The 140,454-nt window shown below is 46.9% G+C and overlaps 5 protein-coding genes and 1 long non-coding RNA gene across 14 annotated transcripts; 4 read left to right on the top strand and 2 right to left on the bottom strand.

Moving 5' to 3' along the window:
- Nucleotides 1-21,325: 21,325 nt before the first annotated feature.
- MRRF (mitochondrial ribosome recycling factor) lies at nt 21,326-41,273 on the bottom strand. Of its 4 annotated transcripts, XM_037879601.2 has the most exons (8): nt 41,137-41,250; nt 40,108-40,231; nt 38,982-39,190; nt 38,225-38,380; nt 36,854-36,972; nt 32,706-32,797; nt 25,819-25,978; nt 21,326-23,310 (listed from the first exon to the last, which is right to left on the bottom strand). In XM_037879601.2, the coding sequence occupies exons 3-8, from the start codon at nt 39,163-39,165 to the stop codon at nt 23,233-23,235; spliced, it is 789 nt and encodes a 262-aa protein (XP_037735529.1). In that variant the 5' UTR covers nt 39,166-39,190; nt 40,108-40,231; nt 41,137-41,250; the 3' UTR covers nt 21,326-23,232. The 4 variants fall into 4 exon arrangements, with proteins under 4 accessions (XP_037735529.1, XP_043386687.1, XP_037735527.1 ...); XM_043530752.1 differs by lacking the exons at nt 40,108-40,231; nt 41,137-41,250 and adding an exon at nt 41,255-41,273; XM_037879599.2 differs by lacking the exon at nt 40,108-40,231 and having other exon boundaries at nt 41,137-41,252.
- LOC122463157 lies at nt 25,975-31,683 on the top strand. Its single transcript, XR_006286221.1, has 3 exons — nt 25,975-26,160; nt 28,524-28,632; nt 28,994-31,683. It is a non-coding gene; the product is annotated as an uncharacterized LOC122463157 (long non-coding RNA).
- Nucleotides 41,246-60,968, top strand: RBM18 (RNA binding motif protein 18). The gene is made up of 6 exons (XM_037879602.2): nt 41,246-41,377; nt 41,900-42,018; nt 51,140-51,266; nt 52,892-52,978; nt 56,596-56,681; nt 58,774-60,968. The coding sequence occupies exons 2-6, from the start codon at nt 41,906-41,908 to the stop codon at nt 58,931-58,933; spliced, it is 573 nt and encodes a 190-aa protein (XP_037735530.1). The 5' UTR covers nt 41,246-41,377; nt 41,900-41,905; the 3' UTR covers nt 58,934-60,968.
- A 5,929-nt stretch (nt 60,969-66,897) lies between these two features.
- Nucleotides 66,898-107,709, top strand: LHX6 (LIM homeobox 6). 3 transcript variants are annotated; one of them, XM_043530397.1, is made up of 10 exons: nt 66,898-67,180; nt 68,978-69,049; nt 69,679-69,867; nt 70,024-70,145; nt 91,660-91,880; nt 100,421-100,521; nt 100,615-100,710; nt 103,295-103,469; nt 105,397-105,500; nt 107,340-107,709. In XM_043530397.1, the coding sequence occupies exons 2-10, from the start codon at nt 68,981-68,983 to the stop codon at nt 107,358-107,360; spliced, it is 1,098 nt and encodes a 365-aa protein (XP_043386332.1). In that variant the 5' UTR covers nt 66,898-67,180; nt 68,978-68,980; the 3' UTR covers nt 107,361-107,709. The 3 variants fall into 3 exon arrangements, with proteins under 3 accessions (XP_043386332.1, XP_037735778.1, XP_037735777.1); XM_037879850.2 differs by lacking the exon at nt 66,898-67,180 and adding an exon at nt 67,310-68,077; XM_037879849.2 differs by lacking the exons at nt 66,898-67,180; nt 107,340-107,709 and adding an exon at nt 67,310-68,077 and having other exon boundaries at nt 105,397-105,557.
- Nucleotides 107,710-111,736: 4,027 nt separating this feature from the next.
- Nucleotides 111,737-128,426, bottom strand: MORN5 (MORN repeat containing 5). 4 transcript variants are annotated; one of them, XR_006286155.1, is made up of 6 exons: nt 128,232-128,426; nt 126,640-126,787; nt 125,964-126,075; nt 124,886-125,017; nt 116,021-116,130; nt 111,737-112,203 (listed from the first exon to the last, which is right to left on the bottom strand). XR_006286155.1 is itself a non-coding variant. In XM_043530398.1 (6 exons), the coding sequence occupies exons 2-6, from the start codon at nt 127,146-127,148 to the stop codon at nt 112,124-112,126; spliced, it is 489 nt and encodes a 162-aa protein (XP_043386333.1). In that variant the 5' UTR covers nt 127,149-127,239; nt 128,232-128,304; the 3' UTR covers nt 111,737-112,123. The 4 variants fall into 4 exon arrangements, 3 of the variants coding, with proteins under 3 accessions (XP_043386333.1, XP_037735780.1, XP_043386335.1); XM_043530398.1 differs by lacking the exon at nt 116,021-116,130 and adding an exon at nt 127,132-127,239 and having other exon boundaries at nt 128,232-128,304; XM_037879852.2 differs by lacking the exon at nt 116,021-116,130 and having other exon boundaries at nt 128,232-128,383.
- Nucleotides 128,427-128,445: 19 nt separating this feature from the next.
- Nucleotides 128,446-134,481, top strand: NDUFA8 (NADH:ubiquinone oxidoreductase subunit A8). Its single transcript, XM_007060971.4, has 4 exons — nt 128,446-128,627; nt 129,612-129,775; nt 131,936-132,101; nt 134,238-134,481. Exons 1-4 carry the CDS (start codon nt 128,577-128,579, stop codon nt 134,373-134,375), a joined length of 519 nt encoding a protein of 172 aa, XP_007061033.1. The 5' UTR covers nt 128,446-128,576; the 3' UTR covers nt 134,376-134,481.
- The last annotated feature ends 5,973 nt before the right edge of the window (nt 134,482-140,454 follow it).

Here is a 140,454-nt window from a genome sequence, read left to right as displayed (position 1 = left end):
AGACCTTGTCAAACAAAGCTGATTTCATTTTTTGAGATGATACATTTGGTTGATAAAGGTAACTGAGTAGATGTAATATACTTAGACTTGATTTAGGGTTTGTCCACATGGAGATTCACACCCCAACTTGTCAGGCACTAAATCTGCAGCTCTCTAGCGTGTCACATGCTAACTGGCCATGTGGGCCCTGCTGCCATGCACTTAAAGCTCCATAATGTGCTTTGACCTAAACAGGCAGAAGCAGGGTCCACTTGGCGAGTTAGCATGTGACACGCTCAAGCATGGTAGATTTACACCCCAGCTTGCACTCACTAATTGCCCATATAGACATGTCCTTAGTACCACATGACATGCTGATTACAAAGTTAGCAATATAGACTATAAATAGAGCACACATTAATTGGCTTAAGAGCTGGCTAACCAAGCGATCTGAACAAGAGGTTGTCAATGGGGAATCATCACCAAATGGGTTTCGTGTGGTTCTGCAGGGATCATACTAAGCCTGAGCTATGGACCCTTTTCATCGGTGATCTGGAAGTAAATATAAACCCACCGCTAGTCCGATTTGTGGGTGACACAAAGATTGGCGGAATGGTAAAGAATGATGAGGACAGGACAGTCATACAGAGCAGTCTGGAGCGCTTGGTAATCTGGGCCCATTCACACACAATGTCTTAATGCAGCCAAATATCAAATTCTGTGTCTGGGAACAAGGCGTGTAGGCCACACCTACAGAATGGAACCAGTGACTCTGAAAAGGATTTAGGGGTCACGGTGGACAAGCAACTCAACATGTGCTTACTGGGGCAAAAAGGGCTAATGCCATTCTTGGATGTATGAATGGGGGACAAGGGAGGTGACTTATTGTCTGTCTATGGCATTGGTGAGACTGACACTGGAATACTGCATCTGCTCCTGGTGTCCTATTTTAAAAAGCATGTTGACAAATTGGAGAAGGGTCAGAAAAGACCCACAAAAATGATTTGAAGGTGGGAGGAAAATGCCTCATAAGGAGAGATTTAAAGAGCTCAGTCTGTTTAGTCTATGAAAAAGATCGAGAGGTGACTTGAGTACAGTGCATCTGGACCTGGAGAAAATACAGGATACGAACAGGCTATTTAGTCCAGTGGACAAAGGCAGAACAAGAACCAGTGGCTGAAAGCTGAAGCTAGACAAATTGCGCCTAGTTTCTACTCTGCATGTTTCAACCGTGGTAGAGATTAACGACTGGAACAAGCTCCCAAGGGCAGCAGGGGATTTGCTGTCTCTTGATGTCTTCAGGCTTTCTGGAAGACGTGCTTTAGTCAAATGCTATTGAGCTCAAAGTGGTAGCAGGGTGAAATTTAAGGGGCTGTGATATGCAGGAGGTCAGATCAGATGATCTGATGGTCCCATCTGGCTTTAAACTCTATGGAGCTATGAAAATCTTTCAGATGGCTGCTCTTCTACTTGAAAATCACATAATTCTTGAAAAGCAGCAACTGTCTTGCCAGTTACTCATTCTTGTAAAAACATGACCCTGACAAGTGAGTGTGGATAGACACCCGTCAAATGCAGGAGTGAGTAGACGGCAGCATTTAGGGCTGGGGGAAACTTGGGGGCAGTCTTGTTTCTATGTGGCTGGTCCAAGGAGAGCTGCACGGTTGCTGTAGATGCCAGGATGGGAGGATGTACTTGGGCAGCATCATTTATAGACACACCAGCGTGGACAGTCCTGTTACTATCCGCACTTGCTGAGGGCCTTGGCACCATGCTGTTCCACACCCCAATTCACAAGAAGTTCATGGTGCACCTTTGTACCCCGTTAGATCCCTGCGTATTCAAGGTCCCATCCTGACTGTGATCCTTGTCTGCGGGATCACAGACCCAGCCCCTGGTCTGCACCTTGGTGTCACTGGGAGCTGCTCTCCTGGCTCTGCAGGGAGCTGGTTTCCAGGGGACACATAGAATCTCACAGCCCTCTCCCTGCCCATCTCCTGAGCTGCCCTCTGGTCACCTTGTATCTGGATTCTCCCTGTTCTTCCTCCTTTCATCTGCCAGTGGCCGGCAAGCTTTGCAGCGGCGGAGAGGGGGGATGAGTTGGCACCCTTTCCTCATTCCACCTGGATTTTTCACACACAATCTCCTGGTTTTCACTTCCTTGTTGTTCCCCCTTTGCACAGAGTGAGCAAGTGACGCCCGGTTCTCTTTCTCTCAGCTCTTTGCAGAGTGCACATGAGTGCTTGTGGGGGAGGAGGCAGCGGTAGGAGGGGGCTTTGCTGCCTCCCCAGTGATTGTTTGACTCAGAGTTTTTCTCTACTCTTCCCTGCCTAGGCACAGCTAGCAAAGGTGTACTAGAGAGGCCACCTGGTGGTGGCTGTGCATTATATGTTAGTGGTCCTAGGGTATGTGGTCAGTCTTTCTTCTGGGACCATATTTCAGATCTCCCCAGACACTGGCATCTCCCAAACTTGCCCTCTGAATACATTGCTACCTAGCTGGAGTGGACATTTGGTGTCTCGCTTCTGATCTCACTTACATCACAGTAAACCAGGAGTAACGCCATTTAAATCCGGGGAGTAACCCCATTGTAAAACCTTTTCCAGGGGGCTTCCACACATGCATTTCTTTCAATAAAGGAAATAAGCTCTGGCTGCAAAATCCACTTTTTTTCATCGCTCACATCATCATCCTCACCGGGAGGAGGAACTGGTGGGAAATGAAGCACAGATGAAAATCCTGCTGGTCCCCATTCTCCCACAGGGTGGCAGCAACGCACCACCTTTCTGTAAAGCAAGACCTTAAAAGAAGAAGGCGCAGGGCGGGGCAGAAGGGGGACAAGCCAGCCAGCTCCAGTCTGGGCCAGGGCTAGCCCAGTGCATCCTGGGCTCCCCCAGCTGTTTTCAGTCTGGACAGATGACTTATGTTTTTCCTCTTTGCTCTTTTCAGATGTTAATTCATCAGAATATTGGCTGATGGAGCTGTTGTCCAGAACCTTCTCTCTCTGCCGATGTCACCAGCATGGGAAGCTGCTGGCTTCCGGACAGGTCAGTGGCCCCTTTCGTAGCTGCGCTCCCCAACGTGAACTGTGCTGATGAGGCAATTTGCACCAGATGCTCTTGTGCGATGGGGGCCAGTGGAGGCCGCGGAGATGAAAAGTCCCAGGGGCAGAGTTCAGGGAAGCTGTTCCCAGGGCAGGGCTGCAGGGGAGAAGGCTCTCTGCCCAGTGGGGAGAGTCCCACTGTGTGTTTGCAAATGAGTTTCTCTCTCCCCGGTTTTTTTGAAGGTGTTGTCCAGTTTCCTCTCTTGACCCAGTCAGCTAGCCAAGAACTCAGGGTCATTGTTCCAGTTCGGAGGAGAAACTGGAGACTGGCAGGTACTCCTTTGGGGCAGTGTTTACAAAGAATGTGCAAGGTCCTGTTTCCCTGGATGTAGAAGGAACCAAACAACAGGAGACCGTGTCCTCGCTTGCAGGGCCAAGCCTTTATCAGCCAGCACCCCTCACCCAAGCCTTTCTTTAGGCTTCTCCCAGGGCCACACACCAAGCTTCCACATGGCCTGCTTCTGTCCCTGTGTCACCATGTGTCTTTCCCCTCTGCGTGTCTCTTGCACATACACACGCAAACAGGTTCACCCGTCCCAGCATCTGAAACCCCGCGGGCCACATGGTTCAGCTTCTGCTCCTATGTCCCTGTGCTGTGTGCGTCCCTGCTAGTGTTTTACTGGTGGAAGGTGAGCTCCTGTGAGTCCTGAGAAGGTGCGTCTGTTTCTCCTGACCACGTGGGGGTCAGTTCAGCTCCTCGGAGCCAGGGTTTGGATCCAGCCTCACAACCAAACTTCCCCAAAGCTTGTTCACGCCAATCTCGATTAGCAGCGATGGCACTTCCGACCCCTGTGGCCATCTGGCCAGTCAGAGCCTGGGGACAGCCTCCCTGCCCAGGGCGGGGATGCTATGGCGTGGGGCCAGCTGCTTACGCCCTGGGATTGTAACGAAAAATCAATGATGTTCATTAGGAATTTTTCCCAGGAATCAGAGATGGAGAAGACCTGATTGGTCATGTCAACTCTAGTGCCAGGAAGGGCCTGAGCACAGGACTGGGAGCCAGGAAGTTGTAGGTTCTAATCCCGGCTCCTACACTGACTCCCTCTGTGGCCTTGGCCAAGTCACTTTACCTCTCTGAGTAAATGGGGCCCTGATGGCTGGTCATTTAGGCCGTTCGAGCCTCTTCTTCCAGCTGCACAGAAGCCTTCTCCCTGGAAATCCTCTCTAGACACAGGCTCAACCCAGCCATTATCGTTGGCCCGCCCAGTGCACCGAGCTGGGGCAAGCGGCTGCCAGGGTGGGGCCTCCCTGCCAGAGGGTAGGGGAGGAGGAAGGGGATTTGCTCCCTGAGCTCTCCCTGTTGCCTTGACCTGGTCTTGGCCTTTTCTTGCCAGTCCGTATTCAGTCAAATCTCCCATTGGCTTTAGCAAAGCCCTTAGCTGAGTGGCACCAGCAGCTGGGCTGGTTCGATGCCAGCAGCTGCCTGTGGCCGGAGGGGGGGTCTCATGCTCACTGTGTCTGGGAGTCTGTAGGCAGGATGACTTGGCGGGGGGGCCCTCTCTGGCTGAATAACCCTCTGCTCCCCCTTGCCCCATCATCCCTCCTCTTCACACACCTCTCCCTCCCCCTCCCCTCCCCGCTGTGTCTGGCACAGCTCTCAGATGTGCTGTTCAAACCCCACCCTCCCAGGCTTTCTTCAGCACTTGCAGCCTGCCCTCCCCACCCCTGCACTGCTCCCATCCTTCCCTCCTCCTCTCCTACCAGGCTCTCACCTTCCTCTGCTGCATCTCCCCTGTCCTGCCCTGCGCTCCTCCTCCCTCTCTCTGACCCAGCTCTCGCTCCAGCAGCCACCTGCTTATGCCAAATGCCCTGGGTCCTGGCCCCGGGAGCAGCTCTCATTTCCTGCCCTGCAGACGTGGCTCCCTGCCCCAGCACCTGGCAGTCTAGCGTGCCCTGCCCTCCCAGGAACACACACGGCGGGAGTTTCAGGCAGGACGAGGCTCTGGGGTGGGATTCCCTCAAATCCAGGACAAGCCGGGGGATTCCTGCAGGGCGAACCTGCGTGAGACCTGCCTGGCTGTAGGTCTGGGGCTGGATTCCGGGCCTCAGAACCCTGGGGCTGATGAGTCCTGGCTGAGGGAGGCAGAGGCTGAAATCCCCTCGAGCATCCCTCTATTAATAGCACCAAACTGCCTCCAAGTGACCTCCCTGCTCGGATTCTAACTGCGGGGAACTGGGTGGGTTCCCCCGGCACCCCTTCCCACATGTGTGCACACAGCTCCAGATGCGGCTAATTGCTCACTACGATGGGCTGTTTTTCCTACGTGGTTATCAAGTAACCAGAGGTGGACCTGACCCCAAGGCAACTTGGTGCAGCCTGGAACTCAGCTCCATGGACCCAGATGCCAGCAGCTGGTGGCCTGTGCCGGGGCTGACTTTGCTCCCATCCCTGTGCTAATGCAGCAGCTAATCCTGAGGCCCCTTTGTCTGCAGTGGGAATCACCCATGGAGGCCGCAGTGGTGGGTGGAGGCTGGTGGGGTCCGGCCCAGAGGATGTATTTTGTGGTCTATCGAATCTCACTCAGCCCTGTGTGCATCTGAATCCTTGAGCCTGAAAGACAACTGAGCAGATCCGCCTTAGGTTTTCAGGGGGGAAATGGGGCCCCCGCCTCAATGGCTCCACACACAAAGGCCCTGGGTGGCCTGGGGAAGCAGCAACCATCCCCAAGTGTCTAACGCACAGCGCTGGGAATCAGGGAGCTGGAGTCTATTCCCAGCTCCACTGTTAAGTCGCTTACCCACCCTGTGGCTCAGTTTCCCCGTGGGAAATGGATGAGGGAGGATAACATCTAACCTCCCTCCCTGCTCCCGCTGTGCAGCACCCACAAGGGATGGAAAGCTCTCTGGGGGGGCTTAATTCTCCTTGGGCCCCCTTAGTCCATTTGGTGCATCTGCCTTTGCACGATGCTTTAGACGCCTGATCGAAGGGTGTAACACCTCTGACTCGGATGGTGGTTATCTGCTGCTGGATTCTGGCAGGGCTGTAGTCCCGGGATCCATTTGGAGGAGCTGGGAGGATGGGGACTTACTGCTGCTGAGTCAGTGTCTGTCTTGGTGGGGAGGTGTGACCCCAGAGCTAGGAACGGTGGGAGAGGTTTACGAAAGGAGAATGCTGTGCAGAGGTACCCCAGTGAGTAGGGGTGGATAAAAGCCACCGAGGGGGAAATCAGGCCAAAGAAAAGAGTCGGTAAGGGAAGAGCAGGTAAAGGAGGGAGGCTGCAATGGGCAGCCCTGGCTAGGCCGGACTAGAAATGCTTTACGCTGACCTCTGGCAAACCTACAGATAGTAGGAGCAAGTGCCCTAGGCAAGGCAGCTTGAAACAAGACCCTGGTCTGGCTCAGCTGGTGTTTGGGACATTAATACCTTGCTCTTGTACTGTGGGTGCTTTTCATCCATGGATCTCAAAGCACTTCACAAAGTGGCTCAAGGGGAAGATGGGGAAGACAGAGCTGTGGGGAGGGGAAATGAATTTCCCAAAGTTATCCAGCAGGCCAGTGGCAGAAGCAGGACCAGACTCCAGGTCTCCTGTGTCCCTGGCTCACTGCCCTTCCACCGGAACCTGCAGGTTACTTTGTGGCTCCGTATTTAAATATTTCTGCACTTGCTGCGAAAGCAACGCGCCAGTTTGGAAGCACCAGTAAAGCAGAACTAGCCCAACTTCTACATGGTGGAAATGACAGAAATGTGCTAAAGATAAAACCAAATCCCTCTGGGGCTTCTTGGCCCAATTTCAGTCTGTAGCCTTGGTAGGTGGCCGAGTTTTAATCTCCGACCCCACCCCAGCCTGGAGTTGGTAACAGCTGCTGGGCTGGGGTTCTTGGGCCCTCCTATTGTGGTGGGTAGGGAAGTGATAGAGCTGTTTCCGCCGACTCTGGGAGTTGACAGACAGTGTTTAGAAGGCTACAAATAAGAAATGAAAAGCATGGGCTGGACAGGAAGTCTGGTAACTTGTAACTCGATACCCAGGAAAGAAGAACTCAGGAAAATGCTTTCAGCAATCATATTCATCATGGGCTTGCAGCTCAGACTCATTAGCCTCACGGAGCCCAGCTCCAAGCCTTCCTACAGAGGGAGATATATTTATATTTTCAGACAAATAAATGCTTCCAGGTTCTCTGGTAGATATTGTAGGTCAAAGAAGCATCTGATGTCAATTATTCCCGTGGTGTAGGATTCCCCAGGCTTGTTGTTGCCAAGGACAGCGCGGTAACAAACAGGATATGGCGAGGTCTCTGCCATGGCAGAGCTCAGGGGCCAGTTCTCAACCGCCTTGCTCCACACTGGTCTTTGTTGCAACTGCCTCGGCGCAGCTGATCTGACCTGGCCTCCATATTTATTCTCTGGTCCTCTCTGGAAACAGCACAGCACATATGGAGAGGTGGTTCCCCTGGGGTCTGTGGCTGGGATGGGAAGCTTCAGTGCCAGGAGTACCATACAGACTCATGCGGTGAAATGCAAGAAAGGGGAATGTTTTGAGGTGACTATCCTGCTGCTGGTGAGATCTGTTACACCATGGCAGACTTACTGAACTTCTTCCATCTCTAACTCCTGCAAGCCAGGAAGTCAGCCCTGGGAATGTCCCAGAAAACATCCAGTCTGGGCAGAGCAGCAGCCTGAGAGATTCAGATATGCTCTGGAGAAGCCACTGAAGTTCTGGGTGCTTATCTGAACTGAACCCGACCTCCGACATCATGGCTGATTTTATCTGTGTGGCTACCTATAAATACCCCATGGTCCTAACCAATGTCCCTTCCTGCCCTTGCACTGTGCACAGGGACATGGGAGCATTGTAGAACAGGGTTTTCATTAAATCCAGGAGAGGGGTTATTGCTAAGAGGCTCCTGCTGGATGAAAATAAAAACTGCACTCCAGTGTCAATCCCCACAGCTCCACTGAAGTCAATATCTATGAGCACCACTGAGGGGCTGGCCCTTTGCAGTCTGTCCCTGTGGGTCCATCTCTGATCTCTGGGTGATTCTTGGTCTCTGTGTGTGTCCCAGGTGAAATAAGGAAATCCCCAGCAAAGTGCAGCCTTGTCTCCTACGGAAGCACACAGACTCCTACAACTGTGGGGTTGGATGGGAACCTGAAGAAGTCAGCTAGTCCAGCCCCCTGTGCTGAGGCAGGATCAAATAAGCCTAGACCATCCTTGCCAGTGGTTTGTCCAGCCTGTTCTTAAAAACCTCCAGCGATGGGGATTCCACAGCTCCACTTGGAAGCCTGTTCCACAGCTTAACTACCCTCAGAGTTAGAAAGTTTTTCCTAATACTAAACCTAATCTCCCTTGCTGCAGATTAAACCCACTGCTTCTTGTCCTACCCCCAGGGGACATGGAGAACTCCTGTCTATAACAGCCCTCAACATATCTGAAGAGTTACCAGGTCCCACCTCACTCTTCTTTGTTCAAGGCAAAACATGACCAATTTTTTTACCCTTTCCTCATTGGTCAGGTTTCTAAACCTTTGATAATTTTTGTTGCTCTTCTCTGGACTCTCTCCAATTTGTCCACATCTTCCGTATAGTGCGTGCAACTGGACACAGCCCTTCTGCTGAGGCCTCACCAGTGCTGAGTAAAACAGGACAATTACTTCCCGTGTCTTACCTAGGACACTTCTGTTAATACACCCAAGAATATTAGCCTTTTTTTGCAACTGCGTCAGATTATTGCCCATATTCAGTCTGTGATCCGCTATAACCCCAGCTCCTTTTCAGCCACGTGACCGCCTAACCAGTTATTCCCCATTTTGTAATTGTGCATTTGATTTTTCCTTCCTAAGTGAAGTACTTCGTACTTGGCTTTATTGAATTTCATCTTGTTGATTTCAGACCAATTCTCCAATTTGTCAAGGTCGTTTTCCATTCTAATGCTGTCCTCCAAAGTGCTTGCAACCCCTCCCAGCTTGGTGTCATCTGCACATTTTGTAAACATACTCTCCACTCCATTAGCCAAGTCATCAATGAAAGCATGGAATAGTACCGGACCCAGGACTGACCCCTGTGAGACCCTGCTAGCTGTGTCCCCCCAGTTTGACAGTGAACCACTGACAATTACTCCTTGAGTTCTGTATTTCAATCAGTTGTGCACCCACCTTACAGTAATTTCTCCTGCCTTTCTAAAAAACCATTTCTGTTCAGTTTTTATAATAACCAGGCAAAAAGTGGCATCGTGTTACGTGTACTGGGCTTTCAGCCACAGGAATTGCTCTGTGTGAGCATGTTTCTAATTGTTGTAGGGCCTGAATTGACAAAGGCTCCCTGCCACATGGGTTTTTATCCTGTGCACGCTGGCACTCAGCGAGAGCAGGAGGAATTGCCTGCAGGGTCGGATTGGTGTTTATATTTAATATATTTATACCACTCACCCCTTTGGGATGGTATTAATTGACCTAAGCCTTGGCAAGCACCATTCCAAACACAAGTCACATTCTGAAAGGGCCTCAGGAAACGTGTTTGCAATATTTGTAATGCACCCAGCTGTGCTTGTGGCACAAGTGCAGTGTACAAGTCCATTTGTGGCTGCAGCTGGGTGCATTCCCAGACGGTGGGCACGCTTCTGGAGGTCTCTGGGACACTTGTCGCTATGTGTGGAGTGTCCCACCTCCGTTTGCAGGGGAAGGAGAAGAGGGCAGGAGAGTGGAACAGGCTGCACTGGCCCCTGGGAGTGGGTTTGAGGCACAGTGCAAAGACGTGATGGGAAATCTTGTCTGCTAGACAAGAATGGCCCATGAGGCTAATTACAGCTCTGGCTCTGCTCCTAAGATCTCTTGGAGCAGGAACATTACAAATGGCTCCAATATACAGAGTGGGGTTTGTTTGAGAGGATGATTAGAAAGTATGAGCAAGCTTCTTGCATGTGACAGACTAAACTCGGCCCGTTTGAGCGGATCTGGAACCTCTTGCAGAGATGAATGCTGAGCCATTTATAGTCCAGCAGAGCGTGTGGGAGGCTGTCTGTAAACCTTTCTGTGATCCTCATTCTCCCAGGACAGACCCCGAGAGGTGGTGTGATTTGTGTTTGAGTATCTGGCTCCCACAGGCAATACGTGGTTCATCTCCCTGCTGTTTTTCCTGGCCTGTGAGCAGTTTGGCAGCATGCGCTATGGCAGCGCAGAGTGTTTGTTGCGATAGCACATTGCTGCTCCGATACGGATGCTGACGCACCTTAACTTATATCACGGCTCGGCTAGATCGTGCTTTGAACATGGAGCACCAAGAGAGCTGGAGCCCCTGGAATAATTCATTACACTGTACCCTTTAGGAACCGTGCAATCTCTTCTCCCCCCCGCCCTTCCTCCTCCCAGCATGGCCAACTCGCTGGCCAGCAAGTGAGGGCAGCAAAGCCAGGGCTTTCCCTGTCCTTTGCCCCCACCCCACCCCTGTCTGTGCAGTTGCCCCATGGAAAAGCCCCTTGGATACATCCCCAGTGCTCCCCCCAGGCACCAGGGCTGCAACTGTGGCTGGCCCTCGTGTGTGCCAAGCAAAGGGCCAGCCACTTGTACTCCCTCTTATGCCCCAGCACAGCTGTGTAAGGGCAGGGCCCAGTCCAGCCCCTAGAAATCTGCAGTCCATGCATGGACTATCTCCACACCCACTGCAAGCAAAACCAGTGACATTTCTCCCAGCTTTGCATGTGCTGGGCTCGAGCCATCCTGTGAGCATGGCGGGAGGTGCAAGGGGAGTACCATGCACCCACGGGGGCACTTGTGCTGGAGATGGCATTCACACACACCTGGCCCGAATTTAGGTAATTCCTGCCGCTGGGGGTTCTCTGGTGGTCCAGAGGGATCAGCCCCATGCACTGTCTGGCAGAGTAAGGCTTGCAGGTAGCTGCACTGATCTGATGCATGCCCCCAGCTCTGAGGGACCTGCTGTCACTGCAGGCAGTAGCCTAGCCCAGTGATGGAGCCCGTAACAAGCGTAACGCACAGGAGCGCTGGTAAGAAACCAGCCTTTACCTCATGGCCCCAGTCACAGGACATGGGCCAGAGTCAGAAGGCCACTACCTGAATAAGGGTCCATAGATGGGAAAACTGAGGCCCAGCAGAGCTTACCATGTGACGTGTTCAAGTTCCCAAAGTGAGTCAGTGACAGAGTCAGGAATGGAACCCAGGAGTCCGGGCGCACAGCCGTCTGCTTCAACCACAAGACAACGATCCTCTCTTCTTAAAACATCAGCGAATGCTGCGCTGGACCAGAACATACGTGGTTAGCAGTCAAGAGTCATCTACCCCAGGTAACTGCACGTTTCCACTTCTCCAGGTTCATTACACTCTGGACATCCTTAATGGCCCAAAGGTTAGTATCAGTGAGACCAGAGCCCACGTGTCTGAGGGACCCTGTGCAGAAACCTGACATAAGCACAAGTCATTCAGGATCAATGCAGGGGGCCAGGAAATTGCAACAGACACAAACCTAAATACACTATATTTCCACCCTAGGTAATCAGGGGTTCTCTCATATTCCGACTGACAGCTTAAATGCTTTAATTCTTGCGATGCTGCGTTTCAAGGGGTCCTCTGTGCTGCAGGCTTCTCCCAAACTGGTTTTCAAGTCTGAGATTTGCCTGTAATTTGAAGCACGTTTCATTCCCCTGAAACTAGACAGGTTCCCGGCGGGGGAAGGGAGCTGTGGGAAGGGAGCAATTTACCTTATGGAATTATTTACCTGATTAGAGAGTTTATTTTATAAAAATTGCTTCAGAATGGGGCTGCTCGGCATGTCCAGTGAGGGGAGTTCCCGGGGGGGCCGGGAAGCCTGGAGACAAGTGATTTGTGTGTATAATGGAACTAATCCACCAGTCAATTATACCAATATAGTTCACTGTGGCAAAGTGCTCTGTTCCCATTAATTAAAAATCTGTTAAGACGATTAGCGTGTAAAAGCATCAAAAGAAACCCAAGAGTTTCTTTCCCCTTCTGCCCCCACCCCCAAGCATGAGTGTAGGCATGCCAGATCACACGCATTATTACTGAAATTATTCCACTAAAGGTAAGGGCTTTATAGCCAAAGTAACTACCCACTGCGAACGTGCTGACAAGTCCCCCACACCCATACCAATTGGTCCTTTGAGTTTAATTATAGTTTGTTTAAATTAGCCCTGATTGTTCGTGTGGAGTGTCAGTTTAAAATATATTTTAGCTGACTTGTTCCCATGTGCCTCCCCTGAGCTGAAAGGGAAGAATGTTACCATCCCAAACAGGCTTTGTGGCCTTCGTAAAGGTGCTTCTTCCTGTGGTTGATTCATTCTGTGTTTGGGGCTGGATGGCTTGAGAGCCTTGGTGGGCCACGTGGGGCCTTTCCCCACGCAGTCACCGGTTCAAAACCAGCCGCCATCAGGAGCTCCCGAAAGCTGTTACTGCCGCCGATGCCATGAGGCCTCCTGGACAATGGTCAGGCAGGATGCCCATGGGCCGAGCCTACTGTCCGTCATGCTGCTTCTTGTTTGCTTGGACTCCCTCGTCTTGTACCTAGATTGCAAGCTCTTGGGCAGGCACCATCTTGTTGCTGTGTCTGTACAGCGCCTAGCACAACAGGCTCCTGGGCCCTGTGAGATTACACACAATACCTGCTGCCTGCACAGTGAACTTTGGGTGGCTTCAGTCTGGCTGAAAACCCACTGCAGCTGGGAGTAACAGCCGAGGAGACGAGGCATGAATGGGTCAGAGCCTGAATGGTTCTCTGAGCCCCGGCGGAGGCAGGACAGTGTGGGGAAAGCCAGGCTGTACCCCCAGTGGAGAGGCCGGGACGAGCCTGCTGCCCGGGTGTCTTTCTCTCAGCTCTAAGTTTGTGCAATAGTGATTGTGAATTGGCTGCAGCCCCACAGCGATTCCCTCCCTGGACAAAGCAATGGTTACTCTGACTTTCTGGAAGATGTCTTTCATGTTCAAATCACTGCCTGGTGGCTGACACACTGGGGACTGAACCAGGGCCCTCCAGATCTAAAAGCGTGAGCTGCTAGAGCGTGAGCTAAAGAACCAGGCTGTTTAGCTATGGCGGTACCAACCTGATATCCTGTGTGGATGGGGACTTATGGCACACACTCCTTTAGTGCACTATAACTACATAAGAACATAAGAACGGCCCTACTGGGTCAGACCAAAGGTCCATCTAGCCCAGTATCCTGTCTGCCTACAGTGGCCAGTGCCAGGTGCCCCAGAGGGAATGAACAGAACAGGGCCATTATTGAGTGATCCATCCCCCTTCGCTCCTTCCCAGCTTCTTGCAAACACAGACTAGGGACACCATCCCTGTCCATCCTGGCTAATAGCCAATGATGGACTTATCCTCCATGAATTTATCTAGTTCTTTTTTGAACACTGTTATGGTCTGGCAAGGAGTTCCACAGGTTGACTGTGCGTTGTGTGAAGGAATACTTCCTTTTGTTTGTTTTAAACCTGCTGCCTATTAATTTCATTTGGTGACCCCTAGATCTTGTGTTATGAGAAGGAGTAGACACTTCCTTATTTACTTTCTCCACACCCGTCATGATTTTATAGACCTCAATCATATCTCCCCATAGCTGTCTCTTTTCCAAGCTGAAAAGTCCCAGGCCTATTAATCTCTCGTCATATGGAAGCCGTTCCAGACCCATCATCTTTTTTGTTGCCCTTTTCTGAACCTTTTCCAATTCCAATATATCTTTTTTTAGATGGCGTGACCACATCTGCACGCAGTATTCAAGATGTGGGTGTATCATGGATTTATATAGAGGCAACATGATATTTTCTGTCCTATTCTCTATCCCTTTCCTAATGATTCCCAACATTCTGCTTTCTTTTTTGACTGCCACTGCACATTGAGTGGATGTTTTCAGAGAACTCTCCACAATGACTCCAAGATCTCTTTCTTGAGTGGTAACAGCTAATTTAGACCCCATCATTTTATATGTATAGTTGGGATTATGCTTTCCAATGTGCATTTCTTTGCATTTATCAACATTAAATTTCATCTGCCATTTTGTTGCCCAGTCACCCAGTTTTGAGAGATCCTTTTGTAACTCTTCGCAGTCTGCCTTGGTCTTAACTAGGGTGACCAGCTGTCCCGATTTTATAGGGACAGTCCCGATATTCAGGGCTTTGTCTTAAATAGGTGCTGATTACTCCCCACTCATTGTCCCAATTTTTCACACTTGTTGTCTGGTCACCCTAGCCTTAACTATCTTTAGTAATTTTGTATCATCTGCAAATTTTGCCACCTCATTTACCCCCTTTTCCAGATCATCTATGAATATGTTGAATAGGACTGGTCCCAAAACAGACCCCGGGCTGACACCACTATTTACCTCTCTCCATTCTGAAAACTGACCATTTATACCTACCCTTTGTTTCCTGTCTTTTAACCAGTCACCAATCCATGACAGCACCTTCCTTCTTATCCCCTGGCAGCTTACTTTGAGTAAGAGCCTTTGGTGAGGGACCTTGTCAAAGTTTTTCATTTAAAAAAAAATTGGCAGGCAATTTTGATTAAAAGCGGGGGGGGGGAGGTCAAAATTCTGGTCTTCTGGTTGCCACCACAGCCAACAGACAAGCTCTATCGGGGCCAACCGCAAAACTGTTCAGTTGAGTCAAAGGGTAAAGTTCCCATGGGAAGTTCAGGTTAGAGGAGGAATTTTTCACCCTGATCTTCTGTAAACAGCTCACTTTCCGAAGTTGGGTGCTGCTGAAGTGGGGTAAGGACTCAACACACGGGGAAGGATTTTTGTCCTGAATTTGAGCAGGGTCAATGGGATCTGAGTTGTGTAACACAATAGAAGGGCTGGCTTGGGTTAATGTGATCCACATCAGTAAAGAACTCAGCCTTCAAAACTGCTTTGCTGTCCAGGAGGAAATGGGGGCTTCTGGGAAATTAACTGGGGTCCCCGGTCAGAGCAGGGCAGCCAGACCAACCTCTACAGGACTCTAGGACGCTCCAGTGAAGGAAGTTCATTTGTGGCTCTCCCTGGAAGAGGCGTCTCCACTTTCCCCTGGTGGCTCAGATTTATTGTAGGCCCATTGTCCCGAGCAATAATGAGGATCTGTGCCAAGGAAGAGTGATGGTTTGTGTGAATCTGATCCTTCTGCTGACCTATGGGAATAACAGACTTGCATTTCTGGGAGTAGTATGGCCGGGGGGCTCTTCCTAAATGGAACTGAGATCACTAATGTCTGGAGACAGCCTGGGAGTTCTGCTTGAAATCAGGCACTCCCCCCCACCCTCCCCGCACCAAAGGGTGACACTTCCCAAGCAATCCAACCTCTCTCCCCAGTGCAAAGTCACAAGCTTACAGAAGTGGAATGTTGATAGTTTCCTTCTCCAGGAGGAATATATATCTTTGGCCATGGAGCCAGCGTCCGAGTTTGACCATGAACGTAGCTGGATCCTGCTGGCTGGGCATGCACTGGGAACTGCATAAAAAACCCACTAGAGGAGCAAGAACTGCCAATGTTTCCTGCCCATTCCCCTACCCCAGCCAGCCCCACTGTCAAACTTGCAAGGGCTTCATGTTTCAATCCCCTGCCCCCCACAATCTGTTCCTGCCTCCTAAATTACAAGTGATAATTTCCTCCTCGTCTCTCGCCAGATTGCGCCATCCTTCCCTGTTTTCCCAGTCTCACTGGCCTCTCTCTTTCTCATGACTAATCTCTGTGATTTGTGCTCCACGCGCGTTCTGGGACCCAGCTAACATGGAAGAATGAACAACACTATCCAAAGAGAAGCCATGTTTTCTCTAGGCACCAGTTGTCACATTAAGGGAGCTGACAGCCTGCCTTTCCTGGCAGGGAGGATTCTGTAAGCATCTGTGCACTAGATTACCACCTTTGAAATGCAAAAAAAACACCCAGCACTCAAGGCAAGCTGGAGACAATCCCCCCCCACCCCCATCAGCCACTTATAGTATCTAGAGAGAGAACACCTATAAATAAGATTCAGATCAGTAAGAATTGTGCAGTCTTGCTTGAGGAACATGATATCTTTGTCCCAGAGGAGGAGGAGGAGGATGAGTAAAGGGTTGTAATGGAAGAACAGAAAGGAGAAAGCCATAGACAAAGAATTGGTTCTGACATCACTGTCTCCTCATGCCCCTCCCTCATTTTAAAGAGGAAAGGAGGCGCAGTTGGACGTCCCTCTGTACCAATGGATGTTTTCTTCATGTCTATGTGGCAGTTGGGAAGGGATGTACATACAGTAGATCCAGCAACCCTTGACTGCTATACCTTCCACCTCCTGAGACCACTTGGGCTTCTGTAATAATGAGCATGGGCAGTATAAATGATTAGATTATGAATAAAGAATGGCAGACTTAAACATAAAAACCCCAAACCCATCATGGATTACAAACCGGTGTTTGTTTCATTAGCGCATTTTGCCAGCCAGTCTTAGTAGTCTGTTTCCTTTCGCCAGTTGTCATTGAATGTGAAGTTTCTGGCGTGAGCTTTTTTTTCTGTAGGTGTAGTAGGATCACTTGCACCATCGCCCCGATCTTCCATTATTTAATTTGCCTCACGTCTCCTCCCTCTCGCGTGACTCAAGCCCTCTTTCGCACCTGCGCGGTGCGCTTGCGTGTTGGTGGGCAGACCGCTGCTGTATTTTCCACAGTTTTGATCTGTTGTTGCTTAAGCTGCAGAAGTGGGAACACTGCAGCATCTTTAGCTGGGCAAAGAAACTTTTAACATTCGATATTCCAGTGTAGTGTGAGAATAATGCAAATCTTTAGACTCAGGTAAAAAACCTGCAGATTACATTATTTTTCCAGCAACTGGCAAATCCATAAAAAATGGGCCAGGCCGGTCAAATCCCAGCCAGGTGGTAATTCCACTGTGCACACATTAGGCTTATTGATGACTTGTATCCTCGTAGCATCTGGAGGCCCCAGCCAGCCCCACTGTGCTAGGCACTGTACAAGCATGTAACAAAAAGACAGTCCCTGCCTTTGGGCGACTATAATCCACCCCGGCAGTAGTTGCCAGCAGCCCCCATGGGGTACCTGCAGCATGAGAAACATTGCTCCAAACACCGGCCTCCTGCCCAGAGGGCTGCGGTGCTTTAGTGATCATGAGGAAGAGAGGTCACATTTTCTTTCCAGGCCTCAGCCATTAGAGGGGTGACGTTGGGACAGATCCACGCCAGCCCTCGAGCTGGCCTAGTTCCCTCCAGCAGAGATCAGCGTGCTCAGCCACATGCTAGCCAGCGCAGCTGCACACTGGAGGCTGGAGAGCAGCTGTGAATCCCGGGAAGGGTGCAGGGGAACGAGAGCACGTTGCTAGTTCAGTCACCTGCGTTTTTATTGCTGTCCCTCTTTATAAAAGTCCAGGTTTTTGACAGTCCTTCCCTTTCTTGTTCCCAACGCCTGGTGAAACTGGCATCTCCAAGATGGCCATGCCTGTAGCACACTGGACAGGCAGCAGGACCGAATCACCTTCCAGAAGAGTAAGATCCTAACCTAGGGTTCTGTACGAATTCCATAAAGCAACCAGAGATCAGCCTGCTCCCGAGAAAAACACTGACGTTATTTTGTTTGCATTGCTCAGATCTACACCTGCTGACCCCCTGCTTACATGCCACTGTAGTTATGAAAGGCGGTTTTCTTATGAAACTAACCCCCCACCCATGTTACGCCTATTCACCCAAACTGTCTTTTAGTTGGACTCTTCCTACTTCATCCTTTAGCTCCAGGAGTTGGGTATTTCCCTCTCCTGGACCTTTGTCCATAGCCAGAAACTAAACCCAGCAGACCCTAACTCCTAGTCAGCTAAAGATGCCATTTTGCTGGGTTGGACAAGTAGGAAGTATTCTGGTCTCTCTTAAAAGCTCAAATATTATCCCAGAATTGATTTTGTTTCTCTGCATCCCAGGCTTTGCAGCAACTCCTGCTCATTTACATGTGTATTGTGCCGGCCTCCCCGGGTGCTGAGGTCAATTGAAACTCAAGAAAAGAGGAGAAATTTATGCAAAACTGTTGATTGCATTTGTATGTAATGAAATCATCCAATATTCATCTGACTATAGACTCTAATCTGAAAGGAGAACTGAAGGACATAAGAGTCACTGGAAAGCAGTAATGAGCTTCTGTAGTGATTAAAAAAGCACTTGAGCTTTCTGAAAATCCACCCAGAAATCGTGTCTAATCAACACTGAATATAGGTGGCAGAGATTACACAGATACATTTTGCAAAGCTCACTGTCGAAAATGTATGCAAGTTGTAAACTCTGACATGCCATCCATGTTCTGTTTTATACAAATCCAGGAAGCACACAATCAGAGCCCAGGCTCGTCCTCGGTGCGAAGCAATCTCGGTGGCTCTGCTCGATGACTCATAAGGAGTGCAATCACATCTATTTTGAAGAGCAGCATTGGTTTTTAACTATGTTGAGAGCTTGCAGATTCCTCAGAGTTTTTCCTTCCTTTTGTTTCCAGTTGCAGTTTGTCTCCACTGTGGGTTTTTCTTTTAAAAGGGGGTTGGAATTTCCCCTGGTCCTCGCTCCAAAACCCATGGCTGTCCTGCCACAATTATGTATTCAATAGCACAGACCTAACCAAGGGATCCTCGATAAGCAAGACCGCCGATGTCCCTCTGTGGGGTGCAATCCCCTCAGGCGTGGACGCAACATGAGGCCTCTGCTTCACTCGTATGTCCCCCCTCAGTCCTCGTTCTCTTGTGAGGTTCTGAATGGAGGGCACTTCTGTCCTTCTAGTGAGGGTCTTATATTGCACCCATCACTGAGCTATGTGAATCCCCAGGCCCTGTGCTGGCCCTCTGGAGAGGGGTGAATTTTACCTTTAGTCTTTTTTTTATTAACTTGAATCGGAAAGCTCCCTCCCAGGTTATTTAAAATCAATGCCCCAGCTTTCCTTTCCGCAGCCAAGCCAAGCCGGAGCAGGTTCCATCTCGCAGTGCTGGGCAGCCTCTGCACAATGGCATTCAAGTGATCTCGGAGCTGTTTCTGGAGGAGCCCAATATCGGTGCTTTCCAAGCAGAAAGGAAGGCACAGACCCCGCCTCTGAGTTTATGCCCTAAAAGTCAGACAGGCAGATAAGGGAAAGGGATCAGACAGGTCAGTGGCCAGGATGGGAACACAACAAAATAGGGTTTGAATAGTGCAACGTTGGGCTGTTGGAGATTTTGGGCTTTCTAAGATAAACAGGCAGCTCCTTTCTTCTTTTACATGCTATTTTCTATTGCAATCTCGTAGCTAGCTGTCTGCCCACTGTCATTTGTGACTAAATGACAAATCAGACCCCGGAGACAGCCATGGCAGCCCAATGCAGTCAACATTGTCATGTTCTCTTACACTCAGTCTCAGTTTGGCCCTACGACTCTCATGGCATTGCTGATTTCCCAATTCTCCTACCATGGCTGGGATGATCTTTTCCCAAAATTTATCTGCTGGCATTTGCATGTGCTCAGTTGCCTTCTGTTTATTGCCCGACTGGGGGTGAAATCCTGGCTCCAGGGAAGTCAATGGGAGACTTCCCATTAACTTTAATGGAGACAGGATTTCCCCCTGAATTTCCAGCACCCTCTATTATTTCTGTCTTTGCTGCCACTTGCAGCATGTCACTAAGAGCCTAATCCTGAGGAGGAGCGGAGTTAAAAGCTGAGGGCCAGACCGGGCATTGCCCTGTGCCCTGTGCAGTCATTCCCACAGAAATGGGCATAGAATGCTGCCATATCACAAGGGTAGCATCTCACGTTCACTTTGCACTAATGCAAATGACCACATAACATGTAGGGCCATGGAGGATCAGGCCCTAAGGATCTGACTGTGATCTCCATTCTCCCCTGGAGTTACTCTGGATTTACACCCGGGAAAGGGAAAAGCAGATCCAGCCCAACTGAGGCCCTCACAGTTCTGCCCAAATTCCGTATTGCAGCGCGTGTAATTAACTTGCTCTTTATTGCCTCTGCCACATGATTAATATGGTTCTGAAAACCAGCCAGAACAGTGATTTCTGTGGCACCTCCAAGGCCTTCTCTTCACAAGTCGACCGCTTGCCACTGATCTTTTCCACTCATTTACCCCCTTCAGCCAGTTCTCCACACCAGTGCCTGTGAGAATCCACGTTTCCAGGGCCGCCTGCGAAGTGCTGAGTCAGAGGCTTTCCTGCAGTCCGAAGGGGTAACGCCAATTGGCGTTCCTCTTGTTGGCTAACTGTGTGAACGGAAGGGTGATCCACATAGCCTGGCATGATGTGTTCCTTATAGGTACATGTTGTTTACACTTGTCCTGCTGTTACCATTCTGATGGGCGCAAATTGCAGTGACTGCCAGGCAGGTATGTGGGGAGAATTCAAGCAGATTTTAGCTCTCAGTGCTTATCGGTTTCTTCTCTTACTACTGGTGCCATTGTTTTACGAAGGACAGGTCACCCTAACTTGCATAGCCATTGCTCTTTTTTTCCAGTTTTTAAAGATCAGCCCCCACATCTGCTTTCCACTCCCTTCGCACCCTCTCTGGCACCACCCTGCTTTGCCTTGATCTTCTGAAAATAACTGCCGGCAGCTTAGTAAATTCATTAGCTGACTGACTCTGCCTAAATGTCCCGTTTGATGGAAGAGACTCCATCCAGCGGAGGTTGGGCATGTCTGCACCCTTGCTGATGGAACCAATTTCCTCTATTCTTGGCCAGAGGCTGGCAGCCTGCAGGGCCCACCACAAGGTGCATGGGCTCAGGGATTCACTCTTCAAGTGGCTCAAGATGCATTGGCCATTGCACGAACCATGCCTAGCCTGTCTGGCATTGCTTGGTGTTATGGGTTTAGTTAATGAGGCGGAGCCAGATGCTATGGTAATGGGGCTGGTACATCTGTAAATGTTCCAGGGAATTTCTCCACCTAATGGCTCCCAGAAACAACAGGCAGTGTCTGGAGCTCCATCAACGGCCTTGGGAGGTATGTGGTGGGCAGCAGCAGGAGCCCATGACCAACCCCCACAATGCCTTTCTCTCCCCACAGCTTTCCTCTAAGCATGACAGTAGATGAGGTGTGCACAGCCAGCCCTGGAATAGGTGAGAGTCGTTGGAATGTCAGGCCAGGTTCGATCGTGATGCAATTAGTGGAAGTGCCTCTGAACTCTCATGTCTGCTCCACATAAAGATGGATCTAAGAGCACGGGCATTGTTCCCCACAGTCACCTTTATGTAGGTACGAGGGGAGCTCTTCTGTTGGTGCAGCCCAGCAGCCTTGGCGACGGGTTAAAAAAAACCCCAAACCAAAAAACTATTTGATAAATGTCAAAAGAAATAAAGTAATCAGCTGAAAGCAATTTGCTGAGCCGTGTAACCGCCTTGGGCTTACCATTTTCCTTTATTCATTTATCATGATAGACGCTTTCGGCCAAAATACACAAAGCAGAGAAATTGTTGACATGTGGGGCCCAAGTATAGAAAATCTTTCATTCCCGCCCCCGCCCCCTGCTCTGTGGACAAAATAACTTTCTTTTTTTTCTTTTTTTTTGGTTGTTTATTTAAAGACTACAGAGAACTCGGCGCTGCTCAGAACCAAACGGCCTTTGGAGCAGGGTTACTCCATAATTCATCATTTCCTCTGTTTATGAAGATAAACTGTGTTCTGGGGACGTACCTGCCGATAATGAGGGGCAGGAAGCTGCTACAAAGCCTCCAGCGCTTAGAGCAAGTTCTGCTCCCCCCGTGCCTCAAACCGTGCACAGGATTCCCACTGGAAACTGAGACCCTGCAGTCAGGGTGGGGGCCGGAATGTGGCTTTCAGGAGGCGTCTTGCACGGTGCTTTCAAGTTCTCGTTAGGTGAGCTTAGTGCTGGCCAAAGCTGCTGGATTGACAGCTTGGGAGTTTCAAATCTTCTCTGTATCCATGAAACTGCTACAGCCTGTGGAACAGAAATACCATCCTCCCTGCCCCACCCCTCCCAGCGTGCCTCTCTCTACACCTCAACGGGTACAGAGTCATCCAGTCACCTTGGCCTCTCTGCTAAGGGTGCCAACAGACGTGAGGCTCACTGCACTGTTCCCCTGCAACCTGCCTCTGATGTGCACACTGGTCCATTGCGGACTGGCCTGAGCCTGTCAACGTGCGTCACACAAGCCATTGAGCTTTGTGGTTTTGCTAGACGTTAACTGCAGCCTCATTCAGCCACTAAGAGATTTGGGCTGCTCTGCCAGGTGTGTGCAACCCGTCCGACACATCGGGCTGGGAGCCTTTGCGTAAACAGGGGCCAGGCCACAGGCGAGCGAAACGTAAACTCTCCTGCAAAGGGAAGGGAATGGAGTGACAGGGAACTGCCTGGTCTGGATTTTAACGTCTCCTTTTGATTTTATTTTAGCTGAAAACAAACGACCTGGTTCACAGCAGGGCAATGAACATGTGGGTTTCCCTTAATCACTTCCCTTTCTTCCCCCAGCATTATGGTTAGGGGCAGCTGGAACCCAAAGGAGCCTGGGAAGGCTCCAGGCAGAGCCTTCAGAATTGTGAGGTACACGGGGCCTTCTCTGAAAGGAGGATCCTGCGAGACCAACCTTCTGCTCAGTGTGGCTGGACTCTAGCTAGTGAAAGCCGTGGTTTTTGAGCACTCCTGTTCCGCTGGGACAAATCTATGCAGTGCCCTTGTCTAATGCATGAGTTTCAGCCAAGCCCCCTGGGGGAAACACCTACAGAATGGCAGGCTTTAGGGCCGGGTGGCCCTGCTTGCTGCTATTGACTTTAAGGCCCTGTCTGTATCCGGGAGCAACACTGATACAGTTACACCAGAGCAACTGACCCTAGTGTAGACAGGCTCTAAGTGGGAATTTCATGGTAGGAAGTGTAAGAAAGAGATCTGCAAAGGGGACAAACATTCATTAATCTGACAACCCCACCCCTCAGTGCTTTAATGCCAGTGGCAGAGAGAAGCTGCTGCCATGGTGAAGGCTGACAACTAAGAGCTATTGTGCCCAGTATTCCTCAGTTCCTCTTAACCTTATTTTATCCAGATTCAGTTGTCATTGTTTGAATCAATGAAATACAGACTAGATTCCCCCACCCCCAACAATGATTATGGGCCAATCCCCTGAGTAATCACAGCATAACTCTATTCATGAGGTACGACCCAGTCCGTCCTGCCAGTCACACTAAGCTGCTATGACCAAGCATGGAGCATTTGGTCTGCGGTTCTCTGCAGGCTATAGTCACTGCTGACTGTGTCTGTCCAAGCTGCACTCAGCCGAGGAGCTCCTTGGTCTTCCCTGCCAGGAGCTTGTCCATCTCTGCTGCAGTGTCATCTGTCATTTGCTGGATCTGTAGCAACATAACATGGCCTTGAGTTAGATCCTTGTAAAGATGGGACACAGGCAATTCCTAACACAAAGCCCAAGCTCCAAAGCAAGCCAGCAGGCTAAATTCCGTTCTCGGTGTATATCCAGTCACTCCTCTGAAGTCAGTGGAATGTTCTTGTTCTTGGAGTAACTGAGACTAGAAGCCAACTGACTGTATGTGGAAGATCACAAATACATTTCACAAGCTGTCAAAACTCTGACAGATGCATCTTCCCACCAACACAATAACAGGTGCACGAGGAATGGTCTGAGCACACGTGTCTCGGAAACAGGATCTCCTGATTTCTAATCCTAGCTCTGACACTATTTCCTGCTGCAGCCTTGGGCAAGTCACTTCTCTGTGCCTCCATTTCCCCAGCTGTAAAATGACAGCACCTCTTCACAGCACAGGCGTGTTGTAATTAATGTTTGGTAAAGGGCACAGAAATGGAACTCACCACGGGAGTGCTCAGTGGTATAGTTATGGCTGATTGGGTTTGAGCATTGCCATGCGGTATGTCCAGTGACCTGTGTGACTCCTCCATCAGCATCCAGTTCTCCTTTAACCAGATCCTGTCAGTGGCTGACTCTCCTACACCCACACACACCCAACATTTAACCTACTCTCCGTACAATCCCTGCCGGTCTCTGAAAGGCTCCTGGTGAAAAGCTCTTGGCTGAGACTGACCAGTTGCTCTGCCAAGTCCTTATTTAATAGACCTAACGTGCTGGGACAGTCTGTCGGTGAAACTGGAGGCCACCAGATGTCAGAGCCAGAACGTAAAGGACTCATCTCCTTACTCGTCGTAGCCTTCCTGCTGTTGTAATGAATTGCACAGCAGCAGCCGCAGTCTGCTAGTAGAAGCTTTTGCTTTTATTTGCAAATCAAGTATCAGACCGATTTACTCCCCTCTGTCACGGGGAACGCAGCACTATTCTAAAAGCCCAACCTGGTGCTCCAGGATCATGGTAATAAGAGCGGAGACAGGCCAAAATTTCAAAGGAACCTCCTAAATTGTGGTGGCCAGAGTTGTGCATGCACCTATTTGGGTGCAAAAGCAATGTGTAAGTGTGCGATGGGAATTTGCATGTGCAATACAGGTAGAGGTGATTGTTGGGCACATACCATCGCTATTTGTGTGCAAATTTAGGTTCTGCCTGCTCCAATCTTACAGGGCCTATGTAGAAGGGTCTAATATCAATTTGGTCCCCAGTTTTCTAGGATCCCAGGTACGTGGGAAGTGAGCTTGCCTCATGTTGAAAATCCCTGGCACAAGCAAAATCTGAGCTGAGACACTGACCCCACAAATACAAGAAGCCATCTGACTGCTCTGGAAGAGCTCCTCTTTTTGCTTGCACAAACTTTTATGCCAGAAAGTGTTTATCAAAGGTGTCCATAGCACCAGCTTTTGGGCACACTGACACATTCAGAAGATAATTCCTGTTTAACACCAAAACATCCCCATCACGGCAAGAGCTAATGCTACTATGGCTTTGTCTACCCCATGAGCTAGGGCTGGGATTCCACGTGCTCTCACTAGCTCTCATGGAACCAGTGCGAGTAGAGATAGCAGAGTAAATGTAAGAGCTCAGCCGTGCTTCCAGTACCACTGCCCGTGTTACCACGACTGCACTGCTGTTTATTCTCGCGCTAGCCCAAGCAGGAAAATCCCACCCCTAACTCATAGTGTAGACGTAGCTAAAGTTAACTTCTACCAGCAGCGAGCATGCAAAGGAGTGCTCTCTGCTATATTCCTAGTGTTTACTGCTAACAAATAATATCACTTGCAGTTAGAGGCCTTTATTCAGCAGGGTACTTAGGCATGTGCCTAATCTTAAGCATGAGTAACTGACTTCAGTGAGACTGCCCATATGCTTAAAGTTAGGTATATCTTGCTGAATCTAGCCACAAAGCCATAGCATAGTGCAAGGTTACTAATGTTTGATTAGTGTTAATTTCATTGCAGTCAATGGAGCAATGTCGACTCCCACCAGCTGATGATCTGGCCCTATGTGCTTGCAAAGTCCATGTGCACTTACGGCATTGCATAAATGATGGTGATAAAACTGCCGCTGAAGATTCAAGCAGCAGGGCTGGACTCTGGCCACCCTGCTGGCCTGGATATTTGGCACATGCTGCTACAATAGGCTTGTCAGGCTAATGAAGGTTTGTGGGAACCTTTACTACCCTCCCCCCCTTCCATTTGCACAGGTTCATGCCCCAAAGTTGACTCTAAGTTTCAGGTTTGAACAAACCCAAAATCGCTCTGCGGAAGGCAGAGGGAGCAGCAGTTATGACTTATTTAAAAAAAAAAACACAAAAAAGGGCCATGCCCACCCCAGCCCCCCCTCAAACCCAGCTCCTAACAAGGGTTTCCTGAAATCTGTGTTTTTGTTACCAAAGTCTAGCACAGCTGGATCTTCTCCCTGATGGCCCTGTCCCACGGGAGTCAGTAAACACATGCAACGCACTGCTGGGGAGAAAAAATACCTGCTTTTCTAGCAGCTTAATGGTGTCTTCAGACACTGTGCTCTTGGCCTTCTTCACTTGGTTCACAGCGTTACTCCGGACCTTTCGCAAAGAGTCCTTACCCTTGTTCGTAAGCTGTTTGGCGAGTTTAGCCAGGCTTTCACGGTGTTCTCTTGTTACCCTAATCAGGGAGAAGTAAAGGGCGTTAGGCGTAGCACGTAACTGATCTGTTCATTGTGATATTATGTGTGTGCAGGATAAACTGGCAAGCTGAGGAAGTACAATCCACTGATCCTGTCCACACTGGCCTCTTTCAAACAGTTCCTCCTGGGTCTGGGACCGACACCTTTCAAACTAAGTCATGTAAGTCTCAGGGCTGGAGTGGAAGGCAACAAGCATAGCAGTAGCTTAGGGATTTGGATCAGATCTTATTACGTTTATGGTTTTCTGTGCAGTGCCTGAAAACCATGCTGAAATGTTTAGGCTTTTCTTTTTTGTGCTGCCAAGGCATCTGCAAGAGTGAGGAGGGAATATCAACCTCAAAACTTGAGATGTTGAGCTGAAAAGTTTAATCCTGCTGTAAAGCTGTGAAGGGGCAGGAGGAAACCCCTTAACCTCTCCTTGCAACTGGAACAGTCTGAAAACTGTATCTGGGAGTTATACAGCTTACAGGGTGAATCTCTTTATTCACCCATTTTCCAGTTCTTCACGAGCATGCGGGAACCAGACTGGTATTTCCACTGTGATCGTATTTAACATGCTGTTTGAGAAGAGACCAATATTGCAAAATTTTCTAAAATAATGATTTCAATTTATTTGTATCCAACTCTAGCAGACTGAGGTTTCAAACCAGACTTGTAATTCAGACACTCAGCTCCTCACAGTGGGTCAGGAGCTGCAGACAAACACAGGGAAAACTCCCATGATTCCCCGGTAGCTTCACTTTCTAGATCAGAAAGGAGAGGCATCTAGGATCCTGAGCATAAGAATGGGGCATTGGAGCTGCAGAGACACTGCCACCCTCAGAGGCCCTGGTCAAGTCATTTAATCTCTTGATACCTCACTCTCCCAGTGTGGAAAACGGGGCTCTGACAGCACCTATTGTGAGGATTAATTATTTAGCAAATGTTTTCAAAGTGCCTTGAAGATGAAAAGCCTGTTGCAAGTGCTACATATCATTAGCAAGAGAATGCCTGTCTGCTAGTGGGAGATATTGCAGAATAAACATTTCACAGGAGTATTTAGAAATTGACTGCAACAGGCTAGGTCACTGCAACATTAAAGACAAGGCTCTTCCTGCGCGGAAATCAGGAAATGGGGAGTTAGGGTTCCCATAGCAATGTTAGCTCTGCCTCTTTGCGGGTATTAATTACAAAGAGTCTTTCATTACCCGAGCAGTTTCTGAACCCTTTCCTAGCTCACTCATAGCCTGATAAGCCACATTCCCTTTGGTTTCTTCACTCCGCAGCCAAGTTGCTCAAGGCAGATGTTTGCAGAGGCCCTGACCAATCAGAGGCTCATTCATTTATTTCCAGAGCTGATTATTAAATTATTATTAGGAATGAATTTAGTGTCTGTAAAAAGTGCAGCATTTGACAGACCCACAGACCGTAGTCCAGGACAGATCCAGTGCAGACAGTGGCAGTGCTAGCTTCACGACTGCACTGCTCTGTTAACATGCTGCAGCTGTGGTCTGGAGGCAGGCAGTTTGCCTCCCTAGCCCTTTGTTTCCTCTGCTGAGCTGTGGCCACGGGAAGAGTGACTGTGCCCATAAGTCTGGTGATGGAGATGCCTGGATGAAGGTGACCAGTTTATTTCATACAGGGCAAACATCTGTCATCTTAGACCTGAGCCTGCATTTGAGCCATTGACCTAGGAGTGAGAAACTATGAATCAGAACACCAGTCCTTTCAGGGCTTCTCTTCTGAAAGTTATGAACCAGAAGTCTTGTAGCCTGTGAAAACAGCCACATACCAAAACAGCACAGTCTGTTCATAAGAACGGCCATACGGGTCTGATCAATGTCCATCTAGTCCAAGATCCTGTCTTCCAACAGTGGCCAATGCCAGGTGCTTCAGAGGGAATGAACAGAACAGGGCAATTATCAAGTGATCCATCCTCGGTTGTTCAGTCCCAGCTTCTTGCAGTTGGAGGTTTAGGGACACCTAGAGTCTGCGGTTGCATCCCTGACCATCTTAGCTAATAGCCATTAATGGACCTCTTCTCCATGATTTTATCTAGTTATACTGTTCAGAAATAAAGGTAAAAGAGGTCAGATTCCCAGACAGTGTTTCAGGGGAGCATCTCTGTCTGCTACTCTGGGCATTGGAAATTTCTACATGACTCTTTTCACTTACTTCCCTGCTAGGCAGAGGGTGTGTTGGTCTGTGGCTAGAGCTCCCCACGTGCGGTAGATCCAGTTTGCAATTTGCTGCTCACCTCCCCACATGTGTAAATGTTTTGTGGATTGTGCTGAGGGTATCACTCAGCTGCTCAGGGCTGCTGAACCTTTAAGGAAATGTTTGTTTATGCAGTGCTGCCAGATTTCCTATGCTGCTTGGCACAGGGTCACACATCTCCTTGTCTGTCTTTATTAATGCCCATTTCTGTTTAACAATGTGTAGTGACATAGAGCTTTCTTTGTGGGTTTTACATTCCACTGAGATTATATATAGGTTCTGAGCTCCTACCACCAATAATGCTACAAAAACGTCTATTTCTTTCAGGCAGCCGCTGCTCCTGCTAAGGAATTTATCAATGCGAGGCTGCTGGTTTCAAAGGCCATCCATCCCCTTGAACGTGGCGATTCTGGCACCAGATCTGCTAACCTCACAGGTGATCTGGGCACATTTCGTTTTGGATGTAGGAACTGTTGTCCCTATCTCCTCTTTAAAGGGAAGTGCTGTAGGAGAAGCCTGAGATGTCTAATCAGAAGTGACGAAAAGGGGCAAGGTGCTTGCCCCTTCTCCGCCTCCCTATCACACCAGCCCATAGAACTGGCGCTGTGCTGGGGTGTGGACACTCCCCACCCTTGGAACTCCAGGAGGCTCCTACTGGGGTGGTGCCGCTTCACATCACCCCCAACATAGAGCTGCGAGCAGATAACCAGGGCCGAACCCTCGCTATTTAAACCCAATATTTTTAAAAGTGTGCAGGGCTCAGATTGCTAGTGATGTCTCCTCTTTGTTTCTTTCAGTCAGTAGCCAGTTATCCAAACACGGCCACATTTCGATGCTCTCTTATGAGCATGAGGCACATGCACAAACACAGAGGGAAAACAATGCGGGCCACTTCTGGTCTCTGTTGAAAGACGTTTACATTGGTAAGAATGGTTTTGTATCATAAATGATAGGAATTTCCTGTGAGCGAGAGGGATCAGATAGAGGTACATAGGCGCAACTGGATACTCTGCTTGTATGATTTGAGATACATGTTGAAAGTTAATGTGCAAGATGAATTACCCAGTACTAGGTGAGAATGACATATTTTTGTTATGATGAAAGAATTGGAGTGCAAGGTTCCAAAACACTTTGTTTTTTCAAATGACATTTCATGAGCCTGTTTGCCCCATACTGGGGACTGTGGGTACTTCTTAAAGAAAAGAATTAAAGCAGAGTCACTGAACTTTCAAATGACTCACTGGACTTTCAGTCAAGTGTGTGTAAAAATATTACTAATTTATAAACAACATCCAGTCTCTCACAATAGATCTAAAAAGAGATGGCTCTAGCCAGGAGGCAATACCACAAAGGGCACAATGTCAGGTCAGATTTGGCTGAGAAATCAAACTGATAGAAATTTTCTCAAGTTTTATTTTTTAAACTGGAACAGAAACTTTTTTTAATACAAATAAACATTGCCCATGCAGTGTTTGCGACACAAACACTGAAGCAGGTTTGTGCCCCAGGCCCTAAAAGGGAAATTGACATGAAAGTGAAAGTAGACAAAAATAAAGTTGACTAGTCTCTATTTATTGTCTAAGCTGAGGGAAATGCAAAAACAAAACAAATAGAATAGATAGAGAAAAGTAAATCAGATTGTGAAATTTTTCCGTTATAATAATCGCAGGCTGTGATCATGCAACTGGATCGATGTGGATGCAAATTTGACCACATGTATCTGGTTGCTGGATCAGGACAGAAATTACCTGTGTTATCAACACCACCTGACATTTCAGAGTACAATAGTTGGATTTTTTTTAAAAATGATTTGTAGTCCAATAACGTCACTTTAAAGGGACACTGTCAAACATGATCAATCACATTTCTGTGTGGAAAGTATTGGATTTACTGGAAATACAAACAACACCTAAAATAACACTTTCTGAAGAAAGATAAAAGGAAAACATCTCGGGTTTTTTACTATGCACATTTGACATCACTTTTGCATAGTCAATTTCACTGTTTCTCTTACTACTCTGTGAGTTTTTCCTTTGTAAATATCAGGAAGCAGAAAAAAAATTATAAAAACTTAAAGAATTTAAAAAAATCCAGGGCATACTATTTAAAAAGGTACCTTTATCAAAAACTGGATTTTTTTTATAAGTAATTGTTTTGAAACTAATCAAGTTAACACTGTCCCTTTTTAAAGGCTAGTTGAACCTGTTAATATTTAGTCTTGTCACAAGAGAACAGGTGGGAACCGGTGTTGAATCTGAACTAATGTGGCAACCTGCTGGTCATCTGTCCTCAGTCAGAACTGAGACTGAGAGAGAGAGAGAGAGAGAGAGACTATGTTCTGTTAAACTGGGACTCCCTGACCTGCCAAACACCCAGGAAAAATGAAACTAAGAATGACAGCAGTGATACCCCAGAGGGAACGATGAAATAAGCAGGACAGATTTCCTAGTGCTGACCGTATGGGTAGACAGGCAACATGACTGGAACTCAGCCTCATCTGCAGCACCACAAAAGAAAGTGACAGAACATACACACTTGTTTGACAACACTTTTTTGTTTTTAAAGGATTTACTGATTTCTGGATTTCTTCTCCCCTGTAATTCATATTCAAGGGTGACCTGAGTGCCCATTAACAATACTGTGTGGCAACCCAAGATCCTAGGCAATTATGAAGACAATAGTGCACTCCTCTTCCGTCCTGCCACTCCTTAGGAAACAGGGAAGGGGAGAGAGCATATGAAAGAAAGAAAACCAGCAAATGGAATGAAAATTCCACTCAGCTTCCCTCAAAGCAACAGACAACAGCAATTAGAGACTTCTCTGATTGAAATACTTGAAATGTAATGTAATTTCTTTAAGCAGATCTGTAATACAAGCAAACTTTAATTTGTCTATTCTTATCCAAAGTCACCTACTTGGAAATATACATAATATATGGTAAGACTCTATCAGGGGCCCTTATGCAAGTTGTTCCAGACCATTCTCAGAGACGCGGGTCCTAATTCACTGGGCTTGGAATGCCAATTGTCTGTATTTTTGCAACGTTTATGTCTATCTTAGGTACCTATCTGGCCCTCATTCCATAGGACAGTAGTGTCTCACAATCTTTAATTTATAATCCTCACTGCACTCTTGTAAGGCAGGACACGGCTGTTATCCCCATTGTACAGATGAGGACACAGAGAGGCTAAAGGACTTGCCCCAGGTCCCAGGAAGTTTGTGGCGGAGCAGAAATTTGAACCCAGGTCTCCCAAGTACTAGGTTAGTGCCCTAACCATGTGTCTAGATCTGTGGACAAGCATTTATGGAAGTCAGAATGAATAAAAATAAAGCCATGCTCTGATTGGCCTGTTGGGTTTTTTTTGTGGTGTAATCTGCATAATTAAATCCCCAATAAAACGGAGATACATCACAAATCTTCAGAGCATCCTGATGGGCTGAGGCTGTAACATACACTGATGTCCGCCCCTCCCAGCATCAGCTCTTCTGTGACTGTGGACTTCAGTGGGAGATGGATCAGACCCTAATTCATCTCAGGTACACAATAGATATCTGCCCATAACTATGACAGATGTTTTGCCAGAAGCTGGGAAAGGGCGACAGGGGATGGATCACTTGATGATTACCTGTTCTGTTCATTCCCTCTGGGGCACCTGGCATTGGCCACTGTCAGCAGACAGGATGCTGGGCTAGGTGGACCTTTGATCTGACCCAGTATGGCTGTTCTTATGTTCTAGACTCCAGTACATTGGTTTGTATCCAGAAGTGAATGGACTTACTCTGGATTCATACTGCTATAAATAAAGGAACTGTTTCAGGCACCACCGTAATGCAGCTGCCTCTGGGGTAGAACTTGACAGCTGTTTAACAGCTGTACAGCAATCCTGCATAGCAGTTAAATGGAAATAGTGAAAGAAGCAGAAAATTACAAGTTCCCTGCTTGGCCATCACTCCCTCCTGCCATTCCTTTGGCGGCTGGATGACGGTTCATCTCCATGTTACTGATTCATCATTGCATCAATGTGGTTATATGCTGGCGTAACTCCAGCTATTTACAGAAAGGCAGTGGTGAATCAGGCCTTGAACTGGGTACTCAATTCAGCTCTCTTAGGAGAGTTTGACTTTAAGGTGCCTGGCCACTGCCTCTGATGCCTTGTTAAATGCAGCAGCCACCCACTGCCCAACTCCCTTCTGTGCAGGGGGGAAACTGGAAAACAGCGAGGCAGAGCCCCATGTATCAAAAGAATGGATACTGCAATGCTGGAGAATTTGCAGGAACCGCTGGCTTGACACTTGGAAGAGGTTCCATCAGATATTTCTTAAAGGCTTGGGTTTTTTTAAACCCCAGATGTAGCAATATGCAAAGCGACTGTGTCAAGACCTTACAGTAACCATGCATTCTTATCCTCCGGAGAATATGCACCAGGATCACAAATGAAATCCACTGCAGCCCATTACATCATCTCACATAACCATGAATTTAGACAGACAGTCATTATAATTACTTACTTAGGAACTGGCACCCGAATTATTATCCCATCTACTTCCGGGTTCAGGTTCATTCCACTCTCCCTTATAGCCTTGATAGCTGCAGCTGTACTCTGTAAACCAGATCAAAAGGTAAAAGGAATTAGTAAATAATTATTACCAGATGCCAGAACTCTGTCGATAGCTGGCAATCCATCTCACCAGAACATGGAAACATTTAGTTCTGTTACCAGTACGATCAGGAAGTTACATTGGTGCAGAGTGCTTTGATCAAATGGAATTGCAAACTACGTCCATTCTTGGTACCAGAGTATTAGGGAGCGGGGAGGGGGAGAAAGCAACAACAAAAGAAAACAGTTTTGCTTCTTTGAAACCATTTGAATGCTTTGAGGCAATGCAGATCAAAACCACAATAAATCCCCATAGGAGAGCCTGGACTGGGGAAAAGGGAGATGAAAGATTCTCTGCCTTTAAAAATTCTAGTTGAATGTTTTACACTAGAAATTGCATAGTGCCAATTTAGAAAAGTTACTAATTTAACTCATGCGGCACTACAATCAAGCTGGGTTAAATCCAGACATTAGTTTGTGGCTGAGGAATGCAACCAGTGCTTTTCCAACCAGGCTCAGTTGTATTTATTTAAGTGTCTCATAATTTATTATTTACTTATTATAACTCTTTCCCCGGTGGCTGCTGCATGCCAGCATCATGTGGCAATGCCAGCAGTCCAGTACTGTGTTGAAGGCAAGGTACCTGTACACAGGACAGCGCTGGAAAGTCACCTGGCCCAACACAACAGGTATGCTTGGTAAACAGTGAAGTGATCCAAACCTATCCAACAGCTTCCATGTCACATATTATTGGAGTAAAGACAAACAGGGTTACAATGTTACCTAAAGGAACCGGGCTGATGGGGATGAATCCAGTCGTCTTCAACGGTTCAACACCAGAGATGAATTTGGTACACAGGGCTTGACAATCTATTTAGACCCTGATTCAGCAGAGTACTTAAGCATTTAAGTGCTATGGATTCACTAACCTGTTTGCGTTGTTTTACAGCATCTATTTGGTACTTGTATGGTCTCAAATGCAAAATAAAGTCAAGTCAAAAGAGCACGAGAGAAAAACACTGAGAATGGACCCAAGCATTCAGGTGCTTGAAGCTAAGCATGTGCTTAAATGCTCTGCTGAATCAGGGCTTTAGACACGATATCTAATAGCCATCTCCCATATTAAAATTCACCTGTAAGAGAACTTCTTGAGGGACCCACTATAATGTTAGAGGGAGCTGCCCTGCTTCGTCAGAGCACAGATCCCTTTCTACACAAGTTAGTCTCAAATGCATACACCTTTTGCTTCATTTTATCTCTGAATGATCCACGAAAGACAAACCTGCCTCTTTAACAAAAATTATCCCTTCCAAATGCAAGGTTTGGTTGCAATCCTCTCTATCCCATGAGATGTGGTGTGGCATCTTGGAAAGCACGTAATCAGTTCTTGTTTAGTACAGCATTTGCAGATCTGATGTTATAGGGGAAGGATGCAAAGAGTGTGCCTCATATTCAGAAACAGCAAGCATTAACTGTCCCATTTGAAAGCAACCTCGATCAATCCCAAACTGGACTTTTGTTGGGTTCCATTGTTGAGTGATTTCTGATCAAATAGTCAAATACTGTGGTCATGTTATAGCTAAAATGTCATTTTATCAGACACTCTGGTAGCAAATTTCCATCATGCCCTGTCCATTTATTTCATTCTTTAACATGGGCAATAACAGAAGAAAACTAGCCTTAAGTTTTTTTCCAGCGGTATTAAGTTTCCTTAAAGTAGTGCTGCTGTTTCTGCTCCTCTTTTCGTACCATTAACTTTAGCTGCAGACTACTACAATAGATGGATAGTTACAGCATGCACCATTTATCTGCCAAGGCACTCCCTGGCACTGTGTTGCATTTGCATGCAAACGAGCATTGTGTCAATATGGTGTAAAACACAATCGCGAGCATTTAAGTGGACTTAAAAGTTAAGAAATGCTAAAGACATTGAGAACAGAGAAAACCTCTAGTGGATTAGCTCAGCATTTTAAAGCCATAAACATGTGATATTATAAACCAGTGTCTGGGCTATGGGAAGGAAACGCTCAGTTAAAGCAATATTGTTTAACATATACATTGGCTGAGACAGAGGAAGGGGAAAAATACTACAACATTACCCCCACCCTGTTCCAGCAAATGAACTGTTCCTGTTAGAAAAACAAAAAACTCACAAAACATCTAATTGTTTTTTCTAAACCTTGCACATGACTAAGGCAAACAGGGTTTGGCCCAGGGGGTCCATTTCCACTGTGCTTTTCTCTTACATGCTCTTTTGACATAATGTTATTGGGTGAAGTGATAGCTCAGTGGTTTTAGCATTGGCCTGCTAAACACAGGGTTGTGAGTTCAATCCTCAAGGGGGCCATTTAGGGATCCAGGCCAAAAATTGGGAATTGGTCCTGCTTTGAGCAGAGGGTTGGACTAGATGACCTCCTGAGGTCCCTTCCAACCCTGATATTCTATGAATGTTTATTCTTTGTTTGATACAATGCAAGGGCCAGACAGATGCTGTAAACAACACATCCAGGTCAATACGTGCATGAAGTTATCTAGGCATTAACCTATCCTCATACATCCAAGCAGTAGCCCCAGGTTATTTCCATCAAAGAGATTACATAACTACCTCAGCTAGAGAAGTGTAGAGCTGGTGGTCAAGGGTTAAGTGACAGGTTTCAGAGTAGCAGCTGTGTTAGTCTGTATTCACAAAAAGAAAAGGAGTACTTGTGGCACCTTAGAGACTAACAAATTTATTTGAACATAAGCTTTTGTGAGGTACAGCTCACTTCATCGGAAGTGGTACCTGGTTTGGGGAATAACTAGATTTGGGGTGATGATACAGAGAACCATATTCCATTTCTAGGCATTTGGTTCAAAGCCATTCTCACTTCCTCACTGTGGATGGGTTGAGTCCCACAATGACTTATTCAAACCTTCTCACCTGTAAACTTTGGAGGTTCAGCTCTAGTGGAACCTAGATCTGAACAGCTCACAGGATTGGGCCTGTAACGACCTCCTTGGAGATTTTGCTGTCTTAATTGATTGGGAGAAGCCTTTGAAAAATAAAGATAAATAAATGTTGGCTAACATCCAGTTCTAGAGCTGGGGCAATGCCTGATCCTGTGCCCACTAATACTAACTAGGATCTATAGAGCCCAATGGGACACTTTACAGTCACTTTTCTGAGCAAAAACCCTCTCTGTGGGACTGATAATGGTGGAAATTAAATGCCCAACTTTGCTCCACTATGGGAGTGGCACAATCTATTCAGAAGTGGATATGCTATTTTTGCCACAAACTTTCAGAGGCTGCCATCGACACAAGTGAAAGACAAATAACTTTCATAGGAGTTTCAGTCCTCTACCACCAAGTAATGGTTTCATGATATAGACTAGTCTTTATCAGGAGGTGGGCTGGCATAAATAGCAGGACAGATCTAGCATTCTTACTGTATGCATAATTCCTGATGAGTCAATGGGAGGTCGTGTGTGTGCAAAGAGTGCTGTATGCGACACAGATACTGGAGAAGGAAACACCTTTTAGGCCACGGCAAAGCAAAATTCTGCCAAAGCAGAATTTTCCTCTATATTATCTCTAGCTTTATTCAGGCCAGTTTTAAATGACTCAAGTGATAGGAAATTATTCCACAAGGCTAAAAGAGCTCTCTCAGGACTTTCCCCACAATACTGTGCCAAATTCAATCTTGATATAGTGGGTGCATCATGTAGCAATGGCGATATTCCAGCGCTGCTTTGAATGTGAGGTATCAAAACACATATTAATATGGAATATGGAAAGTGGACACGTACATTCAGTAGTGAAACATTTCGTTCTGTGACTGTAAGATCAGGAAGTGATGCTGATCCAGAATGAAGTCAATAAGAATTGTGCTAATTCTACTGGGGTGGAATGTGCCCCATTCAGTCTAAATTTTCCTTTGCTCAGTTTCATCCCATTATTCCTACAGTAATTATACTCCTTTTGATTTTGAAAGGAGATAAAACGCTTGTGCCTCTGAACTGCTCAGTCCCCTTTTCCTTCCATTTGGATTTTCATATCCCTTCAATCATGTCCACGTACCTCTGGAAAACTAGCCATATTTACTAGAATGAGCTGAGGAGATTTCAGCGAGATTTGTCCAAGCTGGTTTAATGGAAACTTTCCATCGTCTGTTGTCACAGTTATATGATCAAGAGTGCCTGAAAAATAAACCAAAATAACAATGGCATGTCAATATTACACAGCACTTTTATGTTTAAAAAAACTGAACGGCATTGCAATTGCAATATGCATTCATACTCCTACTTCTTCATATTGTGCATACAGACATTAGAAGAAAAGACAATATATTTTTAAAATAGGTCTGTTCTTCCCTTGCAGAACAAGCAGTCCTGTTTGTATTTATACATCCCCCTATGGTTTTTGCAATCCAAACTTCACAGGATTATGCTAGTGCATGAAAACCAGAAAGTGAAACTGACTAATAAACTGACAGAATAAAAATGGTAAACGAAGAACATAAATAGTAAGGTGGAAATTAAGTATTTAAAATTCTTGCAGTATAAATGATCTAACCTCTTATAACACAAGTACAGGAGATTTATATGATTTTTAAGCTGGCGGTGTTCCTCTGTGCCCCCAGATTCTTTCCTAAGTCCCCACAGGAGGTGCAGTTCACTGTCTAATTTAAAGTATTTTATTTCACTCTAAGATCCCCTTAATCTGCTTTGTAGTTTCTGCTGCAAAATGTTAACAGGCCAGAAAGCACAGGGGAGACGGGGCACTTTATCAGTATGATTTTAAAAAAAAAATAACTGAGGTTAAAATAAATCGTTAAGCAATTGAGCTGCCCATTCTAACTCCATTAGAGACTGAGTTGGGGTGGTGAATGATCCATATTTGGCCATTGTTTAAGTTTTCTCCCTGAAACTGGATACGCATTACAAATGTGTGTATTCAGTGTGCTAGAGTAACTGTAGCTTGGTCAAATATATTCACGTTTCTTTATGAACACAAAATTCACTGAACAGGGTTTGTAAAGGTCACTAACCACAAATATGCATTGTAGAAGAAGTCTGCATATGCCAGACACCAGCCTGATGGCAATTTCCAAAAGGCTAATTTAATGGCAATTGGATTTTTCCTGCCCTACTGCACCATTAGCTGACAACTTGCTTCTTCATCACATCTGCAAACAGTTCAGTTAGACATTTTTGACATCTCCCACTTACAAAAGCCATTTTCAGGAAGTTATTAACAAAAATGGATTCTTCCTGGTCAAGCTCAGGGTGAAGAAAGTCTTTAGTTGGGGATCTCAAGGTTGCAGTACCCAGTGAGTAACTCAATAAAAAGAAAATCAATTTACAGAAAATGAAAGACACAGATCTGGGCTGGAAAGGCTCAGCGGATTTACTTATAGACAGTAGAGAATTATACAAGCAAGTTACTGACCTGGTGAGGTTCTTATATTGAGATTTTTCCCGAATTCTTCCTTAAGGGCTTCCATCACTGCCTTCATTTCGCCATTTACCTCCCCGAGACTGATAATATCTTCAACTAAGGCAGCATTGATATTCACTCTGGCTTGGGTCTGCCCTTTACCTTTAGCTGAAAATTGGACACACAATTAATTTCTGTACCACTGACAACACCATGGTCTCTTACTGAGCTATCACATTAGAAAACAAAAAGGAGCCATTGCAACTACTTTCAGATTAGTAACTGGAGGTTAGCATAAATTGAAGTATATATTTTTAAGATGGTAAATGATAAGCCTGTGATCCAAAATGTTTTTGCACATCATGCGCTGTTTGTTTTGCAACACTAATTCCAATGTGGAACGTGAAGATTGCTAATTAATGACCTGATCCTGCAAAGATCTCTACAGGTGTGGACTCTTGCGAGATTCCTTTCCAGATCAGGGATTAATGGCCTTACTCATGCAAATAGTCACCTTGATGGCAATAAGAGTGCTAAGTGAGCGTTTTAAAATTAAATTTCAGCTGCGCAAGGACTAAAAATATTAGAGCGTTTTGAAGAAAATAAAATGTTCTGGTCACCAAAATAAAGGTATTTCCCAGAGAAAAAAAGGTGGAAGGGGAATGTTCATTAAGGTGTAAGTGACATCAGGATGGAAATCCTACTTTCAGCAAAGTATGGATACATAATTAGAAGTGGCAAATTCTAGTAAAGAGGCTTCTTTCTTTACCTTTGGCTTTCTTGGTAGCTAGATGTCTGGTGAGCATTGTCTGGTGGACCACACACTGCCTGCAGCCATTCAGCATCAGGGCTGTATGTCTCAAAGGTACTTGCAGGGGTGGCCTTACTAGTCCTGAGAGAGAATTATGAAACAGGGGAGGCAGCTGACGGAGACACCTTAATGCCATGGCCATGGCATACAACTACTCTTTCGTTCACCTGGAAAAGGGAAAAATGGGAGATACAAGAACAGTCTTCTACAATCATCGTGTAAAAATGGTTTCAAGTTTAATATCAAACTGTCAGTCCATGATAATGATCAGAGGACAACAGGCTGCTTCTGGTCCTAATGAATCAATGCAGTTTTGCTGCTGATTTCAATGGCAGAATGACTGGATCCAATATACTCATATAGCATTAATATTGACATCTGCCAAGGAGGTGTGGAGGCTGCGTTAAGATGGAAACTTGAAACACAGGTATGACCACATTTTTGACAAGATGCTCTTAAATATGTCAGTCGCATACAGATTTAAACACAAAATTCGGTGGCACAAAATTTGAGACTCTAGAATCCCTCAATCCCCTTCCTGTTTTTAAAATAATGATGACTATATATTATTTGTATGGCAGTAGCACTTAGGCCAGGACCCTATTGTGCTAGGCACTGTACAAACAGAACAAGACCCTGGGGAAGGTACATCCATCAATGGCTATTAGCCATGCTGGTCAGGGATGCAAACCCATGCTCAGGGCAACACTAAACCTCTGACTGACAGAAGCTGGGAGTGGATCATTCTATAATTGCCCTGTTCTGTACACTTCCCCCTGAAGCTCTGGCACTGGCCACTGTCAGAGACAGGATACTGGGCTACCGTTGGTCTGACCCACTATGGCTGTTTTTATGTTTCTTTTGTCTGTTTTGTCCAACTTCTGCTTCCTCTGTGACACTTGGATTCTAAGTTCTCTGGGAGCAGGACTATTTTCTCTGTTACTTGTTGTCTTTTCTTTACCACACACAATACAAGAGGAACCGTTTGTCCGAGCTTCCAAAATGCTCCCACAAAACAAGTAAATAACAATAATAATACGCTACTGCCAACCCCAACCGTTTGAACATTATGAGATTGACTTACAAATATGATTTTTAATAAATAATAAATGTGGGGTTCTTTTATTTTGCCTTCTTGCTTTTGAACCTCTAGGGTACAGATAGGTCACATGTTCAAGCATTTTTCTGCAACCAGGTCAGCCACGAACCTTTGTAAAAAAATTAAATGACAGTTGGGATTCTCCTGTATTCACACGAATCCAGGAGCTGAGACTTACGTAAAAATAACACCTAGTGCGAGACCGAACAATTGTGAGAATTGGCAACAACTGAAGATGGAAAGACAGAGTAGAATGTGGTGGCGGGTTAGTAGCCACACAGCAATGCTGCCCTGAGGTGTAGGACAGGAAGTGAGGAATACCACACCCAGCTAAAAACAGCAATAGGAAATTATGCAGGCAGAAGATACATTCCTGTTTTGGGCTCTGGAGAGGAGTTCACACAGTGATATCAATGCCTGGGGATCTTTAGCAGCCACAAGATGCCAGGGGCTGGGTTTTACAGATCACCCCAGGCACCTCATGCTTAACAGACTCCCCCACCTCCCTGACCCTTACACACCCCTTATGAAGCCCTATGTCAGATACCTAGGCCAAGAGGGCACCTGGCCTCAGGAGCACCTCCCCTGCCCACCACTTAACCCTGCCCCACCCCCTGCTCTCCAAGCCCCGCCCCCGGTACAAGCCCCGCCCCTTCGCCCACCCCCTGCTCCTGGCGTTCTGCCCCATGGTGCATAGCCCCAACCACTACCAGCCCTGCCCCATAATGCAAGCCCCGCCCCTTATCCCTAGAACCACCCCCTACTCCGGAGCTCCCCCCCATGGTGAATAGCCCCACCCACTGTTCCTCAGCCCCGCCCCATAGTGTGTAGCCCCGCCCCTGTTCTCCAGCCCCGCCCCATAGTGTGTAGCCCCGCCCCCATGGCACACAGCTCCACCCCCATGGCACACAGCTCCACCGAGCCCCGCCCCCAGGTGCCCTGCGCTCACGCTGCCTGCACAGTCCCGCCCCCACCCTCAGGCCGCCCCCATGCTCGCTCAGCCCCGCCCCGGACCTTAAGCCCCGCCCACTGCTCTGGTTGCCGTTGCTCGGTCTCCCGGTCCCCGCCGCGCGGCCCCGCGCTCCCACTCGCCGCTCAGCCCCGCGCCGCACGCTGCGCCAACGTCACCCACCTGCGACACGTCCTTACGTCAGACGTTGGCGTGGCGTGCCCCTCCTCTCAAGGAGGGGGCGGGGCCTAGGGTCAGTGGAGGCCGCCGCCGCTGGCAGCGCCGGTCCGGAGTGACGGACCCGTGGTGAGTGCGGCCGGTGGCCCTGGGGCCCGGCCCGGCCTATCGCCCCCGCCCGGGCCCTGTGAGCCCGGCCCGGCCTACTCCTGCCAGCGTCGCCCCCGGCCTCACCATGGCAACAGCCCCCGGCCTCGCCCCGCCTCCCCCTGCTGCCACCCCCAGCCTCCTGTCCCCCCCCCCCAGCACAGTGTCTACCCCCCCCCGCCTCCTGACCCCCCCCCCCACCTGGCCTTTCTCTGTACCCTCCCCCACCCCGTCCCTCGCCCACCCGTGCCCCTGTGCGAGTCCGGGCCCGTCTCTGGTTTCCTGCGGTGGGGTCCCCGTGTCCCCTGCCCGGGCTCCTTTCTCCCCAGAACCCCCCCTTGGCTTTCTGTGTCCCCGCTTAAATAAACAGCCCCCGTCCTGGGGTCGCTCCCCCCCCCCCCGCCCCGGCCCAGGCGAAGGGGGGAGGGAAGCGGCGGCTCTGCTCCCCCCGGGCTGTCTCGCAGCTGTCACCCAGTGTGTCGGTATTTCATTTCTCATACGCAGAGATTGATGGCGGCGGAAATCAAAACCCTGCCTTTGGAGAACGCGTCCATCCTCTCTGAGGGCTCTCTGCAGGAGGGCCATCGGCTGTGGATTGGGAACTTGGATCCGAAGATAACCGAGTAAGTCTGAACTGCTTTAGCTTCTACAAATCACAGTGCTGGTAACCTGGAGGCACGTTAAGTCTTAGTTTGTTGACTTTTGAAGTTCTCAGCTCTGACTGCTGCTCCTCCACAGCACCTGTGCCTCTGCTATCCATTAAAATCAGCAGCATTCAATAATGTATGGCAGATTAATTATTTCTGGAGATGTCTGGAATACTTAGGAGCTGTTAAGCCTTCAGAGCCTTGTGTGGTACCTTGGCAAAGAGTTAGTGGATAAAGAGGTTAATATACTGTGCTTAAAACATTGCCTGTTTCCTGACCCTTGATTCTTTTCTCCATTCCGACTGTATTGCTACAAGTTAGATTAGAAGTTTCCAGCTGCTGCTGAAGACTTGCTTAAGGATACTTTAGAAACCAGCTCTAAAGCGCCTAACGTATGAAGTCAGACTTTTCTTGCCGTCAGAGTTTAGCAGTTTTGTATGCTTTACCCAGTCCTAATTTAATTGCTCCCAAACAAATGCTCATTCTGCTTCCCTTGGGATGCTGTATCCGATGAAGTGAGCTGTAGCTCACAAAAGCTTATGCTCAAATAAATTCCTTAGTCTCTAAGGTGCCACAAGTCCTCCTTTTCTTTTTGGGTAGTATCTAGTGACTAATGCAAATCAGAGACAGACCATCCAGTGAAGGGGCTGGCTAGTATTGATCTGACTCCAAGTTGTTTTTACCCAGCACTACCCACTGTATACTGAAGTGTTAAAACTTAGTCCCAAGTGACATTAAAAGAAGTAACTGCGATATCTGAAAACAATATTGAAGATTTATAAGTGTACAGTGGATGAGACATGCTGGCCCTTTTGGGGGAGAGAAGGATACTAAATTGTTGACATTTATGACATCCCATCAAGATGGTATCTTAAATAGTGTAATAGCGCCCTTCTCTATTTTCTAATTCAATAACATACCGATCTAGAAGATAATGTTAATAAGTTAGAGTAGTGGTTTTCAACCTTTTTCATTTGCGGATCCCTAAAAAGTTTCAAGTAAAAGTGTGACCCTCTTTGGAAATCTTAGGCATGGTCTGCGGACCCCAGTTTGAAAACCACTGAGTTAGAGCAACAGAGTGCTTAGCCTGAATTGCTGACCTGTTTTCATTTGGATCTCACTGGGTGCCAGGGTAGTACTTGGGTACCACCATGATTCAGTACCTCCTAAAGAGAGGCGTGAAATAGGAGGAAAGGGCTCCAGAGATAGACAGCAGATGTAGAGTACAGCTCCTGCTGCACAGCTCTCCTGTGAGAGAGTTCATGTAGCCACACTGCCAGTGCATTTGATGTGACGTTTCCCAGAGCCAATTCTCCGACTGGAAATCTGGAGATGAAAAGAATCCTCTTATTTTTCTAAAAATGTGTTCAGGAACTTTAGACTTGTTGCGACACTTTGCGGGAAGATCCAGGTGGTTATTTTGCTATCTTGTCCTTGTCAGCAGTTGGGTGTGGACTAAACAGGGAATTAACTAACTTAGTAACTGAACAGCTGCTATACAGAATATAACATGACCCTAATCTCTTAAGATTTTCTGTCTACAATAAATGTGTAAGCATCACACTTCGCTGGCCTTGGAATGATTAAATGCAAATTAAATGTTGTGGTAACACAAGTGTACATTTGAAATCTCAGGGAGGTAGGTGGATTGCTGTAAAAATATTAGATGCTAGTTGTGTGGTACACTAAAAATCTTAGGAGTTTTTATAGAACAATCAAGGGTTTACACACTTCAAGTAAATAGGTTTTTTTTTCCCTAGACTATTTTGTGTGTCTGTCATGGAACCAATTTTTGTTCTGCTCCTTATGTTTTTGCAAGTGCTACATTTTTGTTCTAAGTGCAGTTCCTTTTCAGGGAGCAGTGTTCTAATCGTGTCTCTAAGTGGAGTCCATCATTAATGTAATGTCCTCTTCAATCGTTCAGCTCTGGGCTACGGCCACCTCTTTTGCATTAATTACCATTTTTTGCCCCACGTTTGTATTTCTTTGGTTTGCCTGCATTCAATAATTGCACAAGATGACATGATTAGATATATGGCCTCTTGGAAATATTTGTTTGTGAAGTCCTTGGGGATTCAGGATGCAGGGTCAGTGTGAGGGAAGGAGTATAATATGCTTGTTAAATAGATTGGCTGTATAACTTCCTCTGACATTCCTTCCTGCGATGTTCTTACATCTTGTTTTAAGACCTTTTGTTAGAGCCTCTTACTGTAGATCATCACTTCAAATCCAGCCCAGATCAATAGTGGCTGAACGTTGTTACCATCTGGCAGCTCTTAGGTGACCTGTGTGAAATTAATTTGGTGTGTCTCAGACCACTTCCTTCTGGTGATCAGATGTTCATTAACAAAAAAAAAACACTGTTATTTTGCATTAATTGGTCCACTTGTTGGTAGTCTCCGCTGAGGCAGAGGGCTGAATTCCACTTTCACCCTCGGAGGTGGTCCCTCTATAACAGGATTGAAACATATTGGTGAGTAGTTGTGGGTGACTGTTTTCCAGCTGCTACTCATTCTGTACCTGTGCTGAGGAGTTTTTTCCCAGCACTAAAATAGTCACTAAAAAAAATTGCACATTATTGGCAATATCTGTTTTTAAATGAATTGTATTCATTTAAAGTTTTGTAATTCTGGGTTAAGACCTATGGGTATTCTAGTGTTAGCATAACAAAGGTCTGAGTCACAGTTTTGTGAGAGTATTCTATTCCTCTTTTGCTGAGTAGTACTATACAGTTAAAAATCATTTCAGCAGAGGACAACACCATTTACAGGGATTAAACAGCCTCTGAGTTTACTTCCGTGCAGCTCCCTTTTTCACTTTGAACTATCAGTGCTGAGTAAAGAAACTGAATCTTTCATGTCACGTCAGTAAAAGTTTACATACAAGAAGAGATCTCTTGGCTACTGCCTTTTCTTGATCACTTCTGAGTTTGACATGTGCTTTTACCTGCCTTTCATAGGGATCGTAGTTGTGCTTACCAATCAGGAGGACAAGTACAGTGAAAACTAAATGTCAGTCCTTGTTTGCAGCAGATCCCTATTTTTTCAGGGAATTGCCCACTGGAATTTATATGTAGCATCTTTTTGTAATTGAGTAAAACCATCTTGATGCCGATAGCTGGTGTTCTTCCTTCAAGAAGAACTGGGTTTAAATTTATTTATTTAAATGAAGGTCTCAACTCTGAGTATTTACAGTCATGAAGCCCTTTAAAGAGCAACCCATAGCCACAAATTGGGTGCTGTAAAGACAGTAGAAAATATACATGTTTGAGCACACATCTCACCGTACAATTATGAATATTAAAAAGTTATAAATTAAGCATAGGGAGTGTTGCTTCCCACAGATTACTAACCACCAGTATGTGGAGTTAAGGAGACTATTGGCTATGCAAAAATGAATCGTGTGGTAGATACTATGGCCATGATTCTATTATGGGACTAGCACAGAATTTCTTCTTTTCATGGTATGTACTGCGTCTTAATAGTGAGATTCCCGTGGACATCTCCTCTCCCAGTCATACTTGCACAGACCTCGTCTCCTTTCCTTTGTAATTACATAATATCTCAGTGGCAACCAGGGTGGATAAAAATCAATGATTTTTTTTAAAAAATCCACTTTTTTTATTTAAATCGGATTTTTTTGATAAAATGCTTTTTGAGGGAAAAAACCTATCTAAAGGTACTTTTAATTAAGATACATTATAGCTCAAAGATATCTCATCATGGAATAGGGATTATAAATTCTAATTATATAGTATGAGACAATATAGTATGAGACAATATATTCATGTAATGTTTAAGAAAAGTTTTGTAAATGAGTTCCAGTAGTTCATGGATTAGGGACTCTAGGTTTCCAGGGGCTTCTGAATAGATTATTTAGGTTAATCTTTCTATCTACTCAATGCTCAGTCTAGAAGATACCATCAGAGATGCTTAGTTTTGCAGTTCTCAAACTGTGGATTTTTGTCTCCAAAGATAACATGCTTGTTAACAGCAAAAATGTTTTAAATAAATAATATATAGAGGTGAGAAATAACAGCTCTTAACCCTATTGTCCCTCTGCAAATTTGTGTACACAGAGTCAATCCCTTACCTCTCTCTAAAAGTGCAAGTTTCAAAAAGTTCAATGAAAAGAAGATTGTTGGGGGCAGAATAGATCTCGACAAGGAAAAGAAGTCTGGAGATAACTGTAAGAAGGGAGGGACAGGCAGTAAAAACAAAAGTGAAACTGTTTGGGCAGCATATTCCAGAAGTCTTGAGGTCTTTCTGAGTGTAGCCTTCGTTGATTTGAGATCTACCATACCGTTCTCTCACTAGAAGGGAAAACCTATAATGGCAGCAGGCCATAAAAGAGACCCAGTTGTGAAGAATATGTATTAAGGTTATAACAGCCAACAAGAATGCACTTTTTAATGTAGAAATCCATGATTAAATTGAGTCTTTCTGATTAGTGATTTAAATAAATTTGATTTAAATCAAATCCACCCTGATATCATGTGGTAGAGTGGGTTGATTGTTCCTAAAGAGAGGTTGATTCTCACTGGTTGGTAACCATAAAATCATGTTGACTTGCAGTTAAATGTAGTCTTTATGCCAAATTTGGTGATTCTGTTTGCTAACCAGGAGGATACACTATAATGATGCACATTTATTTAAGAAATTATATATTTTCACGTACATTTATTCAGATTCTGAATTCTCAACAACGTTTTTTAGAAAATGGAGAATGATGTAGTTTTTGTTTACTAGAGTATGATTTTTTTTACTTATGATTTGTATCAAGCTAAATTTGGATGGAAATTGGAATTCAGTTAAAATGCACAGAAAGAGCATTTTAAAATGATTTTTTTAGTTAAAACTATCTCAATTTTGATGAATACATAAGAAAAAATTAATCAAAACACATTTTGTTTTAAAACTAAGTGATTTATTAAACAAAGGAAGTATCTATAGTTAATGAACTGAGCTGATTGTTTCTAGTCACCATGTCCTTTAAGATGTTAGAACTAGTAGCTCTCATCCTCTCACCTCATTTTTATTCATAGAGTGGAAGAGGAAAACCAGCTTTCCTGCTTTTTCAGCTCACAATCAGTTTCTCAACTTTAAATTGCCTAGTCATTGAAGTGAAATAGTAAAATAAACTGAAATTAAACAAATATTCTGCACCTGCAGAACAGTATACTGCTGTCAAAAGCAGGTTTAGCACTTCAACAAACTCTGGTTGTAGGTGCTTAGCCAGTGACTTGCACCAGTTCAGTGGTTTGACTTTCTTTAAACTTTGGCAACAAACGTACTGCTTGAACATTATTTTTATTTAAATTATTGTAATAGATTATAGTAAATTTAGGCCTTTAATACAGGCTGTCATAACTTCAACATTAATTTTAAATTAGTTTATTTTTAAAAGAAAAATGTGTTTAATTTAAAACAAATCTGATTTTTAAAAAATCCTCTTTTTTTCTCCACCCTGTCATGTGACCAGACGTCTGTCTATGACTATCAGCAATTCTTCCGGAGACCACCGATTGTTCACAGACCACAGTTTGTGAACTTTTATTCTAGGAGTTAGTGAAGTTCTGGATGTTAAGACATCTGGATTCTGCTCTCTACCACTAACCTGTTATGATGTGATACTTAATCTTGCTGTGCCTTAGTTTACTCATCTGTAACAATTGCCTTCCTCACAGCAGTTGAGGCTTATTGTCTGCAAAACATTCTGAGGTTATTACTTGAAGAGTATTTTGGAAAGGCAAATATTGTATTTAAAATGTTACACTTTGTTACCCACTTACACACGTATTGACTTCCATTTTCTTAGCCATCGAATGTGTGCAAGCTTCTACAGTATGTTTTTCTCCTTCCTCCACTGTGCAGCTACTTGTCTAAGATTCTAACCTGATGAGTTCTACCTAGAAAATAATGTGTACATAAGTTGTTGTTACAGACATTTACTGGCTCCCTATGGGGGAAAATTCCTAGTAATGATAGATTTAGCATGTGGCCCGGTACCTTTTCAGTATCCTTGGGATAGCATTGTTCAGAGGAAGCCTTGAGTGTGTTTGAATAGCGCTCAGGGTGCCAGGAGGAAGGCCAAAGGAAAAGGAAATGGGAGAGCTGCTGGTTTGTCTCACATTTACATCAGATGACAGGAAGTGGAAATTGAGGTTGGCTACAACAATCTGAGGGGGCCACATCTGTGTGAATAGCTCAAAGCTCCATGTAGCCCAAGTGGTTGGTCTAATAAAGTTTTCAAGCATGGAGTTTTTACAACAGACCACTTTTTTCAGACTACATACTTCCTTGGCAGGTCTTCCTTCACTTCTAAATTTCATTTTGCTTGTAAACCCCATTGGTTAAACTTCTGATTATTATTAATGATCTAAAAGTATCAATAGCTAAAAGGCATATACAGAGCCTGCCATTTTTTACTCGTACAAGACTGCAATTCTCGTTGGTTCATCCAGAATAGATTTAGCCAGCATTTGTATAAATTTAGCTAATTGTGGCTTGATGATAAAGGGTGTTTGTGTCAAATGTGACCTAAATATAATCTGCTGGAGATATCTTCCAGATTATTGTATTTTTAGGACATTTACAAACTACCACCCTGCTGCCAAGAAAGTAAAAATAAATAGTCACTATTTGGATGTGTGGGCTCTCACAAGAAAAACAAACTCTGTTCCCTTTGGCAAGGTAGCTATATAAGTTAGGGGTATTTTTGTTTCTGAACAAAATATGGTCAGAAACATTGTTTCCTTCTACTTTGAAACAATATTTGGGGAAAGAACAGTTTGGTCAGGGCTCTATTTTCATACTCCTAAAAATAGCTAATAAAACATTACTTAATTATGTGAAAATGGCTTTCAAAAGGCCCTGGAATTTCAACATTTTTCCTGGCTCTGGAGGATGCAACAAGGAATGGTCTCCATATCTTGAGGAATTTAGCACCTCAGGAGTGCACATCCTAGAAATGGATGTTCAGTTGTGTCTGAATTTGTTGACTGGGTAGCACTGGATGCAACAGGAAGGGAGGGAGTGGTGAAGTTTGCCAGCATTTTGTTAATTCCTCCATTTTGCTTAGAAGTTTTCAATATATTTTCTGATGTCTAGTTTGTTCATATTCCCCTGAGCAGCGATTGAGTGTTTACAGGTCTTTTGGAAGAACATAGTGTAGGAAATACCACATCAGTATTTCATCTGTGCTTGTAAGAGGTGGAAGGCTTTTCTGGTAATCAGTTAAAATCTGCTTAATCCACTCTGAAACAACTTCCACATCCACCACTGGCCTGAAGATTTGTTGCACCTTTACCCTCTAACAACATACATCCTGCATGTCCACTTTGGCCAGTCCCGGAAGCTTACTCAGATTCCTGGAACTTTCTTGCCGGTAGCCTGAAAAGATGTTTGAAACAGGTTTTAATTAGGGAAAATGTCTGTGCGCCCTTGCTATTCATGTGTCTTGCTGAAGGTCCTTGACACGCTGGCAGTTGTGGGTCAACCACTGAATTTATGAGTTTGTGCATATGCTGGGTTTTTTTTTCTTTCTTTCATTCAAGAATCTCAAAGAGTTTTGCAAACATTAAGTGTGAGGTAGAGAGGCAAGTATTCTACCCATTTAATATAGTGGAAAATAGGCACAGAGAGGTCAGGTGACTTGCTAAACCTGTACAGCAAGTCACTGTTAGACCTGTCATTGGCTCCTAAGAGACCTGATTCAGTTCCCTGCTGTAACTCCTAGGTAATATTTCCTGTTATGGAGGAAGAAGTCTAGCCAGGTGAAGTGTGGTCCAGTTATTTTCTTCTCAAATCAGCTGCCATCATCAGAGACTGTGGTGGAATAAATGGACACAGATCTGATAGCAGGAATTATAACATTCAAAAACCAGTAGGAGAACACTTCAGTCTCCGTGGTCACTCAATAACAGACCTAAAAGTGGCAATTCTTCAACAAAAAAACTTCAAAAACAGACTCCAACGTGAAACTGCAGAACTGGAATTAATTTTCAAACTGGACACCATCACATTCGGTCTGAATAAATACTGGGAGTGGTTGGGTCATTACAAAACCTAAACCTAATTTCCCAATACTAATTTCCCCCTACTATTACTCACACCTTCTTGTCAACTGTGAAATGGCCCACTCTCATTACCACTACAAAAGTTATTTTTCCTCCCTTGGTATTCTACTGTTAATTGAATTGTCTCATTAGACCGACCTCACACTTGGTAAGGCAACTCCCATCTTTTCATATATTTATGCCTGCTCCTGTACTTTCCACTGCATGCACCTGATGAAGTGGGTTCTAGCCCACGAAAGCGTGTGCCCAAATAAATTTGTGAGTCTCTAAGGTGCCACAAGGACTCCTCATTGTTTTAACAAAAGTTCAGAGAACTTGCAGAAATTGCTTTAACTCAACCAACAAAATTAGTCCTTATTGTGTGTCTAGTGCACTAGCCTGCAAAGCAGACAGATCAAGTGCAAAATCTTAGTAGTATGTGCAGTTGTGTGGTTGGTTTTTATACTTTGTTTAACAAAACACATTTAATAGTGCAAGATAATGTTAAATCGACGTGCCTGTAATCTTCATGTCCATAGTTGAAATTAAACGGTTAGCGCATGTCAATGGTTATATGCCTCAACCAGAAACATATCACTAGGTCTCACTGGGCTGACATAAAAGCAAAATTTGACCAGCTTCTATCTCGTCTTCTGTCACTTCTCAGTCACTTTATGGAGTTTTGTCCTCCAGTATCTGGCTGATTCTCCGATTTTGATGTCAGGCAAATGTCACTAACTCACAATTTAGCCCAGACTGCAAACCCTTCAGATGGCACTGCTGGGGATGGATTAAGTTCTAAGGCTTTTGTGCTGTGAGTTGACAAAACAGCCACTGATGATATTCACAGAGGGATGTTGTATACTAGACTGGTTGGGAAATATATGGAAGTGGGTGCATACTCTTAAGAGAACACATCTGAGACCAGATTTAAGTCACTGAATTATATGTGGTGACTTCTTCACCCTTTTAAAATTGCCTTGTTGTAACTTCACGTGCAAGGTTGCCTATAAATGTCTGTGTTGTGTTCTTTCTTTTCAGATACCACCTCCTCAAACTCCTTCAGAAATTTGGCAAAGTAAAGCAATTTGACTTTCTCTTCCATAAGTCAGGCGCATTGGAGGGGCAGCCCAGAGGATACTGTTTTGTGAATTTTGAAACCAAGCAGGTATGTTGGCTTTTTTTCTCTTAACCTTTGATCCCTGTGACTGGCTGATTACCTTTACTGTCTAAATTAACTTCATCAACTGAAAGATGAGATGGAAGACAATAATGAAGGGAAAAAGGAGGTGCCCAAGTGCCTTGCAATACATAAACCCCTCTGCATACCCATCCCACCCACATGGTGCAGTCCCTAGAAGTAACAGTGGTGCTTCCCCCACCGCCTCCCGCGGGCTGTTCTGTTAAAGCTTTTTGACGCTAACTCTAATAGGCAAGCCATTAGATTTACTGGATGGTAGTCTAGTAGGGTACCAAAGTGCTTGTTGACAATCCATATACATTCTTAGTTTCATATTGTGTAGCCTACTAAACCTAGGACTACTGCTGCTGTTTTCTCCCTATATTTTACTCTTCCAGACCCTGATGCTTCAGGAAGACACAAACCCCCACCCTCATACAATTCTCCACTGTGTAATGCTGTGCATCTGTTGGGAGTGTGGGGAAGAAATATTCCCTTCTGATCCCTGTGGGGTTTATCTTACATTATAAAGCATGGGTTGAAATTTCAGTTACCTGTAGTGTCATAGTCACAAATGTTGTCACAGTTCAACTAGGATTGGGTGTAGCTGTGAGGAGCTACACAGGTAAAGTGTGTTTGTTTTGTGCAGCCTTCCTCCTTTGTTGCTGTATCACCAATAAGGAGGTGGGCTTAAAGCCACAACATACTGCTCAGTATCACTCCCTTGTGGCTCAGGAAGTAACATTGGAGCACTGATGCCTGGAAGGGAGGAACTGGGGAAAATAATACCGCAATGAAGGTTGCTAACAGTAGTGGGATCACTGCATAGAAGCACTGTGGGGCAGCAGAGTAACTGAAAGATGCTGTTGTAATTCTAACTTTAATGCTTTTTAAAGTAATGAGCAAGAAATTAACTCAAAGTTAAAGCAAACAACATACTAATGACTATAGTCTTCCCCCCTACCCCCATCTTCTGCAATTTTTTAGCAAGCCAAGATGACTTTAGTGAAACCTTTTGAAGCTCATTTTTCAGAGGTAGCTACAGACAAATAAGCTGGATAGGAGGAAATAGCAGGATCCAGTAGGGCCTGGTCTGGATCAGCCAGTTAATATTAAGGATTCAGGAAATCCATGATGTATTGTGTGGTCTGTGGCTGACCTTCATATTCTGTCTCTTTGTCTCATTCTCAGATCTTTCTAACACTGATTATTTAACAGAGTCCAGGTGTAAAGTCAATAGTTTAGGCAAGCAATACTGAGAGAAATACAAATAGTGAATTGCAGGTGTTTACCATAGGAAACCGAGCACTTTTAAACCTCCTTGAAACACTGTTCCAATGTTCCTTACATCAGGTTCATTGGAAGTTTCTGTGATGCTTTTATTCTGCCTTGAGTAAAAGAGTTTTCCTTGTGAAAATGGTTTATAAGGGCATTGTAGCTTGCATGGGTGTTTGGGGTTCCCAGAAACACTAACTGAACAGTAGCATAGATTGATTCTATGATATTAGTCGGCTGTCCCTGTAAATCAGTCTTGTACATGGAAGAATAGGTCCTTGGACAGATTTAGATAGAAAATTAAGTTGGTTTATTTATTGAACTGTCTTCCGGTGCAGGAAGCAGAACAAGCAATCCAATGTCTCAATGGTAAGCTGGCCCTCTCCAAGAAACTGGTGGTGCGATGGGCACATGCACAAGTAAAGGTAAGCTTTTGACTGCAAACCTCAACTGCCTTATGAGGATGCATAATTTGAAACAAAAATCTTCTCTCTGTGCTAGATCAAGAGCAGGGAGAGTTGCATAATTGTCTTTCTCTATACTCTTAACTTTTCACTTCAGCATTCAGAGCTTGTGTAAGCTTCTTGTGTGATCTTATTTTCAGCTTTTATTTTGTTCACATTCTGGTATACGAATGTTGCTGCCCATCTTATTCCTTACATATTTTCACCCTTTAGAAATTGTGTACTGAATGTTTTCTGCAGACTGACTGCTTGTCTTTTATCATAATCAGTTGTACATGATAAATATTAAGGATCAGATTTTTATCAATTGTATTGATATAATCCCAGTAAAATTTAGTAACATGGGAACTGGCACACAGGAATACACCAGTGATCCATCAAAGCCAGCATCTTGTCTACAACACTGGCCAGGAACTTTAGAAGATCTTAGAATCTCCATAATAATTTGCCCACAAGAGATCAGCTAGTGATGGGCTTATGTCCTGAAGCTGAGGTTATAGATCACTTCTTCTGCCCAGTACTGTTTTTTGGACAGGGTGTGTCACTGATTCTGCATTTCCTAGTTTTTCTGTTCTGCTTCCTAAAGCACTGCAGGTGGTAGATTCTTTTACTTCTGATTTATAAAGCAACACATTTCTTATTAAAAACAAATCACCTTTACCTTTCATTTTAACACATGTTGATTTTGCTCTGAGAGGCACTGTAGTAAGGACTAACAAATTTTGATTGATCAGTACTGATAAATGCAAAGCAATGCACACTGGAAAATGTAATCCCAACTATACATACAAAATGATGGGATCTAAATTAGCAGTTACCACTCAAGAAAGAGATCTTGGAGTCATAGTTGATCTCTGAAAACATCTGTTCAATGTACAGCAGCAGTCAAAAAAGCGAACAGAATATTAGGAACCATTCCGTGGGTGCTCCGGGGCTGGAGCACCCCTGGGAAAAAATAGTGGGTGCTCAGCACCTGCTGGCGGCCCCGCTGATCAGCTCAACCCCCTCCCTCCCAGCACCTCCTGCCGCGCCACAGATCAGCTGTTCAGCAGCATTCAGGATGCGCTGGGTGGAGGGGGAGGAGTGGTGGCAGGAAGAGGTGCGGGGAGGGAGTGGGAGTTTGGGGGAAGGAGTGGAGGGGGGGTAGGGTCTGGGGCAGAGTGGGGGTCAAGTATCCCCCGGGAACTGGGGAAGTCGGTGCCTCTGTATAAGAAGACTGTAAATGCCACTATATAAATCCATGGTACGCCCACACCTTGAATACTGGATTCAGTTCTGGTCCCCCAATCTCAAAAAAGAGATATTAGAATTGGAAAAGGTACAGAAAAGGGCAACAAAGATGATGAAGGGTATGGAGCAACTTCCACATGAGGAGAGATTAAAAAGACAGGGACTTTTCAGCTTGGAAAAGAGATGACTAAGGGGGGATATGATAGAGGTCTATTAAAATCATGAATGGTCTCAGGAAAGTGACTCAGGAAGTATTATTTACATAACACAAGAACCATAACACATAACACAAGAACCAGGGGTTACCCAATTAATAGCAGGCTTAAAACAAGCCAAAGGAAGCACTTCACATAATGCACAACGAATCTGTGGAACTCTTTGTTAGGGGATGTTGTGAAGGCCAAAAGTATAACTGGGTTAAAAAATTAATTAGATAAGTTCATGAAGGATACATCCATCAATGGTTATTAACCAAGATGGCCAGGGGTGCAACCCCATGCTTTGGGTGTCCCTAGTCCAATGGTTCTCAACCTATTTACCATTGTGCGCCACATCCAATACTACCTGTATGGTCCTGAGGATGTCACATGGGCCACAGCTCTGTACTGATTGGGCCGCAAGCGGCCCGCAGATAAGAACCACAGCCTAGCCTCTGACTGCCAGAAGCTGGGAGTGGATGACAAGGGATGGATCTCTCAATAATTGCCATGTTCTGTTCATTCCCTCTGAAGCACCTGGCATTGGCCACTGTCAGAAGACAGGATACTGGGCTCGATGGACCATTGGCCTGACCCAGTATGGTCGTTCTCATATTCCTATCTTTTAATTTCTTCGGTATGTGGTCTTTTCCCTGCCATTGGGTTACCAAGTTGTACTTAACAACTATCTTTCATTATTTTCTTTGGGGAAAATTGGATTTTTGGGAGTGACTTGCTGCTTTTAAAAGCAAATTACCCAATGTGGAATGTTACATATGGAATTCCCCCAGCCTTTGTGCTGTGAAATACACATATGTATTTGTGTTGAAAGCTAAGGAAACAGGTAGCCTTGTTAAGGGCCACCATGTTTTTTTAATTATCAAGCTCTAAGGGCTCAGTACTTTTTAGCGTACATACAAATTCTTGGAAACCCAGTCTCCATTTTTGATTAACTCTAAATTCTGTAGCGCTCTCGTAGAATGTTACACGCTTCTCTATGCATGGAAAATGGTCAGATCATAAATGGAATTTCAGTCAGTACAGCAAATGTTTGCTTAGAGAGAAATTCTGCAGAAAAACCTAATGCACAAGCAGTGTGGGAGTATGGCAAATAATGTGCAAAATACCATAGTTCAGTTTGCAACAGCATTTGCAGTTCTCTGAATGGAAAGATTTAACTGCAGGAGGCTTTTGCCTATTGTGACATGTGTTTATTTTAGGCAATACCAGCACCATGCTACATAGTTTTAAGATGAACAGCCAAGGCTTTAAAAAGAAAAAACCTTACTAGATGCTGTCATTTTGAGCAGTTCTACAGAAAAACAAACCTGAATTTGTGCCAAGTGAAACATGGAAGTAGAACACACTGAAAATATTTCAGGAGGCCCATTGCAGTCAGAAAAGAGAGGCTCACAAACTGCCTTCTGATGAATGGAGCTGGTTCTGAACTGTTGTTGAATGCGTTACTTTTCCACAGCGGAATTCCATATGACTGCATTCGAACAGGAAACAAGTGTTCTGTGTTCCCTTCTGGTTCTGCGCTGTGCTTCTGCAAAGGTCATATCTATTAGTACCCTATGGTAGGCTTACCTTGGGCCAGGGGTTCCCAAACTTCGTTCGCGGCTTGTTCAGGGTAAGCCCCTGGCGTGCCGCAAGACGCTTTGTTTACCTGAGCGTCCGCAGGTACGGCCGCTCTCAGCTCCCAGTGGCTGCGGTTCACTGTTCCCGGCCAATGGGAGCTCCGGGAACATATGTTATATGTTCTATTTGGAATATTTCCCCACCACCACACACCATACTCCTAAGAAGCATCTCTAAACATGTTAAATGGTGGTACGATAAACCTTAATGATCCAAAATAAAGTGCACATGATAATCATACAGCATTCTAGCCATATGTGAACTCCAAATGGAAGCATTTTCAAATAAAACAAATACGTTTGTAAGGGCCATTACATTTTACTGTGTAGCTTAACCTCAAGGCTTTTTGGTAAAAGTTGTACAGACTCTTGCTTGCCAGCAGAATATAAAGTGAGATTAATCCAGACTGGAAGTGTGTCTGTTGGCGAACCTGGTGTTTCTGAGCCTTTGTCTTCAATTCAAGTTCATGTAAGCAATATCATTACTAAAAGTCTCTTTTCTCACCTGCAGAGATATGATCATAATAAAAATGAAAAAATTCTTCCAATCAGTCTTGAACCGTCTTCCAGCACTGAGCCAACCCAGTCTAACCTAAGGTAGGAACCCACATAATTAAAATGTGGCCAAATCAGTCAGCCCAGGGGCAAAAGTCCCTTTGACTTCAGTGGAAGCAGAAATGGGCCCACAATTGGGGTTTTTTGGTTTTGTGTTTTGTTTTCTGGATCCTAACTAAAACAGTTACTTCTAACTACTGTATCTTATTGAATGCAGGTCAGGCTGCAAAATAACTGATCTAATGCAGAACAATTTTGACACTTAACTTTTATCTTTATTGATACATGAAACCCCTGATTGTTTTTTGTTTTTTTTTAAGTGTAATGCATCACCATGACCAGGTCCCATGACCACACCTGGCTAAAGATGCCCACATTTTTCAGATGTATTTCAGTAATAGCCATTTGCTTCTATCAGTTTCTGGTAGCCACACTGGGATCACTGTTTTATTAGAGTGTGCACCATGCAATATTCTCAATGCTGCAATTTTAGCTGCCCTAGAAACTGTTCCAACCTCTCACACTTATGACTCTAGACGAACGTTCTAGATGAGAAAAACATGTTCCAGTTTCCCTGTTATCTCCCAAATGAAAGTGAAAATGCTGGTGTAGAAAAATACTGAACACTTCTCATTATGATCGAGCCCCTGGTCTTGAAGAGAAATGCAGTGAGAGAGACCTGCAGGACCAGAGGACTGCACATCACATTCAATGCCAGAAAGTATGGGGGTGGGGGGCTGTTACGGATCTTAGAAATAAACTGACGGGTGGGGAATTCATTCTCAATGTAGAGCTTGTCCTTTTAGATTTGTGCGTGTTTTTCTTGATTGGAAGTCAGGAAAGACAGTTAATCCCATTGAACGTCCCTTTGTTAGACCAATGGGAAAACTACAAGCCTAGATGCTTCCTTACTTAATTTTGTTTTAGCCTGATCTCTTAAGATGAGTTTCCTTGATGATTTACAAGTTAAATATCTCCAAAGGAATAAACTAGCAGATAACTTTATGCTCTGTTCATCAGATAATAGTTCTGAATCATGGTTGCAAAAGGTTGGATCTAAAAGAGCAGATTCAAGAGGAAAGACTCCATATAAAAAAAGTGAGAAGAGAGATCACTCTATAGTCCACTAAGAGAAACCATATAATTGAAACTATTTACGTATCACACAGAGAAGCTGTGACGTTTAATATTTTTAAAGCACTTTGTGATCCTTGAATTAAATGTTTTTATAAATGTGTCTAATTATTCTGCAGTCTATAAATGAAGCATTATATGGGGATTAGGACTGAGTATAACTGAATTGCCAGTAAATAAAGAAAACTAGGCTGAAATTTATAGGAATTTGCACTAGTACTAGCCAATTTCCCCTGGTCACTGTCATTTGGGACTGTTTTCACTGAATGAACATAGGAGTTGTAGTAGTAAACACCCAGTGCTCTGACTGAGGAGTACATTGATGTGAGCTGAAGAAGGAAGTGCCGTCCTGTCCCTACCTAGTAGGAGGGTGTTGGTGACAGAGGGCTCTGGGAGTTTGGGATGGGGCAGAGGAGGAGTTTCTTCCTTTGCAAGGAGCTCTGACAAAGCTGGAAAAACGGTCTCTCCATATTAATGGCAGCATAGTTGTACTCGAACCCAGGACTGGAAAATTCCATTGACTCTGAGCTTGAAGGAAGCGCCTGGCTTGCATTTTTCCCTGCAACTTCCAGTGGCTTTGTATGAGACTGACTCCTGGGTGGTATCACAGCTTGCTCAGACTAGTTGTAAAGTAGCATTACTTGCATGTAGTGAGAAGACTTTAGGCATGCTTTCCTGGTTCAAAGCGAACAAGAGAACATCTATTTGTGTGTGTGGTGGGAGGGGATCCTTATTTTGTTGTGCAGTAATGCAGGTCAGACCTCCCACTAGCCAAAATGTACAAAGCATTCAAAATGCAATTGTACACCAATCTTTATGCTGATAGATTCTTGGTTACCACCTTTACTCCCTTTATGAAGGTAACATTAGCCACCTTCTAACTACTCCTGACACATCTGAATATTCTGATGCAAGAGACATTGGTTTATTTGAGAACATTGTTCAGTCTTTAGTAAAAGACAAACTAGACTTATCTCTTCCACTCTTTTCCCCTTTCCAGTGTCAGTGCAAAAATAAAAGCCATTGAAGCCAAGCTGAAAATGATGGCAGAGAATCCAGATGCGGAATATCCAACACCACCAGCTTATTCCTACTTCAAACCACCCGATAAAAAAAGGACTACTCCTTACTCCAGAACTGCCTGGAAATCTAGAAGATGATGATTATGAATGGATAATGGTAGCAAGAAAGACTGTTTTATACACCTCCAGTGCTTTTGTACTTTGTGCTCAGCTGGCACCTTCCTTCCCAATCTCACTGTATATGCTACAGTGTTTTGTAACATAACATTTTAAATTTTCTGATAACTGCGCCGTACTGTCAGTGTATGTACAGAATTCAATGCTGTCCAGAAAAAATAAGGTTCCATCCAAAACTTGTGACTAACATTTAGACAATCCATGTTGCTAGTCTGGTTTCATTAGTAAGACCAGAAACATTAGCCAGTATGCAGTTAGAAAAGAAAACACAAGGAATGTTCCATTTTAATTCTGAATGTTAAATTTAAGAAAGTATCTTTTTTTTTTTTCCCCCAAACATAGGAAGTGTTCCACTTGGTTTAAATATTTTTTAAGCAGAGGGAAAACACTGAGTTTTGATAAACATTCACTAGTTACCATAAAAAATCCTTTTCATCTTCCATACAACAAACTTAAAATGGGTTTTGCAATGTCTTTTAGCAAATAAAAATGCAGTATTTATACACAAGACAGCAAATCTGTTTTACACCTCAATTTAATAAATTAAAGCCAGATCTAACCATGGGACAGCAAAAGGATTTTAAATGTTAATATTTCAGAACAGTTGTAGAAATCCAAGTGTCTCTTTCAATGCATTGGAATTATTAAATTATTATACATAATTGAATTTACTCTGTGCTTCTAAAATGACAATACTTAAAATATGGATCTTGAAATCTCATGTGCAAAACAGTAGAATTTTATGGTGTGAAAATGCTGTTTAAAGTTTTTACAGTAGCATATCTAGCATGCATAAATGTAATCCCCCTTAAAAGTTATTCTCCATAAACCAGATGTGACAGTGTGACACTGTAATGTTGCTGCCCCAGAGACATCTGTCAGAAAGACTACCTCAGAAATCCACCCAAACTAGGTTAATTCCTTTTTTTGATTGGTTAGCAAAGATGCTTGGTTATGACTGTTAGGAAAATATGGGTGACCGGGATCTGTGGCATAGTGGTGCTACTGTATTGTAGGGATTATCTTTGCTTTAGAAAGTGTTCATTTTATCTCTAATGGACTGGCATTTCACTTAAAACAGCACACCGCGCATTCTGTTCCCTAAACATTCTCTGCAACACCGAAAGATCTGAGAAAAGATCCATGAAACTGCAAATGTTTAGTTCCTTTATGTGCACAATATAGTGTTGGATATGCGTGACAAGTGGAAGTTATGATGGAGACAGCTTCATGTCCTGTTACAGGAGATGTACTTCTATTTTGTCATGGTGTCCAATCTCTCCCTGCAGGTTCTTATAACCATAATATAGTTTTCTGCCTTGTCAGTCAGGCCTGAATGTTTTGCCCAGACTGATAACCATTACATTTCCAAACAAGAGATAATTATCTCTAAACTGCCCAGGGTTTCTCTCTAGACCAAATGTTTCTCATTTTTATGGCAAACTAAGGTTTGTATGCTTAAAACTGTTCACCTATTTTACAGTGAAATTTATAATGACAGTTCTGATAAAATGTCCTTAAAGCCTCTCTACTATCTGTCTAGAGCATAGTTTTACACTTGTATGAGAGATGCACTGTTTTCAAAGCCTGGAATGGATCATTGTTTAAAAGTAGGTCTTTAGCGATTGCTTGATTTCTAACTTTTCTTGTTACCCAGGTATCTGAAGAAAGTGAGCCTCCTTTTAGGTTTAGCACCCCTATGAATCACATTGCTGTCTGCTAAAATTTTTTGCAGACTGGGTCTTCGTTTTGTTTTAGGTTTTTACACTTATGTGATATGGTCTCACACTTGCAATCCTCAGAGGATTTAGACTAATTATTTAAAACAAAATGGTCAATTCTATTTTTAATATGAATTTAGAAATAGCTACATTTGAATCAGGCATGCTGTTGTGTTCCCTTTCGAAAGCTACTGTGATATTTATTTGTATTTAAAATATGATCGTTTGCTGAGGCTCTTACAGCTCTGTGTGAATAAATAGAAGTCTAAACTGTGTATTTGGTCTTTACTAGAACCAGTAACCTAGGAGGGTGAATGATTGGAGTAAATGGACCTTTCAGTTGGTGGGCTCTGCCTATGTTGTAAATGAAACTGTTTGCACTATTGTTAGAAAAAAACTTTGTATGATAATTCAGTTATTGATTGCCATCCTTCAGTATGCCAGGGCTCTTACCTTACCGTAGTTTTGCCTCGCAGATGAAGATGGTGGCTGCTAGTATGACGACCCAACTCTAGATGATAGCATAAGGGGAAGAAATTACCTTGTGTCTGTCATTCTTGTTACTTCTAACTAGCTTTTTAGGGACAAATCCTACTTGGAATAGGGCTTACGACCAGGAGTAGCCTCAATAGACTTCAGTAGGACTCCTGGTAGTGCATCTTGTTAGGATTGAGTGCTTTGTTTGCAACAAATCCCTTCCCCTAGAAGCTGAAGGGAAGCTGGCTCTCAGCATTTATAGGTTTACGATTCAACAGTTAATCAGACTAATATAGTCGCTTTCAGACTAACAGAGCTCCAACTAACATTTATTTTTAAATGATAAATATGACACCTTTCACAATGTCCATGGATATTTTTATTTTCTGCCACAATTAAAGGCTTATAGAAGAATATACTGGTAAGAGTGTGTGTGTGCTTCCATTACAGTTATTTTAGTGGATTTCTAATTCTGAGGTACTGGCCCTCGCCTGCCATTTGGAATAGAATATCAAGGAGTTTATAAACTCTACAAAAGCAAAAATGTAAGTTTGAATGTTTTTACCTCATACTTAAACTATTTCAAATTAATATTTGGGTTTTTTTTCAGACAAGGGATTGCTACTATCCTAGTGGCACTGGATGGTAAGGAGATAGAAAGTGTTAAGTAAATCTTCTCTATCGAAGTGAGCACTACAGAACTTTATGGATCATATAGTGTCATAAGCACGCTTTATACTGAAGGTAATAGTTCTCCTTTGGTGGTGAGGTCAACCTGTTGTCCCCATTAGGATTTTATGTAGTTAGCTATCGTGATGTTAAAAAAAAAAAAAATCCATTTTGTACACTTCAGACATAACCTTAGAGACTTGGAGGGTTGAATCCATGGCACTGATGGTATCGCTAAGAAAAGGACTGAGTTTTACACTTTATGCTGAAATCAGTGAAGCTAGTGTCCATTATTTTTTCATCCTGCATCAATGCACTGCTTCTGGATTGCCTTGGATGACCAAGAATGAATGCCATATGCAAAGGGGCTGGGATTTAACTTTTGTTGTCTTTCAACTCAGAATTTTTATTTGTTGCTATATTTCGAACAAGTAAGAGTACCTACCCATGACCCTGCATACTTATATGAAAGGTTATATATATAAACATCACTCATGCGCCACTATCCTTTTGTGGAAGAGAATCGAGACTGCACAAAACACCTTACTTCAGTTACTACATCTCCACCTTGCATTTTGCTGTGATGCTGGGAGTTCCTTTCCCAGACCTGAAGAAAAGCTCTCTGTGGCTCAAAAGCTTGTCTCTCTCACCAACAGATGTTGGTCCAGTAAAGGATATTATCTCACATACCTTGTTACTGAGAAATCTCACACAATATTAGCTACTATGCTGATTGACAAAATCAGTTCTTACTGCCATCACAGATGATCCAACTTTGATTTTTTTGGTGCATGGAAGAAAGGAAGTAAAGTTACTAATACTTGACAATTAATATTTTGCATTCCCAAAGCACTGGGCAAACATTTATTATTCCTCACCAGCCGTAGGTAAATAGTGCCACTTTTTGGTACATATGTGTAACTCAGACTTCAGAGGAGATCCACTCCCTGATCCCGGGTTGCATTTGATTGAGCAACAGCTGGAGTTTGGGTGTCAAAGGAAAGAAAGTTTGGTCTCAAGGCCACAGATGAAGGTAGTGATAGAGACTTAGGCCATTGGTCAATACAAGTTAGTCAGTGTAAAGTCACCAGGGCTAGTATATTGCTTGTGTGCCTATGTGTTTGGCTGCTTGTGTCAGTGCTTCGTGTTCAGGAGTGCTTTTATTGACACAAAGTGTGGTGCACTGTGGGTAGGTATCCCACTGTGCAACATGCCACCCTCTGGCACGATACCTTTGGGGAGTTTTTACAATGTTTTGTGGCACACACTAGTTGCACAGAGGGGGCTGGGACCGAGGGGTTAAGTTCCCATCATGCAATTTTCCCCTATCCCATAATTTTCATGTTTTTAAAAATCTCACAAAGATGCCCAGCACTTGTCACTGTCTGCCATCTCTGACAAGCTTGGAGCATGCACAGCTATGCACTGTTGTCATGAATATTACAAACACAGATCAAACGATCCTCTAGTGTTTGCAGAGCCGCAGGAAGTACCACAACAATGGGGGATATGATTTATTTGAGGATAGATTGCTAAGGGTTGTAGTGAAAAATAATTCAAGGTGGTGGTTGGCACAGACCAGCTGCAGATGATGGCGTGCCTCTTCTGGGCCTAAGAAACAAGCACTGACTCCTGGGATCAGGTTTGGGACAGTGAGCGGTGGCTGCAGAACATTCAAATTTGAAAGGCCACATTCCTGGATTGGTGTGATGAGTTCATGCCGGCTCTTCAGTGCGTTATCACCAAAATGAGAACTGCACTGACAGTGGAGAAGCGAGTGGTGATTGCTCCGTGGAAGCTTGCAACAGTAGCAAACTGGTGATCAGTGGGAAATCATTTTGGAGTTGGAAAATCCAGTGGGGGCTGTTGTCATAAGATTGAGGGATTTATGCTCAAATAAATTGGTTAGTCTCTAAGGTGCCACAAGTCCTCCTTTTCTTTTTGTGAATACAGACTAACACGGCTGCTACTCTGAAACCTGGGATTGTGGGATTGTGACTCTTGGCACTGTGCAGGGCATTATGGATGGATTTGCAGCTATGGAGTTCCTGATAGACAGCATACACATCCCTATTTTAGCCCTGACCCAACTTGCCACAGCATACATCAATAGAAAGGGCTAATTTTCTATAGGATGCAACCTTTGGTGGATCACTGGGGATGTTGCACTGATATCAGTGTGGGCTGGTCAGGGAAGGTGCATGATGCTTGCATCTTTAAGAACCCAGGACTGTTAGGAAACTTGCAAGCGAGGCCTTTTTTCCCTGATGTGTGGATTACTGTTGGCGATGTTGCAAAACCAATAGTGATGGGTGGGTGGGCAGTCTACCCCTTGCTTTCCTGGATCATGAAGTTGTATGCTGGTATACATATACCTTGATGGCTCCAGGGAAAGATTCAACTACCAGCTCAGCAGGTGCAGCATGACAGCTGAATGCATTTTTGGTAGATTGAAGGGATGCTGGGGGAGTTTACTAACTAGATTAGATCTTAGTGAGAAAAATATCCCACTAGTTACAGCTGTCTGTTGCATCCTGAATAAAATCTGTGAATATCCCACATTTGTACAGCTGGTCTGTAGCTGTGCCTGCAAAGACTCTTCTGTCCACAGGCCCAGGAGATCCAATATCTCATGTCTATTCCAGGCAGGTGCCTGTCCGGAGCATGCAGCTGGCCTGGTTGGTTGGCAGTTGTACACAATAAGGGAGAGCTGCTAGGTGTGCTCACCAAGGTGGACAATCAGGAAAAGGTATTTCAAAAAATACATGGGGAAGTTTCTGGGGAGGAGGGTGGTCCCTGGTTTCCATGACCCCTGGGCAGTGGAGTTCACAATTGTCCCTGTCACAGAGCAACTGCTATCGGGCGTTGTGGGACAGCTGCAGGAGGACTGTTGGGGTTGACGTTGGTCACGTGGTATCTACACTTGCACTGCATTGACCACAGCACATTGACTATGGTTCAACACCATTCAGGGATGTAGTGTTACTGTGTTGCCGAAATGGGACACTTACAACAGTGGGAGACACAGCTGAGTGTAGACATGTGCCTAAATAGGTTGATGCATGGTGATTTACATTGACCTGACTTTGTAGTATAAACTAGGCTTAAATTGGAGAGTTCCTATCTCCGTGCTAAGTCCACTCCTGATTTCCATAGACAGCAACAGAGAACACAGAAAAACACTAGTTAGACATCGTTTTTATGCTATGGCCATTCTAATACTGCATCATTCTTTATCTCCTTAATACAACTCAGCATTGCTGTGTACTGAGCAGACTGCTCCTTTATTTTCTCCACATGTTCTCATTCCTTTTCTGAAGAATTCCCAGCTAATTCAGAACCCATAAGCATGGAGAAGTGGCTTAAGTTGTTCTTTCCAGCATCCGTTCCTTTGCACTTGTCTCTGCTCCTGCTGCCACTTTATCCTTCTGTCAGGTCACTGTGGAGAGGCCCAAAGGGCTGAGAGAAGGGTGGACTATTAATCTTCTGTTTGAATTTTCTTGGTTCCCCTCAGTTTTTGTCACAACCCGAATGTTTAAATGTAATGTCTTGTATTTACTCTAAAATGACTTTCATCTGATTTCCCTCTTGCTTACCAATTTAGCTGTCAAAATTAATATCCACGAGTATCCATCTCTAGCTTTCATCATCTCATGTTACTTTCCTAGAATTACTTCATGGTGGAACTGCTGCTGGTTCTCTGCTCTAGAATTATCATGTTACTAATGAAACCCTTTTAAACCAAGATTGCTAGATACAACTGCAATGGAAAAGCTAACTGGTGTGCAGCCAAGCGCGGGCTGTCTCATTTCCAACCTGAGTGTTCTCCTAGCAGAAATCAACAAAATCCACAATCTTCAAACAGGGGTGCCTGAAGTTAGGTAACTAAGCAGAGAGTAAAGTAGCAAAATAAGCCCTCTCCACAAAGCAGTAAAGTAGGTCAGTGGTGCTGCTTTAATGCTCAACATTATAAAAATGCAAGATTAAGTGTTTTGAAGGAGTGGGGCCTATGTCCCCATATTTGTTCAGAGGGGAGCTGCCATTGAAACAGACATGGAGACATGCTATTAGCCTATTATTAGAAAAGTCTCTTAAAGTTCAGTGAAAAGTTCAGTGCCTTTGAAAAGCAGGCCCCTTCTTTGGGAGTTGTGGGCATTGTCTACACAACAAAGTTTCAGTAAGTTAGCTAAAGGTGTGATTTTAAACCAATGTCATTACACTGCTGCAAGCCCCTGCCTGCCCCCTCTTCTAATGATTTAAACCAGGCTTATTGCCCTTTCACTGTACAAAGGAATTGGTTTAAATTAAGCTGCAGTAAACCACTTAAAGCAAAATGAGTGCGTGCACACGGGCTAGCACCTGTTTAACCAAATTGGTTTCCAAACCCTTTCAGGTCAGTGGTGTGCCTTTCTTGGGGAGCTCAGTCCCTAATCAAGCTGCAGGTGTCTGACCGTAGCCCTCCAGCCCCCACGTTTGGAAAGGCTGGGATAAATGAGGAACTGGTGGGGCCTCGTCTACACAGGAGAATTCTACCAATGTCATTAAAATGTGTGGGGATTCACCCTACATTGATGCAGCCACCTTGCCTAGATGCCCTTCCTTTGGTCTGAGGGTGCTGCAAACTCATTTAGTTGTATCTGGTAAATTGATTTTAAGCGAGTTCACAGCGGGGATTTGCACTGGTTTAACTGAATCAAATGGTAGATCAATGTCGTAGTAAACTGGCGACACTGTTGCGCACAGGGAAGGCTACAGCTGCTTGTTGGAAACTAACACCTCAGTGTAAGGAAGAGGGCGAGAGGCTGTTGCTCGCTTATTTAGCCCCTTCTAATGAACAGACTAACTGCTTCCGCGCCAGCGTGAGCGAGCCAGTCGGCTTTGAAGAAGGGACAAGCGGTAGTACCCCAGGATCCTCAGCCAGGCCCACGGGAGGCTCGCTGCAGGCTGGCGGTACAGGGAGCTGATTCCCGCACAGGACCAGCCATCGCACAGTCTCTCCTGCGGCTGCCGTTTTAAAGCCCGCGCCCCAGGGCGGTTTGGGAGCCTAGTGAAACAGAACCACTGACGGGGGGGGGAATTAATTTCTCTTTGTCCAACTCCCTTCAGGGCTCTTTCCGCCCCTTGGCCAGGTATCGGCACTGCACCTTTCCCTTTAGCGGGCCGCTCACCGCTTTTATCGGGAGAGGAGCGGGGTCAGTCCCGAAGAGCCAAATTCCTCCCGGGTGTAGCTCCCTGGGAATGAAAGGGCTCCCCGCAGGGCCGGGCTGGCTGCTCGGAGCGCAGGGCCTTGCGCAAGGCCCCAGAAGGGGGCGGCGGCAGACCCCAGGCCCTGGGAACAGAGGTAAGGTCACTCCCCCGCCTCTGCGCTGGCTCCCTACGAGCTAGGAGGAGAGAGGAGCAGAACCCGCCGGGCCCCTCCCCGTCACCTCCAGCCCTCGCCTCCTATAATGCTGGGGAGACGCGCGGGAGCGCGCAGTCCTCTCCGGTCTCCCAGGGGCGGCAGTGCCCGCCGGCTGGCTGCAGGCTGAGCGGGCCCCGGGCCGGAGCCCGTCCGGGCGGCAGCTCCTATGGGACCAGGGCTCAGCGAGCAGCCCCCTGCTCCCGCCAAGGCCAGTCCCCGCGCCTGAGCCGGCGCCACGTGTCTGTGCCCGGCCCGCTGCCCCTGCAGGTGGCTGCCCCGCCCAGGGCGAGCGACGGTGGGGCGAGCGCCCGGCTCTGCGGCCCCTCGGCGGACTGCCGGGAGCTCCAGCCGGCTCGCAGCGCTGCCTGGCCGGGGAGAGCCTAACGGGCCTTGGGGGTCAAGGCTCCCCGGCTGCCTAGCGCTGTCCGCGGCCTCCTGCCCCGGCGCTGGGGTCCCGCTCGCCCCCCGCCGGGCTGCCCTGGAGAAGGCGCGGGGCGGACCCTGCCCTCGCCCGGCCGCGCGTCCTGCCCGCCGGGGCCAGTGGAAGGAAGAATTTGGAGAAACTTCTCCCGGCAGCTCCAGCCCAGCCGGCGCCGCCGCCTCCAGCCCCGCGCCCTGCGCCCGCCTCCGGCCTTCCCTGGCCGGGCAGGGCCCTGGACCCCCGGGGCCAGCGCAGCGGGAGGAGGAAGAGCCGCGTGCTGGACCCGCCGAGTCCCTGCTCGGAGCGGGACGCGTCTCTCTGGGCGCGCCGCCCTGTTCATGTACTGGAAGAATGAGCCCGTGGCCCCGCTCCGCCAGGGCAGCCAGCCCCTGGCCGCCGGCGCCCCAGCGAGGAAGGTGAGCGGGGCAGGGGAGCCGGGCGCCCGGGGTGCTGATCCTGGCTTCTGTTCGTTTGCTCTCCCTGCCCGGCTCGGTGGAGCTGCGAACGGCTCCGTGCCCGGGGGCTGGAAGGTGCGCGCCGGGCGAGGAGACGGAGCCTGCCCAGACCCGCCGAGCCCCGCACGTTTATGCAAATGGCTCAGGAATTTCAAAAAAAGCGATTTAGCAAAGACAGAGGCAAATCAGGAGGAAGCGCTGGGCATTGTCTGCCTGAATAGGGGCTTAATAACCGCAAATGGGCCGGGCTTGGGGGGGAGATGAGAGACGAGGAATCCAAAAATTGCTGCCCTCTGTACGCTTTAAATATCAGCTGCAGACGGGCTGGTTTTTAAAGCCCAGACCTGGAAGCAGAAAGTGTGTTTGTTTTTTTCCCCCTCACTTGAATGGGGAGGATTTTCAATCCAGGCGCTTTCTGCTGCATTCTGCGTTTCAGAGCGCGGGGGGAAGACTTTCGATTTTTAATTACTACCATTAAAAAAATCAAATTTGCAATTCTTTGGGTGGCCTGATGGATTCCTTGATTGACAGCTGGAATTGACACTCTGGATACCTCTTATCTTGGGCATTTACGGCAATTTCTAATTGCAGGTAGTTTGTGTTTTTTCAGCGCCTTGGCTCGCATGGGAACCGAGCGATTACTTCAAGAGGCCCGGGTTAAGTGCAGGCAGGGAGAGAATTCAATCCACATTCAAATTGCTTCATTAAAGAGACGCAGCTTTTGTTGCAAAGGATTTAAATGGCCACTAGAAAGTTCTTATTTATTGTTTTGAGCTGGTTTATATAGGGTGCCATGAAGCCAAGGCGGTAGAGCCCAGCCGGGTAGAACCCCAGCCAACCTCTCCCGCTCTCTTCTTCAAGGTGATGGCCCAGGACGGCCCCCTCTCCAAGGGAAGCTCCCGCTGCCTGGACAGCAAGCACCCCCAGATCATGGTAAGGCTGCAGGGCAGCTGGGTGGGAGGTAGCGAGCTGCTGGGACCCAGGAGAGCTGGGGGCGCGCAGGCACCTGCCCCAGTCATGGGGCAGCTGGGGAGTTTGTCCCCATGGGAGCTGGGGCTCCGCATGCAGCAGACGGCAACTCTCTCAAGGGGAGCGAGGGGTCAGCGCCGGGCTCGGCAGAACCGCCTGGGCGCCCCAGGACCTGGCGAAGGTCTGAGCGCGGCCATGGCGCACCGGCCAATCCGCTGCCCCAGCTCCCCAGCGACACGTAGGGCTTCAGCCTGCTCCCACGGAAGCTTTGCCGCTGGCTTCCAGAGGAGCGGGCTCTGGTGCGCGCTGTCACCACTCCTTTGGCCCGCGCCCTGCGTTTTAACCCTGGCCCCATGGGGCTGGCCCGGCGGAGAGCAGGAAGATGGGGCAGCGCAATGGCAAGGCGCACAGGGGTGGATCCCTCTTCCAGAGCCAGGCTTTGGGGGTATTAATCACAGGGCAGGGGGTGGCTCTGGGGTCCTGCTTCTCGGTCCCGTTAGATCCCGGCAGGAGCCCCACGCAGCAGAGGAATGGGACCCCCGAGGGGCGCTGGGGACTCCCTGGCTGACTGCTTTGGGGTGCTTTCTCCGCAGTCCCAGTCTGACGGAGAGACGCTGCCCAGCACCCTGGATAAGGAAGATGTCCGCTCGGCTCCCAGCACCCCATCCACCCCGTCCGTCTGCTCCCCGCCTTCCTCCTCCTCCTCCTCCTCCATCCCCTCCGCCGGCAAGAACGTCTGCTCCAGCTGCGGCCTGGAGATCCTGGACAGGTACCTCCTCAAGGTGAGCGCCGGGCAGGGCGGAGTGGGGCCCAGCTAAGACGGGCCGGTTTGGGGGCCCTGCCTTGGGAGCGGGGACCAGGTGGGTGGCCGAAGGGACTCGCTGGGGCTCCACGCCTGGCCCCAAGCCCAGCTCACAGAGGCCCTTTGTCTGTCCCAGGTGAACAATCTGATCTGGCACGTGCGCTGCCTGGAGTGCTCGGTGTGCCGGACCTCCCTGCGCCAGCAGAACAGCTGCTACATCAAGAACAAGGAGATCTTCTGCAAAATGGATTATTTCAGGTAGGAGACCGGCTCTGCCGCCGAGCCCGGCTGGCCGGGGACCTCTGGGTGCGGCGCGCCGGGGCCAGCTCTGAATCCAGGCATCTGGCTCCCTTCGGCAGTTTGTGCCTTTACAGGGCAGATTCGGTTTGCGGGCTCGCTGTGTAAACGGGGCCTGGTGCTTGGGGCCGGTTTGTCCTTGGCCGGAGTAGCAAAGGGCCCAGTCCGGGGCTGGTGGTGGTTTCCCTGGAAAGCAGGCTGGTCAGCGCTGGGCTCCCTCCCTCGGGCCCAGGTCTCGTCCCTAGATAAGCGAGGACCTTTTCCTGATCTGTCACGGCGGCACGATTTAAAGGGCGCTGCAGCCCAGGGTCTCGGCGAGGCTCCCGGGACCAGGCCTAGGGGGAGGATGAGGACTTGCTTGGGACAAGCCCGCTTGAGTCTGGAGCTGTAGGGTGTGCGGCCCACTGTCACTAGCGCAGGAGCTAGAGGGAGAAGCGGCAGATTCTGCTAGTGCCACCTGAGTAAATCCGGAGTGACTCTGCTAAAGTCGCTCCAGTGACTCCGGATTCCCCCTGGTGTGAACGAGCCCGGAATGCTGCTCTCAATGCTTTAGCTGCAGGACTGGCCCCAGGGGCGTGGTCCTGTTGGGACAGTTTCACCTGCAACCCAAACCTATAACTGCAGGGGCAGCCAGTGGGCCCGAGGCACCTGCAGCTCCCAGAGACCCTGGGCCGGGTGGGGAGTGTCCCCGTGGCCCCCTCTCCTGCCAGGCCGTGGAAGTTAGAAACTTCTCCCGAACTCCCTCCAGACTCCGGACCTTGTCCGGAAGGGGATTTTTCTCCTGCCGCAAGGAGGGGCCTGCGCTAATTACTGCAAAACCCCGAGGGAGCGGCACAAGTCTCCGCTAAGGAAGAGACCAGGTCGTCGGCTTCCTTGGACTGAATGCTGTCCTGGGTCCAGGCTGGCCCCTGAAGTCCCCGCAGGGCGGTTCGGCGGGTTCGCAGCAGGGCGAAGCGCCCAGCCGCCTGGCAGGGGCCTCTTCCTGAGTGTCCCAGGAATGGATGGACGAGGAGGGTGTATAAGGACAGGCCGACCCCTCCTCCCCCGCCACGATCGCCACCACCCGGCCAGTGTAAACGCTGCCTGGCTGTGCGATCGAAGCGCGAGGAGATCCCAAGGTCAGGCGCGTTACCGACCAGCCGCCGCAAAAAGCCGGGTGTCCCGGGCCCAGCCAGAGCTAGGCCTCCCGGCCCCGGGCAGGTGAATCCGGTACAGAACCGGAGCGGTCCGCCAAGAGCATCCCGCTCTCCTAGCCCAGATGCCAGACTAAGCCCGGGGGAGGAGACAGGGCAGCGGGTAGCCGAGCTGTCGGGGGGATCTGCCCCCTGCAGGGAACCCATCCCCGCTGGGGGGGAGAGGCACCGTCGCTTGGTTAGAACCAGCCCCTCCAAAGCCTGGTGCCTTCCTGCGTCTGGGGGACGTTGCCCGGCGCCCCTTGGCCCTGCAGCCAGCGGGAGAGCCCCTGGGCTGGCCCTGGCGGCAGGGATTCCCCTTCGCGGGGCAGGCCGGACCGGGCTCCTTAGGAAGCCAGGTAGGGGATCGCATCTGCCGGGCGGGGTAGAGGCCCTGCCATGCTGGCGGCCCCGCTCGCGCTAGCTCAGGGCTGGAGTCTCCCGACTCTGAATTCGTGTGATTGCCCCGGGATCGCTCCCCGCGGGCTGGGTTTGTCGATGGTTTCATGCCGCCGCCTTCTCTCCCCGGCAGACCTACGAGATGGCAGGAATGTGGCGAGGATCTGCACCGGCTCTAGCCCCCTGCGCCCCCGGCTGCAGGGCAGACAAGGGGTAAATTCGGAGCAGGATGTGCCCGGCCCGGACAATGCTCCCTGGGGGGAGAGCCGGCGCGGGAGCCGGCTCCGTGAAAGCGCGCGGGGCTCCTGGTCCAGGGGCGTCGGGAGAGCTCCCCAGCCAGGCGCGGGTCCCCTGTGCTGGCCCCGGTAGCTCAGCGCCCCGGGACCTTCGGGCGCCGAGCGCAGCCACGGGCTGATGTTAGTAAGAGCAGGAGCCAGCCAGGCTCGCTTGCGCTCGGCTCCGGGTCAAGCTGCAGCCACCCGCAAGGTCAGCGGGTGTCCCTGGGCAGGTACCGGGTGTATTTACCCACCGGGGTGTAGCCCCGGAACTGGGCGCGCTGCAGGCAGAGAGACCAGGCCCGAGCCCCGAGGAGCTCGCTGTACAGCGGTGCCGGCTCCCCGGGGGTCAGACCCGGGCTGCTCTGTTCATCCCGGGCCAGGCGGGCGGCGCGGCCTTGCTGCCCTGCAGCGCGCAGGGGTCTGGCCGCTCCCTGGGCAGGGTGCTCTCCGGGGCAGCCCCCGGCCCTGGCTCTGCTTCAGCGGCTCCGTGCAATCGCTACAGGAGATGACGGGGGAGAAGAGGTGCCCAAAGGCCCGGGTGGGGGGACCTGGGCGGAGCCCCACAGAGCGGGGCTGAGCTGCCGCCTCACGCCTGTGTTGGATACACACGCGGTGCTGTCCTTAAAGCCCCGGCTCCGGGAGGCTGGGGATTAGAGGCGTGTCTCCGTTTTAAAAGGAAGTTTCCAACCTCGCGGTTGTGGCGGGAAGCTCGGCAATGTCCCCCCGCGGGCTCAGGCGCCAGAGGCGAACACCAGGCACCCAGCCCCTCTTTTGTTCTGCAACCCTCCGGCGTCGGGAGCTGATTCAGATTTGTTTAAAACCACTCCAGGCTGGCTGCAGGGGGGAGGGATGGGGGGGTCTGGCTGGGGAGGACTTTAGCTGGAGCTCCTGAACTTGCAATGCGATCAACTGACTCAAGCAATGGTCTCAAGTTGCAGTGGGGGAGGTCTAAGTTGGATATTAGGAAACACTATTTCACTAGGAGGGTGGTGAAGCACTGGAATGCGTTACCTAGGGAGGTGATGGAATCTCCTTCCTTAGAGGTTTCTAAGGCCCAGCTTGCCAAAGCCCTGGCTGGGATGATTTAGTGGGGGATTGGTCCTGCTTTGAGCAGGGGGTTGGACTAGATGATCTCCTGAGGTCCCTTCCAACCCTGGTAGTCTATGATTCTATGACTGGGGGTTGGGGTGCATGGATCTCCTGTCCCCGTTAAGCGGACCTCTTTCTGTCTCTCTAAGGGCCTTCCCCCCCTTTGCAACCTGTGCACCTCTCTCACTCCCATCCCACTTCCTCTGCCAGGGGGTGGGTCTTTGCAGCCTTTCCTGGCAGCCTTGAAGGAGCTGCCCTTATCCCGGGACACACTCGGGATCTCTTCCCCCCCCCCCCTTGTTTATCGTTCAGGGCCTCGCTAGCAGCAAATCGTCAGAAACCCAAACTTCTAAATTATGAAGAAACTCTCGTGCATAATCCTGGCCCTCAGAGGCCCACTGGCCAGGTTCCTTAGCTGTACCAGTCACAAGGAATCAGAGAGAGAACACCCCCCACCCGCCCCCCGATATTTGCGCGGGTTGATTTTTACTGGCTTCTATTTCTTTCATTGTATGAACTGGAGTTGCATAGGGCGAGATTTTAAAAAAACAACCATTAAAAGGGTTAGCTCGATTCATGCCGCCTCTTGTCTCTATTGGGGGGGGGGGTTTGAAAGGGGTTAGGATAGTATTTATTGTCCCCGCCTTTGCAAAAGAAGGTTAATTGCAATATTTAAATAGACTCCATTTTTAAGGCAATCCTAACTTCTGTGTTACAGTCCTCAAACATCCTGGAACATCTTTAATGTTACCTTAAACACCCAAACTCAAGCCCACAGCCGGCGGATCGGGGTTTAAAGCCAGACCCGTTTTAGGAAAACACTCTCTGCTCGCAGACTCCGCTTACAAGGAGTGAGATCCCGAACTGGGAGAGCGGCGTTTTTACACTAAAATCGAATCGAAGTGCACCAGCGATTGAAGGCAGCCCAGCAAGTGGGGGAGTGAGGACGGGGGTCCTCCGGTCAGTGAGCATGTCCAGACCCTCAGCTGGGTTTGGAGTTGATGCAAGCGCCTGGCTCTGCAGTTCCCCCCCTTTCAGCTTGGCCAGCCCAATGCTGTTTGCCCCAGGGGGACGGGGAAATCCAAGGCAGGAAATGAGAATGACCTTGTACGAGAGCCGCACACAAAATCATAGCGTCCTGGCGCGCTGGGAGAGGGGCCGGCGATGCCTTAGCGGTGGCAGCTTGGAGCTGGGATGGCGTATAACTGGGGCTGTTTGTGTTTTACAAAGCGGTCTTGCGGCGGGGAAGAGCCTTGTAACTGGCTGGCTCTGGGGGAAACAATGAGACGTGGTGGTATTGTACACCCCGAAAGTGCTTTTTATTCCAGTGGTCTCCAAGAATGTCGTAAACTGTGGCCCCGGTCCCGCCAACTCTCGTGTGTGTGACGGACTTTACTCGTCCCTTTGAAATCGGTGGGGTTACTGACCTACATGCGCACGGCCCCTCGCAAACGCAGCCACCCCTGGGGAGCCGGCTAGCTTGGCAGCCAGGTGATAACCAACGTGTTGAATGACAACGGTGGGAGGAGAAGTTTTGGTCAGAGACCGAGCGAGATCCTGCTCTTGTGATGAGTGCCTGGGCTATTTAATGTCCAAATCCAGACAGACACAATTTGTCAGGTCTCCTCTGAAAGGTGTCCGGGGGTAGATGGTGTGTAGAAAACAAGTTATTTTGGCATCTATGTTTTTCATTTACTTCCCTACCATGATTCTATGGACCACAGAGGAGTGTTGGCATCCCCGGGGTGCCTGGCCTCCCCTGCGGCTGATTGTTTCTCGGATTCTGGTAGAGCTGCGGCTAGGCAGCGCTGGAAGCCGCCTCTGCCTTTGTGTGACTTACACGGGACAGAGAAGTCAGCAGCGACCGTGTCTGGCACAGTGCAGTGTGTGGTGTTTGTTCCCCTTGGAAATATTGGGGCTCTGATTCGGAACCCCTTTCTCAGGGCGGCCTGACTCGTGTGAGCCAGAGCTGCAGGAGTGGGACCCTCTCTGGGTAGAAGGCAGGGGACTCCAGAGATGTGTGAGAGCTTTAACCATGAATATTCAAGAACTTAAATTTTGTGCATGTCTATCGTGAGTCTGGTTTCATTCAGCCTCCGAGCGCTGCGGCAGCAAGTTATGGCTGAGGGTTTGACTGCAGCTAGAGGGTTTTCCCCTCCAGCTCCTTGGTTTGACAGTCTAGTGGAGGCAGTTAACACGCTTGTGCCGGCTAGCCTGGACACTCCGGCTTCACGTGTTTGTGGCTTTACTCTGGGCTGATCCTGAGGGCCCCTTCATTTCCGGCCCTCCCTAGGCAGGGGACTGGGCTGAAATGCCTCCCAGCCCCAGGGGAACACTTCGGGCCCTGTGAGGAGGATCCGCTCCGCTGTTTCTGATGAACTAATGTTCCGATGCGCTTTGTTTAACGCAGACCATTCCAGAGGGTTCATGTGCAAAAAATCCATCTGGGCCTCTGTTGCACGGGGGGTTGCAGCTCTGGGCATGAGAGGTTTGCCGAGAACTAGCGCTATTCTAACCGTGGGCGGGGGGGGGGGGGGACTCGGAACTTGTACAGAGCCGTGCGGTGAGTCGCAAGGCCCCAGTGCTCTGACTGCGCTCCGCTGAAAGGCCATGGCAAAGCTCCCCCTGCCTTCGGTGGGGGCTGATTTAGGTCCCCAAGGAGTACTTGGGGAGATCCCACCCGGAAGGTGCAATCAAACTGCAGAGCCTCCCCTGGGCCAGTTTCCCAAGAGGTGACTCCTACTGCCCGAGGCGAATCTCTGCCGGGGGTTATCTGTCCAGGAGGGGTTGTTAAGAAGGCCTATTCTCGTGCCGTCCCCTGAAATCTGTTCCCCGGGCTCATGGATGCAGCTGAGCTGGGGTCTCTCCAGGAGTGGCTGTGTAACAGGGAATATTAACCGTAGTGTCCCGGCCAAGCCCCGGCTCTGAGAATTACATTTCACCGCCCCAAATCCCCCCCCCCCAAGTGTCAAGTGGATCAGGCATTCTTCTCCCTTTCCTGGCGGGACGGGTGTGTAATTCCGTGCAGCTGGGAAGCAGCTGCTGCGTCCCGCTCGGAGGTAGCTGCGTTTCAGTGGGGAAGAAAGTGACTCCCGCCTATGGCTAACTTATATCCGTTCAAGATTGTAAAGTGCTGGGGGATCCCTCCGGCCCCGAGTCAGGACCGAGCGAGGCGCCTCAGAGGGATGTGGGCCATGTGCTGCTTTGCACGGCTCCCCCAGAAGGGCTCTCCGCCCAGGCTTGACGCGTGGAGTCACCCCCTGTTTTCAGAGACTGCCCCACTAGCCTGAGCCTAACGCTGCTCGGCCTCTGTCCCGCGCCTGTCCGCCGCCCTTGGCAGCCAGCTCGGGGGCTCCTGCGGGTTCACACCAGACCCTTGCTTGGGTGAGCGGGAGGTGCTGGCTTCTCCCCCCGCGTCAGCAGAGGGTCCATGCGGTGTGGGAGCTGCCAAGCCCAGGCCCTGGGCGCTCGGAGTCAGCCCGGGGGCAGGAATTCTGTTTGGTGCGTCCTGGCCACATTCCCGCTCGCATAACCGCAGCCCTTGTGCCTCGATTCCCCCCGCCGTTGGATGCGGAGTTCATCCCTCTGCCCCCGGCTGCCGGGCTTGTCGCTCCGTGCTGTCACAGCCCGAGCCTGCCACCTCCGCATCCCTGCCCTTTGCGTGGCGCGGATGGCTGGCGGGCTGTGGCGCGCTTTGGGATCCTTGGCTGGCGGGGGGTGAGCGCTAGAGAGCTGCCGGATATTACCCGTCCCCCAGGCGGAATGCAGGGTATCCCGCTGCGGAGAGATTGACTGAGATCTGAGGAGGGGAAGGTCCCCTTGGTGGCCGGAGCGGCGCAGGGGACGCGCACTGGATGTAGCTTCGAGCGCACGGGCAGGGCCAGGTTACAACGGGCATTGGCTGGCAGGGCCAGTTGGGTATTGAGCGGGCAGCAGCAGGGACAGCTCTGTGAAACGGGGCTGTCCCAGGGGGCCAGGGGAGGGCGGCTCAGACCATGGGCTTGATCGCAGCCGGTGGCACGGTTTGTTGACACTTGGGGTGCCTGGCTTCATGACCTTCCGTGAGGGGCTGAGAGCAGAAGGGGGGGGGGTTGCGGGACTGTGCAGGAGCCGGAGGCGGGCACGAGTTGTGTGCACGGCGCTGCGCAGGCCAATCAGTTAACCAGAACTTGCCATCCAAACTAGACGGGGCCTAAGCCGGCCTGTGCGGGGTGAGCGGATGGAGAGGAAGCGCTTAACTCCAGGAGATCGGCTGATTCTTGCAGTCAAACCTTGTTAGTTCCTCTGGGGATCTTGGACTTGTGGTGCCAGTGCGGGGAACGAGTATTGGGCGTTCAGAGGCAGTTCTAGTCCGCAACCAGGGACCCTGGCTGAGGCTGTCGGAGGGACCCGAGATTCCCACATGGGCTGTCGCTTTGCTGCTTCGGCGGATCGAATTTGTAGTGACACGTCTTGCAGCTTTAGAGTGTCTGTGTGTGAGAGACTCACACACACACACACACACACACACACACAGAGTCAGGGTGCAGCCTAGCGACCCCCACCCAGATCAGGGCCCCAGTGTGCCAGGCGCTGTACGGACACTGAGATCTAATTTCTGTCCCGAAGAGTTTACAGTGTGACTAGACCAGACAGAGAAAGGGGCGAGGAAGTCGCAGGGAAGCAGACAGAACAGTCCTGCTGCAAATTGCGGGCAAACCGCCTGCTGGTGCCATGATTTTGTTGTTTGACTGTTTGGCAGTTTGGATGCCATGGTGAAAAGGGGGTGACTAAACAAGCCACTGCTCAGGTGACGCCGCAGTCACTCCCTTTCCGCCTGCCCCGGTCACTGTGCGGTGTGAATGCTTTACCATTTCAATGATAGGGCGCGGTTGGTTTTTGGGCCTTTCCAGGCCTGCGAAATTTGGGTCCTTTCTGGTCTGAGCATGGCCGAGAAAACATCCAGCCTGAGGCTCTAGCTCCCGGTTCTGGGGACAATTCAATGCCCGCAGGAGTAAAGTTTCTTCTCCAGTGAGCAGAAGGGACCGTGACTAAGCCCCGAGCCGGGGGAGCGAGTCGGGGCCGTTTGCACAGTCGCCTGCGAACAGCAGAGCCGCACTCGCTGTCACTGCTTTGAATAACACGCGCAAACCTGCTGTCCGCAGTCTCGCAGCTCCGCAGCCTAGCGGCAATCGGCTCCGGGGCAGGCTCCGTTGCTCCGGCTCGCTGGTTAGCCAGCGGGGAGTCCCTCACCTGGGGCTCGCCTTGGCTAGCTAGCGATGCGGGCCCCGCCGGTTTGGGAGGGCGGGTTGCTGCGGGAGCGGAGGGATGGGTTTTGCGCAAACGGCGAAGCCCCGGAGCTGCGCGGCCGCAGCGCCATGGGAGAGGGGCTGTGGCGTGTGGGGCCGGCTCTTGCCTCCGGCCAAGGCGCTTCGGAGGGTCCCGGGGGGGCTCGCTGGACAGACCGAAAACCCAGGCGAGCTGGGGGGGCAGGTTGGTGCCAGCCCGTGCCCGGGGGGGGCCGGGTCGTGGCGCGGTTGCCTGGCTGAGTTCGTTACTGCGCCCAGTCACGTCGACCCCCCAGGCCCCAGAGCCTCTGTGCTGGGCGGGGGGGCTCAATCTCGTTTTTCGCTCCTGCAGCCGGGCTGGGGCTTTGCAGGAAGTTGGTTTCCCTCGAGCTGCGTTGGCCCCAGGAGGAGGCGATTAACAGCGAATAGTGGGGAGTGGGAGGTGGGGGCGGGTGTGGTCTTGGGGGGACCCTGGCGCTATTAATGGAATAAATATTCCTGTCAGTAAGGATGCAGCGCTTGTGTAACGAGTTTCGTATGTGCGTGTGGTATGTGCCATTTACCTGGATTTAATGTAAACGCGCCCATGTTATTTCACGCACCCAACCGATCTACGTAGAAATTAATTGTATAATTAACATTAAATATAAATTGGGTGCGTGTGATTACTCAGAGACCTCCTAACACATTTGTGTTTTAATCGGGGGGTGGGTGTGTCCCTCACCCACATTCGTTCTGCACACGTGCTGTGTATATTTGTGCGAGACACACACACACCTCACACCGGCGTGTTATGTGTCATGACCGGTGTGTGTGTTGATAGTGTGGCAGCAATCAGAGCCCCCCCCGGCCGTGTGTGTCCATACACAGGGAGGGCGGAAGGTGTGCATAGAGCCGGGGGTGTCTGTAGGGCCGCTGCTCCGCGCTGGGTTCCCTGCTCCGGATTCTTTGCCGTGTGGACAGGGAGCCGAGCTGGAGCGCGAAGTCGGCCGGGCCGGAGTTTCGCGCAGTCACTGCGTTTTAAAATACTGCTCAGCAGGTGCCTGCGCTTCCTGGCTGCTCCCCGCACATCCCCGGGCCAGCTGCAAACGTGGCAGCAATTAGAGCCAGGTCGAATCACTCCCCCCCCAAAAGCAATTCCTCCCCCACCCCCCGCAGGGCACCAAGCTGCGAATCTCTCCCGGCCGCTCCGCACCCAGCCTGGGCTGTGCAGCGCCGGACGCAGCGTCCATCCCAACGCACCTGAGCTCCGTCAACAGCGCCCGAGACACGGCCCAGCCTTGCCGCTGGGACCTGCCCTTCTCGGCCCGCCCGGCTGCTCTGATCCCGGCTCCGACCCGCTGCCAGGCCGCGAAGCGCAGCCCCTGTGCCAGCCTGGCCCAGCAGACTGGGCAATCTTGGCTCCATTGGAAGACAAAAATCCCGCGGGCCAGGGCTCCAGCCGGGGTGCCCGGGGCAGGTGCCAGCCCGGCTGGTTTCTGGTGTCCGTGAGATCAGTGGGGTCGTGTCTGGGCTGGGCCGAGATGGGGCACCCCATCGAGCCAGCCGCACCTCTGGGTCCCTTCCCTGCGGGAGAAGCGGGTCCCCCCCCCGCTGGAATTCACCGTTAGAGCCTGCGGGGCCGGTGTCGGTGCTGCTGGGCTAGACACAACCCGCGAGCGGGCAGCGCCCCTGGCCCGGGGCTAGCCGGGCTAAGGCAGGTCACATCGGGTGCTGGGAAACACCTTTAACAGACAGCCCGTTTCCCGGTCCCTCCCAGGAGCAACAGAGTGTGTCTGGCCAGCCGCGCACCGGGACTTCGATGGTGCCAGAGATTCCTATTGCAAAACCCAGTGCCAATGCCTTGACAAGAGACGCGTTTTTAGTTTGCCCCTGGTCGGACATGCCTCCTGCAAGTGCAGCTGTAGCTGGTGTGTTACCCCCCCCCCTGCCCCGGGCTCTCCCAGGGATTTGAGGGGAATGAGGAGTTTAGTTCGCAGCAGCATCGTTGTCTACAGCGCCAGATTCCTGCGCCCGTTCACACCGCGCTGGGAGAGCCGGCCTCCCCCTCCCCGGAGGTGGTTAACTCCGCTCGGTGATTTCTCTCAGCCCTGTGACTGATGGACATTGCTCTCAATCCCAATGGGAAGTCAATGGCAATGCTGGTGCGAGCAGAGTTACGGGCTCTGCGGGATTAAAGTGACAGTAAAGCGAAGTGGAACTGGACGATGGTGGAGATCCGGTTCCTGGCGTCCCGCGGCTTGTTTCAGGCGCGAGAAGGTGGCTCCGAGACTGGAGGATCCGAGTTTCTGGGGGGCTCCGCGGTGTTCCGCGCAGGGCATTCAGCGGGCTTTGCACGGGCGTGCGAGCTGGTGCACTTTGGTGATCACAGGCTTGTTCACAAGCAGGTGCCCGGTAGACGAGCAGGCGTCACCTCAGGGGTCAGTAGGGTTCCTTACAACTCCCACCTCCTCTTCCTTGAGTTAGAAGAAGAAGAAGGAGAAAATCAAGAGGACCCTGATTCAGGCCAAGCGTGTCGTCCAGCTTTCTGGCTAACAGCCGACGCTCAGCGGGCGGAGGGCGGGGAAGGTGCTTTCCCAAGGTGGGGTTTGATTTAAACGGGGCCGTTTCGTTTTTAAAAAAGCTTTGGCAAAGGTTGGATTTTTTTTTGAAACCTCTGTTGGTTGGCGACCGAAAACGGAAAGGTTTTTTAATTTTTAAAACCAAAATCTTTGAATTTTTTTTAACGAACAAGTTCGGTTCCAGCGGTTGAAAACAAACAAACAAAAAAACAAACAAACAAAAAAACCCCAGTTGTTTGTTTGTTTTTTGTTTTTGTTTTTACAAGAACCAGAATATTTTGGGAGAAAATAATTTGTTCACAATAAAAAGGTTCCCGATGGAAAACACTCCGCGGATTGCTGGTCGCACGATTTCAGCGGGCTCCAGCCACCGGGTTCGCTGGCTCCCCAAGGCGCAAGGCTCGTGGAAGGGGTGGGTTGGGTTTGTAAGGAAGGCAAAGTTCTCTTCTTTTTACGTAGCCAGTTCACGGTACCGGTTCGACCCCCACCAGCCACAGGCCCGGGAACCAGAAAAGGAAAAGGCCCCAAAAGCGAAAGTGAGCAAATCCGATCCGGTTTCATTGCACAGACGGCCCGGAACCGGCGGTGCGAACGAAAGGGAAGGATCCGAGTGGGGAGCTCTCCGGGTCTGTTCGTCAGGGTGCTGGAGAGGGCTGGGGCCGGGCTTCGTACGCCAGGAAGGGGCGGAAAAGGGTTTCTGTAGGCGGCTGAGCACCTGCTGGATTAATCGTTTTAACGCTGCTGAGATGTAAATTGTCTTGTGAATGTGTGTGAGGTTGCCTAGGGCTTTGGATAGGCGGCTCCGCGGTTATTTTAAACGCCCAGATAAATAATAATCTGCGATCTTTTACCAGAGGCGAGAATTACCTTATTAAACAGGAGTTTTCTGTTGGTGAGGTTTTCACACACAAATAATGGCTCCCAGGGGGTTAGCAGTTTAAGACTGTGTTTCTTCACTATTCGTGTGTATAGGCAAATGGTGTGTGAGTCCACTGGCAGCCACTGCTTCCAAGCAAAGAGCACTAGTGTCCCCAAAAGCCGAAACATCCGCAAATATATAATTGAATTGAATTAGATAATAAATACATTCTTATTATTAATTGTACTTTGGGCTTAGGTGAACGTTACCTAGCAAAGAGCCGGGTTTTGGGTGACTTGCTGGGAACATAGCAGCCCAACGTCTCATTAACAGACAAATCTCTTTGTTACATTTTTACCAGTAACTCTGGGGAGTCTGAGTCTTTCACTAAGCAAAATAACTTTATTATTAGCCTTTTAAAAACATTTCATTTCAATAGTTTTTGATTTTTCCTGACTGTGTGGTACCCGGCAATGATCTATTCTGGGTTTTTCTAGACTAGGAAAATACGTCGTGGTGTTAAAACGGCTCAGCCAGCACATTTAAAATCCCATGTTTAAACCCCATTTTGCACCCCGGTGGTTGCCACCCTTTAAAATGGCCCCGGGGCGGCTCCCCGCAGAGATGACATGTCAGATTGCACGTTGGTCTGCGGCCACCTCTGTGCCTGGGTGTGTGAGCTCAGGACAGGGGGATCTCCACATTGCACGTTGCTGTATCTACAGCTGTCTCCTTTCAACACAGGTCTTTGCATTTCATATTTTCCTCATTTGCTCCAGGGGAAGCATTTTTTTTTTAAAGCCATGACAGATGAGCAAGGGGCTGGGGAATGCGTTTCCGAATGTAGCACACGTTTGTCTTTATCAGACTAGAAGCAATTCCCATCGGAGCGAAGCAGAGGGAGACAGAAACCAGCTTTGTTTGTTGGTTTAGCCATGTTCAGTCTCTGGCTCCCGGCTGGATGCAGCTCCCTTCTGCTAGGGTGGAAGGACGTCCCCCCCACCCAAGGCTGAATGTATCATTTCAACGGCACACATTGATTTGAACCTGGCCTGCCCTTTGTGTGGCCAGCCCAGCTGTTGGAATAATGGCAAACAGGCACCTGCAGAAATGCCAGCTGATAATTCCCAGCCCTGCAGAGAATTGCATCCCTTTGCCCAAAGGCAGGGAGCTAAGCAGGCCCTCGGCTAGCCGTGATAGGTGCAGTGTAAACACTTGGAGAGATGCTGCTACGCTGTTGAGTGTGGCCTGTAAATACTTAGCGAGAGAGGGGACAAGAGCTTCTCTTCTGCTTGGGACGTCCCTGTCACAGTAAAGAGAGATCACGTTAAGAGGACGTGTTCTAGTCACCCCCAGCCTCCCCTTTCCTCACTTAGGTGAGGACACGTGGCAAGACAGCCCATTTCCTCCCTGTGAGCAATGCACAGGCTGCCTCATGGGCATTTCCCTGCAAAATTGTTCCCTTTTCCTGTGTCTTGTCAATTGATTGCATGTAGTGACCCGGGGGCTAATTCTTCAGGATCCAAACTGGACGTTACAGCATTGAGCAGAATGCTCTGTTCTGAGGGCATGATGCCTCTGCATGGGCCCGAGTCCATTGGCCATGATTTTATACACACCCAGCTGTGCTGGACGGTCCCCGCTGCAGCTGGCAGCCTGCCTTCCCCAGGAGCATGGTGCTGTGCGACAGCCAGCAGGAACAGAGGGGTCAGGAGCTCGTCCATGAGCATCCGATGCGGGTCTCTGAGGGCCATTCCAAGCTGAGAAAGCAAAATGGCTGTCAGGAGAGGGGGAACATGGAGTCAGGAGCGCTGGTTCCAGCTCCTAGGCAGACCTGGGGGCATCTCCTCTAGCAAGGGGGGCTAACTCTCCTTCCTGCCCCTCCGGAGTGTTGAATGAATGGCTGCGAAGGGCTGGGAGCCCCTCCGGGGAAGGGCAATGTGCGGGTATAACTGGTAACCATTTATTCTTCCCTGCCAGGAGTTAAGGGCTCCCATCCCTGTGACTTGGGCCTTGAGGTGGAATCGCTCAGAGAATAGAAGCAGGCCCCTGCAGCCAAGAAAAATGGGGTTTTCTTCTGTGATTTGGGGTAGAAGTTGGACTAAGAAGGGGGTTCAAATGGAGCCTGCTGCATATTGTTTGTGCTGTGGAGCAAGCCCTGGGAGTTTGGCCCCACACCCTGCAGCGGAGCCATGGTTAGCAATCTTCGGACTTCGGTCACGTGTAAAATGCATGAGGTGGTCTCAGCCTAATCCCTACAGTCGCTGTTGCCATCACAGTGTTTGGCACAGTTCAGAGTCTCTAGGGCATGTGAGGGTCCCAGAACGAGATGCAGGATTCAGGTGCTTTGCCAGTCAGGGAGGGCTGGTCTTAAATTGTAGGTTGGTCTAGAAATGCCCTGTCTGAGGCAAATGACTGGGTTGCACCAGAGCTTCTGGAGGCCAGGACTGAGGCGCCTTCAGCAGATAGCAGCAGGGTGCGGGAAAGGTCCCAGAATGGGTCACGGCAGCCAGGAATGCCGTGTTCTGCTGATGGCTCTGCACACTGAGGCCTGGGCAGCTCTCTTTAATCTCCTTTCCCTGTCTGCACAATGGGGTAACAAACTTGCCGGCCTCCCAGGGGGCTGTGAGAATTAGTAAACAAGACGGTGTTGGGAGAAACTGGCCCAGCCATCTTAAAGCGCCGTGGCAGGGTTGTGTAATAGAGTGCGGAGAGCTGGCTGGGAAAAGGAGGCTCTACGTGGAGTTTGCACTTCCCCATTGCCAGATGTTACATCCACCTTTGCAAAGCCCAAGATGAGCTTTGGGAACATCACTGCTGTCTAGCTCCTGTTGGCTGTGGTGGTCAGCCAGCCACAAACCACATGCTGCTGGACCCAACCCGGCAGCTCTTACACACAGTAAGAGACCATCAGAGCCAGTGCTGCCACATGGCGGGGGGTGAGGAGACGCAGGACCGAGACTGTAATCAGGAGGATATGAGCTTTTGTCTGGGAAAGCCTCCGGCTTTGTATCTTTCACCTCCTCTTCTAGCATGTCCATGGCTGCCCATCTCCTCTCCAAGGGGCTGGCACGAATCCCATGCAGCAGTGGTTATATAATGCTTGGCATTCTCCGCCTTATGGCACATGCTGTACGGGACGTTCCTGGAGCAGTGATTACAGCCAAGTCTCCTTTTCTGGCTCTCCCAGAGCCCAGGCGGTAACAGGACAATGCCCAGAGGATTTTGTTCTATTTTATTTTCATTCCACGGTTTACAGCAAGGATCTGGTAAAGAAGATCAGAAAGCACTTTGTCCTTGGGGTACAGGCCTGCTGGCATTTCCCGTAGCAGCCTATTTGGCTGGCTGGCAATGTCCACGCCGCGTGAGAGTTGGTGACTTGGCCTCAGCCCCAGCAAGGGGTTTTTTACACACGCGACTTAGTGCTGGTGTCGGACTCACAGCCCGGTATCCAGAGACCAGATTCAGCACAGAGAGTGACAGTGCGAGTTTCCTCTCCTGCCATCAGGCGACAGCCCTGTTCTCAGGCGACCCCGCTCAAGGCGGAGGAGGGGAGTACAGCCTCCATGGCCCACTCCATTCTGCCCCTTCCTGCTGGGGCTGCCCCGCGGGAATGTGCTGGGTGATGTGGGCCCGTTTGCTGGGAGCTAGACTGAAACCGCCAGCTCATTCCACGTAGGCGACTGAACGCCAGTCATTTCGGGTTACTTCTGACCACAGCCATGACGGGTGACTTGGAGGGGAAAGGCCTCCTATTCCATTGCTAATTTCCAGAACCATTCAGATCCCGAGGGTGCTGGATTTCTAATAGCAGACAAAAAAAACCCAAACAGTTTTTCCTATTGTTCCGGAATGCAGCTTCCCCAAGGTTAGGGATTTTTACAGGGGCTTTGGTGCAGTGTAAACTTCCCTCTCTCAGTATTTTGGGGGGGGGGAACTTTTTTTTTTTTAAAGGCTCTGATTTGGTTTAGAAATGTAGCTGCATGGCCTTTGCAGAGGGGTACGCTGGTGTATGGATTTGGCCCTCCTTGATGTAAGTGCATAGGAAGAAGGGACTGTAACTAGCCACTAGAAGGTGTGAGGGTCTGTCAATCTGTTGAGCAGTCCCCGTCACTCCCCCATAGCTGAGTGCCTGGCAGAGCGCTGGAGTCCAGTATGGAAAGTTCATTTAAACTTCTAAACCCTGTTCCCTCACCACGGAAGTGCCTGAGAGTTTTGCCATCTGTTGTCACTTTACATGACAAACAACATGAGGGAATGACTGCATGGGCTCTGTGGGCTCCAAATAATCAGGGCTCCTAGCTGTGCACAACATGTGAAGCCTGGCTGCGAATACACATGGGAGCTCTGGCAGGCTTCTAAACAAACCTAGAACACAGTGAGCACCACTGAGGGCTCTCACACTGTACAAAGGGGTACTAGCCTATTCCGATATGCTACACCGTCAGTCTTGGTGGCAACAGGATTGGGCCTACAGACTGCGTTAAATCACTGAAAGATTGCATGAGCCTGGTGGGTAAATAACAGCCAGGCATTTCTGTCCCCCCATATTTGTACCCAGTATCAAGTCTGCTTTTGTCAAGTTAGTATTAAGGTGGGATGGGGAGAAGCAGGGGTGTGGTGAGCAAGGAATGTCACAATCAAACCTCTCCTAAATTTCGGCTGGGGGTCAGAAAAAGCCAGCAGATCTGTGGAAAAGTCCAAGGGGCCCGATCCTGTTGCTACTGAAATCAGTGGCAAACTCTCCTTGAGTTTAGTGGGTGCAGGGTTGAGCCTTTGGTTTTCTTCTCTGAGCTGCAGTTTCCTGGGGTTGCACCATTACACCAGGTGGTCTTTAAGCTTCAGCAGCTGGGCAGAGCAGGGGAGGTAACTGATTGGATAGTTGCCTGAATTTCAAATGGTAACGCCTCCCAATGCATAGGGAATTCAGGCTCTGTCACTGGCCTGGAGCAAGTTCCTTTAGCATCCCTTGTCTCAGTTTCCCATGTGTGAAATGGGATAATGAAACTCTCCTGGCTTTATGAAGTGCTTTGTGCGCTCTGGAGGAGAAGTGTGATTAGATGGGCTAAGACTTTTGGCATTACAGAGTGTTATTAATTGGCTTAAGCTTGACCCTTCCCCTTATTTCTCGACAGTTTAGTGTGTAAGCTTGTTTACGTAGCACATTGTTCCAAGTAATCCAAGTTGCAGGAATGATCTGTAGTTCTGAATAGAAAAAAATTAACACAGTTCTTTTGTTTGTGCTTTTATATAAACTGGCTGGCAAGAAGTCAGTTTACAATGTTCCCAGCTGAAGTACATGAGCTAGATCTCATCTCTGCAACTTCAGCGTAAAGTGTCCTCTCTTGGCAGCCTACTTGTTTTTTTTTTTTTCTGGTCAGCTATGGTCAGACTCAGAAATTTAGACATTTCTATTCCTCCCATATAGTTTCGTAATTAGTAATTTGAATAGATGCCGGTCTTGTCCCATCTAACTAGCCCAGTGTCTCTACCCTAGCTCTGCAGGTATTCATGCACTGAGAACTTGCGTCTGCTTTTACTAATGCCGGTGTAAATTGGAACGAACTCCACCGCAGTGGGTGGAGTCGCTCCAGGGAGTGCGATGAGCTTGTGGGCCATTAGAATACTTGGAAATAATGCGTTAGCCAGCACAGAGTGTGAAAGGTTGTTTGGGCAGGGTTGGATTTGCAATGCACAGGTGATGGGTGGTGAGACTGGGGAAGCTCTGTGAGGGTTGTAGTTAAATTAACAATCGGTTTATATCATACGGCTGAAATGGTTGAAATTGCTCTGAGCCATGAGATGAGTCTGGAAACATGAAGGGTTTGCAAGTGTCTTATGGTTTTTTGTTTCCCAAAAATCTTTGGGAATAAAAATTGATCCAATAATAAAAAAGATCCCAGATTAAGACCAGAAGAGCGGCCAGACTGGTTCAGACCAATGGTCCATCTAGCCCAGTAGCCCGTCTTCCAACTTTGGGCAGTGCCAGATGCTTCAGAGAGAATGAACAGAACAGGGGAATTTTGCGTGATCCATCCCCTGTTGTCCAGACCCAGCCTCTGGCAGTCAAAGGTTTAGGGACACCCAAAACATGAGGTTGGATCCCTGACCATCTTGCTATTAGCCATTGATGGACCTGTCCTCCAGGAATTTATCTGTGAAGAAACGTGTGTGAAGAAATACTTCCTTATGTTTGTCTGAAACCTGCTGCCTGTGAATTTCATCGGGTGACCCCTGGTTCTTGTTTTTATGTGAAGGGGTAAATAACACTTCCCTGTTCACTTTCCCCACACCAGTCATGATTTTAGGGGCTGCTATCGTATTCCCCCTGAATCGTCTCTTTTCTAAGCTGAACGGTCCCAGTCATTTTAATCTTTCTCCTCATGTGGATATTTTTTGGTTTATTATCTGTCCCTTTCCTAATCGTTCCTAACATTCCGTTTGCTTTTTTGACTGCCGCTACACACTGAGCAGATGTTTTCAGATTGTTGAACAAAACTGAAAGGAAGTTTGAGCTATGCAGATGTAAGAGACTGAGAATTGACATACAGACGAAGCAATGTATTCTGCACCTTCTTGGCCCTTTCTAGCTGGTAGACTGGTGGCAAAAGAGCTTGGCTCGGCTCGGGCATGGCTAACCTGCCACGTTTAAATATTGAAAAATGGGAACCGCAATAGCAGAACACACAAGCAGTTCATCTGATGCCAGATCTCCACTGGGGTTATAACGCAGGGATTTAGATGGCCCATCTAGTCTTGTATCCTTTGTCTCCTGCTGATGCTTTAGGCAAAGGCAACAAAACTCACCCCAATAATATCTCTAGACTGTATATGAAGGAAACATTATCTGATATGAGAATAATTTCAGGACTGCCATTAACTCTGTTGTCACAAAGAATAGTCTGTTCCATCATTTCATTGCTGCTGGGTTTTTTTGGGGTGTGTTTTTTGGTTTTTGCACTTTGTTAAAGAACTATAAACATGCATTTAAAAGAAAAAAAATCAGAAGGAAAATGCAAACTGGACTTCACCGAGCTGGATTTAATGGTCCCCCAACAGGCTCCTGTTCTCTGGGGAGTTGAATGGGACATTTGTATATTAAGGATTTCACATTGATTCTCTCTTGTAAACTACAGAACCCTTAGCAAGCAACAGAGACTTGCACCCCTCAGGCATTATGGATGTCAATGGACGTTCTGGGTTCTGCATAAACTGAAGAATAGTCCTAGACGTACAGCAGAGAACACAGGGCACTTGGGGAACTTTTGTTGTCTTTTCAAGGACATAATATGAAATGACATTTTTGGCATACGTTAATCAACCAACTTTCTTCCTCTGTCAGTGAAAAGACTTTTATTTATAAATTAAAAAAAAAAGCAAATGATGTATATAATATTTGAAAAAAAATGGTTCCGTTCACTGGAATGGGGAAAACGGCTCTAATAAATGTCTAGGGCTGGCTGGAATACAATAATTCCATGTAGCTACAATTTTTGAGATTTCAAAATGTTGTTTCAGTGCAGACCTTCTGAAATTTTTCAAGAGAGACAGACTCCAGAAAAGCCAGTAATTGGAGTACTCAACTGGGATGTGGGAGACCCAGGGTTAAGTCTCCCACACCCCAGATGAGTGTCACGACCACTAGGCAATATGACTGTTCTGGGCTCTCTTTCTCCCCCTCCCCACCACAGGAATTCCATCTTGGGCCTGGGAAACCTTCCCAAGGAAACTTTAGCCCAAACGGATAAATTTTTTTGAAACATTTCAGTTTCAATAAAACCGGCTTATTTAGAAGGAAAAAAGTTGTCAACTATTTTTTTGACCAGCTTTACACATTTCCCATCCTAATGTCACGTTGACAAAGACCAAAATAAAAAGCCCACAGACTTGAAAGATGATTCATTTAACCACGTTACCTCAACTGCTTGTTTATGAATTTATCATCTGTTAGGCAATTGCCACAGACGGACTTTCAACTCTTATCCAAACGCCTGATCCAAAACCAGGGGTGGATCTTTCAGTTGATTTCAGTGGGCTTTCGATCAGACCTTTAATGCTATTTCTCTTCTGAGAAAAATTGTTCTTCTTAACCTCTGAGGCTAGGACAAGAAGCAATGGGCTTAAATTGCAGCAAGGGAGGTTTAGGTTGGACATTAGGAAAAACTTCCTAACTGTCAGGCTGGTTAAGCACTGGAATAAATTGCCTACGGAGGTTGTGGAATCTCCATTGTTGGAGATTTTAAAGAGCAGGTTGGACAAGTGCTTGTCAGGGATGGTCTAGATAATACTTACTCCTGCCATGAATGCAGGAGACTGGACTAGATGACCTCTTGAGGTCCCTTCCAGTCCTATGATTCTGCCTCTGAGTCTCTGACCCCAAGAGACCTATTGAGGTCACTACCTTGCCTGGCCCTTTTGCTTGGCTTTCACAGAGCTGGAACTTTCTAAATCTCACTAAACTGTTTGGATCTAATAATTCTAAGTGTTTCCTGAGACTGACTGTCACCGGAGCCCTGTGTGATAGTGTGCAGGATGGGTGACATCCAGGCCCGACTGGAGCCATGGGCAACCCCCCGTGACTTCCATGGGGTCAGCATTTCACCGTGGTGGTGGTGGTGGTGGGGAAGGTATTTTCCAAAACACTCTGCTTCATTCCCATTTATTTAAATGAGAGCAGAGTCGGGCCAACACCGAGTGCTTTGGGAATCCCCCGCTCCCAGCTGGTGGTACAGTCTATTCTGAATGCCAGATGCATTTGCCCTACTCGATCCCCCGGGACAGGGCTCTCAAAGCCTCCAACATTCCACCTTCTCTAGCTTCTGACCTGCTTCTCGGGTTCTTTGCAGTGAACATGGTGAAAGGTGCTGGCTTGGCACCTGGGGGATAAAGGACTCGCTCCCAGAACAGGGGTGGCCCAGGTAGTACCATAAATGCTGCCCCTCTCTGGCAGTGCACCTAAACCCTGACCAGGGGGGAGAATTCATTCTCCGTGGCCCATCCCTGGCCTCTCAGCTGAGATGGCCAGTGTCCATGGTGGACCTCGTCTCCCGGGGAGGGGGCTGAGATTTCTCGTGAATTCTTAACAGATGAATACACGTGGGGTTCTCTCATCTCTACTAATGGCTGTGGGACCCCAAAACAAATCTATCTCCTGGACCTTTGCTTTGGTTGGTTGGCTTAATGTAGCATGAACAGTTATTAGCTCAAGGATTTCTCTGACCCTGTTGCCCATGGCGTCTGGGCACTCCAGTGGCACAGTGCTGAGTGATAAGGCCTACGTCAGCGGTGAGACAATGTGGGGGAGGGAATATCTTTTATTGGACCAACTTCTGTAGGGGAGAGAGACAAGCCTTCGAGCTACACAGAGCTCTTCTTCGGGTCTGGCCTGGGTAAGCTCTCAGGCTTGTCTCTCTCCCCCACTGAAGTTGGCCCAATAAAAGGTATTGCACCTCCCCCCACCTTGTCCTGGGACTGTCACGGTGACAATAACGCTGCACACAGCTAGGTGAGTGGTGCTCACTCCAGTCCGTGTGCGGCTGGCCTGTATTTAGAGCCACCCCTTCCCAAGAATCCAGGGAGGCAGTAAGACACTGACCAGGAGTCAAGAGCCATGCCACTAACCTCCTGTGTGCAAGTCAGCTGGCCTCTCTGGGCATCGCTTTCCGCTCCCACCCTTCCTCTGGTTTGTTTAGAGCACGAGTTCTCTGAGGGAAGGACTGTCTCTGAGCCTCCGTCTGTGTGGCGTGTCGCACTGATGCTGGTGGGGCGTCATACAGATGAATGACAATCACGCTGCGGCAGCCTGTCTTAGTTCTCACCCTTTCTCTCTGTGTTTGTTTTTTTTTTCCAGTCGATTTGGTACAAAGTGTGCCCGCTGCGGCAGGCAGATCTATGCCAGCGACTGGGTAAGGAGAGCCCGCGGCAATGCCTACCATCTTGCCTGCTTTGCCTGCTTCTCCTGTAAAAGGCAGCTGTCTACTGGCGAGGAGTTTGGCCTGGTGGAAGAGAAAGTGCTGTGCCGGATTCACTATGACACAATGATAGAGAACCTCAAGCGAGCAGCTGAAAATGGTATGCAGACCCTCCGGGATACTCGCTGGCACCGCTCTCTCCTGAGAATGTCACCCTCCATGTTAGTAGAATGGCCGAATAAGCGGATTTTCCCCGCCTTCCCCTCCTGTTCCTTTACTAGGTAACTAAGCCATAGTGCTAGCCCATCTCTGTGTGCATTGGTGCTGGGGCCAGTTCAAACAGCCCGCTGCTGAACCCCCTGGGAGCGGGGGGTACTGCTGGACCCCCTGGGAGCGGGGGGAGCTGATGCACCCCCTGGCTTGAAGTGGTTTCCCTCATATACAGCCTTTGCAGTTTGGTTCATTGGTTCTCAGCACCCCCACTATACAAATTGTTCCAGCAACCCTGGCTGGATGAGGCTTACCTAGAAAGCTGGGCAGTCCAGATGGCAGCAAACACCAACCTCATCATCCCTGGTGGGCAAGTTCTCTGTGGGCAAAATTCCACCCTCAGATGCGTCCAGAGTGGACGGGGGCCTGTGTGTGCCCCAGGGCAGAGTTTGAGCCTTTGCTTTAGAGCCCTGGTGTTTTCCAGATTCTGCAGAGATGTGCCCACAGTCTCCACAGGGTTAAACCTCCCACTGGGGTGGCATGGCCAATTTAACCTATTTGTTTCCCACTAGCCTTGCTAGTCTCTGTACCCCCGGCAGTGCTGAGCTCCATCCAGCTGCTGCTGCTCTGGGTGAGAAGTGGCCGCCCCTTGCGAACAGCCGCCCCATGCTGTCTGCTGCCTCTTCTCCTGCCTTGGAGCCTCCCGCTGGTGCCGCTTTTCCCAACTGCCCTGGGGCTCTATCTGTGTGTAGGTGACATGTCTAGGTGCCACCTGGGAGCAAAACAATCCCTTTATTCTCCTCCTCCCTGGCCTTCTGATAGGAGGCCCGAGGCAGACGTTTCCCTAGGCTACCAGGATCCCAGCAGGATCCAAAGTGGTGACTGAGGTCCTGGAAGAGCCTTGAGGGGCCTAATCTGGCAAAGATTTCGTGGTAGCGCTAGGCAGGGGGGAGGGGTGGTGCTGTCATTCTCTCAGCACTGCTGCCCCCAAACGCACGGGAGGGCCTGGGCGCCTAGAGTTCTCTCTCAAGGAAATGGAGGCCCCAGTCTCGGCTTTGATTGGATGCGTTGTTGCTTGGGTTTGCTGGTCTCCCGTTGTAGCACGCGGGGCAGGAAGCAGTAGGGATTTTGAGTCGGTGAGTCATAAATCTAGAAGATGGGAAACCTGGCAGTCAGACCAAACATTCCCCTCATTTTCCACTGGCCCTGCCCTCCCACGGATCCCGCCACTTCCCAGTTGTGCTGGACTGCGTGCTGACCTTCCCCTTACTGTAAGCACAATTGGAGAGCGAGACAGCAAGGATCTGGTTTCTCAATCAAGTCCCACACCTCTCAGGGAGCAGCAGAGGTCAAATGCAAAACGGAGCAGCTCCCTTCCCCTTGAACTAATTCCAGCTCCCTCTTCCTGAGTGGCAACATTCAAATGGACACAGAAAGAACCCAACTGGCTGCGCTAATCGAACACAGGGCAGTGCGGGGCTGGACTGCACTCAGGGCTGGAGAGTGCTGGTGTTTATATTTTATACCAATAAAATACAGTAAGAACTGGCTGCTGGAAATGAACTAGGCAGCTGGACTGTGAGATGCCGGGGGCTGGGGTGGAAGAGGCTCTCGTGGGAATGGCGAAGTTCGGCGTGGATGATGTGGAGGAGCTGGCCATGTGGGGAGTCAATGAAAGGCCCAAGGGTTGAAAAGTTGGATTGTTTGAGCACCGTCCCTAGCTCTCGTGCATTACGCACAGCTGGTCGGTGGGTGACTTGGGATGTTTGGAGTCTGATGAAGTTCAGCGTTAGGATTTGGGTCCCTGGTGAGTTCACCTTGAAGTCAGCAAGTCTTGTGAGACGCTGCATTGTTACTGTGCCATGGGGCGAGCTGCTGAGGTGGCATATCCTGGGTTTTAAGCTGCATTGTGACTGTGCCATGGGCACGAGCCGAGTGTCAGGTGCAGGGACAATTTTACAGGTTATTGCCATTAAACCTAGTGTTGATTGAGCCATCTAAACTGCTTTCGAGCCAAAGTTTTTGGTGAAGGCTCTAGAATGCTTTGGAGAAGACGCAAGCTCACAACTCCAGAGAGAGCCTAGCACGGTCCTGCTTTTTTCCTCAGCTTCTCAGCTCGGTAAGAGCTGATGCACTGTTCCTTGGCTGGGCATTTTGGAGTGGGAGGGGCCGAGCTGTGCTTTGTTAGTGCCCAGCTGACAGACGTGTACATTACGTGTGCAAAAAACCAGTCTCAGACATTCTGGATCTATGCGGCATATCGAGGGTTAGGCGATAACGCAGCTATGTGAGAAAATACGGGCATATAATAGTTAGCATTTATACAGTGAGACAAAGAACACCATCCCTCTCGGGTGGCTGGGGAGAATTGCCCACAGCATTGTCTTCAGGTGGTGCTGCACATTGCAGTTATCATAAATAAGCCAGTAGTATTCTCACAGCCAAGGTCAGCCAGAAGCCATGTGTAACGCAATGGTGTGGATGCAGAAAGGCCGGTGGAAATGCCCTGGGAAAGCTAGCTAGATGTGAGGCCCATAACGTGAGCATCACAGTGTCCCTGGCCAATAGAATGGGTGGAGGTGAACAAGTGCTCATGCCATTACAAGGGATTTATTGTTAGTCAAGACGAAGACGGCAGGGGTCAGTGGCAGCATCTCTACCAGGGCCCTAGTGCCCCCAGGGAGCCCTGGCCAATCCCAGCAACTGCCTCTCCTGATGCTGAATCTGGGACTGTCCTCTCCTCTTGCCCCAGCATGAGAGCTGAGTGTCTGTCCCTGCAAACTGAGGCGTGTCCTGGTGCATGCTGAATGTTTGCTTTTGTTATTTGACTGCTTGTGTGGAGTGAGGTGTAGATGCCTGCAGAGTCATTGTGCTGCCAGCGAAATTGTCACTGGAGAAGACCTACCACCTGTGAAGATGGCCTTCTGAAAGGGGAGAAGGAAGGTCCCAGGAATCAGCAGGGTGCAGGAATTGCTTTGTGATCTGAATGCTCATTTGAAGCTAAACCCCTGCCATGAGGCCGACAGAACATTATTCCCATACAAATGGCTCAGAGGAGGTGCTGTCGGGTGCAGGGAGTCACATGAAGGTTTTCAAAACCCTGCTTGAGCCCTTCCAGGGTGCCACTGGACACAGACAGGTTGTGATAAAAGCTGGCTGTGAAAGCAGGTTGGTCAGTCTCATAGGGCACAGCAGCAGGCCCGTGGCCGGTGCTTGCAGAGCGTCTGACTCTGAACTGAGACGCCTTGAGAGCATTTCTGTTTCGCCTTCTGGCGAGCAATGGCCAGACCCCAGCTGTGTAAATGGCGCAGCCCCTTGACTTCAGTGGAGACTGACTCCTCAGAGGATCTGGCCCCAGGTATCTTATCTGTCGAGTTCTGTGCTGGCTCAGTCTGGTAGGTCTCCTCCAGCCGTGGCTGCAATCTCTGTACTGAGATGGAGAGACGCACTTGGGTCTTTCTGCATAGGTAAAGGTTTAATAGACCCTTTTGGGAGGAACGCTTCCCATGGTACGGTGCAGGTGGGTGAGTCGGGAATCATGGCCTACCCTTGCTCCTGTTTCCACACGTGGCCTCATGCAGCTGGCCTGTTTTTCTGAGGGATGGTGTTGGAGTTCTTGCCTGCTTATCAAAGCAGATTCATTTAGCTCAATTACGTGATTCAAACTGCATTGTGCTACAGTGGTTTTGAATGAAGCTTAATTTTCTCCTAGGGTGACGATTTCTCCTGGCCTGGGCAAAACCTTGGGGCCTCCCCAGTGCTGCAGAAACTAAGGCTATTCTGTGGGCTGCAGTTAGGCAGGAGACCAAAGGGCTAATGCTAACAAAGAGACTGTGTGGGAGAGCCGTGTGCAAGGATCGTTACTAGACTGGACTAGGAGTGATCAGGAGAGCTCACAGGGTGCTTGTTTCTTGCCTAGATCATGGACTCTCATATCTTTCCACCAAACTCTTGGAGCACAGAAGAGGCTGAGGAGAAAGGGGGAGGAGGGGAGAGAAGTTTAAATAAGAGAATTTCACATGGGGGAGCTAGTCTTGTCCCCAGTGCCTTCCCCTGCCATTTATTACCCTCTAATTAACATCAGAGCTCTCTGCAGATGAAAGCACTGCCGAAGTGCTAAGTACTGTTCTTATTTTTGTTTGCTGGGGAGGCCGGTGTGTGTTTAACTGGGGCGGATGTGCTGTTGAGGGATGTGAATGTGGTGCACCATCCTCGGCTGCATGTGGAAACGATTACCCCAAATGACATGAAAACAATCAGAGTGTGTTTACAAGGTTTAAGCAACGAGATGAAAACAAAATGTCAAATCCGCCTGGGAGGGTCCTGACTCTGGGATGCTTGTTTGCGGGACGTCAGTCCACATGGCAGACCGATGCCTGGGGTACAGTGCTGCTCTTAACAATGCGGGTGTGTTGCTGTGTCTGCTCGGATTAGCCCTTGGTGGGAAGGGGACTACAGGGGGAAGATGCCACTTGTCCTGACATGGGGATATTGAATGTTGTGATCCCCAGCCGGTGTGAATGGGTCGGCTCTCTGGCTAGCGTAAATGGCCATTGCTCTGTTGGAGTGGTTGGAGCTTCCCCAGTTTACACCAATTGAGATGCTGTCTCTCTCCTGCCACTTAGGCACAGGGTGGTTGCTCCCAAAGGGAGATCACACCAGCCATGCAGGGCAAGCAGCAGGAGGAAGCCCAGTGGCAGCTGGGCGGAGCGGCTGTGCCGCATGATTCTGCAGCTTAAAGCCAGCGTTTCCTGCACTGGAACCAAACAAGGAAACCTTGAGGAGAGGATGGGAAAGGTGTGGAGAGGAGCAACGTCTGGAGAATTGCAGAGGGCCACACATTTCCCCCACCCCAGTAATTACAAAGCAATTTCTTCTGCACATGAGGTTTTATGTATAAGAAAAATAAACAGATGTTGCTGAAGCCTGAATCCCATTCATCATCCTACAGGAACAAGTCAAACTGGCTGAGAAAGCCCTTCAGTGTGGGCCAAGACAATCACAGCCTGGTGCAGCCTACAAAGCAAACCACTCCTGGTGCAGGGAAGGGGGAGCTGCTGAACCCTCGCTTCAGGCACCCACCCAGTCTGAGCACGGCCAGCCCTAGCGTGTCTGAGGACCCTGGAGGGAGCCTTGCACTCAGGAATCACTTCGTAGAAGCAGGTCTTATAGTGGGTGCCATTTCCAGGACTTTGTGGAAGATGAAGGTTCTAATATTCCCCAGGGGCCTAACGTGACCTCATGCCCCAGGCCCACTCCCTAAAGCTCTTTGTGTCCAGGTGGGCGCTGGCAAGGCACAGCCTGGTTCTGTATTTCAGATGCAAACTGATTCTGGCTGAACGTGCATGAATCAAACGCACAATATCCTTTTCCTCTCCTGTTTTCCCCATTGCAGTGGTTTAGCTGCATATGTCCTGGGAAATACCCCACAGGAAAGCACCCCACAATTGCCGGGGAGGGCAGGGAACCCAGATGACCAACGCCACAGGTCTTATTCACTGCTCACTGTAGGAGTCCTAGATCCAGCCTCTAGGATTGAGGGGTTTACGTTCCACGCATGGGAGGAGGATTTGGGGGGTGGAAGTAGCTGGAAAGACCCCCCCACAAACTACTTACATGGCAGAAATAGTCTTTTTAGCTATGGAAACGACTAGTTTTAGCCAGAGAGCTAGTGCAGGGCAGGGGCAATGGATGGTGCGATTCCTGCGTGCTGGCAGGGTGAATGTCCTCCACTCCCACCCCACTTTACACTTCAGTGGGACTCGAGTGGTGTGTAAGTTTTATGCTGGGGAATTTCACCCTGAGACCCCCAAACAGGGACTCCTCTGCTGTGTAGCTGGGGACTTGGCTATCTGTCAGTAAAGCCACATCTCCTTCACGAGACACGCCCCAAGTGTTTCTTGGCACTCGCTTAACTCATTACAATGTTCAGGTTTCCAGGAGAGCTAACAAAGAGGACTTTTCCGACCCCAATTTTTTTTCTCCCCACTGAGCCTTCTTGTTGTGGTGGGTCCCACCTTAATCAGCAGAGCAGAACTACCAAAGTGATTCCAAAGGACTTTGCAAACTGAAAAGTTACAGTAGATACTGCCCGTGGATTGCAGTGGGGTAACGATTATACCTGAAGCAACAACCAGGAGTACTGGAACCTGCTCACTGATGGAGGGGATGTTGCCCAGGATTCAGGGTTTATCCTTCAGAAAGTGCCATGAGACCTTTATCCTCCCGCTGGACAGTCAGCAGGGAGGAGCGGAATGGCCCTTGCTGGAGTGTCGCAGCTGAAGGACAGCAGCTGTAGCCGGGCAGCACTTCTCCAGTACGGCACTGCAGGGTCACCACGGGGCATGCGTCTGGGGCTTGGTTCTGACTTTGAGCCACCCATAGTTTATCCCAGAGGTAAAAGTGCCAGCACCTGGGCCAGGCTGGCACAGTAGCTATAGGTACCGCAAGGGAGCAAAACATCCAGGGCCAGGCTAATCTCTGAATGACTTCCATGTGGCCTGGATTCAGTGCTCAGAGTCAAGAGTTTCGGAAGGTAGAGACCTGCTTCTGCTGTGCCTACTGATACCGGCTGGTATGGTATCTAAATGCTTGTCCTTGTTACTGTTCCCCCTTCCTCCCAGTTACCCGATACACCTACCTGTGCTGTGTCTTAATCAGACTGGGATCTCTTTAGGGCAGGGACTGCTTTTTATATTGTTTGTACAGCGCCTAGCACAACGGATCCTGATTGGGGTTCTTAGGCACTAGCCTTAGATAAATCAGAACTGTTCCTGGCGCTGGGGGAGATGGTGCAAAGACGCCTGCTGGTGCCAAGTTGAGATCATCAGTGCTAAGTGGTGTCGCTCTGTTGGGAACTTGCCAGCCCATACAAAGTTGGTGCAGGAGTTATTCAAACTATTTAGTGCCAACATTAATGTTGCAGGCTGACTACATGACGGGACATGACAAAGGTATACAAAATCATGGGTAGTATGGAGAAAGTGAACAAGGAAGTGTTATTTACCCCTGCACTTAACACAAGAACCAGGTGGTCACCTGATAAAATTAATAGGCAGCAGGTTTCAAACAAACATAAGGAAGTATTTCTTCACACGACGCACAGTCAACCTGTGGAACTCATTGCCGGGGTTGTTTTGAAGGCCAAAAATATAACCGGGTTCAAAAAGGAACTAGGTAAGTTCATGGAGGATAGATCTATCAATGGCTATTAGCCTAGATGGACAGGGACACAACACCATGCTCTGGGTGTCCTTAAGACTCTGACTGACAGATGCTGGGACCGGATAACAGGGGATTATTGCCCTGTTCTGTTCATTACCTCTGGGGCACCTGGCATTGGCCACTGTGGGAAGACAGGATCCTGGGCTAGATGGACCATTGGTCTGACTCAGGATGTCCGCTCTTATGTTAGGGGACTGAGGTTCAGTTCCCTGCTCCTCCACAGATTGCGTGTGACCTTGGGCAAGTAACTTCGTGTCTCTGTGCCCTCCATCCCCCTCTGTACGGTGGGGATAACAGCCCTGGCAGGTTGTTGGGAGGATAAATCCTGTGAGGTGCTTGGCAATAGGGGCCACGTTTCAGAGAGATGTTAATCAACCACTCTTCACTCCTCTGTGAGGAGAGGACCTGCCTTGCTAACGTCCCTGGCAGGATGCTGCTTCGAGACCTGATTGAACCACAGAACTTCATATTCCTCAAAAGGAAACACCCGGCACCTGCTGGAAGGGAAATGTCTCCCCCTGGCTGTAGATTGCAGCTGGTGCTTGTGCTAATTGCCAGCCACGATCAGTAGCTAACGCAGGACTCAGCTTTGCAAGCTCATGATTTCTGCACATTTTAAACCCCCGGGGGTGGGGGAATCCTGTCCCCTTGTGAGGCCTTGCAGGGGAGCCAAAACCCAGGGTGGGGGACGTGGGAGCAGGCAGGAAGTGCACAGCCCTGGTATGCCAGGGAACCCAGCTCTGCGGGGGCTTCCGGTGCGAGGCTGGGCAACAGGGTCTGTGTTGCTTGGGGCAGATCTAGAGGTGCAGTGACTGCTCCAGCCCTGATTCTTTCTCTTTCCCACGCTCCTCCTGATTTCCCCAGCTTGGGCTGTGCATCGAGGTCAGGGCCTGATCCTGCAGTCGGGCCAAGCTCCTATGCTCTGCAGTGGGAGCTGACTTGAATAATGGGGCACTGCGTCAGGTCCCGGGGGGTTGAATCACTTTGCATGACCTAAAATAACTAGTAGCCCAAATCCCGTCAACCCAGAACTCTCCCTTACTGGGCAAGCTCCTGTTTTCAGTGACCTCCCCAGACAGTCCTATGGGGAGGGGGTTAATTCTGCTCCGTCTGTATGAGAAAATCCCCTTCTCTTAGACGACTGGTTCTGGGTTCCTGTAAGTGGGCTCTAAGTGGCATTCCACCATGTACAGCAACCGCATGTGCAAACAGACTGAGCCACAAACCGTAGAGATGTGTGCTCAGAACTGTCCTCTCTCCCTGTAGGCAATGGGATCACACTAGAAGGAGCGGTCCCGTCTGAGCAAGACAGCCAACCCAAACCAGCAAAGAGAGCGCGGACATCCTTCACCGCGGAGCAGCTGCAGGTAAAGTGGCCTTGGCGTGGGGTTCTGCCTGGAGTAGGGTTACGTTGCTGGATGAGTCCAGGTGACTGTTCTCCCTGTGTCCATCTGCCCTAGGTCATGCAGGCCCAGTTTGCTCAGGATAACAACCCAGATGCACAGACCCTTCAGAAACTGGCAGATATGACAGGACTTAGTAGGAGAGTCATTCAGGTAAGGGTCGCGGGAGAAGCTCTGCTCTTCTGATGCTTTGCAGTGTTACTTAGTGCCACGCTGTACTGGGGATTTTGCCATATTGGGATTCATGGGAATCACTAGCCTAAATCTCCACAGTCGTCTTACGCATGGTAGGAGTGACCATCACTGAGTCACTGCCAGGAACTGCCACGCTGGGTTAGCTGGATCTAGCAAGTGCTGGCTCCAAGGTGCATGTGTTTGATTGCAGAGTCCGTTAATTGTACCAGCGCTGTTCTTCCCCCCCCCCCCCCCCCATTTCCCACTCTTTCCTCCCCTTTCGCTTCTCTTCTTTTTTCTTTTCAAATTTGTATAATCAAAGAAGTCTAGCTCCAAGCCAGTGCAAATACATTAAAGGGGGGGAGCTGCTTTTAATACTTGCACCAGCCACTTTACCTTGTCATTGAAAATCAGTCCAGACAACCAAGAACAGACACTCCTCAATACGAAGAAACTTTAGCTGTTCAATGCATTTCATTGAATAGAATGATAGCAAGGAGCAGCCCAGGTGAAACATTGGAAAACATTAAGGGTGAGGTTTTCAAATGAACGTGGGAGGGACTTCAACAGCCATGAGGAAAATATGTAAGGAAATTGCAGAAGCCATCACAGTGAGGGTGCACTGTATATATTGTGCAGCAAGGCAGTGACGGTAATAATGATAGAGAGTAAGATAGAAATGCTGCCCAGTGGGTAGAGCACAGGAGCTGGATTCTGTTCCTGGCTGTGATACTGTGGTGGGTGACCTTGAGCAAGTCACTTCACTGCTATGTGCCTCAGTTTCCCTATCTGTAAAATGGAGATGATGGCATTGACATCCTTTATAAGCACTTTGAGATCTATGGATGAAAAGCTCTATATACCAGCTAAGTACTAGTATTACCTATGCAAGCAGTAAGTACAGTTCCTGTAGGAATCTCACCTTGAACATCCTGTCCCTCTTGTGCATTTATATTCTCAGCTTTAATGTTTTACTGACATATTTTTGCATGTAAGAAAAACCTGAAAGTCTAAAACAAACCTGCGACTTTCATCCATGTTTGCCTGGCCAAAGGCAAATTTAAATGTCCAGTAGGATGAAATCTAGCTCAAACCTCAGTTACAGGGCTCTTTAATAACCCCAAGACCAATAATAAGTTTCTATCGACCAAGTGGACTATGCATTGGGCAATTGCATGTGCAGATTTTTTTTTCTAAAAAAGGACCTTTCATCAGGAAACAATTTGTCAAGCATAATCCTGTGTGAAACACTTATGTTTGTTTCCTTCTCTGTGATCCAATATCCACATTCTCCACCAAAGAGAGAGGGTTTCTCAGAGTCATGGAACATTTGTACTCTGACCTACCTCTGAAAAAAATTTAAAAAGGAAGAAATAAAATTAATACTTTAGCACTTTTTAAAAAATGGCCATTCACGTGTATCTTACTGTAGCAGAAAAAGCAGGATTCAGCATCCTAACTACAGCCAGAGGTTACTGGGTGTTGTTTTAATCCAAGCAATGAGATACACACCCACTGGCTTCATTGGACCGGTCTGTACTGCCTGGCTGTCTCCACTGCAGAGTTAACCCAGGCATTGCCCCAGTGCCTCCCCCCGCATTCAGACTCAAGCTTTGTGTGGGTGTGAGGCTTTCAGTCACAATGGTAACTCACTCGCTTTGCAGTGAAGCACTTAAGTATGATAGTCCTCCAAAGCCTTCCCACAATTCTCCCTGTGTGCCCAGAAAGACAAGAAGACAGGTTTCCCCCTGACTCACTGGGGAGGATTCATAGAGTGGCTCAGCTTGCTGCAGCACAAAGGACTCTGGGATGCGCCCCCAGAAGTTCGAGGGGGACACACAGGTGAGTGCAGCGCCAGGGAGGCCGCTAAACTCAGGCAGGGCTAGGCTAACCCGGGAGCTCAGATGTTCGTGCCAATCGCCCACGTTCACTCTGCAGTGAAGAGACACACACAACGTCCCATCTCAGCATGCACTGGACTCCGTGTGAAACCCGGGGTGGACCCTTGGCAAAGGGGAACGTCTTTTTATTTGATTGTTCCAAAGTCCTGGTCAGGAACATGGTAGGGGAATTTCCCGAGATGTTACAATATTGCTACCAAGTGCTTCCACTGAGCTTGGTTCTGAGCACTGAAAGACCAAGATAACAGTTGGTAGCTCTCCATTAAAAACGGGTGGATTTTAAGGTCGGAGGAGACCTTTTATGATCATCTAGTCTGACCTCCTGTATAACACAGGCCATGAAATTTCACCCAGTGATTCCAGCATCAAGCCCAACAGGTTCTTCATTGCATTAAAGCTGGATTGTGTCATTTCATGAGCCAAGGCAAATTAATAGTAAAAATGCAGCCAAAGAGCCCTGACGCTCATGCTTCACGGCGTTGAAACTTCTGCTCTAACATATAAAATAAAGGCGGCGAGGCCAGCACAGCGTGGTGGTGGGAAGATTTCCCCATGCACAGAATTCCAAGGAAGCCCCAGGTCTGTTGTGGTCTCTGTGATCGATCAAATCTCAGTGCAGATCTCGCTTGACCCAAATGGTTTGGTTTCTGTTGGCGTTGCAGGTTTGGTTTCAAAACTGCAGAGCACGCCATAAAAAGCACACACCTCAGCACACGGTGCCGCCTTCTGGAGCCCCCCAGTCCCGGATCCCTTCGTCGCTCTCTGATGACATCCACTACTCTCCCTTTAGCAGCCCCGAGAGGGCCAGGATGGTAACCCTGCACGGATACATAGAGAGTAAGTGTCAACCACACCACGTGGTGTAGTGTACGTGGCGGGGGCAGAAAGGGAGATGGGCCTGCTGGGTAGGCTTGCAGGTGTCCGGTTTTTGACCAGAACGCCCAGTTGAAAAGGGACCCTAGTGGCGTCGGTCAGCACCTCTGATCAGGCTGTTGCAAGTTGGCGGTCCTGCGGGTCTAAGACAGGCTAGTCCCTACATGTCCTGGCCCCGGGCTGCGCCCTGGAAGTGGCCAGCAGGTCTGGCTCCTAGGCGGGGGGCGGGGTCCACGCCCCGAGCACCGGCTCTGCACTCCCATTGGCCGGGAACCATGGCCAATGGGAGCTGGGGGCGGTGCCTGCAGGTGAGAGCAGCATGCGGAGCCTCCTGCCACCCCCACCACCCCCAGAGCCGGACCTGCTGCTGGCCGCTTCTGGGGCACAGGCAGCGCGGAGCCAGGACAGGCAGGGAGCCTGGCTTAGCCCTACTGTGCCACTGACTGGGAGCCGCCCAAGGTAAGCCTGTGTCCCAACCCTGAGCCCCGCCCCCAACCTGGGGCTCCCTCCTCCACCCCAAACCCCTCATCCCCGGCCCCACACCCCAGAGCCTGCACCCCCAGCTTGAGCCTGCACTCCCCCACACACCCCAGCCTGGAGCTTCCTCCTGCACTCCAAACCCCTCAGCCACAGCGTGGAGCACCCTCCTGCACCCCAAACCCCTCATCTCTGGCTCCACACCAGAGCCCGCACCCCCAGCCGGAGCCCTCACCCTGTCCTGCATCCCAATCCCCTGCCTCAGCCCGGAGCTCCCTCTTGCACCCTGAACTCCTCATTTCTGACCCCCAGTTAGAGCCCTCACCACCTCCCCAACCCCCTGGGCCAGCCCAATGAAAAATGAGTGAGTGAGGGTGGGGAGAGTGAGTAACAGAGAGAGGGGGGATGGAGTGAGTGGGGGTGGGGCCTCGGAGGAGGGGTGGGGCAAGGGTTCGGTTTTGGGCAAGTAGAAAGTTGGCAACCCTGCTGCTGGGGAAAGTAAGGGCTTTGTAGCAAGAGAAGCTCTGTTCAAAGAAGTTAATGGTGCCATTGCATAGATATCTGCCATCAAGAACTTCCTTGTGAATGTACAGTGCACAAATGGTGCAGATACTCTTCTTTGCAGGGTCTGACGTCTTATTAATTGTGGACCATGGTCAGGGGAGCGCCTGATTCCCTATAGAGAAAAGGCCCCTGGAAAAACTCTCTGGCCTTTGGAGCTTTCTGAAGGGTCTATTCAGCCGAGCAGACCAAAGAGCTTAATGCCAGCTGTGATGGAGAGAATCAGAGAGGTGGAGAAAGGAATGGATAAAGGAGAAGTCCTAGTTATGGTCTTTCAATAGAATCAGTCATCCTCAGCTGAGGTCATTGTATTGGCTTCACGTTGTTGGTCATTATTCCTCCTTCCATTTTCCTTGTAAACTGGGGATGATGGCTAATGACCGTGTAGTTATTACTTAATTTGGAGATTGAGTGGTCTTGTTCCCATAAATGGGATCAGAAGTTTTCTTCCTATCATTCTAAGTGCTGATTAATCATTTGTGAATGGTGGGTCCCAGAACACCCACTTCATTAATGGGCTGCTCACGTGGGTGCAATGACTACACTGGATCATTTTGCTTTTAAGAAAATCTGAAGGTTTTCTCCCCTCTCTCTTGGTCCATATGCACCTTGATAGAAGCTAATTTTTGTGAAGCATCAGTGTGCTGGAAACAAAGCAAGGATGTCCGAGTTACTCTTCCTGGACTTTCCTCCTCCTGCTCAGTCCGGATCAATGTCTTGCTCAGGATCCTGGCTGCCTAGCCTAGAGGGGGGTGTGTGTGTTATTTATAGCATAATGGCAACTAATTTAGTTCTGGCACAAAGAATAATTGATTGAAGGTCACAGAGGCTGAAGCCCTCTTCTCATTCGCAGGTCAGGTACAGTGTGGGCAAGTGCACTGTAGACTTCCCTACACTGCTCCACCAGTGCACCTCAAAGCAGACATGGAAGGACCACTATCTAATAGGGGTGAGAAGGTAAATGTAGTCCCTGTTCCAGGCGTGGAGTCCAAGCATTAATTGCAGTAAAGTTGTGTATAATATAATTGCCACAGCCTCGTGCTGCCTGTTGTCAGATGAAAGCTATTTCCTGGTGCCACCAACATCCCTCCTTCATCCAAATATCTCCCCAGCTGCTATCAGCTCATCCCTACTGTTCCCATGGCTGGTGACCCTGGATTTACTCACCAACCACTGACAAAATGTCCTTCGTCCGTATGTCGTTCAGCGCCTGGTGTTCTCGTGATGTGTTGGGCTGTTGCACTTAGACTTATTGAAGTATTTTGATTCATCCTGCCTCATCCACCATCACCCATTTGTTTGGTCTCTTCCCTTCCCGTGTAGTAATGAGCATTTTCTGATGCTTCATTACCCAGCTTTCCATGTGGTTTGTGGTGAATGGGCATTCACGTTAACTCTGAGTAGAGAAGGCCTTTGCCATCCACCACCTTTCAGTTTTCCATGAGTTAACATGAAAGAGAAACGCTCCTGGAGACTCTGGCATCACTAAAAAAACCCTCCTACCCTAAATACTAGGCTACTGTGTCTCGAAACAATAACAGAAAACTACTGGGTATGAACCAGTGTGGTTCAACTGAACACTGACCATGTCCGGTGAGTGGCTTACTGTTCAAATAAACATTTTACCTCCTGCCAAGAATTTCAAAAATGCGTCTAAAATTAGGCTCCTAAGCTTTATTTAGGCAATTCAATGGTGGGTTGATTTTCAAAAGCCTGGGGTGTTCACTCCCGTTGGTTTCAGCTTTCAGCACCCGTTTCTGAAGACATTGAGCTCTGTCCTTTCTAAGCATTCAGTATTTTGTTTGGCAGCCCTGGATTATCAAACTCTTTGAGAAACAGTTCTGATGCCCTGACACACGCAAACCCTACTCATACAGGTAGTGCAACTGGTTTCAGTTAAACTACTTGCCACTTAAACTACTTGCTTAAGAAATGTCTCAGGATCAGATGCTGAGGGTACAGGGCTGTCCCAAATGCTACTCACCGTGTTAAAACAGTCACTCTGAAGTGATGTAGCCCCGTTGGTCCCAGGATATTAGAAAGACCAGGTGGGTGAGGTAATATTTTTTTTAGTTGGTTCAATAAAAGCTATTACCTCCCCCACCGTGTCACCTCCCCCACCGTGTCACTTTAAAGTGGTGTCTTTTTCCAAACATGTGATTTGTAATAGGATTCAACTGATAATTAGAAATGAGGGAGGAGCCTACACAAATAAACCTAGGGCCCTGTTTCCATTTGCAGTGAAGAGAAGCATGTGTGCGCTCACCCAGATTGTACTGTCAGGCCAGGCTGCTCTGTTGTTGTGAGTAGATAGACTAAAAACAAATTGGTTAAAGTCCTGATCTTATTCTTCAAAAACAAAACAAAACACCTCAGTGACTGGCTGTATGAGAGGCTACCATAGAGCAACCAAAATAACTGCTGACATAAAGTTTGCATAAGGTGTACTATGATTGAAAAGCTAAAGATCTGCCCTTGGTGTAAAGCTCATTTTAAAAGAAGGCTGCTATTAACATATTCCCATAATCTCCTGTTCCTAACTACTGATCTACACAAGACAACTCTTCTTTCAGGAAGTGGCTTTATTCTGTAGAAAGGGTCACTAAAGCTTAAGTTCAAACCATGTTTTTAGTTTTTAAAAAAGGTTGGTTGATGGGGGAAAATCCTTGATTGCATGAGCCTCTGGTTTCCAGCTGGGAAACACGCCTGCAACTGCTCCCTGAAGACATGTTTCTCTTGAGGCGTTGGCTTGTCTTTGAAAGTAGCCTAACTCTCCATTAACGTTTTTCCCGCTAGGTCATCCTATTTCAATATTGACGGCGCGAACGCTTCCTCATCTGTCCATAGCGTTCCCACCACCGCTGACCCTCAGCCGCTGAAACACGGTGTTCAGTCGAAGGCAGTTCTGATCAGTCATGCAGAAGAAACTCAATTCAGCATTCTGTTTGCACCGACAGCATCTGACAGCCAATGTTCTTGCCTCCCAGCAGCACTGCCAACAGTCATGGTTTTTGCTTGTTTCTTGTGGACCTGCAGAATGACAATGAGCCTCAAAGGCACTGCCATGCACAGCCCAAGTTAGTGACCCTACTGCACTTTCACTGTTGCTTCCAGCGTCCTGAAACAGGAAAAGATCATTACATGCTGAGCCCAAGGTGGTATTGATTATTACCTAACAATACAAAGAAAGGAGGGAGCAAAGTACTTGGGCCTGATTCTGACTTGCCCCAGTGTAACACTGTTGGTTCCATTAGGTTACGCCTGATGTACATTACTGTAAATGAGATCTGGATCAGGCCCGTTAGCTCAGCCACTTAGCACTCATTTGAGCCAAATTCACCACTGGTTGCAACTCTACTGAAGTTAATAGAATTATGCCAGCCAGAAATATGGCCCTTCATCTTCAAAGAGATTTAGAACCACTAATCCATTAACTCTCCCTGCGAGGTAGGTAAGTAAATCTCTTTCTCCCCAATTTACAGGTGGGAAAACTGAGACAGAGGCTGATGACTTCCCCAGGCTCACAAAGGGAGTGGGTATCACGGCCATGATTAGTGCTCAGAGGTTCCTGACTATCATTCCTGCCCTCAGTGTGTTAGAGACACATCCATCCCAAGGACCATCAGCCACATCTTTTGTTTCCCGGCAGCCTTTTCCTTGGAGCCATTTCTCACCCCTGAATGAGTGATCCCAGGAGTGTATCTGCACCAGACTGCTGGCCACTGTGCCCACTGGGGTTAGGAAACAATACATTTCACAACTAAAATTCCAGATCAAAGTTGTGTCTTAAATACACAGGGCTTGATTCACTCTGACACAGACCCCAGCAGAAGAACCCTAGCAGCAAAAGTTTAGCCAGTGAGAATGGTCACAAGGGCTCTGTACACCAGTGCTCCACAGATGTTGTAGCTAGCCTACATCCAAACAAAAACGGGCACTGTCCCACAGGAGAGTGGGTAGGATTCAGCATATCCCTTACGCAGCCTCCACTAGCTGGACTCCTCTGGTGGCCCGGCAGCTAGTTAAAGCTGTCCCTACTTGGTGGAATTCCTGGTGGCGGGATTCCTGTGAATCAGCCCCCAGCGCTCATCAGCCTCTGCTGGCCCCAGGGGTTCAGTTCCTGCTCCCTTGCCCCAGTGGTGCGTGAATTAAGCCTGTAACTTCTAAGAGATCACTTTACATCTTTTGCTTTACATTTTCAATATAGTGAGAGTGACACTAACTAGTTTAAACTGCACACAGGGGGCCAGTAGGAACAAGCGATGGCTGAGCTCATGCAGCAGGCAAGAACAGCATGTGTTTTTTTGTTTTTTTGTTTTTTTTTAAACGGGCCATGCTGCTAGATCTGGCAGCTTCTTTTTCATGAATACCTCGGTCTTTGTTGTACCCCATTTCCGGTGTTTCACGGCTACTCCTGGCTAATGCTCATTGAGGTGAGAGCACAATGCTCTGACTAGGCCACAATTCAAAATGACAGCTCAGAAAGGGCCAGGCTGTAGAGCGCTCACCCCGTTCTGGTGAGTGCTTACTCTCACGAGCAGTCGCATTGCAACCACTGAGTAAGGGCTCAACAACCCGGTCCCGAGCCAGGAAAGAAACACTGCAAAGATCCTTCCTAGATAGTAATAATAAAAGGTAAACAATATTTGAAACTAGTAGTTGGTCCCTAACAAAATCTCTCTCCTGTGAGTGCTCCAGCCAACCTTGCTGGTGAGATTTGAAGGCAGCTTTTCCAAGAATGTGAGGTCCTAATGTGACCCATCAGTGTGTGAGACCTGTCCCTCTCTGTGCCTGATCCACAGAGCCTGAGTCCACCAGCTATACAACCTGACTTTATAGCTCAAGCTGCAGAGACTCCTGCTTTTAGCTCTGGAGGTCCCTGGTTCAATTTCCAGTTTCAGTCAAGATGGCGGCCATCACGCTACCATTAGGCAATGAGTATTTCCAGCACTGCAGCACCTTTCCTAGTTGTACCCTGTTATCTCACTGTAACAAAGCTTTCTGGGCATGTGGGTCTAGCTCATTGCGAGGTGGTGTTCACCAAAGTAACTTTGTAAAGTAAATTGCATAATGAGCAGATATGGACTTCTGTTGAGGTGAACATCAAGATCTATTGATCGGAGAAGTAACTGAGCAAAAACACATCTTGAGATTTGCTGAATTTACAAGTCAATATGTCTCGTTGCAGATATTTATCGTTATGATAATTCAGCTAGGCCAACTGTACCCAACAGCTAGACGTTGTAGCCACACTTTAACATTTGAAAGGGCAGATGAAGTTAGAAGTCCATAAAATACTATTATTCACCTCCTGAAAGATTAATAATAGTTTCCATTGAATTCAACCATCATGAGACTGGTGTCTACCCATCTGCATCTGTGATCTGATTGATTAATGTTGTTCCAGAACTCAGTATTATTGCCCCTTTGAGGAGATGAGTGAAAACAGATGCAAATTTTTACCAGTCAACAATCAGCCAGGTTTTTGTATTAACAACGAGCGAGAGAACGGCAACAGCTGAGCGTTCAGATTGTTGGTATGTGTCACAGCGAGCTGCAGTGAATTGGTCTGTGTCCACATGAAATGGCATCGATGGTGACATGCTGCTTGGAAGGGCCACTTTCTCCCCCATCTCTGCTTGCTCATGCTAATGAATGTTTTGTTATGGAACTAGTGTAATACAGTAATGGGTAGATGTTCAGTTTAAGATGGTGAAGGTGAGACTCCAGACTGTAACTTGACCCCACGTGCCATGGTAACTGAGATTTCCACAACACGGTTTTATTGAGGGAGACAAAGGTTTGGTGCATTTCTGTCTCAGCAGCATTATGAGCGGGAGACTGCGGAATATGTCTGCTAAACAACTACTTAGTTACTGATCAAATTTGACTTGTAATACGTACTGTACATCAAAGTTCTTTTAACTGTTACCACTGACAGGATCAGAATGCAAAGCACAGGGCTAATGTGTAGACATTTCTGACCAAATATATATCGTGTAAGTGGAGTCACCACTAGCTGTGTAGAGAGTATTGCACTGTACAACTCATGCTCAAGGAAGATCTCTTCAGTAAGTAGCCACAGCAGCTTTGCAGAAATCAGACTCTGACGTATTAAGCCCAAATTGTTTGGAAGAACTGGAAGCAATTCAGCTTGTGCAGTTTTAGAGCTAACTATTGTGTATGGAAAATACTCAACTGTACCAAGAATGTAAGAAATACTCTAATTTATTCAATACTTTGTTTCACAATGCATTTCACATTGACTGTTGCCATTGAACAAACCTTATCTCAGGTCATTCACATTCATCTCCTGTCTATAGATTTTTTTTTTTTTTTAAATCCTTCTCATTTACTTAGGTTATTCAATAATTGCCAAATGGGTTACGGTGCAGTGCTGCAGACTCTGTGTATTACAATATTCCAATGGCTATTTACAAAAAATGTTATAGACCCACCCAATGAGGTTAGCCAGTGAAAGATGAACTTTCCACTAGAATTTAATATGATAAATAAATCTGATGGGGGGAGGGACTGAAAATGGAGTGGTTTAAAATTTAATTCCCAAAACATTTTGTTGATTTTTGGCTCATGTTGGTTAACCCCAGTGCCCTAGCTAATGATGCTTACACAACGTAATACTCGGGGTGGGGGCTAAATCCTGCACTACTGCTGTCACTGATCTATTCAGACCTTGTAATATGAGGCCAACTATAAACACTTCTCATAATTTTATTTCAAAAGCAGATCATTTTGTTGTAGCATGTTGCAATTACATGTCTTGGCTACAATGGTTAAAAAAATCCTTTTGAATGAGTGGACAGTCAAGACTAGTATTTATTGAAAAAACAAAAACTAAATTGTAAGCACTTTTTTGTAAAACCAATGTCTGTTTTGTTACATACTTTTAATGTTGTGCTTTGTAAATGTCTGATTTGTGTAATAAATAAAGTTCATGCAAGTAGAAGTGCTGGCACTTACATCAAGAAAATGATGTAATTCCATTTGATTTGATTTTTAAAATTATTTTCTGGCTTACTAATCAAACAGCAACCCACCCAGTTCTTCTCTTTTATTATTTTGTTAAAGGAGAGTTCAACAAATGTTCCTGGTAAATGGATATAATTTCCTAGTTAGAAAACCAGTCGTTAAAGAATAACTGGTGTACGTTATTACAATGATCAGTCAATATCAAAGTAGTGAGCAAAAGAAGGGTAAAGAAATATACACCAGGACAGCTAACTGGGACCTGGGGAAATAATGCTAAGATGGAGCTGAATGCCTTCAGCACTGAATTTGAGGCAGTCTCTTTAGTACATTGTTTTGTATGTTGAAGCTTAATAATGTGTATATATTCATCCTACTACACTGCACACCTCTCAGGAATATTAGGATAACTATAGTAAGCTTATTTCCATGGCTTCATGTGAACGTAGTTAATTAAATTTTATTATGCTAACAAAGGCTACAAAACTACATTCACATAATGGTAGGGACTGATCTAAATCCACAAAGACATTCAGACTTAAGGATGAATCAAATTATGTTTTCCAAAATCAGGGTAGAAGCTAAAGCTGTGTTCAGTGTTTAGGTTTATATCCAGTTATTTCATCCCAGCCTTTCCGGCAGGTGCGAATGATCCATTCATGTTCATCATCATCTGAAAGGGAGAAAAAGAAATTCTCAAATGTTACAGATTCAGACCTGCTCTTTGCATAGAGGAGTCCAGATCAGACAGGCAATTTTCTCTGAGGAATAAATGTATTTTTAAAATACTTCTTGCTTAGCCAACAGATCCTGTGTACAGTTTTGTTGGCATTTGCCAAGAGTCAAACATATATAACAGAAGGAAGCAACACCGGTTTTATGGTAATAGATCTGATCATTAGGCTATCTGATCAAATTAACTGTTTGGAACTCATGCAAAAAATTGTAACACTTCCTTGTATATAGTATAATTTCTGGTCTGATGCTCATTTACAGTGTGATACCAGTACCAATAATGAGGACCTAAAACTTTATCGATGTTGGTGTCAGTTTATGAAAATTGCAGTTGGTGAAGAGTTCAGAGTCAAAGCCCCGGTTTGTTTGAATTTTTTTTTTACAGCTCTTCTTCCAACGTTATTATACAAAAATGCCACATTACAACAGATAGCAACAAGCTGATGGAAGTACTTTAGACAATCTTCTGCATCTCCCACAATTATTCAATGTCTGTCATGTTGTTATCTCTCAGAGAGAGACAAGGTGAAAAGTGAAAACCCAAAAGGCAATTTGGAGAAAACACCTATCCAGCAAAGTGTGAATAGAAATATTTTGAATAATTACAGAAAAGTATAACTTGATAAACATAAGTAGTTAGGGTCTGTCAGTTGAAGGGACTAAAAACAGCCTGTCTGAAAAACCTGTTATGATAGGCTTTTACTTGTGTTGGTGATTGAAAATAATCTGTGTTGCAGATCAGATAAAAATATTAATTATATCGCTTTAAAGAGTACCAGTATCTATTTTCTTATTCAAATGAAACATACTGTAGCAGAGCTACTTCTGTTTACTGTCATCTTTACAAATTCCGATCAATGTTTGCAATTTGTGCTTCTAACCAACCTAGTTCCAAATGTCAAGGATTTTGTAGCAATGCAATCAGCAATGCTTACCTGAAAGAGAACATACTGACCTTGGCAGATATTTTTAAAAAAAGAAACACGGTGCTAGTGAGGAATCAACTTCTGAAGGGAGACTTCTGCTTATGCGTTGGGCCTTTATTATGTTTATATAGCAACCTTTAAGTTTAAAAAGTCATATAAATGCAGCTGTGCTGATCTAACAAGGAGAGAAGCAAACAAAGGGTATATGGCAAAGAGGTGCCCCTTTACTAAAAACTTAAGTTTGTTCTTAAGTCCCATTGACTTCAGTGGGCTTTAGATCAAACCCTATCTGCTCGTCTTTTCCTTTTTCTGTTTCTCTTTCCTATTTTCCCTGCCATCTTAGCATCTTTTTTCATTCATGGTCAAGTGGAACAAGTGCAGGCACTCACGGCCTGGGGGTGCTGCTCATGCTGAGCCCTGCTAGAGCACCGGTGAATGTAGACTTAACCAAAGCATATGCCCAAGCTTTTGTCCCAAGTCTAAACGGTGGCACTTGCCACAAAACCCTCTACAACCAGCAGTCAGCAATGCTTGTGAATCAGAGGAGGTTTTCCCCAAGAGCACACTACAGTGTGTTACTCTTCTGCACACAGTTACTAATTTATACACACAGCAGTTATTTGAGCTTGTCACCTCTCTCACAATTCCACACTCAGGGATGATGTTTTGTAAAAGCTTTCTCTGCTATGAAGGGGGCTGTGGAAAAGACTGCTGTATTGCTCATGATCTCTCTCATTAGTTTAGTCTGTAGATGTGCTTTAACTGCTGTAACGCATGATACAGTGATATTTTCATAACATACCCCAAGTGGATACATTGCTTTCTCTGTCCACCTCAGCAAGTATATGATGCATCTTTTGCTCTATTCCTTGGCATGAGTACAACATTAATAAAACACCCAATTATAGTGTTCTTTCTGTCTTGAAGGAAATAAGCCAGGAGAAAATAAGCACCACCGGAATAACTTTTTAAAAAGGATGACTAAAAAGAAGAGAAAAAACACTGAATTTGTTTAAGGTCTGACACTGAAGTCCTTAGGAGGACACATCCCACTGAAATCTGTGGTAGGACTGCAAAGTTGGCCCCTATGGGTATGTCTACACTGCAATAAAACACCTCCGGCTGGCCCAGGTCAGCTGACTCGGGTTGGTAGGGCTTGGACTGTGGGGCTATAAAACTGCAGTGTAGATGTTTGGGCTCATGCTGGAGTCAAAACTGTGAGACCCTGCAAGGGGGGAGGCTCCCAGAGCCCAAGACAGGGAGTAATCAATAAATCATGTGCAAGCTGTGATTATTTTGCATGTCAAGTTCTATTTCTGCACTCCAGATGCTCCAATATTATGGAGACGAGGCCATGAAGTACCTAGATGAGCTAGATAGTGTGCAGACTGTTAGTGTCTATATGATTATGTACCTCCTCAATGTAAGAGTTGTTACTCTGGATGTGTAATAACTGCAAGAAATGAAATTGTCTGTTTCTGTCAAAATGAGGAAATCAATCAAAAACTCCACTTGCTAAACACCACCTGTATCCACTGCTTCCTTTGATAAAGATCATATTGTTCAGGAGAGTTGCATGAAGTGAGCAAACTGCCTTCCTGGTAACGAATCTGCACTGGTCATGTAATTCTGCTGCTCAGCTGACCAATATGAAAGGCACAAGACGTTTTTGACTTCAGTCAATGAGTTTTCAACAGGAGCCTGGTCCATCCAGCTTGATGCAGAAGGAAACTTATTTTTCAATAGATGACATGCACATAAGCCTTTTCTTCTAAGGATTTTAGTCTCTCATCCAGGCCCAGCACCACCATAGCTCAGCTCATGCAGCCATCTGATTCTGTGCACAGTAAGTATCAGCAAATAAGCATTGATAAAAACTACGTACAGTTTTCACAAAGACTGAATTGTAAGGAGATGTCCCAATGGAGTCAGTTATTACCAATTTACACTTTGAATAGAAAGAAGAGCTTGCCTGGTGAAGGGACTACAGCACATTGTCCTACCTTAGGGCACCCTCTGCTTCATTTAGAGGAATATAGCAATTACCCCACTGGATCTGACCTGTGATCCATTTATTATTATCTATATTACTGTGGTGTCTAGGAACCCAAGTCATGGCCCAGGACCCCCTTTGTTCAAGGTGCTGTACAAACAAAGAACAAAAAGATGGTCCATGCCCCAAAGAGCTACAAATCCAGGTTTTAGTCTCTGACAGTGGCCTGTATCAGCTGCTTCAAGGCAGACGCAAGAAACCTCATAGTGAAGAATTATGCAATAATATGTACACAGGGAAAGCATCTTCCTACCCACTCTCATTTAGCAATTGACTTATACCTAGAATCCTCCTAAGATTTTGACTGCAATAACATCTTGTGGCAATGAGTTCACCCAGTTAAGTAGGCATGGTATAGAAAAGCATTTCTTTGGATAGTTTAAGTTGGCGGCCTTTCATTTTCATTGCATGTCTCCATGCTTTGCATTACGGGAAAGGGATATATAGGAGCAACTGATCTACTTTACCTATACGTCATTATTTTATATACCTCTATCATGTCCTCTCTTCTTTGTCTCCTCTCCAAACAAAACTATGGTATCCTTTCTATATTTCTAACCCCATTCATCACTCATCCGCGGACACCTCCTCTTTCTTTTCTGAAAGCGGGTGACTAGAACGTAACATTTTATTTGGGGTGAGGGTGTGTCACAGGCTGGCATATTTTCAGTATTATTTTCCATCCCCTTTCTTATGCCTCCTAACATTTTATTCACAGCTGAGCTGCACTAAAAAGAGAAGCTGGCTGAAAACAGCATACGGAGCTGAGAACTCACCCAAGTGGAAAAGAAAGTGGAAGTGAGCTGGCAGGGCGCTGTCTGCAAACCTCCACTCACACTCACAGTCCCACTGACTTCTAGTCATTGTCTTCGATAGGGCTGCAGCCCTGGAAGGTAGGTAAAATGCACTGGGAGTCACAAAAAGAAACAGGGACGCCATATCCACAATGTAGGACCTTGAGCAAAATATCTGGAACCTCCAGGACTATTATCCAACTAGTGGCACCTCACAAATATTCCTTAGACTGAGGTAAGGGAAATGAAGGATCCTATTCAGGATAGCTAGAGGAACCACAAAAATATAGATCCAAATGGCTCCAGGGATTAGCTATGTGTAAAGAGGCAGAGAAATATTAGAACATAAAGAGTTAAGCTATGGTTAAACATACTTTTGCCACGCTAAAGAAGACTGGTTGATAATTACTGTAGTTTTAGGGCTATTTGAATCAGTGCAGCTGCAACCTCTTCAGTAGTAACCCCTGAAACAAGACAAACTGGGTTTATTGTACTGAACAAGTCTTAAAGCTCCTCCCTGATTGTTAATAATTGGCAGCAATGGACTTAACAGCCTCTTGACTACCCTTTTTACACTCTACCTGACTGTGCAGCTAACAATTTAAATCACAGATGCCGATCCTTCTTTGTGGCAGCTGCTTGTTAACTACACGTTCCCCTTTTTCTGTTGCTGGCGGCTTCCATAACCCTGCAACACCAGGGTTAGACTGGAGAATCACATTTCATCAATATTTAAAATGGAATTAAACCTTGACATTTGATTAATGCTACCAGATAGCTTGTTGTAATTACGTTTTTACAAATTGCGATTGTCTGAATATGTTAATATGATTGTCTGAGCACATCTTCACCTTCAGAAGTAATTTTCCTTAAAAAAAAAAAAAAAAAAAAACTCTTTAATCAACTGTACATTATCATCCTGGACAGAATTAGGTAGTATGTGGTTCTTCACATTGTGTACTGAATTTTATTTCAGCTCATTCATCTTTAAAAGTTTATTCTTTCTCTGTTTTCTTCAGCAGCCTCAGTAGAATATACATTCATGAAATATATTCTGCTAAAATGGGCTACTTTCATGTTCAAATTTTGAAAATAAAGGACATTCCTTTGTATGAAGACATTGATAACATCCAAGGAGGCCAAGTTTGCTTAATAACTTATTCTAAAGTTAGTGAAATCTAATAATTTGCACAAAATATAGTTGAAGTCTTGAGGCAAACTGAGGACTTGCTAGATGAGCCATTAGAATACATCATTTGATTCTTTTGAATGATTTCTGTGCCTTTTTGTTTCCATCCAAACTGTGATACTCTACCTTCCAATCTGCTACAAGCCAACAACAGGCCTCCACCACTCTGCTAAACCGTATTTGCATCTTTCTATAATCTCCCACGGCATTAATACTTGGTGACTCTCACAAGAAGAAAACCATGCACTGTCCCCTTAAACATCCTATAGGTTAGAATGTGATTGTCTGCATCTGTGTTAGGGCCTGATCCTGCAATCCTTACCCACAAGAGCTGTCTCACTGAAGCTAATGTGACTACTAGCATAAGTAAGAGCTACTTTGCCTTGAGCAAAGGTTGCAAAAGAGGGCCTTTGCATTGTCTGCTCCTTGGAACAGAAACTATGTCTTCTTCTAATCTATGTCAGTGCCAAGCATATTCTCAGTGCTTCGTAAATAACAACAGCTGTTCATTGTCTCACATACCTGACTCCTCCCATCACCCATGGTGCAGTTTATCATGTTCTTCCATTCCACAATTATAGCCATCTGTGATAGCATCACAGCCATCACATCTACTGCCTCTCCCCAAAATCTCCAGCACCCCCTTCCTTACCACACCTAACTTCAACAACATCAGTGCTGGCAAGAAAATGGAAAATATGTATCCAATTAACCTTTACTTCCACACGCAAACTCTCACCCTTCCATTTCCATTTAATTGCGTAAATCCAAAATGGCCTCAAAATGAACTTTCCATCTCCTACAAAACTTGTTTTCACACGTACTGTATAGCTGAACACAAACCCCTATACTGTTTGGGTCAAAACTTTCTAAGTGGATTCGCAATGGGATGGCTAACGCACAAACAAAGTTGTTGTTCTTGGCATGCTGCTATTTGGAATTTAAACCTTCACAGGTTTCAAAGCGATAATTATATTAGGCTCAGGAAACCACAATGAACAATATATCAGCAAAGGCTACAGTTGTTTACATGATTGCAGTGATTTAGTAATGTGATGCATGTATTAATATTAACACCATGTTAGCCATGCTAGCTACAGCAGAGAGGGCTAATCATACTGGTTAATAAACTGCTTTTTTGAATGGGGTAAATTGACTAGTAAAACTTAGAAGCCAGATTCAATTTTTAAAAATGCTCTCTAGGTTACATAGCATAGAGTTCTCAATTATAGCTGTAGCTTGCACAGCCTTTTGCTGTGAGGAAGACATAAGTATATATTTTGCAGTCATGTCCAAAATGTGCTAGATGCTTTCACAGGGAAGACACAGTCCCTGTACGACAGAAAATACAATCTAAAAAGACAACAGCCAGTGAAGGGTGGGGAAAAGAGTACAACCAAAGTGATCAGGGTGATGACAGTCACACAGCACTTCATTCTATGAGATTAGGGTATTTTCTCTTTAAATTAAACACACTGAATTCCTCCCCACCCTCAGTCTTCCCATTCAGCCCCCTTGACTTGGCCCCACAGCAGTCCCCAGTATCAATCCCAGCAATCTTCTCCCCGCTCTCTTATGTTTGGGTTTCTTCTCACCACCCAAAGAGCAGTTTGTTCCTAAGGTAAATAAGTGAGTTAAATAAAGATGTTACTTGGTAAGTTTCTTGCTAGTATTGTAGAAGATGGGACTGTGGTATTCCTCAACCCTTACTCCTGTAAGAAATCCCATTGAAAGTCAATTGATCTGTATTATTTGTTAAATGCTGTCTATCAGCTAGGCACTGCACAAGACAGACTTTAAGACAAGCCCTGCCCCCAAAAGCTTACAGTTTAGAAGACAGTTACAGGAAGATGAGATGAACTAGGAGACCCAGAGGAAGGGGTTTATAATAACAAATATTCTGTCCCTCTTGTTCATCTAATATTTTCCATATTTTCTATCTGGGGGCTTCACAGAAGTGGGGGTTTTGGAAGATGGGGGAGTGGGACATTGGGGAGTAGCATGAATATGGGGCAGCACAGAAGAAGATAAATGGTGGGAATAGAAGAAGGGTGGGGAAAGGGGACATCAGGGAACATAATAGGAGACAAGATCCAAGACACAGTTTGGAGTAAAATTGAGCAACACCTTGAGGTCAAGGGAAGCAAGGGGAGCGACTTGGTCAGATGGCCGACAAATAAGATACTTTTTGCTATGGCATTTTGGTGGGATTAGACTGGAATATCAGATAGTTCAGAAAGAGGAGTGAGCAGCAGGCAAGGCAGGAGATGATGAGGACAACTGTTTTACTGTTTGGGAAAAAAAGCAATAGGCTACTCAGGCTCATAAGGACTACTTGTGCGAGCAAGGGTTACAGGCTTGTATCTATATGTATGTACAGACCTGAGCACAACTTTTTCTTCACCTGTCTTCGCTTGTTTTTCAGGAGAAGTAAGCTTGCCAGCCCCAAGCAGAGAAATCAATGAATTGCAAACAAACTGCATTTGTCACAAAAATATGTAAAATTTAAAATTCACTGGATTTGTCAAATTGATTTAAAAAAAAATCCACAAAAAATAGACACAATTTGTTTTGTTCAGAGCCCAGAGGTAAAGACTAAGTACTTCAAATTAATTTCTGCAAAAGCTTTTTTTTTTTTTTTCTAAACAGGTCTGGCTCCCAGTCCTTGAAGAATATACTGATTACCAACAATTTTTCAGAGCTTTACAAAAACATTATTTCTTTTGTTGTGTGAAATGCAGAATCAGCCATCTGGCAATTGCCCCAGAGCTAAAATCTTTTACATGACATATAATTCAAAATGATTAAATATACAACAGCAAATAGCTGTAGCATTGCACTTGAAATAGCATGAACTTTTATTGCCGATCAAAACTGATTTCTTTAGCTTAACTAGTATCCATAGAACAATTATTTGAAGAGCTTTTAAGAATTTCAACAAACAGGAGCTAGAGCTCATTTACATTCAGAATCTTAAATCTAATAAAAGAGAAACAAATATATAAATTACTAAATAATCTTGTCTTATAAGTAGACATTCAAATCACTAGGACGCTAAGTTCAGTCGAAGAATGAAAATATTATTCTCTTTATGTAGATATTTTGTGGTGAAGGGCTTTTCTTTTCCTGTACCTTTGCAAAGGGCATCTGCCAAAAAAGTTCTCAGATTCTCAGGCAATGACTAGGGGCTAGTCTGGAATCAGAGCATTCACCCACTGCCTACATCAATAGAATGGGCAACATCAGAAGAGCGCAGAGGAGAATGATGTTCAGCAAGTACAGTACATCTTTTCCTGCAGTAGAACAATGTTTTTAAGTTTAACTTGCTGCCTCATATCTAGAAAGTTCCCTAGGTCTGCAAGATTGCCAAGTCCTCGCCCCTCTACCAATTCTGATGTCATCTAGAGTCACTGGCTGCGAGAATGAGCACACAACCTGCTCACATTTGGTACTTGCTAAGAGCGGTATGGAAAGTAATACACTGTGCATGAGTAACGCATGATTTTCAAATAGTTATGGCTTTATTTCTCAACTACATTTCTTCAGACAAAGCAAAGCCCACATTCCTCACTGAGTACTCTGTACACACCACATCTAAATTGTAAGACAAAGCCCCTGAAGACAAGAAGGGTGCACAGCATTCCTCAGAGACTGATGGGGAAGAACCCCCGCCCACCCCTGGGTGGGTGGAGCCACGACACCCATGCCTGCCCTGCCAGAAGCAGAGGGGCAGGACAGGAAGTATAAAAGACAGCTCAGTTGGGCGAGAGCCGCTGGAGGACACAGATGTCTCCTGCCCGTCGCTGGGGCATGAGCCTGATGGAGACCTCCACTGCGCCGAGGACCTGGAGGTTCTGCCAGAGCCACCTGCTGACAGGGACACCGAGGAGCTGTTTGGGACTGCCATTAGCTGTATACCCCGGGGAGACGGAGGACAACCCTGAGCAACAGGTACACAATGACGGGAGTGTAGGAAATAGCCTAGAGACACCAGACTTTAGCCCAGTTGTGTTGTTGTCTGAATCCAGGTCAGCATGTTTTGGCTGGATCCCCGCTGATTCAGTGATGGAACCATCTGCCACTGTTAGGGCCCTAGGCTGGCACCAGGTGGAGTAGAGTGGGCCCAGGTCCCCCTAGCTCCTGCTGCCAACCCCACCCCTGGAGTGACAGCCTCCCTACCGTAGGCCAAGAGGCCTGTGTTTGTCTGCTGTCTGCCAGAGCTAGGATGTCAGACTATTTGGTGCTCCACTCTGCCCAAGGGCCTGAGCCCCCAAGACTGGTGCTCCCACGTGCCTGAGGGCCTGAGCCCCAAGACTGTTTGTGGTCCTGTCCTACCTGAGAGCCTGAGCCCCGGATGGCTTGCTGTCTGGCCCTGTTTAGAGGGCCAGCACCTCAGAGATTGCTAATTCTCCAGTAACCCTTGCCTGAACAGAGGCCCAACTATGAGGGGGCGTGGCCTCCCTCAGATACTGATAGGGAAGGATAGCCACACACATCTACACAATTATTGAATGGATTTTGTCCTTGGATGATCCAGAAGGGATAAATGGAATTTTTTCAAATTTTTCAAGATGATTCACTTCCAGGTTCATTCAGACCAAGCATGAGACATTTCAGTCCCAAGGGTAATGTTAGGAGGAAGCTGCAAGCATGTGATTATTGAGGTTTAGAATTAAAGTGTCATCTCAACCTTCACTATAGTCATATTAGTGACATGTAAATAAACTCTTGATGTTCTAAAAATACAGCAGTTTAAACTACAGAATAAAATAATACTCCTGACTTCTAATAGTAATAATTTACTCAGAAACTCTGCACTTGAGCACTCTGGGACTTTTCTTTTAAGTCACAAGATGCTAGGCTTGTCAAAATCATAACTTGCTTATTGGCTGCTTTGTGACTCCAGCATTAAAAAAACCTTTCCTCTCAATAAATAATAACCTGTCTTGAGTCTCTTGGCCAAATTCTGCTCTTAGTTACACATGTGTGAATCCATAGTTAACCTACTGGTTTCAATGAACCTACCCTGGATTTACACTGGTGTAAGTGAGAGAAGGATTTGTCTCTGCCTCCTCTCTAATGTTCTGTAAAGAGACAAAGGTACATCAGGTACAATTCCACATGCAGAGGGTCAACCCCAAGGCTTATGCACCATCTAAGTCCCAGAGGAGGGGCAAGGAGAACAGGCAGCAAAGCAGAATCCATCTCAGACTAGGAGAAGCAGGAGCAGGGGTTGCACCAGTTAAGTTAGCATCAGGAGGACGGAAGCAAAGGAAAGCATATTACATCACAAACATCTTTGTTTTGTTATCAATGGGGCAGAACTGCTAGTAACACTCAGTTATCCCCTTTCTCTCCACCTCCTCAACAGGGAATGACTTCTACTTCTAACTGTAATTTCTCTTTGAAAACTATGGCATCTAGTGTCTACACTCCCAGAATGCCATAGCTCTCCTTTAACCCTGGAATTTGCTCTCCATTTGACAGCAAATCTAAAATCTCATATTTTATGCTTTTCATTGAAAGATGCAAAACTCTAGATATTCATCTTCAGGTCTTTGTATTGGCCAGTCAATAAAAATGGGGTCATGAGTATGAGTTCTCAAAGACTATACTCCTTTAGTGGCAGTAGGGGGGGTCTAACTCCAAAATGACTGATTGAAAAATGTGAACACCATTTCTTCTCACAAATAGGTATTTCTGCATGTGTTTCTATGTCTGCAATTTTGTGTATTAGATGATATTGGGGGGGAAAAAAAGAAAAGATCCAAAAAGCACATGAACAGACTACAGAAATTTCAGTATATCCCCAAGGAAGGTTTATAAACTGAGAAATAATTTCAAATCTTTTTTAAAAAATTGAAATCCTTGTGACTAGTAACACTAGGAGAAATGAAACTATTGCTTTCATTATGCACACTGGACCTGCTCTCAATTACACTAGGACTCCGTTGCACCACTTGGCGGTGAGTTAATGTAAATGAGCCTCAGGCCCTCGATATTTGTGAAACTGAAGTCCTGCTAACTGAGGCAGGAATCTCTATGATACTCTGTGTACACACATTGCATTAAAGAAAAGCAAACTGCAACAAATTCAAATGGAGCCTTCTCTTTTCCTTGCTAGAAAGATGTTTTGATTCATTGATTGTTTGGCAGGAGTGTCAGTGCCAAAGGCAGAGTGCCTCCTTTCCCTGCTAGCTCAATCAGCAATGAAGCAAGCAGCTTCGCAACAAACAAGGGTGAAAGGCTGGAGTATCCTCAAATCCCACTCCCAGACCTGAGGAAGATGGTGTCATTTGGCTAAACCTGTCAAGCTGTTGTAAGAGCTTCCTGAATGCTTCCTACCATCTGCTTTTGATGCTTTCAAGACTTGGACAGAAGCCTGGAGGTTTTCCTGCTTTTTCCTGACCAACCTATAAAGGAATAGTTCTGGATCTGTTCCCTGTCATTCCAACCTCTTTCCTCAGTTTCTTCTTCCTACAGCTGTTTTTTTTTTAACTGCAGTGGCCTTGTGCCCTGAATTATTTCTCTTGGGGAAGTCAACATTCCTCTGATGTCGAACAAGTGCTGGATCTTTCAATTGTGTTCATGTTCTTAGAGGAAGGGTATGGCCTACATGATACATTCCTCCTTCACACCCATGTTGACAAATTTAACTTTACGCTAGTATTGGATTCTCAAAGGAATGTTAATATAAAAGAGATCAGAATAATGTACTGCATATTTTACTTATAATTATCTTGTTAGACTGCATTCTATGATGAGATGTTAGTGAATATCGATTGATACAATCTGTAGGCTACAGAAATAAATGTAGCTAAGGACAATGAGTTCAAAGCATACATTTAAAAAACAATAAATTGAATTCCTAGGCGTTCCCGCATGTACTAATCTGTGCAGGTTCCTGTGTTTTTGGAAAGCATTTTACTTATCTTACTCATCAGTAGGCCCACTCTAGTATTTTGGATCAGTGCCATTTGTAATAATCTAAATCAGTATTTATTGAGGGTTTATGAAACAGGCTAAATACTATAGGGTATATTTTGTAGCAGATGATACCTACAGTTCATTTTGTCTCTCCTCTTCCCTGCTCTCCTCCCCCAACACTATATCCAGATTTGTAAACGCACTCAGGACATGATTCCGCAAGTGTGAGCACTGACACAATCCAGCAAGGCACTTAAATATGTCCCTAATTTGAAGCAAGTGAGCAGTCTCACTGCAATCAAAGGGACTATCCCTGTGCTTGAAGTTAAGCATATAGTTAACTGATCAGGGCAAAAAGCTTGACGCCTTGCGGGACTGAGCCCATTGAAAAGATAGATATATATCTTGAAAACACTGTCTTGCTGGGTATCATAATGGAGAATGAGCCTTCCTGGGTTTAAAAGCTATTAAATATGAATCAAATGCATTTATTCATATGTGCCTGTGAAAACATCACTTAGAATTTTGTAAACCATGTGCAGGATGGTTTATACAACTTTCCTTGGAATTAACTAATTAATACAAGCAATCCATGTTGTTTGAAATATTTTAGCTTAGTAGCTGCAGAACTTGAATACAGGTTTTTAAATTTCAGCTATAATCATACATGATAGAATGTATGTGAAACAAAGTCAACTTACACTGAACTTCAAGATGAAAAAAACACATACCTGCATTCCTCAAAAACCTGAGTTTGTAATCAATGACAACTCTGGTATTAGGATTATAGAATCCATCACCACAGTCATAACAGCCTGTTGGAATTGTTCTGGGAGGATCTAAGTTTGTAAGCTGAGAGATACCTGAAAAGACACAGTATAATTTATTAGAAAAACAAAAAATCCCATTTTTTTTTACAACTGTACTCTTTTATCAAAATAAATAATGATAATAAATATATATTATTTTACATCTCTGTAACACTTTCCATCACAAGATTTCAAAGCATTTAATAAACTTTACTAAATTAAGATTTCCATCACTCCTATGGTAGGTAATTATTATGACCATTTTGCAGATGGAGAAACTGAAGCACAGAGCGGCCCACCCAGAAAATGTTTGGCACAGAAAGGAAGAGATCTTGGTTACCCTTACTCACAGTCCTGTGATTTAGCCCGTAAGACTAACACTATGAACATGCACTGAAAACTCCAAAATGAGTCCAAGAAAGCCTAGCCATGGCTTAAAGAGACATGTCATTGTTCACTATGCCAATATATTATTCAGTGATTATCACATAATTTTTTCACCTTTTAGTCATAGATGAACTAGTAAATGTGTCTAACAGACACATTTTATAGGCTGGACATAAAGTAAGTACATATTTTCGTATCCACTGAAAATTTGTCATTTTCAAGCCACACATTTCATGTACCATGCTGTTTGTGGATTTCTGTTATTCTTTCAGGTGCTTTAGAACATTATGCAAAATTATGAGTGCAAGATAATATATTTTATTTTGTTTTATGTCCCAGCTTTCTGTAATAAAAATATGTCTAAAATGCAGTGAATGTGAAATCCATAAAAGGCTTAATCAGATGTCAGAAATTGCTAGGTTACAATGTCCTGCCCTCATGACATGATCACTCAAGAAGAGACTATTCATCACATTTGTCAGTGTCAAGTGGATGGAGTTCTGAAATAAACCAGAATGTTCCTGCTCCAAGTTACTCATGTAGGTGAATTAGTCTCTCTTAATAAACATAGTTGTTGGTTTAAATCCTTCCAGACACAAATGCAACTCAGTACCTGCTGGTTTTAGACCGGAACAGATTTCTGTATAAAATCTTCTGTCATAGCCATCACAATAATGCCATTTTTTATCTTTGAATTCAAGACCATCTGCAAAAGTGTATTTCCCCTGCAAAACAAATTCAAGTACCGAACTAATAAATGCGATGAATGGAGTGAAGAATAACAATTTTTTATATCCATTACCAAGGATGCATGTTATCTGAGAATAAATAATATATAGTTTTGTTCCACATTTAACTGCAGATGGAAATGATGCCTGCAGATCCATGAGAACCACATTCCATAACCAAATCATTTCCCTGTTCAGTGGGAAATAGCTATTGTACATGCAACAGGGGAAGCCAAAATTGAGAGTGAAAAATGGGAAAGGTGCTGGTTTGAGAGCTTCCACTTCTTTCATGATACAAACATTTCTGAATGTACAGTCTTTGAACCAGGGAGAATTTCCCCTAAAGCATATTTGCAGTAACCTTTGGGAGCAAAGGGGTTTTAACTTTCTTTTGAGTACAGAGCAGGGATCAGACTTTAGATAAGATGGGCATACCCCCACCCAATCAGTTTCCTATGACTGCCGCAGGAGTTGGCCTAGGTGAACTTCCAACCTCCTCGTGTTCTATTCCTATGTTTCTAAGCCTTCAGGATCACATCTAAAGGACTAGTGATATAATACCTCTTTCGATATTCCGCAGTCCCAGATTCCTTCATATTTGCTTCTATTAGGAAAATACAAGGTTCCTTTGCCATGAAACATTCCATCTTTCATTTTGCCATTATATTTGGTTTCAGTTGGGAGAGTATAGCGGCCTTTCCCTTCAATCCTGTGAATGATAATCAGGAATTGTTTAAGAACATTTGACTAGATGTCCAAAAAGGCAAAACAACTGACGAAGAAGGCCTTACTGGTTAAAAAATTGACCTGGTTTAGAGGGGAAGTGACGGGAGCTATAAAAATAATTTTAAAAATCAACAAATTGAAGGAAGGGGAGGTTGATAGTAATTAATATAAATCAGAAGCTATGAACTGTAGAAAATTGATCACCATCTTTAAGCACCCTTAGAAAGGGTGAATAATAATGGCTGTTATTTACAAGGCAGCTTTCATCCAACAACCCCCCCAAATGTATTTCAAACTGGATTTACAAACAGGGATCAATGTACCCACCATTTAACCACAGCCATTTCTGGGGCTTAACAGTCCATAGCAACATCACCCAAAAGTTTAGGACAGGATGTGAAAACACTTTTTGCAACAGGAACTACAAGTGGAATGCTAGGGAGACAAAACTGAATCAGCCTTTAAGAATTTGGCCAGGACAATAAGGCAAACACCCCTAATTTTGAAAAAAACAAAACATCTGCCATGGGATCTTTAATAACCATAAGATGTCGGGTTTACATCTGATCCAAAATGTGACGACGACGACAGCAGCAAAGCACCCTCTATCAGCAGGCTGTGGCCTTGGAAGGATGCGTGCAACCTACTGAATCACCAACATCATTTCCTGTAGCATTTGTACGCTACTTACAATTAGTAATAGGACATGTCCTAGACTCTTCCTCCCACTCTCCAGTGTCTCCAATGAGGCAGTGTGGTTGAGTGATGAATAACATGAAGCCGGTTTACCCTCACATCCCCCAGCATGGCAACTTTAGCCCCATTTTACAGACAGTGATGCAGAGAAGTTAAGGCCCAGATTTTCAAAGATATTTAGGCTCCCAAAGATGCACACGGGTGCCCAGTGGAATCTTCAAAAGCACCTAGATGCCTAACTGCCATTGATTTCAAGGGGAGTTGGGAGAGAGACGATGGGGCACTTTTGAAGATCCCACTAGGCCTATGTGCATCTCTAGGTGCCAAAACACCGTTAGAAATCTGGCCCTAAGCGACTTGCCCAAGGCCACTGGAAGCTGTTTCAGGAGCAGGATGAGACCGCAGCTACGCTTCCCTCCCCATCCTGGGCTGTGCCTCTCTCGCATTAAAAGGTCCCAATTTCCAAAGAGGTCCTAACCCAGTCTTGTACTTCCACTCCTGCAATTCCGTGGGCACAAGCAAGTGGGCGTGCAAGGATAGTGCATCTCGGAGCTTTCCCACTTGGGGGTTTTCACACCCAGAGATTTCCACTGCCTAAGACTGTTCACGCTGGGGAATTTTCATACCCTGCATTTCACACAAGTGCAATGGCCCAGCACTGTGGGGTGATGGCCCAGCCCTGTCCCCCCGTCCCCCAAGGCTGCCCCTCCCCCCTCAGCCCCAGCCCCCACCTGCCATGCACATAGTCCCCGAGGTAGGTGCTGCCCGTGACCTCCATGGGGCCCGCCCGGGATGCGTCCTGCCCTGGGCTGGGCCGGGCAGCAAACTGTCACCATGGTAACAAGCCGGAAGGCGGGGCATGAGGAGCAGGAGCAGGCGGGGACAGAGAACAAGCCCCGCCCCCCGCGTCGTCGACGCGCCGCTGACCCGCTTCTCGCTCGCTCGGCGGTGGCGCATGCGCACGAGTTCCGTGAGTCCTGGTGGCGCACGCGCAGTGGCGTGGGGCCTGCCGTCCGTGCCGGGCGGGCGCCGAAGGGGAGCTCAAGGAGACCGGGCCGCGGGCGCGGGCTGGCGCCATGCCGGGCTCGCTGGAGGTGCCCTCGCTGGAGGAGCTCGAGGTGCCGGAGGTGAGAGCTGTGCCCGCTCCGGGGACCCCTTGGCTAGTGGCGCCCCCCGACCCGGGGCCGCCCCCGGGGCTCGAGCACCGGGCGGGCCCAGGCTGTGGGGCGTCCCGGCGGCGGAACTTGCCCTAGAGCAGACACCGAGCGCGCAGGGGACCCGAAACCCTTCCGCGGCTGCGTAAATCTGGGCCCGAGTCCCACCGGCCGGGTGCGTCGTGAGGGGCCCGACCCTGGGTGCGCCCCCCCCGGCGCTGGCACGGGAGAAGGGGCAGCCTCCGTCTTCCTCTCTGCCTCGCTGCCCTCGGTGCAGCCGCGGCACGCCCGCCTCTTGAGTGCCGCGTACCGACGTGCTGCCCTCGCCTCAGACAAGAGACACGGGCATTGGGAAAGGGTCAGAGAAGGGCAACGAAAATGATGAGGGGGTTGGGACGGGTCCCCTAGGAGGAGAGGTTAGAGAGGCCGGGACTTTTCAGCTTGGAAAAGAGGAGACTGGGGGGGTGGGGGGGGGATATGACAGGTCTGTAAAACCATGAGTGGTGTGGAGAAAGTGAATAAGGAAAAGTTATTTACTTGTTCCCGTAATATAAGAACTAGGGGCCACCCAATGAAATGAATGGGTAGTAGGGCTTAAAACAAATAAAAGGAAGTTCTTCTTCACTCAGCGCACAGTCAACCTGTGGAACTCCTTGCCTGAGGCGGTTGTGAAGGCTAGGACTATAACAGAGTTTAAAAGAGAACTGGACAAATTCATGGAGGTTAGTTTCATTAATGGCTATTAGCCAGGACAGGTGAGGAATGGTGTCCCTCGCCTCTGCTTGTCAGAGGGTGGAGATGAATGGCAGGAGAGAGATCACTAGATCATTACCTGTTAGGTTCACTCCCTCTGGGGCACCTGGCATTGGCCACTGTCGGTAGACAGGATGCTGGGCTGGATGGACCTTTGGTCTGACCCAGTGTGGCTGTTCTTATGTTCCTCCCCCAATGCCTCAGGTAAGCGTCAGCTCCTCCGTGCTGAAAGCTGCAGCCCATCACTATGGCTCACAGTGTGACAAGCCCAACAAGGAGTTCATGCTGTGCCGCTGGGAGGAGAAGGACCCCCGGAAATGCTTAAAGGAAGGAAAGCAAGTCAATCAGTGTGCACTGGACTTTTTCAGGTAAGAGTCCCAGGTGGCTTTTCAAATCCAGTTTTAGGGTTGGATGCTGCAGATCTTATTTAGGCAAAACTCACATTGAAGTCAATGAGATTTTTACTTGAGTGTAGTCTGTAGCATACGTGGTCCCTATCGAAACCAAGATGAAAGTATTAAAATTAAATATATATTTCATGCTTCAGCACTTTGACACAACACACACACTTTTTATTTTTAATTAGTGCTTCAAAAGAGTGTGGTAATGAAGTGAGCATGTGCTGTATGTTGCTACCTGTCTGCTTAAGGTATTTACGTAGGAGGAGAGAATCTGTCCTGAAGTGTCAGCTGGCATAGCTTCTACCTGTGTGCTACCATTTACACAAGTGCTACAATAACAACTTTCTTTAGTTATAGCTAAGATGATCATGGTATTCTTAAACTTATGTTGAGGTGCTGTTGCTGTTCCCTAGACTTGAACTCCTGAGGGTTGGAGGTAGTGCTTCCTCCACCGTGTCAGCGGTGGAGACTACTTCCTCTGCTAGTTGGAAGGCAAAGTATTCAGTAGTTTTCAGTTGTTCATAAAACAGTGACCCACACTCTTTCTGTTATATTGACTTCTCTTGCTTGGGCTCAGCCTCAAGGCAAGTTGGCTTTGTTTGAAAGTCTGAAGATGATGATCAGGAGTATCTGGGCTTCAGTAACTTGTGACTATTAAAAATGTCAGACTTGTCCTGTGAGTTGCTTTCCCCATCCTTTGTCATCTTGGGGCACAATGATGCAAACGTTTAAATAAATACAAAACTTTCCTCACATGACTGAAATCATATGCATAGAAATGTTTGGAGGATCATAGTCTTAGAGGCAGAGCACCTCTTTGTATGTGTTTGTATAGCACCCAGCAAGGTGAGGCTCGATCCTGATTGAGGCCCCTGGGTGCTATTGCACTACAAATATTAATAATAGATAAGGCTATGTTTTAGTCACGGGTATTTTTAGTAAAAACCATGAATAGGTCACAGGTCGTAAACAAAAATTCACAGGATTGTGACCTGTCCATGACTTTTACTAAAAATACCTGCCCTGACTAAAATTTGGGCGGGGGGCCACGGGTATTCTGGGGGGCGGCAGTCTGTGGGTGCTGGGGGATGTGGCCCGGGACCCCCGCAGGTACTGGAGGGGACGTGGGCTGGCAGGGGCTTCCTATCCTGCTCCGTGTCCCTGCAGCTCCTAGGCGGCAGAGGTAGGGGCTCTGCTGCTCCCACCACAAGCGCCGGCTGCCACAGCTCCCATTGGCTGGTAACTGAAGCCAATGGGAGCTGCGTGGATGGGGCCTGCAGGCGTGGGCAGTGTGCAACACGGAGCCCCCTCTGCCGCCTATGAGCTGCAGGGAGGGCCATGCCAGTGGGAGCCATCCGGGGAGCTCCCCATCCCTAGGTAAGTGTCCCCCAGGCATTCCCCAACCCCCTGCTCCTAGCCCCTTCCCACACACCCAAACTGCTGCTGCTGGCCCAGGGATTGCCGAGCTCGGGCAGCCCCTGAGCCAGCACCAGCCATGGCAAAAATTACGGAGGTCATGGAAAGTCACGGAATCTGTGACCTCCATGACAGACCCGCAGCTTTAATAATAGACCTTAAGAGGATGTGTCTTGCTAAGCTTAAAAAAAAAAAAAATCTAACTAGTTGGAAGCAGTTAAGTATCATAAACAGAGCATTCACATTATATTTATTAAAATAAGCATGCACTAAGTGAGATGTAAGAATGTTGTCTGAAAGCTGACTGAGCTTAACAGTCATATTAATCATTGTATTGTAGTTATTTAAAGAGTAATACGGACCTGTATTGAGATCAGTGTGGAATTATAAATTCATATGCTTAGACTGTAAGCTCTTCTTGACAAGGAGTGGTAGTATTCTGTGAAATGCCATGCATATGTGTCATAATTTTTTTATTTATTACTTATCTTTCTTTTATCTATTTCTTTCAAAATTACCAGACCTTAACAATTTTATGAATACCATCTGGAAATTAAACTTTACAAATAACTACTGAATGGCAACGAAATGGAAATTGGTTCATGCATTTTGGGCTGGAGTGAATGGGGGAGTGCCAGCTTTGCAAATGTAGCTCTTATAAGCTACCTTGTCTTTTCCAAAATAACACAGTTAAAATCCTTTGTTTTATAGGAAGATTAAGGCACACTGTGCAGAACCTTTTACTGAATACTGGACTTGTATTGATTATACCAACCTTCAAGAGCTTCGTCGTTGCCGAAAACAGCAGCTGGCATTTGATAATTGTGTGCTGGAGAACTTGGGCTGGGTGAGACCTGATCTGGGAGAGCTGTCTAAGGTAATTAGGAAATCCTGTTCCATGTCGTCTTCTCCTTTTTTACTGGTTATTTCAGCTCCCTTCTCTCTGACCTCCTAAAGTCCCTGTTACCCAGCGTGTGCAGAGTGCTGCTGGTGTTCTGATGTTCACAGAGACACACAGGTTCATCACCTTATCTACCCAGGTCCTATATGGTCTCCTTTACTGTAATCTTGAAGTGTATCTACTGCTTCTCATTTATTTGAGAAACTAGTTCAGAATTGTGCTGCTACATTTTGAAAGTATTCTATGTACTTGTTCCACTTTGCCTCACATCTTCCCACTCTTCACGCATAATATCTTAAACTACTTCTAACTGTTTTTAAACAGACTAGATTTCCAAGTGAACACAGTCTCAGCACTTTTGATACAAGAACCTCCTCTGCAATGCTTGTGATCTGGAATAACCCCCCTGTATTTCTCCATCTCATTTCAGATCTAGTCTGAAAAACATCTTTCTGTTGCATATGCCTCATCTCTTTCTATCTACTATTTTTAATCAGCTGTTACGTTTAGTTCTGTAAAGCATTTTAGGATATTCTGTGTGAAAGTTGTGTTGCAATAAATACTGCGCAGAAAAGTTCATAACTTCTCCACTGTAACAGTGGATTTATTTCTGGTTTAATAGGTGTAGCAAGGGACTGGACTGGACGACCCAGGAGGACAATTCCGGTTCTAGATCCCTATGTAGCTTTCATATTGTCTTGAATTCAGCTTTCCTTTCTCATGTACCAGTGTTCCATTTGTCAGTTCAGTATAATGGAAAAAATGTTCCAGTGTACCGAATGACACGCTTTCAGCTCTTCCTTAACTGGATGGCCAGATTCTTCTGTCTGTTTTATTAGCGTTCCCCTCGTATACTACTTTTAAATTACCACTTCTACTGCAATGGAAGTGGCAAGTTATTGATGAACTCCCAACCTTCTGTTGAAGCCTGTGGCAGAATTGTAGAGGCCTTTTAAACACACTCTGGGGTGGGGAATCTTTTATTATGAACTCTTTTTCCTACAGTGTGTGCTTACTTTGGTGAGAGGTTCTTTTCTTGATCTGTTACTAATAATACTTGAGTGCTTGTAAGTTTTTTTTTTTTTTTTTTTTTTTTTTTTTTAAAAAAAAGGATGGCACAAAATAAATGCCTACTACCATAGATGCTAAGTGCGGGGAAAAATGTCTGGCTAGTGATGGTTCTCTCTAGTGTATGCACTACTGTTCCATTGATTTGCTTATGCTGGTTCTTTTGTATATTTGACCTTGGACTGGAGGAAAGGATGTGCTGGGTTTGAAATGGACACTTCTACTAAACATTTGATATAAATTTTGTTATGTGGATAATCCTTTAAGAATTGCCTTCTTATACAAGTAAAAATACAAGTTTAGGCAGCATTGAGCATCTGTTAGTTTTTTTCTATGCTTGATTTTTGAGACAGTTCAGGTGCTTAACCTCAAACAGCTAAAACAGGAACTTCTTGTGCATACTTGTGTATACTTTGACTTTATTTGCAAAGTAGCAGCTTTCAAAGGTGCTGAGGTTTTGGCCTACTGTTGCCAAGACAGAATTCTTCTCTTGTACGCATGTAGCTCCACTGAAGTCAAGGGGGTTGTATTGGGTGTAAATGGGAGCTAGACTTTAAATTAGAAGCTTACCTTCAAGAAAGTGCTTAAGCTATTGAGTTTAAAAAAAAATAAAAAATTGTGTAACCCTTGACACATGCGTTGTTCTCCTAAGTGATCACATTATTGTACTGTTTTTGCTTTATCTTACTCTTCCCTGACCACTCTTTGATTTCACTCCTTCCTGCTTTTCTTATCCTAATCTAGATTATAGAAATGTGTCCGAGTCCTTTCTTTAATATGCCCTATGTATCTGTGGCAGTCTATCACCGTGAATCATTTGGCCCACTTAACTATAAGGTGCTCTACTAAATACTTGCAGAGTCTTCAAGCAATATGTGCTGAATTAGTAAGCATTTGATTAATTCTACTAATGGATGGTTTCTTTTTCTGCTGCATGACGCATTAAAGCCACTTGTATTGTGTCTCCTCCAAGCTGTTGGCTTAATGTAGTTTTGTCTATTAAATACTACAAGAAAAATTCCAGTGTACTACTTTTCCTTCCAGGTCACAAAAGTGCAGACAGACCGACCTATCCCTGAGAATGTCTATCATTCCAGACCAAGACCAGAGCCAAGTCCGCCCATTGAAGGAGATTTGAAGCCTGCTAAATATGGCAGCAGGCTTTTTTTCTGGAACTGGTAAAATGGGACCGACAACTCTATAGTAAGCTCTGTTCTTTGCAAATGTAAATTATCTTGTCCAATGTGTATTGGGTGCAATCGTTAATGATTAAAAAACGCATAATTCACCTGGCGTGGTAGATTTTTCTATATACATCACAGGAGCTCAGGAACAGTGTCCCCTCTACTGTTGTGTTTTTTTTTTTTTCCTTTTAAAATGCTTTCTAGAATTTTATGGCCTTAAAAGATGATGTCCTTTTAGCCACTTAACACAAAGTCAGTTCTGTCGCTAAAGTCAGTTATTCAGCAACGAGAATATAAGATTTATGCCAAGATTTGCCAAACAGTGTATGTAAGTATGGTCCAGTTCTTTTATTATATTCTTACTAAATATTAAAAAAAAATGGGAGAATGCAAAATGAATCAAGCCGGCTCTTCACTGTTCAGATTTCCAGAATTTGCATTAGTGGTTTATATACTTGTGCCTCCAAGTATCCATCTTCTTATGAGATTCCAGTTCAAACAAGCCAGAAAGGAGCCTAACAGGTCACCAATTTAGATTCCCAAAGCTACTGATGATCTCTGCGTGTGTGTCTATGTGGTGGTTCCAACAAACCTCTTATGAAGGTGACTAATCTGCAGAGGTAAAAACTGGTGACTCAACCTCAAATTTGGGATTTGATGCATAAATTATTTTTTTTCAAGTAGTTAGTCCATGCTTCCTAGATTGCTGGTTAGAAATTCAATATTATTTGAGATATCAAGACGTGTGTTTTTAAATTCACAAGTGACTGGTCATGTCTCATGTATGTTATTTTAGCTGTTTCCATCCTTCATCAGCTCTCTTTCACTGGGGGGAGTGTATTTGTTACATGAGAATTCTATGCTAAATAGCTGAACCCGTCAAAAATTATTTCCTGACCTGCATTTTTGTCCCTGTGGCTACTCAGGTAAGATGTCCCAGTGCTAAATGTCATAGCAAAACAGTCCTTTTTATGTAGCGATCCTGACTTCAAGGACTTACCTGTCACCTCACTGTGACAGCACCTGAAGCTCTCTTCTTTTCCTTTCACCAGCCAGCTCTTATAATAAAGTCATTAATTGCTCCATCTTGCAGCATCCAAGGGACAAGACACATGGTAACTGTGACAACACAAGGGTCAGGAAAATCAAAGTAACTTGCTGTACCAAAGCCAGAGAACTACAGTTCAGGCCACAGCCTCTTGTGTGTTTAGGGCTAGATTGTCATTTTGCAGTCATAGAAAAGGGTAGGGTGCTGGAGCAGCCTGGGAGGGAGATTGGGGGACTGTGAATTGAAGTGACAGTCTCCTCTGGGGAGGGATTAAGCTGCAGTGAGTCTATACAGGTGCCGCACACACGCCTTGCTGTTCTAGTATGTTGGTGAGGTAAAGTCGAGACTGGCCACTCCTTCGCTTTCTGCCCATCTGCATGTGTGGGGAGGAATGTATTGCCTGCTTTCCCAGGCCCCCAGGAAGTGTTGGTACAGAACTCCAGTGCAAGGGAGTAAGAGGCAGCTTGCAGCCCCCTACTTCCTTGTGCAGGATAAGCTATGATCTTGCCCTTATTCTTTGAGAGCTTGGGTAAAGCATGGGTTTATTCACTTACATAAGGATTCTTTCCAGGCCTCAGAATCTGACTTTCCAATACAAAATTGATATAAAAATTGGCAAACTGATTATAGCTTTTACAAATTGGATTCCTTTGTACTTTCTTTATCTTCTGTTTGTTTGCATGGAAAAAAAATAGCACATTCTACAGATGTGAACAGATGCTGTCACTTTTGGCTACATTTTATAATATGGGTCTTGAATAATTGGATAAAGATTTTTTTCAAATTTTTATGAAGCTCTGGACTAATACTTCCTTTGCTAAACAAAAACCTAGATATCCTCTGCTGCTTAATGTATGTAATACCTTAATTCTCCTCAGTGAGGTATGTTCTTTGAGTGCATCCTTCAGAATCTGGTCCTATCTTGAGTGACTGATTACAGTTCTACCTATGTACACCTGGAATAACTCCAGTCACTTAATAGATTTACTCCAAATTTACAGTGATGTGCTTGAGGACAGAATTAGGCCTTCTGTTCCCACTATGAGAGGAGAACTTGGGCTACTATTTCTGTAGTAGGATATTATTTCTGTAGGATACCTCAACGGGAGCCAGCTCAAGAGGACCATGATGCAGAGGACAGAGTTTCTGAATGGTCTAGCTGGATGAAGTTGCACGTGGTAAATGCAAAAAGCTAGCTGGCACCTGTGGGACCCAGCAAGTTTAAAAATACGTTTGCTCCAAAATCCTGTTAAATGCATATGTCCTTGTCTCAATACATGTGAGAACTCTGGGTGATTCCGGTGGGGGACTCAAACCAGGACAATCTATGGAGCTACAGGAACTTTTTATAGATCTTTGCCTGCAAGTAGCTTATGTACAGTACAGCTTATGAACTCTTGCTACCGTCTTCCTGGGTAAGTTGACTGGTACCCAGGGGAAACATGCCATACATGTTTTCATCCTATTGTACGCATCACCCTATTTTTGAAGCCCATTGGATGTGTTACTGAGCTGTGGTGTACCTCTGTAACATCTCTGCAATCTTCCTTTTTAGAAGGTCCAAGCAGAGAACTGCTTATGTTCAGGGTAGAAACTCTTACTGCTGTGAAAGATTAGCTTACTTTCTGTCAAGATCTAAATCAGGGGTATACCAGATGCCTAGTTGCATTCAGCTGAATAAGTGGAAATGGTGTTTGGCCAATAGAGTTTAGAACATTAAATGATACAGTATTATAAGTGATCTTTTGTTGCAGAATGTTATTACTAATCAACCCCAATAGTTAGGCAACCTCGCAAAAGAACCTATTAGATATTACTTTGCTAATAACTTCTTATTGTCAGCATAACACATGAAACATTGCACCACTGAAGGCGGGCTTTGGAACAAATAGGTATGGGCATTCCATTAGTGAACTCCTAATCAGAATTAAAGGGTATTTTCCCATTAAATCTTTTCAGAAAAGAATGACTTTTTTTATATAACTGTTTGTGTGTCCAAACAAACAAAAAAACCTTAAGCAGAGTACTGCACTAAGGAAAAGTTAAATACCTTGTTCCCAATGCTCTGATTTATACTATTGCCCTTGAGGTTTAAGATCACAAGTCTGCACTGTGACATTCTGATCTACTTCTCTCAGCAAAGTTTGTTGTTAGAGGCAAAAAGCAGTTTTGAAAATAGAGGAGTGAGACAAATACTTTAAATAGCTGAACTCCTTGAGCAGGAGTGGGGCGGTGGGGTTGAGTGTCTTTCACTGGCTGGTGAAGAAGGGAAATGAAGTGACTAAATCAACAGGAATTCAGCAGAGCTTCCCTGGCCCATCATTTGAAAAGGTCACGAGGACAGAGGAGTGGCTAGGCTAGCCATGCTTCGTATACCTTGGGGAGTGAGCAGTGCCTCCTTAACTATTCTTCTTTGAAAAGATGATAGAAAAAGTATTAGGACAAAATTGAGCATCAAGTTTTGGCCAACTGTGTTGTTGACCAATTTGGAGCAGAATTTCAAGACGGCCATATTTTAAAACCAGCAGTTAGCAAGTTTGAACAACTCCATGTCCATGGTTCATCTCTTGAATGAAAAGACTAAAACTTGTCCATCTCCATCCTCCAGTACTGTTGGTATTCAGAAGCTGTTGTGCAAGAATTGTTCAGGATAAAAATAATGAGGTCAGATGAGGGTATAGTCAAAGGAAATATCATTACAAGATGTGTTCCTTTTTAATTTAATTGTTTAATGCAAATGATTCATGCATGCCATTTTTGTATGGTTTGCTTAATGAATTCAGCTCTTTTACCGTGCAAAGGTTTTGAGCTGAAAGGAAAAATATAATAAATGGAAGTTGATTTGGTATTATGAGCTGGAACTACAACATGACTTCTACATTTGATTTGAATAATTTTAAAAAACACTTTTGAATGTTTAAAATGTATTCAGATTATCACTAAAAATTCTTAATTTACACAACATCTTGGGGTAGAAGAGTGACTTACTTCCAGTGGAATATTTAAGATGCTTCATTTCCTTTCTGTTCTTACAGCTTATTATAAATTCATATCCCATATTTTCAGAATTTTTTTGGTTGGCTCTTGTATGCAGCTTGCTCGCTACCATAAAAGACAAAGCTCAACAAAGGGAGACACCTGTGTATGCTGTAGTTTATGATAAGCTACCAAGTACTGCATGACCTTACTTCACTGCCAATTTGCGGGAGTCTGCAGAATCTGAGGGGGAATTTTAGTAAGGCAGCCTTTCCTAATAGAATTCCCTCAATAAAACTAAGAATTGCAGATGAGCACAATTTGTTGTCCATAATTAGGACACTAGGTCTTTTGAAACCTGGCTTGTTTTATCATTCTGTTTGTAATTCGCTGGGGTAGTTGGGCGTGACCTTTGAGAGTTCCACTCTGGGCGTGGGAGAGTAGTGTAGTCTCCATGCCGCTTTAATCCTGAGCTTCCAGACTGCTTGTGCAAAGAGGGATGTTAATTGTTGCGGAGATGCACCATGTGGATTCCTTGACACGAGGAGCTGGACTGAGACCATTAACTCGTTTGAAATAGGCTGATGAGTGGCAGCTACCTTTGGTCACTATGTACATGGGCTGGATGTGCAGCAGAGCTAGAAATGAAAGGCTCTGGGTCTTTTCCTTGAAACCCTCTTCCCCCTCCCCCACCTTGCAGGATTAATGTTCTGTTTGTAGCGGTATCTGGTCAATAACATTACATTGCTCTAGTCAAGCAACAGTACCATCATGTAGCTGTAATGTTTTCTTGGAAAATGTAGAACAGGTGAATAGCAAGATTGAGTTAAGACCATAATACCATCTTCCAGGGACGTGCCCTGACGTTTCTTTGGCAGCTAGCAGACTGGTGGTGAGAAGCCTTGTTTGTTATGGGCTGTGAGCTTTGCCAGGGCTCATAATCACATGCATGAAATTAACCATTAGCGTCGGAAAATTGCAAGCCAGTGTCATGGTTGCTTGCCACACTAGATGTTGGATTAAGCAGAAACTGCTGCACTCTTTCAGGCCTTGGCGTAGGAGAAGTAAAACTGTAGGGCAATTTCTAGTCTGGGTGCTCTAGGGGAAGAGCTCATTTCGGGTGCAGCTACACTAGCGTGTGCACTAACACAACAGTTAGAAGTAGCATCCTCCCCAGGGCCTTCTGATTTTATGCCTTCAAAATGTCTGCAACTTGATTTTCATCAGTCTGAAGCAATACTGTTACTGTGTCTCCTGCGACACTGGAAGAGGGGCTAGAAAGCATTCGTTATAGACCAAGAAGGTGAGCATCTGGACATCATTCATTCCACTTATAACAGGCCGTGGTTAGGAAGGACGCACACTGTCTGAGCAAGTGCTGGAAATATTGTCATCTCCCTCAGCTGTGTACATGTCCGTTAGCCAAGGCAGGAATTAGCTGGAGTGGGATGAAATTAGCCCTCCTAAACGAGAGAGAGATCGATCTGTGGGCTAGGTAGAGTAAGTCTGTGAAATGTTGGAAAACCATGATTTGCCAAGACCATCTCCTTTCATACATCATCTTCAGCCATCTGCAGTGTGGGTTGAGACATGGCCACTGGCCGAGCTGCAGCCGCGCAGGGGCATAGGTGTGAGAGAGTAACTCTGCCTTAACCTGAAGCACAGTATCACTGTTGCTCCTTCTCCATGAGTGGAATATAACTTCCTTATTGTGGTGGTTGCTGTTACCACTCCTCCCCCTTCCCCCAGTATAACATGTTCTGTAGGAGCAGGCAGAATAAGGTGAGGTGCATTTTTAGGACTCTCTACAGGTGAAAGGCACTGGCTCTGTAGCTTGGTTTAAAGCAGTGGTTCTCAACTCTGGTTCACCGCTTGTTCAGGGAAAGCCTCTGGTGCACCGGACTGGTTTGTTTACCTGCTGCATCCACCGGTTCAGCCCATCACGGCTCCCACTGGCTGCGGTTCGCCGCTCCAGGCCAGTGGGGGCTGCGGGAAGGGTGGCCAGCACATTCCTCAACCCGCGCTGCTTCCCGCAGCCCCCATTGGCCTGGAG

Source organism: Chelonia mydas, chromosome 16, assembly GCF_015237465.2.
Source record: "Chelonia mydas isolate rCheMyd1 chromosome 16, rCheMyd1.pri.v2, whole genome shotgun sequence".
NCBI classification, from domain to species: Eukaryota; Metazoa; Chordata; order Testudines; family Cheloniidae; genus Chelonia; species Chelonia mydas.
Note: the sequence above shows the minus strand (reverse complement) of the source record. Positions and strands in the feature narration are given on the sequence as shown.

Excerpts from the sequence above, each read along its gene's own strand:
- RBM18 (XM_037879602.2), top strand. The coding sequence starts at position 41,906 with ATGGCGGCGGAAATCAAAACCCTGCCTTTGGAGAACGCGTCCATCCTC. Across the intron at positions 42,019-51,139 it reads TTGGATCCGAAGATAACCGA|ATACCACCTCCTCAAACTCC; the intron begins GTAAGTCTGAAC and ends CTTTCTTTTCAG. Across the intron at positions 51,267-52,891 it reads TGAATTTTGAAACCAAGCAG|GAAGCAGAACAAGCAATCCA; the intron begins GTATGTTGGCTT and ends CTTCCGGTGCAG.
- MORN5 (XM_037879852.2), bottom strand. The coding sequence starts at position 128,278 with ATGGAGGTCACGGGCAGCACCTACCTCGGGGACTATGTGCATGGCAG. Across the intron at positions 126,788-128,231 it reads GGGGACTATGTGCATGGCAG|GATTGAAGGGAAAGGCCGCT; the intron begins GTGGGGGCTGGG and ends TATCATTCACAG. Across the intron at positions 126,076-126,639 it reads ACTGCGGAATATCGAAAGAG|GGGAAATACACTTTTGCAGA; the intron begins GTATTATATCAC and ends TTTGTTTTGCAG.
- NDUFA8 (XM_007060971.4), top strand. The coding sequence starts at position 128,577 with ATGCCGGGCTCGCTGGAGGTGCCCTCGCTGGAGGAGCTCGAGGTGCCG. Across the intron at positions 128,628-129,611 it reads AGGAGCTCGAGGTGCCGGAG|GTAAGCGTCAGCTCCTCCGT; the intron begins GTGAGAGCTGTG and ends CCAATGCCTCAG. Across the intron at positions 129,776-131,935 it reads TGTGCACTGGACTTTTTCAG|GAAGATTAAGGCACACTGTG; the intron begins GTAAGAGTCCCA and ends TTTGTTTTATAG.
- MRRF (XM_043530752.1), bottom strand. The coding sequence starts at position 39,165 with ATGGCCATGGCATTAAGGTGTCTCCGTCAGCTGCCTCCCCTGTTTCAT. Across the intron at positions 32,798-36,853 it reads ATATGGCTAGTTTTCCAGAG|AGTACAGCTGCAGCTATCAA; the intron begins GTACGTGGACAT and ends TCTGGTTTACAG. Across the intron at positions 23,311-25,818 it reads TTAAGCTGCTAGAAAAGCAG|ATCCAGCAAATGACAGATGA; the intron begins GTATTTTTTCTC and ends ATGTTGCTACAG.
- LHX6 (XM_037879849.2), top strand. The coding sequence starts at position 68,000 with ATGTACTGGAAGAATGAGCCCGTGGCCCCGCTCCGCCAGGGCAGCCAG. Across the intron at positions 69,868-70,023 it reads TGGACAGGTACCTCCTCAAG|GTGAACAATCTGATCTGGCA; the intron begins GTGAGCGCCGGG and ends TGTCTGTCCCAG. Across the intron at positions 103,470-105,396 it reads CCTGCACGGATACATAGAGA|GTCAGGTACAGTGTGGGCAA; the intron begins GTAAGTGTCAAC and ends TCTCATTCGCAG.